Source organism: Adiantum capillus-veneris, chromosome 2 (genome assembly GCF_014529385.1).
Source record: "Adiantum capillus-veneris isolate H3 chromosome 2, ASM1452938v2, whole genome shotgun sequence".
NCBI lineage: Eukaryota > Viridiplantae > Streptophyta > Polypodiopsida > Polypodiales > Pteridaceae > Adiantum > Adiantum capillus-veneris.
In genome coordinates, this window is record NC_140932.1 from 123334608 (window position 1) to 123478786 (window position 144179).

The 144179-nt window shown below is 43.4% G+C and overlaps 1 protein-coding gene across 4 annotated transcripts; it reads left to right on the forward strand.

Annotated features, from left to right (window-relative positions):
* The first annotated feature begins 21651 nt into the window (after positions 1–21651).
* On the forward strand, positions 21652–97302 carry LOC147463524 (transcription factor-like protein DPB). 4 transcript variants are annotated; one of them, XM_086489525.1, is made up of 12 exons: positions 21652–21764; positions 22207–22401; positions 22873–23136; positions 23209–23288; positions 23364–23435; positions 23590–23633; positions 24012–24074; positions 24205–24351; positions 24427–24495; positions 24626–24727; positions 96345–96415; positions 96677–97302. In XM_086489525.1, the coding sequence occupies exons 3-12, from the start codon at positions 23015–23017 to the stop codon at positions 96930–96932; spliced, it is 1026 nt and encodes a 341-aa protein (XP_086345651.1). In that variant the 5' UTR covers positions 21652–21764; positions 22207–22401; positions 22873–23014; the 3' UTR covers positions 96933–97302. The 4 variants fall into 4 exon arrangements, with proteins under 4 accessions (XP_086345651.1, XP_086345660.1, XP_086345654.1 ...); XM_086489530.1 differs by having other exon boundaries at positions 21698–21764; positions 22190–22401; XM_086489534.1 differs by lacking the exon at positions 23364–23435.
* Positions 97303–144179: the final 46877 nt, after the last annotated feature.

Sequence of the window (144179 nt, forward strand, 5' to 3'; positions counted from 1 at the left end):
CGTGGGGCAAAGACATGCATGTCTTGACTTGACATTTCAGGGTTCTGTATAGGATATACCTCCATCGCGTCTGAGTCAGAGAAAGAGTCACTAGCTACTAGGAGTGGGTCTTGAGTAGTACTTCCTTGGGTTCCCGTTGAGGGCTTAGAGCCTAATGTGGAGGGATAATGAATGCCCGTGTAAACTGAGGCACTCTCTATATGATTGTGCTCTAGCACATGACCAAAGCGTAGGTGCATGTGACCTTGACACCCTAGATGCGTCACTGTTGTAAGGTCGCTTGCTCACCCTCGCTCGCACACACACGCTCTCAAACACTCACACATGATAGGAGTCTATGCTGCAGAGAAAGAGAGCAAGAAAACCATACATTCAAAAGTAAGATAAAAGTTAGGGTTACAAGCCCTTATGTGAGTTGTCCCAACCACACTTGGTCGACAATTAGTATCCTATCTCTCTCTCTCTCTCTCTCTCTACTAAATGTGGCGTGCACCTATCATCGACGATCACCCATGAATACATGTGTGGAGCCAACAAGCCCAGCCCATAGCTCAATAATAATAACGAGGATGACCAAAGTAAACAATGGCTGATATTCTCTTCGAAGCCAGGGTCAAGTGTAATCAACCCTAACCTCAAGGGTGGATTCACACTGCCTCATATTGTCATAAGTTGGCCAAAGCTCGCTTGACGAGAGGAAAAGAGAACCCTTTATGACCCGAATACAAAGACATGGAATGCATTAACACCATATGAAGCTAAAATGGCAACATTCAAAATGGACCAACTGAAGCAAGAAGCTTTGTATCACCTAATCCAAAAAGAGAATGATGGACCAGCTTGCAAGAATCCTTCAAAGTGTTGTACAAACCTCCAAAGAAGAGGCCACCAGACAAAAAGACGGGTCCGATGATGGACTGACACAGGCTGATTGACTGGTAAATTTTGGTACATACCAAAATTCAAGAAAGGGGAGAAGGAATGTAAATGGTGGGAATGGCTACCAGACTAGAGTGCTTAGGCTGGTAATTACAGGATCAGTTGTGCCGATTACACACAGGGAACGTTCAGTCAAAAGGCCAGTGAGGGGCTATAAATAGGACCCATTACTTCATTATCGATGATCCGATGATCCGATTCCCGAGTTCCTTATCCTGAGCCTAATATCTTTGCATCTTGAGCCAAGAGTTGTTGTACTTTGTAATTCTCATTAAGCTGGAAACTCACTTGTCGCTCTAACTCCATTTGTATACGCTTTCTCCTGTAACTAATACAATTCCATTTTCATTTCTCATTTTAATCTCAATTTATTTTTAATTCTAGTTATGTCTTTCAGTCATACTTAGTCTCATCTAAAGTCTCTTGTCTAATCTGAAATAACTCTAACTACCAACCTAGAATGGATGTCTGAAATTGTCCAACTCATTCCATTGACATTTAATAACTCCCAAATTTTGCAATCTTGAGAGGTTTAGAAAGGTCAAAAACTCTATACACACTCTTGGATCAACCTATAGTACAAATTTAGGTAAACTACTACCCTTCCATTGAAGCGTAGCATATTCAATGATTATTTATATATTTAAGTGCACCCGTACAAAGTGTTGCTAAGATGTTGTAGAAAGAATGACCCTGAGGGGAACTGGTTGTTGGGAGAAGAGGGGGAGATCGACCGCTTAAAATATTCAACACAAGCTTCCAAACATCACCATCAACCTGTCCACCTCTTCTTCCAATTTCCAAGCACACACACTCACACCTAAACTATGACACACACACACACACACACAGTAAACATAGAATTGACATAGACATGCTTGTAAGAGAGTGTAAGAGATGTGTAAGAGATGGAGACTAGATTAGAGAGTACACAGCAAATAACCATAGCTTAAGAGAGTAGAGAAGAGAATCTACAAGAGACCCTAAATCTAACCCCAAACTCCACGGCACCTCTCTTGTGGAGTTGGTATTTAATATATTATTTTGAGTTTAAGGTGCCAAAAATTGAGGCCCCTCTTTTTACAACCACTTTACTTTTGTAAATGAGTGAAGCTCATTAGTTCTTGCATGACCCATAAGGGGAGTTCCCACTACAACTATTTACAGAGCCATAGTGGCTTATTGCAATGATGTTCTAAGATACTGTGCAAATATAAAATGGCCAAGAGTAATTGTCGTCGCCTCTTCATCAACTCCCCGCATTCCACTCTACAAAATCATCATCAACTCAATTAGTAAAATAAATAGACAGCACATAATTAACCATTACGCCATCTATCCCAATTGCAGCTAACCACTACAACAGAAGGGTGCCCAATCTCGTAACATCCCTCCCACCAGGGATAGCAACTGTCCTCAGTTGCTCAATAGAGAAATCAACTGGGCCGTGAGTGATGGAAAGTGTGGAGAAGGTCGGGAAAGTTGCGAAAAAACTTTTCAGGCATCCATTTGGCATCCTCTCTAGGGTGGCCCTTGAAAGTCAATAGGTAACGGTTATAAACCATTCCAGAGCCATAGTGGCTTATTGCAATGATGTTCTAAGATACTGTGCAAATATAAAATGGCCAAGAGTAATTGTCGTCGCCTCTTCATCAACTCCCCGCATTCCACTCTACAAAATCATCATCAACTCAATTAGTAAAATAAATAGACAGCACATAATTAACCATTACGCCATCTATCCCAATTGCAGCTAACCACTACAACAGAAGGGTGCCCAATCTCGTAACATCCCTCCCACCAGGGATAGCAACTGTCCTCAGTTGCTCAATAGAGAAATCAACTGGGCCGTGAGTGATGGAAAGTGTGGAGAAGGTCGGGAAAGTTGCGAAAAAACTTTTCAGGCATCCATTTGGCATCCTCTCTAGGGTGGCCCTTGAAAGTCAATAGGTAACGGTTATAAACCATTCCAGTGCGTGTAGTGGTGGTCTCATGGTCAACTATTTTATGAGGGATGAGTTGCTCTTCTTGGTCTACAAGTGAAGGTGGGTCTTCATAAATGTGGTGTGTAGGTAGGGGTCCTCGGAATGGGCGTAAAAGACTAATGTGAAAAGCATTGTGAATGTGCCAATGTGCAGGTAGTTCTAAACGAAAAGAAACATCATTAATGACATCTGAAATTTTGAAAGGTCCATAAAAACGAGGAGTAAGCTTAACGAAGACATTAGTATCAACACTTTTGATCCTTCATTTTTCGATGCGAAGTAAAACATGATCACCTTCTTTGAATTGGTGTGCCTTGCGGTGCTTGTTAGCATGTTTAGTGTAAAGTTCTTGTGAGTGTTTAATGGCAGAATGCACACTTGCATAAATATCATGAAAGTCAGTAGTGAAATCATCAGCGGTTTAGGGTTTAGGGTTTAGGGTTTAGTGTTTAGCTTGTTTTAGACATTAGGGTTTCTTACCTGTAGCTGCTTTGATTTTTTGACAAATCAGACAAATTGAAACATACTGTTTGACATCCATTCTCATAGTAGGCCAATAGAAATCACGACATAAATTTTGAAAAGTTGTAGCAAATCCTCTATGTCCAGCATAAGGTGGTTTGTGCAATTCTTCAATAATTAGTGTACGGAAAGGTTTAGTCACACACAGTTTTTGTTTGAAATAAAGGAAGTTTTCTTAAATAGTGTATTCGAGAAATGTGTGTACAGAATTATCAAGCATGTGCAACCATGTCGTTTTGAAATCATCATCATGTGCATAAGTGTCAAGCATAGTGTCAAATGAAGTTCCCGTAATGGTTGATAGATGATTAAGTGAGGGTCTTCTACTCAATGCATTAGCTACAACGTTTTCTTTACTAGGTTGGTATTGAATGTTGGGCTGAAAACTTTGAATAAAAGCGGCCCACTTAATATGTCTATCATCTATTAAGGGCTGAGAAAGTAAATATTTGATACTTTGTTGATCAGTTTTAATGATCAATTCAGTACCCATTACATAGTGTTTCCAAATTTTCAATGCATGTACCACAGCAATCAACTCTTTATCATAAGTACTGAACTTTGTTTCAGACGGTTTGAATTTACTACTTTCGAAATCAATTGGATGGTTATCTTGCATGAGGATTGCACCGATACCTTTTCCACTAGCATCAGTGACTACCACAAAGAATGGTCTTTCAAAATCAGGCAATTGCAATACAGGTGCATTAGTCAAAGCATGTTTAAGTGCATTAAATGAGCTTTCTTGCAGATCAGTCCATTCATAAGGCGTGTTTTTCTTCAACAAGAGAGTCAAATAATGTGCTTTGTAAGGAAAATTACGAACAAATTTCCTGTAATAGCTACAAAGACCAATAAAAGATCGTAGCTCATGCAAGTTTTTGGGTCTAGGCCATGATTGAACGGCTTCAATTTTCTTTGGATCGACATGTATTCCCTTACCCGATACAATGTGTCCCAAATATTCAATTTCAAATTGGAAAAATGAACTCTTTTCAGGATTCAAATACAAGTGATTTTGTGCAAGCAGATCAAATACACATGTTAAATGTTGCTTATGCTCTTCTTTAGATTTACTGAGTACCAAAATGTCATCAAAAAATACAATCACAAAATCTTGATGATCAATGAAAATTCGATTCATCATGCGTGTGAATGTAGCTGGTGTATTTGTCAAACCAAATGGCATGACAAGAAATTCATAGTGTCCAGTTTGTGTTATGAAAGCAGTTTTGTAGACATCATGTTTAAACATTTTGACTTAGTGATACCCTGATTTAAGGTCAATTTTGCTAAAGATGTTTGCCCCTTTTAGTTTGTCTAGTAGATCATCCATTCTAGGAATAGGAAACCTATTCTTAATGGTGATCATGTTTAAAGCCCTGTAGTCGATACACATACGAAAGGTTCCATTTTTCTTCTTGACATGAAGTACTGGAGCTCCGTATGGTGAACTACTAGGTCAGATTAGGCCTCGGTCAAGTAAATCAGTGATTTGAGTTTGTATTTCCCTGTGTGCGATAGGATTTACACGATAAGGTGCTCTACAAGGAGGTTCACTACCCGGTATGATGTCAATTTTGTGGTCTTCTGGGCGTGATGGTGGAATTCCAGGTGGAAGATCAAGCATGAAACAATCTTTAAATTGTGAGAGAAATTCATCATGGTTGGAGTTATGTGAAGTTTCCGTTTCAGCAGAAATTTGATTTACCAAAACTAGATATGTTTTCCCCTGTTTTCGAATTGCTCGTTTGGCTTGAGTGTGAGAGAGGAGTGGAAATTTTTGATGTGCCAATGTTGCTTGGATGGAGAAAATTTTTATTATTATGGGAGACATTGTACGTGTTTTATAATTAATCAACGGGTCAAATTCATGACGAAATGGCATTCCCAAAATCATGTCAAGACCATGCAATGGTGCTACCAAAAATGTACGTGCTTGTGTGAATTCACTAATGCAAACTTCAATAGTGACTTGAGTTTTACAATTAAAACGTTGATTATTAAAAACAGTTTTGACCTTGTGAGGTGATGAGATTTCAGAAAGTGATAGTTGCTACGTCAATCGTGTGGAAATGAAATCATGGCTACTACCATCATCTAATAGAATGGTGACATTTTCACCCTTAACAGTGCCTTGTACTTTAAACAAAGTGTGAGGAGATAGAGGAGTACCTGAGGTTGGGTTGTCATCGTTATCATAATCAGGATCATATCCCTCACCGTAGTTAACTTGCACTTCATTGTCGTCGGTTGTAGCATCTTCAATGAGGTTAAGAGTAGCTCCGTTGGGGCGGTTGTTGTTGAAGGTTTTTTTACTTGAATTCTTGTTGACTCCATTTGAATGGCCATTGGATTGACAATTGCCCTTAGCATGACCATTTGGGCACTTATCTGCATAGTGACCATACTGAAAGCATTTAAAACACTTCACCTTTTTGTTACCATTAGAATTCGGAGGAGAACGCTGGTTGAAAGGATGTTGGTTGTCTCGTTGCTGGGTGTTGTTGTTGTCGTTGCTCGTATGAGGTTGAGCAGTTGTAGGAGGATTGTCAAATCTACGTATTTTGAAAAAAGTACGGCTTTGGTGTTTGCTTCTGTCAAAGTTAGGAGAGAAAGGAGGTCTCTTGTTGCGGTTAGTGTTAGTAGGTTGATCAATGTGAGAGGAATGTCCACCTTTCTTCTTTTCTGCATTGAGAGCCAAATAAATGGCCTTTGACAGAGAATCTGGTTCGAACATATCTACCTCATCACTAATTTGTAGTGCCAAGCCTGATATGTACTTTTGCTTCAATATCCTGCGACTAACATGTTCAATAGCTTGCAATTGAATTAGACAATTCCAAAAATGGTCAGTGTAACCCTGTACATCTTCATTTCTACCCTGTAGAATTAAATCCCATTGACGTCGTGCTTTAGCTTTGTACTGTGTGGGCAAAAATTGAGGTAAAAACACTTTTTAAATGCATTCCAGGTGCGTGGTCTTCTTCCATGTTGTTTGGTGGCGTTCCACCACAATGCAGCGCTGCTAGTGAGATGATTTGATGCACACTTTACCATTTCACGCTCGGGAAAGTCTTCATCATGAAAATAGTCATCTAGTTGACTAACCCATGCTAGAACCGTGCTAGCATCTTTAATGCCATCAAAATCTTTGAAAGTGAAGGCTTTTCTCCTAATTTTTGTTTTTCTTCGGTGCCGGTGTAGATTCGGTGCATGCAAAATGCAATAATTTATCTTCAAGTTCTTGCCTTCGCATGCGTTCATATGTGAGTGATTGTTGCAGATTTTGAAGTTGTTTTGCAATCGTGGGTGCCTGGGGAAGGTGTGCCATGATTGCGTGCTTTTTATGTTTTCCTCTCTTTTTTTCTCTTTTTAAAAGAAATTATTTATTTAAATAAATACTTAAATGGTAATGCTTAAAGAGGCTATTTGGTGATATTCACAGATGCAATATGCGGAATAAAATAAAATAAATAACAGAAATGTAATGTACTTAGCTGAGAAATAGCGGTGGCGTCCAGTCCGGAATGGCGATGCGCTAGGAAATTGCCAGAGAAGTAGATGGTCCGACGGTGTGTCATCGAGCCGGTTGAATTTTGTAGCGTGCGGTCTCCTTATCCCAAAAGATAGTGATAATTTTTAACTTTCACCCCAAAGGTTGTCGAAGATGTTCGGCGAAGAATGAACGGCCAATATTCCTCTTTGAACAGCGAAATAGAAAGCTTGTGCGGCCAAAGGAGTCAATCGAATTAGAACTGGAGACCGACCAAGCAATTATAGAAGGGTACCCGAGTCCTTAATAAAAGGGGCCAACTTAATACTTAAGTTGAATGGCCATAATGGAATTGGAAATCCTTTAGAGGTTTGAGTTAAATGGATTTGAAGGTTTACTTTAAAATAGGACCGTATGTTGTGTTGGGGAAGCCAAATGAATCGGGTATTGCCTGGGGCGGCCAAGGTAAAAGGTAGACTGCAGAGTAGGCGGCCGAGTAGGAACAATGGGTGGCCAAGTTTAAATGGTAAGGCTTGTAAATTTTTGCAGTGGGCGGCCGGCCAAGTTTTTAAGCCATCTTTTGTTTTTATAAAAGGTGTGTAAAGGCTACTAAAAGCCTTGCATGGCGTGCAGCAGGGCGCCTACAGTCGCGCGAGCAGAGGAAAGGACGAGGGTGACTCACAAAGTCCGTTTCGGCTGACGTGCATGCCTAGTAAAACAACCCCAGTGCCAGGGCGATTCTTTCGATGCTGTCTGGGTTCGCTTCTGCAGAGGTCGACGGTGATGCTTTTTGCCAAGCAAGGGTGAATTCCCACAGTCGTGCTACGCTTTGTTTATGTCGAACCTCTTGTTGGCTACAAGATGTGGTAGTTACACATCCGTAAGCTCTTTTGTGACAAAAGGCCGTCGGGTGTTGCAATCTAATCCTTCTTTCTTTCCTGCAATCTTCCTCTCTAATTAAACTTTCCGATGTCGTTCTTCATGACAAGGCAATTGCTCGCTTGCAAAGAAAAATCTTCCGACTCTTTCGAAGTCAAAAATCTTCCGACTCTCCAAGCTTTTCTGCTTTCTTCTTTCCTTCACAATCCGCAATGATTATACATTAGAATTGAAAGTGGACACTCGACATACCATATTTTGGGTCGTTATGAAGCCGAATTGGAAATCAGTTGCCGATTAGCCACCAATTAACAATCGAGTTTTCTTCTGCAAATTCGATCAATTATACTTCGAATTTCCACGAGTCCTTGAATCCTTGAAATGCAAGGTCGATGAATTGCAATTGGGATTTTGTCGATTAGAGGAACTCCTTCTTAAAATTGAAATCTTGTGCCGATTTATCCTCGAACCCGAGGCTCTGATACCACTGTTGGGAGAAGAGGGGGAGATCGACCGCTTAAAATATTCAACACAAGCTTCCAAACATCACCATCAACCTGTCCACCTCTTCTTCCAATTTCCAAGCACACACACTCACACCTAAACTATCACACACACACACACACACACACACACACACACACACACACACACACACACAGTAAACATAGAATTGACATAGACATGCTTGTAAGAGAGTGTAAGAGATGTGTAAGAGATGGAGACTAGATTAGAGAGTACACAGCAAATAACCATAGCTTAAGAGAGTAGAGAAGAGAATCTGCAAGAGACTTTAAATCTAGGCCCAAACTCCACGACACCTCTCTTGTGGAGTTGGTATTTAATATATTATTTTGAGTTTAAGGTGCCAAAAATTGAGGCCCCTCTTTTTACAACCACTTTACTTTTGTAAATGAGTGAAGCTCATTAGTTCTTGCATGACCCATAAGGGGAGTTCCCACTACAACTATTTACAGAGCCATAGTGGCTTATTGCAATGATGTTCTAAGATACTGTGCAAATATAAAATGGCCAAGAGTAATTGCCGTCGCCTCTTCATCAACTCCCCGCATTCCACTCTACAAAATCATCATCAACTCAATTAGTAAAATAAATAGACAGCACATAATTAACCATTACACCAGCTATCCCAATTGCAGCTAACCACTACAACAGGAGGGTGCCCAATCTCGTAACACTGGTCTAAGTAATCATGGCTTTGCGGCCTAAGTAATCATGTCGTATTAGTTATTCCCTTCAATTGACCTTGTTATATCCCTTCTCCCCCCCCAAAAAAAGGGAGAAAAGAAAAAAAGAATAAATAAAGAGAAGTCAAACCAATAACCTCTCTCTCTCTCTCTCTCTCTCTCTCTCTCTCTCTCTCTCTCTCTCTCTCTCTCTCTCTCTCTCTCTCTCTCTCTCTCTCTCTCTCTCTCTCTCTCTCTCTCCGATCAATCCACGCGCAGTTGAGAGTGCATACATCTAGGCCTTGGCTCCAAAACTCTTCCACAACAGAAAACTGTACAATTAAATCTCTCTCTCTCTCTCTCTCTCTCTCTCTCTCTCTCTCTCTCTCTCTCTCTCTCTCTCTCTCTCTCTCTCTCTCTATCTCTCTCTCTCTCTCTCTCTCTCTCTCTCTCTCTCTCTCTCTCTCTCTCTCTCTCTCTCTCTCTCTCTCTCTCTCTCTCTCTCTCTCTCTCTCTCTCTCTCTCTCTCTCTCTCTCTCTCAGGCAGCAGGCAAATTCGCGCAGGCAACAGGTTAGGGTTCGCACAAGGCAGCAGGTTTCGCACAGCAAACAGATTCACGCAGGCAGCAGGTAGATTCGCGCAGGTAGTAGGTTTCGCGCATGCAGCATTTCAGGGTTCGCCCAGACTGTAGGATTTAGGGTTCCTATCACCTCCGTCTCTAGCACGCACACACCCTCATGCCCACACGCACTCACTGCACAGCGGGACATGCTAAAGTAGGAGCAGCCAGGCATAGTCAACTCGCCTTCACTGTCGCACAAGGCAGACGACGCTCAGGGTAGAATTTGTATAGGCTGGAGATGAACATGCAGGGCAGATCACACACCTTCTCTCCGGCAAATAAAAAATCAAAAATCGCAAGCCTTCAGACAATTGCAGAATTTTGAGAATTTACAGGAAATTCAAAATTTGCAGAATTGACAGGAATCTGCAAAAATTACACAAAACAGAGGTTTTTTGCCACTTGGTCGTATGCTACAGAAATTGCAAGAAATGCGCCATGTATGCCTATTGTGGAACATGTACGCATAATGTGGAAGCACATGTGCGTGTAGGCTAATTTTTCCTCGTTTTTGACACCGATCAAGCATGAGGAAGCAAAGTGATAAGGCCGACCCCTTAGAAGATGCAGTTTCAAAATGCAAAGAAGAAATGGTCGAAACCATAAACAATATCAACCACCAACTTTTAGGGACAATAAGAATGCTCGAGGATAGCGTTTCGGCTCGAGAACGCAAGATCGCGGCAATGGGAGATCGGATGACGGCCCAAGACGGAGAGATTGCATCACTTAAGAAGGATCTCGCCGAGGCACGATCACGAAACACGCTTGAAGAAGGAGAATTGCAACCTTCAGTAATAGAGGAGCTCAACACGATCAAAGAACAAGTGCGAGCCATCAACGAGGGGGAAGAGCAACACAAAGAAATGACGACCTCTTGGGTGGACGTTATCACAAAGACTCAACAGAAGGTAGATGAGGCCGAGAAATGGATTGAGATCGCCAAGAAGGGGAAAAGCAAGGAAACAACTACGTCCACACCCGCCATAATTAACCTGACACTAGAAGAGGAGCAAAGAAGGCGAGTTCACTCTCTACACGTGAGAATTTGTGGCCTTAAAAAAGATAATGTGGACGAAGAGGTAAAAGAACTTATGGCTTTGATGGGGATTCATGAGCCGATGCACTGAAGAGCTTGGAGAGTGGGCAACAAGAAAAATGGGAGCAAGGGGGAAACCTCGAAAGAAAGAGCATTCATCCTTCGTTTGAAGAAGAGACCAACTCTTAAGAAAACGGGCATCTTCCTCGGGGATGACCTTACCCTATCACAGATAGCTCATATGCAGGAGGTAATGCCAGAGATTAGAGCGGCAAGGGAAAAAGGTAAGATTGCTTTTTATTGAGATGGAAGAGTGGTGATATTGAAACCACACTCCACATGACAGTGTGAGACCTATGGGACCACACTCAAAGTTGCTACCTGGAATTGTAATGGATCTATGCATCTAGATGTGGGTGCTTTGGAGGAAAGTTTTAGTGGGAGAGATATCATCCTCTACTCTGAGACACATCAGGCCCCTGGGCAGTCTATGCCTCACATTAGTGGATACAAATGGGAGACCGCATGTAGACAAGAGACACGATCAGATCACAGAGGGCGGGGCTCAGGTGAAGTGGCAGTGCTATTCAGGGAGGAGTTGCATCCATTGGTACACATAGCTCGCAGGGATGAGCAAGCTAGGTACATGTGGGTGAGATTGAGAGCAAAGACAGACAGATATCTTTATATTGCTATTTGCTACTTTCCCCCGAGTACGTCAGTGTATGCACCACCCAGAGGAAAGTCCCCCTTTTCTATTTTGGATGATGACATCTGGGAGTTCTCTAGAGATGGTGACATCATCATTCTAGGGGATTTCAATGCTAGGACTGCTCATCATCATACAATTTTTTATGATACTTCAGAAGAGATGCTGAGAGAGCTTGATGTGGCAGAGACAGGCCTATCCAGACTATCACAAGATGGGGAGCATACTGAGTATGGACGACACTTGATAGACATGGGGACTGCACATGGATTGGTCATCTTGAATGGCCTACAGAGATTTCCCGCTGCAGGGGGTTTTACATGCTTTCCACACAAACATGGAGCTAGCACAGTGGATTATGTCATGGCACAGCCGAGTCTCATCTCTAGTATCCAGGACCTCATAGTTGGACCCAGACCTATTGGTGTGGCAGTGGACCATGCTCTTGTGTCGCTGACCATCTCTTTCGAGTTTAGTGTAGCACACAAGCCACAGGCAGCAACTCCTACTCGCTACACCTTCACGTGGGAGACGGACTCTGTATACATAGATGGGATCTATAGACGCTTGTGTACAGAAGAGCCAGGGCGACTTTGGAGGAGCTTACTACTATATTGACGTAGACGTTACATGATGCAGCAGCAGAGGCATACCCACACACACAGCCTGAGTAGAGACGTTGTTTAGGGAGCATGCCCTAGAACAGCTGGTATGACGAGGAATGCCGAGAGACCAAAGCTAGACCTCAGAGAGAGGTGCTTTTGGGGGACATCACTTACAGACAGTCACAGATTGACTTTCGACGCCTAGTGCGGCGGAAGAAGAGGGCATTTTTGGCTCGCCTAGAGCAGGATCTATACCAGCTATTCTTGAGTCAGGACTCACGTGAGGCATGGCAGCTCTTTCATGAGCATTCCCCTCGCCCTGCCATTACGTCCACAGAGGCTTGGGGCCAGTATGCGTCATCTCTATACACAGTTCCTGGACAACCGCCCCTTCCTGACCCCCCCGATCCATGCCCCCATACATGTGATTTTTTCACTCTGCTGAGATGGTGAGGAAGGCCATTGACAAGATGAGGACTGGGAGAGCATATGATCATGATGGCTTAGTGGTTGAGCACTTCATGCATGCCAGAGATCTACTAGAAGAGCTCCTAGCAGTTATGTTTAACCGTGCCATGTGTGAGGGCTTGCTTGATACTTGGAGCCTATCTACTATTGTACCTATCTTCAAGTTAGGAGACCCTATGGAGCCTGGGAATTATCGCACTATGATGATCGGACACACATTGGCACGGTTGTATGCATCCATTCTTGAGCAGCAACTGAGTAGATGGGCAGAGAAGGAAGGGATACGCGCAGCCGGGCAGGCAGGATTCAGGATAGGTTTTGAAGGAGTACGAGCGGAAGTGCGACGCGAGAGAGAGTGCAAGAAGAAGAGCACGACGATATGGTGAACTCGCTCTACTGTAATGTATAGAGCATAATGAGTTCTTATTAGGTTTTAACAAAAGAATATGTGTACATACCTGGCGGCCCGCCCACTTACCTGGGCGACCACATTGGGCTTTATACCCCAACAACCTCCCACTTAAAGTCCAATGTGGTACTTTAAGTGTGAGAGAAGCTACTATACAAGCTAATATACAAGAGATGTAGAGAAGTGATGTACTACCCTACACCTAACTACTTGCGAAAATGCGCAAAGCTCCCTGAGGGAAGTCCTTTTGTAAGTAGATCAACAGGATTTTCTGTGGTGTGAACTTTGACAAGCTGAAGTTGCTTATCCTCGAGCATTTCCCTGATGAAATGATACTTCACATCCACATGCTTTGTCTTTGAGTGATAAACTGGATTGCGAGCCAATTGTATAGCACTTTGACTATCACAATATAACACAGACATCTCTTCTTTGATTCCCAAATCTGTTACTAGTCGATTAAGCCAAATTGATTCTTTGCATGCCTCTGATGCTGCAACATATTCAGCCTCTGTAGTAGACTGAGTAACACAATCTTGTAATGTGGAACGCCATGATACTGCTCCACCAGCCAATGTAAAGACATGCCCTGACGTAGACCTTCGGTTGTCTAAGTCACCTGCATAATCTGAGCCTGTAAAACCCTTTACACTTAGCTCCTGACTCCCATAGCATATACGCATACTCTTTGTAGCTTTCAGGTATCTCAATATTCCTTTCACTGCCTCCCAATGTTTCTTGCCTGGGTTTGACATGTATCGACTTACTACTCCCACTGCAAATGCAATGTCTGGGCGAGTAGCAATCATTGCATACATCAAACTACCCACTACAGGTGCATATGGAATCTTATCCATTTCAGCCTGTTCTTCCTCAGACACAGGACAATCTTGTTTGCTAAGTTTCACATATGGTGGCAATGGAACACTCAATGCCTTTCCCTTCTCCATATTGAAACGTTGCAAAACCTTGTCAATATACTCTGTTTGAGATAACCAAATCAACTTCTTTGATCTGTCTCTCGCAATGCGCATACGAAGTATATGACTTGCCTCACCCATGTCTTTCATGTCAAATGATTTTGCCATCTTTGACTTCAAAGCTGAAATTTCTTCCAAGTGCTTGCCTGTATGGTAAGCAAACACAACAGCCACATAAGCATAGAAGCAATAGAAGAGATACACATTTGGCTTTTCATTTAATGATTTTGAATTCTGTGAACATTGTCTGTATGGTAAGCAAACACAGCAGCCACATAAGCATAGAAGCAGTAGAAGAGATACACAGTTGGCACTTGTTCATAGTGATTTGTGTGGACCTATGCCTAACCTATCTCTAGGGGGAGCTTGTTACTTTATGACATTTATAGATGATCACTCGAGGAAAGTATGGGTTTACTTTCTCAAGCACAAGGATGAAGCGTTTAGTGTTTTCAAAAAGTTTGTGACACTTGTGGAGAATCAGAGTGGCAAGAAGCTTAAATGCTTACGCACTGACAATGGTGCTCATGTTCCAAAGGAATTTAGGAACAAACTTGAGCCAAAGAGTAGAAAGTGCATCTTTCTAGGCTATGGTAATTCTGGTGAGATGGGGTACAAACTTTGGGATCCCGAATCCAGAAAGGTTATCCGTAACAATGATGTTCACTTTAATGAAGTCAAATATCATTCTAAACCAGAGAGGGTTGAGGAGATTAGAAGAGTTGTCTTCCAAGAAGATGGACCTGCACGTGCAAGACAAAATGTCAGGGCTCAAGAGGAGCAAGGACAGGATAGAGTGGAACCACAGGTTGTGGCTGAGCCTGAGCCACCTATTGAGCGTAGATCTGGACGTATCACGCGACCTCCTGATAGGTTTGTTCCATCTATGAACTATGTCATGTTGACTGATTGCAATGAGCCTTCATGCTACAAGGAAGCAGTGCAAATGAAGGACTCCGGGAATTGGCAACTGGCCATGCAATCAGAGATGACAGCTTTGCATAAAAACCAGACATGGAAGCTAGTTAAATTACCACAGGGCAAAAAGGCTCTACCTTGTAAATGGGTTTACAGGTATAAGATCATCGCTCATGATAGTCAGCCAAAGTACAAAGCAAGGCCTGTTGCCAAGGGCTTTAAGCAAGAACAAGGCATTGACTTTGATGAAGTCTTCTCTCCGGTGGTCAAGATGACTACATTGAGATGCTTTCTTGCATTGGTTGCCATATTAGATTTGGTGTTGCACCAAATGGATGTCAAGACAGCATTCTTGCATGGTGATTTAGATGTGGAAATTTACATGCAGCAACCAGAAGGGTTTGTTGAGAAAGGCAAGGAAGATTTGGTATGCCAGTTGTTAAAGAGTCTTTATGGCTTAAAACAATCACCGAGGGCATGGTACCATAAGTTCCACAAGTTTATGCTTTCTCAAGGCTACAAACGTAGCGAGTTCGATCACTGTCTATATACAAAGAAGGCTAAGGATGGCATTTGGCTGATCCTTATTTTGTATGTGGATGACATGTTGATTGTTGGCAAGCACCTGGAAGAAATTTCAGTTTTGAAGTCAAAGATGGCAAAATCATGAAAGACATGGGTGAGGCAAGTCATATACTTGGTATGCGCATTGAGAGAGACAGATCAAAGAAGTTGATTTGGTTATCTCAAACATAGTATATTGACAAGGTTTTGCAACGTTTCAATATGGAGAAGGGAAAGGCATTGAGTGTTCCATTGAAGTTTCAGAATGGCTCTTCTTTCACGCTGAAAAATGTGAGACATGTTCCCGCAATTACAAAGAGCTTGATCAACACAGGTTTACTTGATGATGCTGGCTACGTCACCACTTTTGGACAAAATATGTGGAAGATATCCAAGGGTTCCATGACAGTAGCACATGGAGAAAAGTCTGGAGGACTTTACACGATTTATGTATCAAATGTCTCTAAAAATGTAATCAATGTAACCGAGCAGCCGAACGTTTCTTTGTGGCATAGCCAGTTAGGACATATGTCCAAGAAGGGAATGGAAATCTTGTCTCGTTCTGGTTATTTTCCTGGCTTTTCATTTAATGATTTTGAATTCTGTGAACATTGTCTGTATGGTAAGCAAACACAGCAGCCACATAAGCATAGAAGCAGTAGAAGAGATACACAGTTGGCACTTGTTCATAGTGGGGGGGAGCTTCTTACTTTATGACATTTATAGATGATCACTCGAGAAAGTAAACCCATACTTTCCTCGAGTGATCATCTATAAATGTCATAAAGTAAGAAGCTCCCCCTAGAGATAAGTTAGGCATAGGTCCACACAAATCACTATGAACAAGTGCCAACTGTGTATCTCTTCTACTGCTTCTATGCTTATGTGGCTGCTGTGTTTGCTTACCATACAGACAATGTTCATAGAATTCAAAATCATTAAATGAAAAGCCAGGCAAATAACCAGAACGAGACAAGATTTCCATTCCCTTCTTGGACATATGTCCTAACCGGCTATGCCACAAAGAAACGTTCGGCTGCTCGGTTACATTGATTACATTTTTAGAGACATTTGATACATAAATCATGTAAAGTCCTCCAGACTTTACTCCATGTGCTACTGTCATGGAACCCTTGGATATCTTCCACATGTTCTGTCCAAAAGTGGTGGCCAGCATCATCAAGTAAACCTGTGCATCAAGCTCTTTGTAATTACGGGAACATGTCTCACATTTTTCAGCGTGAAAGAAAAGCCATTCTGAAACTTCAATTGAACATCTCCAACACCTAAGATCTCACATGTCTGCCCATTGCCTAGCTGAACATGATCTTTAGTGGTCACATAAGAGGTAAACCACTCCTTGTTTGGAGACACATGAAGTGATGCCCCTGAGTCTATAATCCAGTCACTCAGTGCATTTCCATCAGATGCTGTAAGAAGAGCCGAGTCCATTATATTCTTTAAGAATTAGATGTCTCCAGACACTAGACTGTCATCCTCTGCAAAAATGTTTGTCACATTTATTTCTTGAATCTTCACTGAGGACTTGTTCTTCTCACCATGGTCTTTAGCTTTCTCTTTGGCTTTTTCTGCTTTCCATTCTTTGCAGTCTCTTTTCATGTGACTCTTCTTGCCACAATGGTAGCATTCTATGTCACTCTTGCCTTTAGCACTGCGGGACTTGCTACGAGACTGATTCCTCTTTCCACCTTTGTACTTTTCTTTGGTCCTTCCCTTGACAACTAAGGCTGTTCCTTTGCCTTTGTCCATTGTCTTTCTATTGGTTTCTTCAGTAAGTAGACTGCCTTCTACACCTGCTACGAGACTGATTCCTCTTTCCACCTTTGTAATTTTCTTTGGTCCTTCCCCTGACAACTAAGGCTGTTCCTTTGCCTTTGTCCATTGTCTTTCTATTGGTTTCTTCAGTAAGTAGACTGCCTTCTACACCTGCTATGGTCAAACCATCTGGAGGTGCAGAATTACTCAAAGCTGTGCGAAAAGTGTCCCAACTTTCTGGCAATGTGATCAACAGGAACATAGCTCTAACAGGTTCATCAAACTCGACACCTTGAGCTGACAACTGACTATAGATGGTGTTGAATTCATTCAGATGATTGGACATAGGTGTCCCTTCTTTCATCTTCAAGTCAACAAGCTTCTTAAGCCAGTATACCTGTGAAGCTGCACTCTGCTTCTCATAAAGATCACTCAACTTTGTCCATGCTTCATAAGCCGACATCTCGTCCTCTACATTGAAGTAAACGCTTTCTACCAAAGTCAGCATAATGGTAGAAAGTGCCAATTCATCCATTTTGCTCCATTCATTTTCGTCCATATCTTCTGGTTTTGTCCCCTTGAGATTTATAGGTTTTATCTGCTTCTTTTGTACCAACACGTGCCAAATCTGCTTCTTCCACAATGGGAAATTGGTTCCATCTAGCTTCTTGATATTGTAAAGAGCAGTGTCCTGTGATCCAGCCATAGCTACGCTTCACAGTAGTTTACTTTCCTGGGAAAAATTTGACAGAGTTTCCCCTGTAAACTGACCTCTGAACCAATATCAACCTGTCAAATGAACCAAGAAATCTTCAGATTCTGCATAAATTTCGGCAGTCTCCTTTGTAAAATGGCTATGGTGTACTAAAAAAACAGACCAAAAACAGCTCAAAAAACCACTGTCTCTCTAACACTGTAAGCTGTGGGTAAACCTGTCCTCCACCTATACTATCTCTCACTGTCGTGTAAGCATAGACTGCGACAATGCCTCAACGGCAGTAAAGCAAAGATGCAATCCCAACTATCTAACTCACAATCAATACATCCTAGCTGCCTATCTAAGGGTGCTCGAGGGATCGCTCTAAGACCTGTATCACCGAAAGAATCTCAACATTCGAGAATCCCCCAGCTCAATAAAACCTCACTCGACCCTCAACAAAGGCTGCCGTAAATCTGACAGTACATAGACTTCCCACAAAGTCATACATCCACAAATTTCCCACTATATGCTGTAAACGCTGCGGCGGTTGTTTGCTGCGTGACTCACAGTCAGCGAACCCTCAACAGACATACATCATCTCTAACAATACATCCCATGTGGAAGTACCTGCAATGTCAAGATGAAATCTGGAATATCAAGCAGCAAACACAAGCTACCTGATAAACTAGTGGATGTCGCCTACAATCTGTGTGTAGATGCGCCCGTGTCGTATGTGACACGCCTCCAAGAACTGTGAGCCGTCCTTCGATGTGTAGACAGCCACAAATCAGCACTCTGGGAGTGCTGATATCCTCAGCACCTGCAGTCGTAGGCCGAAACCCCAAATTTGCAAAGTCAGATCTGCACCCGCCGAGACCACGTAGTCGAAAATGGCATGCGCAGAACTTTGTCGAAGCTGAACGGTGGCCGAGATGACCTCAGAATGAAATTCTGATAACACCGAGCCCTTCGGGCTCACCCATAGGAATTGGGGCCGTGTCTTCGCCTTTCAAATCTCACTCCAATCTGAGCAGGTGACTTTGATTACCTACAAATGCTGCCCCGAGCCTCGATCTGAGCTCTGATACCAGTTGAAGGAGTACGAGCGAAAGTGCAACACGAGAGAGAGTGCGAGAAGAAGAGCACGAAGATATGGTGAACTCGCTCTACTGTAATGTATAGAGCATAGTGAGTTCTTATTAGGTTTTAACAAAAGAATATGTGTACATACCTGGCGGCCCTCGCCCACTTACCTGGGCGACCACATTGGGCTTTATACCCCAACAGGTTTTTCTACTCTTGACCATATCTTGACACTCAAAGCCATCATTGAGGAGGGTAGATCACATGGGAGACGAATCTATTGTAGCTTTGTGGACTTCCACAAAGCATTTGACACCTTACCCAGAGCTATACTGATGCGCAGATTACAGGAGATGGGAGTACCCACAGAGCTCATTTGGGGGGTCATGGCACTATACAGGTCAGTAGTGGGGCATGTACGCACCTCAGAGGGCCTATCTACAATGGTTCATTCCACTATTGGGGTGAAGCAGGGTTGCCCTCTCTCTCCTACTCTGTTTGGTATGTATGTGGATGAGGTTTCTGACTACATTGAGAGAGATGGTGATAGAGGTGCACAACTGGCAGGAACATGGATCCCACTATTGTTATATGCTGAGATATTGTGTTGATCTCCAACTCTCCAGAGGGGATGCAACGTCACTTGGATGCTTTGCATGGCTTTGCCCATGAAAGTGGCTTGTCTGTCAACCTTGGTAAAACCAAGGTCATGGTATTTAATACGACTCCACAGTGGATCAGGAGGTCAGCGGCCGCATTCACATACGGCCAGGAGACAGTGGAGTATACAGATGCTTACACCTACCTTGGAGTGGTTTTAAGTGGACCAGCATTTTCATTGAGAAGAGCAGCAGAAACTAGATTGACCAGAGCCCATGCAGCATTGGGTAGATTGGAGAGGATGTGTTCGGATGTTCAGTTTCAGGAGCCTCGGACGAAGCTCTGGCTCTTTGACACTCTGGTGGCTTCTGCATTGCTCTATGAGCTGAGATTTGGGGACCTTCATTGGACCATCATGGGAGGACATGTCGCACTGATGGATGGGGGGACATGGAGAAGCCACTAGTCTCTATGATCTCATGGCTCATTAGAGCCAAGGCTTCAGTACCACGTGCCATTATACTAGCAGAGCTAGCTGCCCCCCCGCTAGTGGTTGAGGCGCTCACCAGATCTATCTCCTTCATACACCGCATTTGGGAACTTCCCAGAAATAGATATGCCCGCCTTGCACTTGAGTCCTCTCGACAGTTAGCCATGCAGGGAGATGCATCATGCTGGTATGGGGAGATGACATCATGGTTTCAGGTGCATGGGTTCAGCATAGACACACTGCCTCCCTTCCAATACTCACTGGATGCACCCTCTTTGACTCTCACACAGTCCGAGATCACTAGGCTCATCCGCCAGGACGTGACTCAGCTAGACATCAGGAGGACATGGATACAGCCAGCACAGGAGCTGGGCACGAAGATGGTTTTCTATAGAGAGCATCTTCTCCAGCTTACGGAGGACGGTTTTGTGACGAGACCTAGATACATGGACACCCACTTGTCTCATGAGATACAATGTGCTATTGGCCAGATACGCACATCTTCACACCAACTGCGGATCGAGACTGGGAGATACAGTAGAGTACCAGCAGAGGCCATGACATGCCTCCTATGTGACTTGGAGCCTGAGACAGAGTTGCACTACACATGCCACTGCCCCGTCTACTACGAGATACGCGGCCGCTTCCACTGCTTGTTCAGAGAGGGCTTCGGACCACTCTCCAGAGTCATGCGGGACGAGGATCAGAGATGCTTGGGTCTGTTTTTGCTCGAGCTGCGCAAACACAGAGAGAGCATGATGAGAGGAGAGGCCAGCCAGTCTCAGAGACGGATCACAAAATTCTTTAGAGTGACACTGGACACCCGGAGGAGCTACTACCACAGGAGAGCTCGCCGCCTCACACCGGAGGCACACTGATCGACCGAGCGACCGAGCTAGGGAGATCCAGACGCCCACGACTGCGGAGGACTACACAGCATTGAAGGAGGTTGCATCAAAGGATTCGAATCACTTTGGCCCAACATGCACGATGCCCGGTCAGGCTATTGACCATGGAGAAGATTGATGAGATCCGCCAGCGACCGATGTTGGATCTTTTGTGATTTGTGATTTAGCTATCCCACCTAGCTGGATCTTTTGTGATCTGTGATTTAGCTATCCCACCTATCTACCTAGATCACACCTAGCTGTTTCAGACTCCATAGCATTTTATTATGTCATTGTCATTTTTGTTACTCTGACTTTGTATCAGATCCACCACATTGTAACTCTTTGGTCTCATAGGTCATTCTGGCCTTCTGAAGACGTTAATATAACATTTCATTTCATTTTATTTCTCTCTCTCTCTCTCTCTCTCTCTCTCTCTCTCTCTTTAATAGACGCGCCACGGTAGCTTCAAGTTTCTATGGGAATTTTGTTACGTCGACGAGCTAACTGCTACTAGCTAGCAAGGTATGTTTAGTTCTCGTGTCCCATAACATTACAAAACCAGTTCAAGTTTACTCTCCGCATGTCCTTGGTTACTTTCGGGTCTCAGTTTACTTTTCGGCATTCAATGTCCTTGCACGCCTCTGCTTTTGTGTCCGAGTCTTGCCGCTATCAATCTTAGGGCTTTAGCTTCATTGAATTATGAATACCCTGTGTGATGTAGTGCCCCCCCCCCTCCCCCCCAAAAAAAACATAATAACAATAAAAATAAAAAATAAAAAATAAAAATCAAGATCTCTCTCTCTCTCTCTCTCTCTCTCTCTCCAATAGACGCGCCAAGGTGGCTTCAAGTTTCTGCGGGGAATTCTGCTACGCCGAGGAGCCAAATGCTGCTAGATAGCAAGGTATGTTTATTCCTCGAACACGAGCTGCTACTGACCCACTTCAGATTTTCTTCGGAGGGCTACTGGCTTTTGTGAGCTGGCGCTTCTCAAAGTCGGAGCCCCATCTCCACACATGCTAGCTCGCCCGCGAACACCCACACGCGCACACGCGCGCGCGCGCACACACACACACACGCACTCACAGAGAGAGAGAGAGAGAGAGAGAGAGAGAGAGAGAGAGAGAGAGATTATTTTTGAGCTGTGATCTTTCTGGTCGCTCCTCTTCCCTTTTCTTGAGAGAGAAGAAGGCATTAGTCAAGCATCAGGGCTTTAATTTGAACGCATAGATAATCCCATTGAACTTTATAGTGTTTTGGGCTTTTCTACTTGCAATTTCAGATCATCTTGCCTGTTGTGGTTTCGCATAATATTTACAAACCATGCAGTTCCCCTTAATTGCCAGGGTGTTTCCACCATGTTTACAAAGAACGATGTGTAGCTATCACACAGATGGGAAGCCTTCAAGAACTTGTGATTGAGGAGCTGGGCTGTCTCGATTCTTGATTGAACAGCAGATAAAGTTTTACATGCATATGAAGAAGCCATATATTGGATTGAATAGAGGGACCGCTTTGCATTTATATTCCAACAGTCCAAGGTAGTGACAAACCGCCAGTACCATCTGATTAAACCTCAAGCTTTGGTTTCATCTACTTGCAAAATCAACCATTTTTGTAGTCCTTATGTGTAAATACATCTGCCTCCCATGTCCGATGCTAGCACATTAAAAAAATAGCACTCATAGGGAAGCCTAGACAGACAAATAGTATGGTTCAAAGCACAATGCAGCTAGAACCCCGCAATTTGATTCCATTTAAGCGTAACAAAAGCTTTGGTCTTGTATGCTTACAATTCAGATTAATCTAGCTGGTTATGTATTGCATTGCTACACATAGTTTTGCAATGTTGTTGTTGTTTGTCTTCTTGGCACAGAACCGACTTGTATAAGCACATGCATTTGTGAATGTGCTCATACATGTACGCAAGTGTGCGTGCACATATATGTGCCTAACACATTTACCTGGTTACGCCATCATGTCTACTGCTTAATGGGATTTCATGTGTTCAGGGACATTTGTATATGAAGAGATACTTGATTGCACAAGGAGACACTTAAATTTGTTCTACATCTATGGGACCAATTCTGTCTTCTTGGAAAGCTTGTGCCAGTACAGAGAATATCTGATATTCTCTTTGTGTGGGCACGGGCTATGGACTCTCCGTCAGTTGGCAGCGATTCTATAATCATCAACCCTGGTCCAAACAGTTCAGAAGCAAGGATGCACAACATTGACAGTCTAGGAGATGACCTTGAGTCTCCAGAGCTTACAGGGTAATGACATGGGGGTGTTTGTCTAGTTTGTAGTTACTCATGGTGCATTATTGATTTTCTTATTGTATCAAGGTCTCAAAGAAAGAAGCGAGGACCTAGGCCTGGTGGTGCAGAAAAAGGCGGGAGAGGCCTTCGTCACTTCAGCATGAAAGGTTGTATATTATGAGTGTTAGTTCTTCCTTTCTAATCATCGCACATTGATTTCTCACAATCTGGTGTGTGTCTAGAATTTCAAATGGTTTCTAAAGGCTTTGTTGCATACATATCGGCTTGGAACATGCATGGTTGTCTAGATGCATGTAAGGTTTCCTTTAACTTCTTGCATACATCCTGATAATGCCCTAATGTGTATGATGAGTTGCAATTAATTTTGTCAGGCTTCTTTGTTTATACTTAATGTCTTGATATTTTCATGATTGAAAGAAGCCGTCACCCTATTTTTTTATGTCGCAGTCTGTGAAAAAGTGGAGCTAAAGCGAAGGACAACCTACAACGAGGTGAGATATGAAACAATCATCTCTATTAGCAGGGTATCATTGTTCCACAAGCCAGAAGAGTTTTAAGTTTGCTGGAGCTGGCCCTTTTGATCTTTTACTATGCCTTTCTGGCTTCTTCATTGCAGATTCATGGCATTTATTGCTTTTGATGTGCTTTCTTAGGCTGTCATAGTTTGTATTAGATCTGTTAATAGCACCTATGAACTAACTTAGCTTTTCAAGGTTTGCTGATTCTTTCTTTCAACAATGGCACCTGTTTACTATTTTAACTGAGTGCAACAATGTATTCATCAGCTTTTGGTACAAGATTACTTATTCAATTTTTGTGCATCTTATGAGGGTCAAAGGAAAATAGGACTGTCTATTGTTGACTTGCAGGTGGCTGATGAATTGATTGCAGAAATTACAAATGAAGAGAGTCTTCTTTCTTCAGTAGACCAGGTATGTGGTACTATAATTGCTTGGTGCAAATATTTTAAAGCATAAAATTTCCTGCCTGTAGTCCTACATTGAAAAGGGATGGCACTGTTTTTGTTGAATGTTGAGTTGTTTAGTGCTCTGTTCTTTTTAGCAACAATATGACGAGAAAAACATAAGGCGAAGGGTTTATGATGCTCTAAATGTCCTTATGGCCATGGACATCATATCGAAAGATAAAAAGGAGATACAGTGGAAGGGCTTACCCAGTATAGACGTTGAGGATGTTGAATCGTTAAAGGTGTGTTTCTAGACCTTGAAATATTGTGAGGGATGTTTTTACTTGGTGTTCTTTAGAAGCGTATCCTATGTTTAGGCAGAACACATGCAACTGAGAGAGAGGCTGGAAAAGAAATCAGCTTACCTTAGGGATCTTGAAGAGCAGGTGACACAAACATTTGCTTTGCACCTTTGAATTGGATGTGGACTTTCTGTATGGACAATATGTCTCTGTATGCTATCTCCTTCCTTCACTTTTTTCTGAATTTCTGTTTCTATTATGGCACGACCTGAAGATCACAGGAATTCAGAACTTAATTGATCGCAATGAGAAGTATTTTCGAGAAATGGGCACGGTGCCTGCCAATGGAGTAGCTCTTCCGTTCATTCTTGTTCAGGTTGGTGGTCCCTCCATCATCAAGCTGTAACAATTTTGATTTAAAGGAGGACTGGTGGGCATTGTTTCTTTCGTTCTTGGGTTTCTGTCTATGCTCTTTAGTGCTGATTCCTTGTTTTCTTGGTTGGTTGGGGCCCGGGGGCGGGGGGGAGACACATCCATACAAGGGTAGGGAAGAATAGAGGAAGAAAGACTTTTAAAATTGTGAGAACATTTTGAGGTGAAACCTGATGCATATATTACATCTTTTTCTAAGGTTATAGGTGTTAAGACTTTCTTCTACCGTCTTTCGTGGTTTCCGTATCTCCCAGGAGCAGATTAGGGGAGGGCTGGCTTGTGGCTGTGCCTGCCCATATGTGAGGTAGACACACCTGCTTTGGCTGTTTTTGCCATGTATACGCGCTAGCCGGCTTTGTAGTGGGCTGAGACCCTTTTCCTAGGTGTTCGGGGGAGTAGTGCGCTTGAGAAGGGTTTGGTCACATTTATAGTTTTATTATCCCATTTTTCTATGTCATCGGTCCTGTTGGTGAGTCTGGGCAACCGTCTAGGGGCCATATAGATGGGCTCCCACCCCCCCCTTATTGTATAATCTCTCATCATCTGGCATCTCTCTCATGAGTGAGTCTCTCCAATGAACCGGATAGTTTTGGAGGTGCAATTGAGGACTCTCGACGTGACGAAGTCTCCATCAGGGGTCACATCTGCAAGATGCAAGAACTCTAGCTAGTAGCAGGAGATACTTCATGCGGGGAAACAAATTAGTATAGAGGATATGACCATTTGGTCGTTTTTTACTTTTTTTCTACTCTCATTACTAGTGGGCGTCTTAATACTATCACATGAGAGGGGATAGCTCTTATGTTATTGGTGGACGAGATGTTTACTTCTTCATGGAAATCAGGCTCTAGAGTCGTGGCCGGTTCTCCACGCAGAGGAAAGCAGAAAGCGAAAGGCAGAGCTAACAAAAAGTCTGATGTTGAGGAGACGCTTTGAAAGCGGAGTGACACTGTTCACTATTTGGGATTGGATTTTAGGTAGTGGTGCCTCATGACATATGATACCTTTGAAGGATCTTATGTGCAACATGTGGAGGAATTGTGGTTTTGTTTTTAGTAGTGTCAAGTCTGGTTGTACCTCTTCATAGCGAGGGTACTCAAGAGCTTATCCCAAGGCTTTTGTGTTCCTCAACTCGGATTCCATCTTATTTGTGGGCAAGAGATATGCTAATTCGGCATGAGGGTGGTCTTCACGGAGCATGCAAGACCTTGGCTCCGACAAGGAAGTCAAAGAGGGCATGGTCTACAAGCTTCGTGCTCGTTTTTTTTGTGACTCTCCTACGGTGACTTATGGCACTACTAGTTTGGTCACTAAAACGTTGATGCTCTTTGGCGAGTCTTTGGGAGTAGATAATTGAGCACTCACAATGTAATTCTTGTATATGCTGGAATCAAATGTGAGGATTTACGGTAATTTTTTGCTTTATCATTACTTCATGACTTGGAAGCTCCGAACTTGAAGATCATGTGCTTTATTATTACTTAATGACTTGAGAGCCTTAAACTTGAAGAATAAAACTTGAGAAAAAGACACTCTGACATTGAAAACTTGGATGAATTGGTAGATCAATTGGAAGTGCGATACAACACTTCTATATACAGGAAAAATTTGTTAAAGTTTGGGTAGGGCAATTTATTGAGGTTGCTATATATGCAACCCCTTGCCTCCATTGTATTACACATTTAGTAATTCATTGCCAAGGTTGATTGGTTTAGGAGACTCTCTCTCTCTCTCTCTCTCTCTCTCTCTCTCTCTCTCTCTCTCTCTCTCTCTCTCTCCCCCGGTCTCTACGCTTTCGCATCATCGACTTTGACATGGTATCAGAGCCGTGTCGTTGAAGAGCTTTGGTGGAGGAGCACCTGTTGAGAAGAAGAAGAAATACAACCTCATCGCCAACATTCAACCCTTTGCTGTCTCCGTGCGTTGCAAAACATTGTCAAATGTGACCCTCCTAGCCATTGCTTGTCACAAGCCGGGCACCACGTGCCAATAGAAAAGAACAGACTTTTAGCACTTCATTAACAATTGAACTGAGAGAGAGAGACGACACGCGACACGGAGTGGCGGAATTCCACCCCAGAGAGTATTGGCCCAAAACCTTGGCGCCCCTTTCTGTATTTCTTTATATTGCATCAACAAAGTACAAGCCGATACTCCAGACTCTGCACCTTCGCCAAGAAGCATGCCTGAGAATGAGCCCTAACCTCATATTTAAAGGCCCTTGGCCTAAAAAGCAATTACAGTGAAAAGCCTTCAAACTCAAACTCAAAAGCATCTGGTCCAAAAGCAAAGCCAAAAGGCTGCCAGCGTAAATCACGAAAATCCGTATAGCTTGCCACGTCATCAGCCAACGCAAAACGCGAAAATCCGTACAACTTGCCACGTCATCATGCCAGTGCAATTTTTGAAAATGTGCCGTACAATTGCCACGTCATCAGCTTTGCGTGAGTGTGTGCGTGAGTCCTGCTTTATTTTAATCCTTTTATGTCACTGGGCCCCCGTCGAATGGGGGCCCCATAAGCTGGTAGGACTTCTTCTTTTGCTACTTGTTCTTCTTAGGGTTTAGGCCCCTCGGCCAGCATTTGTAAGTTGGCTACATTCTTTAGGCTTTGACACGTCAGCAGTTTGTGACATCTCCCCTTCTTGAGAGATAGTAATCGTCCACGATTACAGCATATCTGCAAAACAACTCAAGTTAGCTCAAAAATTTCCGAGGGTCATTCCGAGGGACAATCAATTTGCTCTTTTTTTTAAGGAGTTAGCTTCTCCTTTCGGCTCTTTTTATCAAGGAGTTAGCTTCTCCTTTCGGCTCTTTTGATCAAGGAGTTAGCTTCTCCTTTCGTCCAGATCGGAACTCTTGATATTTCGGTGTAGTAAAATTAGCCATCTCACCCAAACCGTATTGATCTTCCATGGGTGTCTTGATGCACTAAAATTACATACCAAGGCAATCTCATCTAATTAGGAAGATTCAGTAATTGGCACATCACAATGCAACACAAATGCTTACATATGCATGTTACAAGACACAACAAACAACGCCGTTGAGCGCTCCCCCGAGACAAACGGTCTGCCCGCAAATAACCTAAAAAGGTTTGGGCCATGAGCTCAGAGGACTGTACAACCAAACACTCCCTGACCGCAGTCTGCGTCTCTTGGAGGTTTAAGCATACAACCAAACGCTCCCCAGGCATCTGCCTGCGTTGTTCGGAGGTTTTCTAACATACAACAGAACGCTCCCCAGGCATCGGCCTGCGTTGTTCCGAGGGTTCAAACAATACCAAAACAATATTTCTCACTTCTCCACGCGGAGTAAAATCACCAATCATTGAAAGCAGTATTTAAATCCAAAGTCAAACAATTCAAATCGGCACCAAGACTGGTTTAAAACAGATAGCATCCATTTCAGACAAATTTCAAACAATACTTTCTCAAACAATGTTCAAAAGCATCTAACTAGAAAACAACTAGAGAGGTCATTCAGGGTTTTGTTCGGACGACCGAACTTTGAGGACAACGGGCTTGCCTTTCTGTATCACGGTGATGATTCGGTTTCGGACCTGGAGAGTTGCACCATTCTTGTCGTGCCAGGGCATGCCCAAGAGAACGTCGCAATTGCCCAATTTCATAATGTGGAAATCTGCTTTTCCATGATAACCTTGTATAGTCACTGGAAGTGCACCAATGAGCGGTACCACTTTCTGAGTTTGCCCCGTGGCTAGCTCAACTTCAATTTCTCCACCCTCTGCATCATAATCAAAGTGCATCTGCTTCAAGAATTCTGGACGGATGAAGTCTTCCATAGCTCCGGGGTCAAAGAAAATAAGGGCTTTCAAGCCGTTGACTTTTCCATAAGCTCTGCATAATTCATTAAAACTCTCGAGGTGTATGTAACAGACTTGGACACTCCAAGTCAAGAATCAACCGCGACAACACCAAATAACCACTTCAAAACAATTCACAGATCACAATAGATTTGCACTGGCCCGGCGGAGTTCCGTGCCTAGAGATATTGGCCCCAAAGACTGGCGCCCCTTTCGGTATTTCTTTTTATATTAATCAATCATCAAAGTACAAAAGAGCGGTTAGGGTTTCACTCTCAGACTCTGCGTCCAGATGCCCTGAGAAGTGAGGCCCTCACCACTAATTTAAAGGTTACAAGGGATGCCCAAAAGCAGAGCCCCAAAAGCTTCAAATCAAAAGCAATTGCTCTCTCTCTCTCTCTCACAGAGAGTCAAAACATGAAAGCAAAAGCATTCTCTCTCTCTCTTTCTCATTTAAGTAGAGAAAAAGCGAAATTTGCATCGCTCATCATTTTCCAAATTTTTTTAAAAGAAATAAAAAATGTCAGCCTCCGCGATTTCCAAAAATTAGGGTTTCTGGCAGAAATTAGGGTTTGCAGGAATTTTAGGGTTTCTGGCAGAAATTAGGGTTTCTGCTGTCCGCCACGTCATCACTTTGTGACATACCCCCCTCTTGAAAGCATTGTAATCGACCGCGATTACGCCTGCAAAACCGACAAAAGCCATAAACCGTCTTAGTAGACACTGACTGTTAGTACCTACGTACTAGGAACACACATCTAGCACATGTACAAAATCGACAGTCACATCACACGACATCACCAGACATCACAGGACATCACCAGACATCACAGGACATCACATGACATTCAACATTCATTCGGATCTTAGACCATGATTTATCGGCAATGTAGCTAGCAATCACATCTAGGTCCAATCGGGACCTCAACGATGTCCGATTGATTATCGGCAATGTAGCTAGCAATCACATCTAGGTCCAATCGGGACCTCAACGATGTCCGATTGACTAACCCCTATTGCAACCATGTCTATTCGAGATCAATCAGACCAAAATGCTGCATTCATTTCGGCTATCAGTTCCTGCACTCACAAGAAGTCAAGAACAAATCAGTATCATAATCAGGAATTCCATTTCATAAAGTCATCCAACAGAATACTGTCAGCTCTCAGTATCCCTGAAGCTCAAAGAGACATCAGTGACTTTAGTATCAAAATCGAGGCATATGTTGACAAAGGAGTGGAGTGACTCCCCTCTTGTGCATCCCACTGCACCAGATCTCCGGCCAAGCTGAATTCTGACTTCCGTTTGGAGTAGACTATGCTAAACCAAAACATCGAGGTAAAGTTTCACAATCCGAGGAGTATCTGCTAGGTCCTCCTCCTCCATCCACTTCGCATCAAATGCAAGAAAGTTCTTGAACTTAACCAAGAACCGCCTTCGGACTTTACCTTTCTTCGTATCATTATGTGCCAAAATCTGTTCAGGAACAAGGATCTCCTCGTTTTCTTCCACTTTGGGTTGCTCATCAGGCTCCCCATCATCAGGCACATCACCCTTAACAGGTTTCAAGAGACTCACATGCAATGCATTGTGAATCCTCCAAGTATCTGGCAGTTTCAATCGGAAGGAGACATCATTTATCTTGTCAGTAATTTGGAAAGGTCCGTAGTATCACATACTAAGCTTTGGAAAAAGCCTCTCCTTTCCCTTTTTCTTTCTTAGGCGTGCCTTCTCAAAAGTAAGAGCACCCAATCATCCTCCTTCAGTTTCCAGTCGCGACGATGGCGATCCGTTGCCTTTTTCTGTCGTTCCTGAGACTCCTGCAAAGTCTCGCGAACCTTGGCAAAAGCTGTATCCAAGTCTCGCGAATATTCATCCGCTTCAAATTTCTAATCTTTCGTGCTCAGGAAGGATGGAACCTTCGCAGCAGTTTCAACAATCTCACATGGCGTCTTCCCCGTCGAAGAGTGTATCGTGTTATTGTAGGCAAATTCCACCAAAGGTAAGTTCTTTTCCCATTGAGTCTTCTTATCCGAGATACAAGACTTCAACAAATCTAAAATCACTGAATTGGCAATCTCAAATTGCCCGTTAGTCTGCAAGTGGAACGATGACGAGAACTGCAACCGCGTGCCAATGTTCTCCCAAATTGCCTTCCAAAACAAACTCATAAATTTGGGGTCTCTGTCGGAGACAATCGTCTCAGGCGTGCCATGTAATCGAAAAATCATCGTGATCATTCTGTATTCTCGGGAGATAAAAAAAAATGAAATCCATTTCAATATTTTCCTAGGGGCGGGTGGGTATGGGTAAAGGCTGTAACAATCCCTGTGCCTTATGCCTGTCAAACTTGACCTTCTGGCATACCAAGCAAAAAGAGCGGTTAGGGTTTCACTCTCAGACTCTGCGTCCAGATGCCCTGAGAAGTGAGGCCCTCACCACTAATTTAAAGGTTACAAGGGATGCCCAAAAGCAGAGCCCCAAAAGCTTCAAATCAAAAGCAATTGCTCTCTCTCTCTCACAGAGAGTCAAAACATGAAAGCAAAAGCATTCTCTCTCTCTTTCTCATTTAAGTAGAGAAAAAGCGAAATTTGCGTCGCTCATCATTTTCCAAATTTAAAATAAAAAATAAAAAAATGTCAGCCTCCGCGATTTTCGGAAATTAGGGTTTCTGGCAGAAATTAGGGTTTGCAGGAATTTTAGGGTTTCTGGCAGAAATTAGGGTTTCTGCTGTCCGCCACGTCATCACTTTGGGACAGTGTATACCATAAATATCGGGTACTAATCCAATAGCAGGTCTAGCCTTCTTGGCTGGAGGTGGCCCCGGGGATCTATTTGACGTGGGAGCAAGTTGCATTGAGGATGTTGAGGCTCGCTCAGGACATGTATTGAACGTATGCCCTGTTTGGAAACATTCGAAGCATCGGCCTTTGTAACAAGGCGTCTCGTTGAAGTTGTGTCAGACGAGGCCGTTGAGGTTGGTTTTCACGGGATTCCCGAGAATTTGTTCGTTGTTGTTAGGAGATCTGGTTAGTGGCTGGAGGTTCTTTTGTGGTAAACTCCAACTTTCCTTTCATGAGCTTGTAGCGGATAGCGGCATGGTCCATAAGCTCTTGCATGGTAGAGACTTTCTTGGAGAGACAATATTCCTGCAATTGTGATGGTAGTCCAATGGTGTAGCGCTCGCACTAGTCCTCCAAGGGAATGAACTTAAAGAAGGACATTGGAAGGTACACGTCGAGGAACCTTTGGTTATAGTCGTCCATGGTTTCGGTGGCAAGCATTTTCAAGTTGCCCCACTCTGCCAAAATCCGGACTTCAAACATCGAAGTCATGTAACTACGTGCAAAACTGTCTTGAAAGCTTGCCAGGACCTTGGAGCATGCTGTTGTGTTGCGATTGAACTCCACCATTGCATAGCATTATCTTTAAGAAATCCCGTTGCTCGAGAAATCTTGAATTCTTCTGTATAGTTCCCCAAAGCATAAATGTTGTCGAATTCCTATAGGAACTGCAATGCTTTCTTGCGATCTTTCACCTCGGAAAAAGTAAAAAATTTGACTGTCGTGCCACCATCTTTGAAATCTTTGGGTTGGTTAGGCGCATATCCCGGGTATGGATAATAAGGGTATCCATATGGGCTCCAACCATTGTAGCCTGGTGGCGGTGGTGGTGGAGGTGGGGGTAATGGCGGTTGCACTGGATCAGGGTCAGATGGCTGCACCATGTTCCTGAAGACTCCCCCGATCGGAACAGACGGCTGGGTAGGTTGCCAGTTGGAAGCTCTTGTACTTTCTGGTGCCGGAGGAGGAGGTACCACCTGGGGTATCAGTGGGGGTAACATGTAGCTCAAAAATTGTTGAAAACTTTGCAGCATCGAAAGATTTTGCTGAGGATGCTGCGAAAGAATGTCGTGAAGCTCTTTAAGCAGAAATTGCAAATATTCTGTTGAATCCATGAATTCCAAGTCTTGGGTTCTTTATGGCTTATGCCCTGTAAGAGACAACGATGAAGACGGGAGGGTGCTCGATGCGTGATGAAGTAAGGGTGGGAGTGGCTAATAACTTCGGGGTCGGAGGCTGAAGATACCTCACATAAAATTCCAATAGCTCTGTCTGCTCTTTTGTAGGACCGGTATGCTTTCAGAAAAGCACATGCTTGATGCTCTGATACCACTATCACAAGCCGGGCACCACGTGTCAATAGAAAAGAACAGACTTTTAGCACTTCATTAACAATGAACTGAGAGAGAGAGAGACGACACGTGACATGGAGTGGCAAAATTCCACCCCAGAGAGTATTGGCCCCAAACCTTGGCGCCCCTTTCGGTATTTCTTTATATTGCATCAACACAGTACAAGCCGGTACTCCAGACTCTGCACCTTCGCCAGGAAGCATGCTAGAGAATGAGCCCTAACCTCATTTAAAGGCCCTTGGCCTAAAAAGCAATTATAGTGAAAAGCCTTCAAACTCAAACTCAAAAGCATGTGGTCCAAAAGCAAAGCCAAAAAGCTGCCAACGTAAATCACGAAAATCCGTACAGCCTGCCACGTCATCAGCCAGCGCAAAACGCGAAAATCTACTGTACAACTGCCACGTCATCAGCTTTGCGTGAATGTGTGTGTGAGTCCTGCTTTATTTTAATCCCTTTATGTCACTGGGGCCCCATCGGACGGGGTCCCCATAAGTTGGTAGGACTTCTTCTTCTTTTGCTACTTGTTCTTCTTAGGGTTTATGCCCCTCGGTCGGCATCTGTAAGTTGGCTCCATTCTTTAGGCTTTGACACGCCCAGCAGTTTGTGACATTGCTAGCGTTTCAAAACGCTAGCATTTGACAGTTCTTCTACCTCTTCCGACTCGAGTGAGGACAGAAAGGGCAAGAAGCGAAGCAAAAAGCAAAGCTGTGGAAAGAGAAAGAAAAAGGCAAAGAAACTCAGATTCCGACTAGTTTCTGATAGCTCTATGGAGGTGTAATCCTGTGACAGTTCAAACTCTGACAACCACATGTTTTATGCGAAGAAGAAGCACTTTTACAGAGCCAACCAATACGACTTCCTCGAAGACAAGAGCAAGAAGACAAAGGAATTTAAAGAAGGTGGACAATCGATAAAATTTGAATCCTTTTCTGGATTCCGAGATGCTCCGAGGGCTTTGGCCTTCATCTAGCAGTTTGACATAGCCTTCTCTGGAGGGCATTACTCAGAGCACTCCAAGATCAAGAGGGTTGCATCTTTTCTAAAAGGAAATGCTCGAACATGGTGGTCCACTCTTCTTCTGAGGAAGGAAGCCCCAGTCAAGTGGTTGAAATTCAAACGGCTCTTTATTTCCCGGGAGATGACCAAGGGAGATTCTTTGGATGCATATTGCGAGAGGTTTTGGGACTTTTTTATCGACCTCTTCATTTAAGAGGTCACCTTTAAGGAACAGATTGAGCGGTTTTGCTGCGGACTCTCTACAGAGATCTGAGATTACTGCCTTGAACAAAAATCAGACTTTATTCAAGAATTAATGGGTCATGCGAAATGGGGGTTCTCGATACATTCGGGGAACTTGACCTACACCACTGATGAAATCTTGACTGAAAGGACCAGACAGACTTTGAACAATGAAAATAGAAAAAAAAAGAGTGCTCAGGAAAAGAGAGATTTACGACCCCGACTGACTCTTAGAGAAAGGACTAAGTATCTCAAAGAGGGGAAGTGTTTTGGTTGCGGGGAACAAGGGCACATCTCCGCAAAGTGCCCCAAAAATGCACAACAAGGACAGACTGAAGACAGGCCATAGAGTTCTAGAGCAGCAGAGAAACGTGACAGAAAAGGCAAGATGGAAGCAGCATTGCTACCAGATTGCATGGGAACCGACCCAAGCCAGATAGATGAAAGTACAGAACTTTGCTGAGCGTGAGGCAAAGTGAAAGATCAGGAATCCCTTATTTTTTTCGATGGAGGAGCCAAGGCCAACTTCATTTCACTTGAATTGGCGGCGCGGCTCGAGATTACACCCGACAGGATGGGGCCACTGGCAGAGGCAATTCTAGCAGCGCCCGGACGGGATATAGTCATTACGCCTGTCATCGGCAAACCTCCTTTGCATTGTCAGGGGTATTTAGAGCATGAGGACTTTTACATCATGCCTTTGGAAGGGTGTGACGTCCTCCTAGGAGTCCCTCGGTACCATAAGAACAATACCGTGGTCGACTATCGGGCCAAGATAGCAACTTTGACAAATGAAAAGGGCAGAAAAAATGTACTAGTTGTAAAATTGAAGGATGAGTTGGTCCCTATTGTATCGGCTTCGGCCATTTCAAAATTAATGAAATCAAGTCTTTTTGTTTACTCGATCTATTTGAAAGAGTTGAATAATGAACACAGAACGAACATGTCTGAACTTGACAAAGAATGCCAAGATTTTCTCCACACACATGCTGATTGTTTTTCTAAAGGCTTGCCAAGCGAGTTACCCCCATCTCGTTTTAAGGATCATACTATTGATTTGATTCCTGGAAGCACACCATCGAACCGGCCACCTTATCGTGTTAGCCGAGCCCAGAATGAAGAAATCATGAACCAAGTGAAAGACCTCTTGAAAAGGGTCTTATCCAGCCGAGTACTTCACCCTAGTGCTCTCTAGTTTTGTTGTTATTAAAGAAAGACGGATCTTGGAGATTGTGCATCGACTATAGAGCTCTCAATAAAATTACTATCAAGAACAGATTTCCGATTCGAAGGATCGATGATATTCTTGACCGACTTCAGGGATCCTCTTGTTTCAGCAGGATTGATTTGAAAAGCGGATATCATCATATCAGAATCGCTCCGGGAGATGTCTACAAGACAGCCTTTTGGACAAGCTTTGGTTCATATAAATTTGTGGTGATGCCTTTTGGACTTACCAATGCACCAACGACTTTCAACCAAATGATGGATAGCATTTTCCGAGAGCATCGATCATTTGTCGGCACTTTCTTTGATGATATTATAGTTTTCTCCAAGGATGAAGCAAAACAGCGACACCATTTGCTACAGGTCTTTCAAGCATTGCGTGATCACAGATTAATTATCAATGCCAAAACGAGTGAAATTTTCTTGCCGGAAATACACTTTTTGGGACACATCGTCTCAGCAGCAGGAGTATAGATGGACCTTGCCAAGATTGAGACTATCCACGATTGGCCAGATTTGAAAAATGTACATGAAGTTATAAGCTTCTTGAATTTGTGTTCTAACTACCGGCGGCTCATTCAGAAGTTTGCAGAGGTAGCTTCCCCTTTGCACTTATTGACTTAGAAAGGAGTCCCTTTCTCGTGGGGACCGACTGAGATGACTACCTTTCACTTAAGGAAAAACTGACTACTGGACCAATGTTGGCTTTGCCAGACTTGCAAAACCATTCGAAGTTTATTGTGATGCTTGTGGTTGTAGTCTGGGAGCGGTCTTAATGCAAGAAGGCCACGTGATTGCTTATGAAAGCAGATTGTTTTCAAGACCTGAATTGTCAGCACAGATTTATGAGAAAGAGCTATTTGCAGTGATCCATGCTCTTACTCAGTGGCGACACTACCTACTTGGAGCCGATTTCACGGTCTTTACTGATCACCAAGATCGTCAAAGTTTACGCTACTTCTTGTCACAGAAACAGCTTTTGGAAAAGCAGACGCGGTGGGCTAATATCTTGTCACAGTTTCACTTCCAGATTGTCCATGTTCAGGGACAAAAAAACTTGGTGGCAGATGCATTGTCTCGGAAGCCCCTAGTCATGGCTATTTCCGCGATTCATCACAAAAGCTTCGAGGATATGGTTGATGTCACAAAGTGATGACGTGGCTGCCCGCTCAGCTGAAACCCTAACCCTAAAAATCTGAAACCCTAATTCTGCTGAAACCCTAATTCTGCCCTAACCCTAACCCTAACCCTAACCCTAACTCTAAACCTAACCCTAATCCTGAATTTTGCTGACGTGGCAGCTGTACCGATCTCCGTGATTTGTGGCGTGAATTGCGCTGGCAGCTTTTGACAGCTTTTGAGCAATGCTTTTTTCTACGCAATTGGGAGAGAGAGAACCTCTTTGCTTTAATTTATTGAGAGAGAGAGAGAGAGAGAGAGAGAGAGAGAGAGAGAGAGAGAGAGAGAGAGAGAGAGAGAGAGAGAGAGAGAGAGAGAGAGAGAGAGAGAGAGAGAGAGAAGCCACTTTGCTTTATTTTAGCAAGAGAGAGAGAAAGAGAAATTGTTTTATTTTTGCAAAGCTTTTGAGCTTTTGGGGCTCTGCTTTTGGCATCCCTTGTACCTTTAAATTTGTGAGCAGGCCTCTCAGAACTCAGAGCATCTGGACGCAGAGTCTTGAGTGTGAGCGCTTGCCCGCACTCTTGTACTTGGAACTCAGATTAATACAAAAGGAAATGCCGAAAGGGGCGCCAGTCTTTGGGGCCAATATCTCTAGGCACGGAACTCCGCCGGGCTAGTGTGAATCAATTGTGAACTGTTTTGAAGTGGTTATTTGGTGTTGTCGCAATAGATTCTTGACTTGGAGTGTCCAAGTTTGTTACAGTTGATCAGTACGCCACCGATCTGGATTTTTCCGATGTTTTTACTCGGATATAGAAAGGGGGGATAGTAGCAAGATATTTCATATGGGATGGCTACTTGATGAAGAAAACGATGTTGTATGTTACACAGCCGTTGAGGGAAAAGGTTTTGACTGAGTGCCATTGTCCACCTTTTACGAATCACCGCGGCATCGACACCACCTTGAAAGGTGTGGATCATTATTTCTTTTGGCCGACACTCAAGAAGGATGTGGACGACTTTGTTCGCAGTTGTTTAGTATGCCAGAAGGTCAAGTTTGATAGGCATAAGGCACATGGATTACTACAGCCTTTACCCATTCCCACCCGTCCTTGGGAAAGTATTGCAATGGATTTCATCTCTGATCTCCCGAAGACATAGAGTGAGCACGATGTGTTTGGACTGTCATTGACAGATTTAGCAAGCAAGCTCACTTCATTCCAATGAAGAAAATTGTAAGGTGTGTGTTGAACTTTGCTCAAGATGAGTGCTCCGAACTGTGCTCAAGGTTCCTTTTTACTTAGGGAAGGGAGAGCCTTCCCTTCTTTAATGAGAGAGTGCAAGTGATCACAAACAAAGTGGATGAACACTATGAATGAAGGTACTGAGATTGAGAGATAGAGAGAGAAGAGAACACGACACCAGAATGTTGTCAAAACCCTCCTCCGAAGGCTCCACTCTCTATGGCGAGAGCGGTCTACTATTGATTGCACAAATCTCTACAATGCTATGGACTTGCCGATGATGTCGACGACGACGACGACGACGACGACGAGATAGGCTGAAATCTGAAAATGCTAATGGTTGAAATCTGCAAATCTTTATCTGTTGAATTCTGACTCTATGTTGGTGACGATGTCGATGGCGATGATGCGACGACGCACTGAAAACGCAGATGTTGAAATCTGCGTTTTCCGGGCTGAATCTGCAAACTACGCTGGATCTAACCGTGCGGCGAGGATCTGCTGCGGTAAGGTGAGATCCGCGAGGTTCGGGACTTGTTCTGCGGAGTCTATGTGCTGAAAACTGAAAACGCTGGTCCTAGGGCTGAATCTGTTGCGATGGAATTGCAAAACGCTGAGGATGATTTGCAAACAAAAAACGCTAGGCTGAATTCTGCTTCCTGCGGTGGAAATCTGCTAACGCTAGGGCTGATCCGCTGTCTACCTTCGCCGGGAATCTGCAAGTGCAAAAACGCTGGCTGATCTGATGGAAAAACGCTAGGGCTTTTGGTGAGTGAAAACGCTAGAGTTGTCGGGGGGGGGGGGGGGGGGGGGGGGGAGTCTTGCTGAGAAGTTGCCTGATGAACACCGGGTTCCTGCCGTCTCTTCTTGGAATGTGAATTCCTTTGGTGCAAACTTTTCATCTTTTTATGAATCATCCGTATACATTCGTGCTCATTCATGAGTGAATCGTGTTCAACGTACAATATGACACGCCTGCAAAAAGGGATCACATAAGGACGGTGACTAAAATACAGGAAAGCATCACGAATGAAACACTCAAACAATGCGTGCTGACTGATCATGCGAACACATAATACTTCTTTTGGGGGAGGGGGGGGGGGGGGGGGGGGGGGGGGGGTTCTGTGGACCTAGGCTCGAGTGTCACCAGCGTGTGACTACTATCTATCCTTTTTGTTGATTTCTTTCTTATTATCTATTTACTTTCACTTTTTGGAAACACCCCTCGGGAAATCTAACTGCCCTACATTGCATAGCTAGTGTGGAACTGTCCAGAGGGAGTCCAGGCCTGAGGGCAAGAGAGCACTAAAGTTGGACAAGGACTATGGTTAGCCAAGTGGGGTCATTGACTAGCCAAACTGGAATCCTTTGTTATAGAGGCTACATTTCAGTTCTGGGTGTGGTTGCAGTGTACAAAGAGGGTCAGATGACCTAGAAAGATACAATGGCAGCATCTCCTAAAATTTAGGGAACTGTTATTTTGGGACCTAAAAATGTGTTTGCGTCATTACCTCCGGAATGACAAGGGGAACATTTTCTTACTCTGCCGTGAAGTCAACTGGGCAACCGGTTGGGAGATTTTTAGGCGGCAACCCCGAAACGGGAAAATGCTTGTAAATGTGCCAAGTGGCACTTTCCTCATGCAAGAGAAGGTGGCGCTGAATTTGAAGGGAGAAGAGCCTCATTTTCAGATTTTGTCACAGGTTAAGAGCTATGGAGTGCTTGCTTTCCCTCCTATGTACAGTGCGGTGCCAGGAGTGATGCCCTGCACGCTACGCACTGCCCTCTCTCTCCCCTATGGCAGTATGTTATGCCTCTCTAGTGGGCTTTTCATTTGACCAATGTACAGTTGTGTGGGTTCATGCGCGATTGCCGAGGCAAGACCCTCTTGCACAGGTACTGGATTAGCTAGCGGCTAATCCCCTACAGGTACAGGTGAATTCGGAGAGGTTTCACGCCAGAAATCTCGTCCGATTCAAAGGGCAAGTAGCCCTACAGGTGCGGGAGCTCGAGGACTTGCTACGGATGCGAGCGGCACGCGAAACGGAGCCCGAAACAGTAAATTACAGCCTGCTGTGTATTTTTGCAGGTTTAGGGTTTTGGCCCTAAACGGTCCCTAATACCCCCAGGAGGTTCGGGGACGCGAGGGGACCGCTGTACAGGTGATCTTGCGCATTTTCGGGGCAGAAAACAGAGAATTCGGCGTGCTGCAGATTCTCGCCAGGTTCTGTAAAGTGCCCGTATGCGTCGGGAAAGTCAGTCAATGCGTGGGAATACTGACTGTGAAGGGTCCTAGTACAGTTATGCTGCCGAATTCGGGCTGGAGCAGTCGAAATTCAGCCGAGCTTGTGCGGGGCAGCTTGTAGGGAACCACATCGTTTATTCCCTCTTTTAAGCAATAAAGAAATACCGAAAGGGGCGCCTAAGTTAGGGGCCAATCTGGTGTCGGTCTACTCATACAGGTGCAACCTAGGAGCCTGTATCCCTCTCCCCTTTGTTGTGTCTTGAAAGTACAGGTAGAATAGACGACTAATAATGGGTGAAAGCTAAATCAAGGTTTGAAGTAAAGTCTACCGCCCTTTTTGGATTGAACAGGCCGGTTTCATGGTTCCATCGCCGGGATTAAATCACTTTTTCCCATAGAAGTGAGCCTTGGTCAGGTTACGTTTGAAGACACAGGGGATCATAGACCAGACAGAGGGAATTGCAATTATGGCTGACAGACCAGATGATGTGACTGAAGAGGTTTCCTCCTCACAGGGTCAACAGACATATGAAGTGGGTGAGTCCTCAAGACCACCACAGACGGATGATGATATATTCAGGACCCAGTTGGCACAAGTAATGCTATGTTCACACAAGTAATGCAGAATCTGAGGTTTTTAGCCTTTCTGCAACCTCCTGTTCCGTCTCAGCAAGTTGGGTCACTGGATCATATTCAAAAGCCTGTTAAGGCTCGAGCACAGGTGATTCATACTGCACAGTCAATGGAAACACCTGTACACTTAACGGAGAACATGCAGTCTCCAATACCTGTGCCTAAGGTGCAAGAATAGGTGACTGAGATGCCAGTCTTTCAAGCTGTACCAGTTCAGCCAGCCACTTTTCTGCAGCCTATAGCTGGTTCTAATGGGCAGGGAAGCAACCTACAGGCTATGCAACAGGTCTTCCCACCACCTTCAATACACCCTGGCTATTTTGGAGGTGGATCGGTATTCTAGAGCATGGCTGGTCATGCACCTGGAAATCAGTTTCACACGCCAAGAACGGTATTTGGGGGTGCTCAAACGATGATGCCTAATCCCATGTATGGTGTCACGGGCATGCTACCAGGGTTTCAGAGCACTCAGGGCCAATTTGGGATGCCACAAGCAAATTTTGGTATGGCTGGAATTACAAATCAGCAGCCAAATATGGCATTTCCAGGTCAACTTAATTGCGGTCAGGGAACACAAATGAACCCTAACAGTGTTCCCATGTTTCAGTCACTTCCATATGACAATTTGACGCCGCTGGAGAGGCCAACTCTGTACAAAGAAGGTGGCAAAGGTGTGACATTCACGACCTTTACAGGGTTTGATGACAGGAAGAAGGCTCTCTCATTCCTCCAGCAGTTTGACAAGGCCTATGCAGGGGGAAACTTTACAGAGGCTTCAAAGGTCCGCAAGGCAGCCACTTTCTTGACAGGGAATGCGGGACAATTGTGGACAACTTTATTGCTTCAAGGGCAAGCTCCGTCCACATGGATTTATTTCAAGTAGATTTTTGCAGTAGCATGGTTATCTGATGATTTCGAAGCAGATGTCATGACAGAATGGCACCAGCTTAATGCTGCCACTTGCAAGAATCTGGATGATTACAATCGGAAGTTTTGGAAAGCTCTACTTCCAGTAAATTCCTATAGGTTTGTGCCATTGATAGAACAGATTGAAAAATACTGTTGTGGCCTACCCAAAGGATTGAGAAAGTACTGTACGAAGACCAAAGTCACTACTTTGACGCAGCTCATCGAGGTAGCAAACACTGGCAATGGTTTGCTCAAGGGAGAAGATTGTGAATTCAATACTGGCGTCAAGGAAGGATCAGCCAAGAAAAATTCAGCAAAGAAGTATGTTCCCAAGGAGGTTCCTAAAGTGACTCAGGAGCCAGCCAATGCAGGGAAAGATAAAGCTACGGCTGAATCAGAAAAGGGACCAGCGAAGAAATGGAAAAGACGTTTTCCTCGCAAGTCGGAAGAGCAAAAGAAGGTCCTGAGGTCAGAGAACAAATGCTTTATCTGTGAGCAGCCTGGCCACATTGCTTACAACTGTCCTACAAAGAAAAGGCTAGCTGATTCTGAAGACAAGGAGGACAGGAAAGGAAAGAAGCCCATGGCTGGTCTAGTGCCAGATATGGTGGGCGACAAGCCAAATTCAGATGCAAGTGAACATTGCAGAGCATGGGGAAAGGTCAGGGATCAAACAATGCTTATCTTCTTTGATCCAGGGGCCAAAGCCAACTTCATTTCCCCAGAATTGGCTTCAAAGTTGGGAATAAGACCTGAAGAGATGGGGTATACAGCAGAGGCAGGTTTGGCATGTCCTGGCCATACAGAGGCTGTGACACCCATCATTGGAAAGTTGCGTCTACATATCCAGTCCTATGTAGATGCTGAAGAATTTTACATCATGCCACTGGACGGATGTGATGTGTTGTCAGGTATTCCTTGGTTGTTTCGTGTACAGGGAATCATGGATGCCTACAACAAAAAGATCACTGTACAGAGCAGGGGAAAGACTCACATTCTGGATGTAAAGCTTAAAGGGGAGTCTATTCCCACTGTATCAGCTTCTGCTATTACTTTTGTAATGAAAAAGCATCTTTCTGCGTACTTGGTTTTTGCACGTGAAGTGTCAGATTGTGATGAATCAAATTTATCTGTGCTAGATAAAGAAAGGTCAATGTTTTTACAACAGTATAGTGACTGTTTTTCCGATTCATTACCGTCTCAATTATCGCCAGAGAGACCCGAGGACCATGCGATAGATTTGGTGCCAGGCAATAGCCCACCAAATAAGCCTTCGTACAGGGTTAGTGCGGCTCAGCAGAAAGAGATAATGGGCCAAGTACAGGAGCTGTTAGAAAAGGGGTTGATTCAGCCCAGTTCATCTCCATTCTGTTCTCCAGTGTTGTTGGTGCAGAAAAAGGATGGCTCATGGCGTATGTTCATCGACTACCGTGCACTGAACAAGAATACCATCAAGAATAGGTTCCCTATACCTAGAATTGATGACATTCTGGACAAATTAGAAGGAGCAGCTATGTGTAGCAGGATAGATCTAAAGAGTGGGTACCATCAGATCCGCATTAGATCAGAGGATGTGCACAAGACTGCTTTTAGAACGACGTTTGGCCTTTACGAATTTTTAGTGATGCCCTTTGGTCTCACAAATGCTCCTGCTACGTTCAATAGGATGATGAACAGAATTTTCCTTCCACACCAGCAGTTTGTTGGTACATTCTTTGATGACATGATAGTCTACTCAAAGAATGAAGAGGAGCATAGGCATCACTTGGCCATTGTGTTCAAAGAGCTACGCAGTCATAGGTTGCTCATCAATGCAAAGAAAAAGTGAATTTTTTCTGGAAGAGATCCACTTTCTGGGACACATTGTCTCAAAGGATGGTGTCAGAATGGATCCTGCAAAAGTTGAAGCGATCAAGTCATGGCCAGATTTGAAGACGGTGCATGATGTCCGAAGTTTCTTGGGACTATGCTCCTATTACAGAAGGTTTATCCGAAATTTCGCTGAGATTGCTTCACCTTTACATGCTCTTCAAAAGAAGGCAGTCACCTTTAGATGGACACAGAAAGAGATTTCAGCTTTTAATCTCTTAAAGGAAAAGATGACTTCAGATCCAGTCATTGTGTTGCGAGATCTTAGGAAGTCATTTGTGGTCCAGTGTGACGCCTGTGGTAGTAGCATTGGTGCAGTGCTAATGCAAGATGGCAGGGTAGTAGCCTATGAGAGCAGAATTTTGCAAGGGCCAGAGATGACCATGCAGGTCTATGAGAAAGAGTTACTAGCTGTGATTCATGGGCTCTTAAGTTGGAAGCACTACCTGCTAGGTGCAGATTTCGTTGTTCAAATGGATCATCAGACCTTGCGATACTTCTTGACACAGACAAAGTTATCTGAGAAGCATATGCGATGGGCAAATATCTTGTCCATGTTCCATTTTCAGATTGTGCATGTGGAAGGCAAGAAGAACGTTGTGGCTGATGCCTTGTCAAGGAAGCCACAAATTTTAGCTGTGTCAATTCCTTATCATCATGAACTTGATGACATGAGAGAACAGTATGCAAATGATGAAGATTTTGCAAGGGTCTTCGAGCAACTAATGGATGGACAACGTCATGAACACTATCTTCTTAAAGATGGGTTCATGATGATGCATGGCAGATTGTGTGTCACAAAGCCATTGCGACGCAAAGTTATGGAAGAGAGTGATGTCCCACCGTATGCAGGGCATTGTGGTATCGATGCTATAGTTAAAGCGGTTGAGACATTCTTCTATTGGCCTACATTGAGAAGAGATGTGGATGCCTTTGTGCGAGGATGCCTAATTTGCCAGAAGGTCAAGTTTGACAGGCAAAAGGCACCAGGGTTATTGCAACCACTACCTATTCCAGATAAACCATGGGAAAGTATTGCTATGGATTTTATCTTTGATCTTCCGAGAACGCAGACAGGAAACGATGGTATTTGGACCATTATTTGTAGATTTAGCAAACAGGCTCATTTTATTCCTGTCAGGAAGAAGATAAAGCCAGATCTGATGGCACGCTTGTTTATGAGCAATATTTTCAAGTATCATGGCATGCCACAGTCGATTGTTAGCGACCGTGATCCACGCATGACAAGTTTGTTCTGGAGAGGCTTGTTTGAGAATATGGGCACAACGCTCAAATTCTCTTTTTCATTTCATCCTCAAACAGATGGGCAGTGAGAAGAGGCAAATTCTACTGTCCTAGATCTGCTGAAGTGCTATGTGTTAGAGCATAAAGGAAAGTGGGAGCAGTATTTGCCATTGGTGGAGTATGCATACAATAATACAGTGCATTCATCAATTGGCAAGGCACCCTTTGAGATAGTTGAAGGTGGCAAGAAAGTTCCTCCCATACTGCATACAAAGGACAAGATATTTGAAGCAGATAAGTATGTTCAGGACATGGATGAAATGTACAAGAAGGTCAAAGTGGCCTTGGAAAAGACTCAGGCAAAGCAAAAGAAAGCAGCTGATCGTCACCGTCGTGAAGTGGTATATTCACTTGGTGATTGGGTGCTTTTACGCTTTGAAAAGGCAAGGTTAAAGAAGATGAAGGGCAAGGAAAGACTGTTTCCAAAGCTCAGCATGCGTTACTATGGGCCTTTTCAAGTATGCGACATAATCGGTGATGTTGCATATAGGCTGAAATTGCCTGACAGTTGGAAGATTCACAATGCGTTTCATGTGAGTCTTCTCAGACCCTATGTGGGTGATGTGCCAAAGGATATGCCAGCTGAAGATCAGCCGGAAGTTGAGGAACTTGACGAGATCTTGCTCCCGGAACAGATTTTGGCACACAAAGAAAGGAAAGTGAAAGGCAAGGTTGCTAGGCGTTACTTGGTAAAGTTCAGAAACTATCCACCAATGGATGCTAAGTGGATGGAAGAAGGTGAACTTGCAGAGTCACCAACTGTGTTATCACTTTACCTGGAAGCCTTCGATTTGCAACCTACCTTGACCCCTTGAGTTTCAAAGCTACATGGATTGTCAGTGTGACAATGTCTTTTGAAACAAATGATGTACATGGTATTTAAAGTGAGCTCAAATGAAATACCTGTTACATGAATGCTAGAGCTGTACAGATTGTCAGTTTGGCAATTGCTCTTATGGAATGTCCAAAAGTTTGGTTAGTGCTATAGAAGTGAGTATTTCTTGTCAGTTTGTCAAGGATACATTAATTGCTTCTATTAAAGAGTACATGTGTAACTGCATTCTTAAACTGTCGGTTTGGGTATGCTCGAAAGTGTTAGGGGATCCAACGTGTACTATAAGACAGTGGCAAAATGTGCAGCTACCATTTTGTCATTGGAAAGTTAGTGACTCAAAGCAATGGCACAGTGCGAAGCTACCACTATGTCATTGGGACAGGGTTCACACGCAGGCAATACATGAGTCGACGAGGTGTTGAATACACCAGGGTTGACAATGAGCATGTATGTGTCGTACATGTGTCGACAGGTGTTGAATACATCAGTGTTGACCGTGAGCATGTACGACATAGATGCAAACGAGGACGTTTGAGATTTCAAGAGGGGGGTATGTCACCAGCATGTGGCTACTATCTATCCTTTTTGTTGATTTCTTTCTTATTATCTATTTACTTTCACTTTTTGGAAACACCCCTCGGGAAATCTAACTGCCCTACATTGCATAGCTAGTGTGGAACTGTCCAGAGGGAGTCCAGGCCTGAGGGCAAGAGAGCACTAAAGTTGGACAAGGACTATGGTTAGCCAAGTGGGGTCATTGACTAGCCAAACTGGAATCCTTTGTTACAGAGGCTACATTTCAGTTCTGGGTGTGGCTGCAATGTACAAAGAGGGTCAGATGACCTAGAAAGATACAATGGCAACATCTCCTAAAATTTAGGGAACTGCTATTTTGGGACCTAAAAATGTGTTTGCGTCATTACCTCCGGAATGACAAGGGGAACATTTTCTTACTCTGCCGTGAAATCAACTGGGCAACCGGTTGGGAGATTTTTAGGCGGCAACCCTGAAACGGGAAAATGCTTGTAAATGTGCCAAGTGGCACTTTCCTCATGCAAGAGAAGGTGGCGCTGAATTTGAAGGGAGAAGAGCCTCATTTTCAGATTTTGTCACAGGTTAAGAGCTATGGAGTGCTTGCTTTCCCTCCTATGTACAGTGCGATGCTAGGAGTGATGCCCTGCACGCTACGCACTGCCCTCTCTCTCCCCTATGGCAGTATGTTATGCCCCTCTAGTGGGCTTTTCATTTGACCAATGTACAGTTGTGTGGGTTCATGCGCGATTGCCGAGGCAAGAGCCTCTTGCACATGTACTGGATTAGCTAGCGGTTAATCCCCCGCAGGTACAGGTGAATTCGGAGAGGTTTCACGCCAAAAATCTCGTCCGATTCAAAGGGCAAGTAGCCCTACAGGTGCGGGAGCTCGAGGACTTGCTACGGATGCGAGCGGCACGCGAAACGGAGCCCGAAACAGTAAATTACAGCCTGCTGTGTATTTTTGCAGGTTTAGGGTTTTGGCCCTAAACGGTCCCTAATACCCCCAGGAGGTTCGGGGACGTGAGGGGACCGCTGTACAGGTGATCTTGCGCATTTTCGGGGCAGAAAACAGAGAATTCAGCGTGCTGCAGATTCTCGCATGGTTTTGTAAAGTGCCCGTATGCGTCGGGAAAGTCAGTCAATGCGTGGGAATACTGACTGTGAAGGGTCCTAGTACAATTATCCTGCTGAAATCGGGCTGGAACAGTTGAAATTCAGCCGAGCTTGTGCGGGGCAGCTTGTAGGGAACCACAGCGTTTATTCCCTCTTTTAAGCAATAAAGAAATACCGAAAGGGGCGCCTAAGTTAGGGGCCAATCTGGTGTCGGTCTACTCATACAAGTGCAATCTAGCAGCCTGTATCCCTCTCCCCTTTGTTGTGTTTTGAAAGTACAGGTAGAATAGACGACTAATAATGGGTGAAAGCTCAATCAAGGTTTGAAGTAAAGTCTACCACCCTTTTTGGATTGAACAGGCCGGTTTCATCGAGAGCCAAGATCGGTTCTTCCGGAGGGGGTTCGTTGGACCTAGGCTCGAGAGCCAAGATCGGTTCTTCCTGAGGGGGTTCTTTGGGCCTCGACTCGAGAGGCAAGATCGGGTCTTTGTGATTGATCAAATCTGCAATGAGGTTAGCTTCACTAGAAAAAGTATCCACTAAACCATCAACCTTGTGAACAATCACGTCTTTTTCCTACAAATCATCATGCTTGTGAGAAATCACATCATTATCCTGCAAATCATCATGCTCGTGAGAAATCACATCTTGATCATGCAAATCATCATGCTTGTCATTATCATTCAAACCATCATGCTTATCATTGTCATTCAAATCATCATGCTTATCATAATCATGCAAATCATGTGTGTTGTGCTTTCAAGAAGAAGAGACTGAGAGTCTCTTCTTTTCCTGAATCTCTTGCATCTGTGCTTGCACTTGAGAAAAGAGTCGCAACATCTCTTTCATGTGTCGGTCGCTCATTGCTTTTCTTGCTTTGTTCTCGCGATCAAATTCTGCTTCTCTTGTTTCGCGTTCTCGATCTATGGCTTCCATTCTTTCTGTGTATTTACGCTCTATGGCTGCCATTCTTTCTTTGTGTTCTGCCTTTCTTGCTTCGCGTTCTAACTTCTTGTCCATCATCATCTTGTCGAAAGCCTCTATAGGAGTTAGTGCAATCCTTGGCGTAGATGGGGAAGAGGGAGAGTCAGAAAAACCTCCTGGTGGGGAAAACTCTTCTTTGCCACTCCATGCTCACAACCTTCATGCGAAGTATCCATTCCGCTTCGGGTGATGACCATCCACTGAAGTGTCGGGTTCTTAAGTTCACGAGGAAATGTAGAAGCGCATCCCAAAATCTCTCACAATAAGCATCCGAAGTGTTGAATAAAGGCTAAAGCCTTGGGAGCATCTCGAAACCCTGAAAAGGTTTCAAACTTTACTGTTTGTCCATCCTTCTTGAATTCCATGGTCTTTTTTTCCTTGTCCTCAAGAAAATCATATTGGTTGGCTATGTAAAAGTGCTTCTTCTTTGAATAAAACATGTGGTCATTGGAGTCCAAACTCTTAAAAGAGGATGAATCCTCGTCAAAACTGTCAGATTAATATCGAGATCTGCGGTATGGTCTTCCAAATCTTTGGTTCTTTCTTCGTTTCTTGCCCTTTCTGTCCTCATCACTCAATTAGAAGAGGAAGAGCTATCCGAAGTGTCAGAAGAAGATGAGGATGAATTGGACAATCCTTCAAAGCGTACATTCTTCTTCTGTTTTCTTGCACTTGCAAAAGAAGATTGAAGGCCCAAATAACTAGGGTAGTTAGTCCCCTTGTTGCGCTTCTTCAATTGCTTCTTTGCCCCCAAAAGTTCGTTGACGCGTCTTTCGACAAGGTCATCAAGTTCATCTTCAGTAAACATCATTGGGGCAAGAGGTTTCTTGAGGGCTGACTTTATTGGGGTATCAATGGCTTTCTGCCAATGAGTATGCACTTCATCAATCGGGTGCCATCTCAAAAATTTGGCATACTGTGGATCCTTCGCAACTAGAGCATTTGCTTTGTGCAATCATCAACCTGTTGCTGACGTTGGACCTCCATAGTTGATACTCCGTAGGCCGAGGTGGCCCATATTCTTGATCTGCTGATCCATTCGAATTTCGTGTGCTGCCTCCCGTTCCTTTCGGTATTCTTTTTGTATTAATGCTTGAGCAAATTACAATTGCCCGCGGGCCCTCTCTGGAGGCTCACAGGCTCGTTAGCACATATGAGCCAAAGAGAGACCCAGGGGTCTTGTTTGAAGGCCCTTGGCCATGGAAAAGTAGTTACATGAAAAACCTTCAAACTCAAAAGCATGGGCTCCCTAAAAGCTGGCGCTAAATCAGCCAGCGTAGAAGACGGAAATTTGTACGCTGCCATGTCAGCTTACCCCAACGTAAATTACGGGCGTCCGTACTGCCAGTCAGTGCGACTCATGCTGATCGGTACAGCTCCAGCCATCGCTCTTTTTATTAATGCTAATGTCCCTGGGCCCCCTTTCGGATGGGACCCTATAAGTTGGGACATCCCAACTTATAACTTTGGTCCTTGTTTGGTATGCCACGTCATCAATTTGTGACACTGTGATGCTTTAGGCGATTGCATTGGTTCAATTCTTAATCAAGAGGGCTACACAAGAGCTTTTGAAAGGAGACGACTTCGTGATGCGGAGCTTTATGCTTTTATTTATGAGAAGGAACTCATGATAGTGATACATGCTCTCTCAGTATGGAAGCATTACTCTCTTGGAGTAGATTTCATAATCAAGACCGATTATCAAAGCCTTTGATATTGAATCACTTAAAAACACTTCACAACTTTAATCATAGTTCAATTGAGTCAACACAACCGGCCGTAGTTCCGTGCCCCGAGAGAATGGCCCCAAAGACTGACGCCCCTTTCGGTATTTATTTTCATATTAATGCTTGAGCAAAGTTACAAGGCCCGAGGGCCCTCTTTGCTTTGCTGCTTGTCAGCCAGACTGAGCCAGAGAGCGGCTCTAAGGTCGTATTTAAAGGCCCTTAGGGCTCTCAAAAGCAGTTACATAAAAAACTGCAAACTCAAAAGCTTCCAAGTCCAAAAGCTAGCGCTCCAAGCCCTCAGCATGATTTGCGGAAAATCCATACTACAGTCAACGCGAAACGTAGGGCTGCCCGTACCTCCTGCCACGTCAGCAGCCTTTACGCGAGTCTTTATCTTTAATTTCTAAGTGTCCCTAGGGCCCCATCGGACGGGACCCCATAAGTTGGAACAACTTATGTCCTTGGCATGCCACGTCATAGTTTTGTGACAGGATTCGTTGACTAAATCCATGTGCTTTGCAAGTAAAGGGATTGGATCCTTTGTAGAAGAAGAATTTTTTGAGCTCTAATACCATTGTAATTGACTTGGACACTCCAAGACGAAGATCTAATGCAACATGCGCGAGAAAACTGAAAGAATTGAACAAACCTGAGAGAGACGAGATGGCACGACGAAGGTCCGCGCCCAGAGAGACTGGCGCCCTTCTCGTTATTTCTTTATTATTATGCTTCACAAAGTACAATGTTCGAGGGTCCTCTTCTCTCCATAGTGCTCCCAAGCTAATCTCCTCGAGAGAGAGCCTAAAAGCAATACATGAAAAGCATCAAATCCAAAAGCTAGCCTTGCCAGCAGCCAACGCGATTTACGGAAATTATACGATTGCCACGTCATCAACGTAAAACACGGGGTCTATACAGCCTTCCACGTCATCAACGCAATTTGTGGGCGTCCGTACAATTGCCACGTCAACAGGTTTTACGCAAGGCTTGAATGTGTGTGTGTGTGTAGAGCCATCTCCCGACGCGATTCGGATCTCATGATATCCGCTTTTCAAATCAATCCTGCTGAAACAAGAGGATTCCTGAAGTCGGTCAAGAATATCATCGATCCTTGAAATCGAAAATCTGTTCTTGATGGTGATTTTATTTAGAGCTCTGTAATCAATGCACATTCTCCAAGATCTTTCTTTCTTTAAAACCAACAACACCTGAGAGCAGTAGGGTGAAGTACTCGGTTGGATAAGACCTTTCACTTGGTTCATAATCTCTTCATTCTGGGCTCGGCTAACTCAGTAAGGTTGCCAGTTCGATGGTGTGCTTCCAGGAATCATATCAATAGTGCGATCCTCAGGACGAGATGGGGGAAACTCGCCTTGCAGGCCCTTAGAGAAGCAATCGGCATGAGTGTGGAGAAAATCTTGGCGTTCTCTATCAAGTTCAAACATGTTCGTTCTGTGTTCATCATTTAACTCTTTCAAGAAGATCGAGTAAACAAAGAGACTGGATTTCATTAATTTGGAAATGGCCGAAGCCGATACAATAGGGACGGACTCGCCCTTCAGTTTTACATCAAGTATAATTTTTTGGCCCTTTTCATCGTCAATGTTGCTTTCTTTGCCCGATAATCGATCACGGCGTTGTTCTTATGGTACCAAGGGACTCCTAGGAGGACGTCACAACCTTCCAAGGGCATTATGTAGAAGTCCTCGTGCCCTAAATACCCCTGGCAATGCAAAGAAAGTTTGCCAATGACAAGTGTAATGGCTATGTCCCGTCCGGGTGCTGCTAAAACTGCCTCTGCTGGTGGTCCCATCTTGTCGGGTGTAATCTCGAGCTGCGCCGCCAATTCAGGTGAAATGAAGTTGGCCTTGGCTCCTCCATCAAAGAAAATCAAGGCTTCTTGATCTTCCACTTTGCCCCAAGCTCGGCAAAGTTTTGTGCTTTCATCAATCAGGCTTGGGTCAATACCCATGCAATCTGGTACCAGTCCTGCTTTCATCTTGCTTTTCCTGCCATGTTCCTCTGTTGCTCTCGATCTCTCTGATGTGTCTTCAGTTTGTTCTTGCTGTGCCTTTTTGGGGCACTTTGCGGAGATGTACCCATGTTCCTTGCAACCAAAACACTTCCCTTCTCTGATATAATTGGCCCTCTCAAAGAGTGAGCCGGGGTCATGTATCCTTATTCTTCTTTTCTTGGGAACTCTTTTTCTTTCTACTTTCATTGTTGGAGGTTTGTTGGGTTCGCTGAGTCAGAATCTCATCAGTGGGGTAAGTCAAATTTCTTGAATGTATCGAGAAACCCTGTTTTGCACGACCCATTAATTCTTGAATAGAATTTGACTTTTGTTCCAAGCAGTAGTCTCGGATCTCCGTAGGGGGTCCGCAACAAAACCGCTCAATGTGTTCCTTAAAAGATACCTTAAATGAAGAGGTTGGTTGAAAAGAGTCCCAAAATCTCTCGCAATAAGCGTCCAAAGAATCTCCCTTGGTCATCCGAAGATGGTTCCAAGTGGTTCGTATATCTCGTTCGTACTCCTGAGTCAGCCAAGAAGATATAAAGAGCCTTTTGAATTTTAACCACTTGAATGGAGCTTCTTTCCTCAAAAGAAGGGTGGACCACCATGTTCGAGCATTGCCTTTAAGAAAAGATTCAGCCCTCCTAATCTTGGAGTGCTCGGAGTAATGCCCTCCAGAGAAGGCTATGTCAAACTGTTGGATGAAGGCCGAAGCCCTCGGAACATCTTGGAACCGAGAAAAGGATTCAGATTTAATCGATTGTCCACCTTCTTTGAATTCTTTTGCTCAAATATAATTAATTTTTTTTTCCCCACCTCCGTGATTTCCGGAAATTAGGGTTTCTTCAAAATTAGGGTTTTTGGCAAAAATTAGGGTTTCTGCTGTCGGTAGCCACGTCATCACTTTGTGACATACCCCTCTCTTGAAAGCATTGTAATCGACCGCGATTACGCCTGCAAAACCGACAAAGGCCATAAACCGTATTAGCAGACATTGACTGTTAGTACCTACGTACTAGGAACACACATCTAGCATATGTACCAAATCGACAGTCACATCACACGACATCACGGGACATCACTAGACATTACTGGACATCACATGACATTCAACATTCATTCGGATCATAGACCATGATTTATCGGCAATGTAGCTAGCAATCACATCTAGGTCCAATCGGGACCTCATCAATGTCCGATTGACTAACCCCTATTGCAACCATGTCTATTCGAGATCAATCAGACCAAAATGCTGCAGTCATCAGTTCCTGCACTTAAAAAGAAGTCGAGAACAAATCAGTATCATAATCAGAAATTCCATTTCATAAAGTCATGCAGCAGAATACTGTCAGCTCTCAGTATCCCTGAAGCTCAAAGAGACATCAATGACTTTAGTATTAAAATCAAGGCATCTGTTGACAAAGGAGTGGAGTAACTCCCCTCTTGTGCATCCCAATGCACCAGATCTTCGGCGAAGCTGAATTCTGGGTTCCGTTTGGAGTAGACTATGCTAAGCCAAAGCATCGAGGTAAAGTTTCACAATCCGAGGAGTATCTGCTAGGTCCTCCTCCTCCATCCACTTCGCATCAAATGTAGGGGAGTTCTTGAACTTAACCAAGAACCGCCTTCGGACTTTACCTTTAGTCTTCGTATCCTTATGTGCCAAATCTGTTGAGGAACAAGGATCTCCTCGTTTTCTTCCACTTTGGGTTGCTCATGAGGCTCCCCATCATCAGGCACATCACCCTTAACAGGTTTCAAGAGACTCACATGCAATGTATTGTGAATCCGTAAGTATCTGGCAGTTTCAATCGGAAGGAGACATCATTTATCTTTTCAGTGATTTGGAAAGGTCCGTAGTATCGTATACTAAGCTTTGGAAAAAGCCTCTCCTTTCCCTTTTTCTTTCTTAGGCGTGCCTTCTCAAAACGTAAGAGCACCCAATCATCCTCCTTCGATTTCAAGTCGCGACGATGGCGATCGGCTGCCTTTTTCTGTCGTTCTTGAGACTTCTGCAAAGTCTCGCGAACCTTGGCAAAAGCCGTATCCAAATCTCGCGAATATTCATCCGCTTTAAATATCTAATCTTTCGTGCTCAGAAGGATGGAACCTTCGCAACACTTTCAACGATCTCAAATGGCGTCTTCCCCGTCGAAGAGTGTATCTTGTTATTGTAGGCAAATTCCACCAAAGATAAGTTCTTTTCCCATTGAGTCTTCTGATCCGAGATACAAGACTTCAATAAATCTCAAACCACTGAATTGGCAATCTCAAATTGCCCGTCAGTCTGCAAGTGGAACGATGACGAGAACTGCCACCGCATGCCAATGTTCTCCCAAATTGCCTTCCAAAACAAACTCATAAATCTGGGGTCTCTGTCGGAGACAATCGTCTCAGACGTGCCATGTAATTGGAAAATCATGGTGATCATTCTGTGTGCTCGGGAGATCAAAAATGAAATCCATTGCAATACTTTCCCAGGGGTGGGTGGGTATGGGTAAAGGCTGTAACAATCCCTGTGCCTTATTCCTGTCAAACTTGACCTTCTTGCATACTAAGCAACTGTGCACAAATTCTTCCACATCCTTTTTGAGTCTCGGCCAAAAGAAGTATCTCTCTACCCCCTTCATGGTGGTAGCAATGCCGCGGTGACCCGTAAAAGGTGGACAGTGGCATTTAGTCATAACCTTTTCCCTCAACGGCTGTGTAACACACAACATAGTCTTTTTCATCAAGTAGCCTTCCCGAAGGGAGTATCCAGCTACCGACTCCCCATCCCATATCCATGTTAAAATATCTGCAAAATCTATATCTGTGGCATACTGATGAACCATATCCTCGAAGCTCCTATGATGTATCGCGGAAATAGCCAGAACCAACGGCTTCCGAGACAAAGCATCTGTCACCACATTCGTCTGTCCCTGCACATGGACAATCTTGAAGTGAAACTGTGACAAGATGTTCGCCCACCGTATTTGCTTTTCCGAAAGCTGCTCTGTGACAAGAAGTAGCGCAAACTCTGATGGTCTGGAAAGACAGTAAAACCGAGTAGGTAATGCCGCCACTGAGTAAGAGCATGGATAACCGCCAAAAGCTCTTTCTCATAAATCTGTGCTGTCATCTCTGGCCTAGAGAACAATCGGCTCTCGAAAGCAATGACATGGCCTTCTTGCATTAAGACCGCACCCAAACTATGACCACAAGGATCACAATATACTTCAATGACTTCTACAAGTCCGGCAAAGTCAAATTTGGTCTTGTAGTCAATTTCTTGTTCAATGTTTGAAAGGAAGTCACCTCTGTGGATCCCCACGAGAAAGGGACTCCTTTCTGTATCAATATATGCAAAGGGGAAGCAACCTCTGCAAACTTTCGTATGAACCGCTAGTACGAACACATTCTTCAAATCGGGCCAATCACGTATAGTCTCTATCTTGGCCGAATCCACTTGCACTCCTGCTGCTGAGACAAAGTGTCCCAAAAAGTCTCTGAAACAGATGATCTCTGTGTTTTGCCTCATTCTTGGCGAAACAATGATATCATCAAAGAAATTGCCTACAAATAGCCTGTACTCTTGAAAAATCCCGTCCATCATCCGGTTAAATGTCGTAGGAGCATTGGTTAAGCCAAAAGGCATCACCAAAAACTCAAATAATCCAAAAAGTAGTCCGGAAGGCTGTCTTGTAGACATCTCCCGTCGCGATTCGGATCTGATGATATCCACTCTTTAGATCAATCCTGCTAAAGCACGAGGATCCCTGTAATCTGTCGAGTATATCTTCGATCCTAGGAATCGGAAATCTGTTCTTGATGGTGATTTTGTTGAGAGCTCTATAATCGATGCACATTCTCCAAGATCCGTCTTTCTTCAAATCTAGCAACAGTGGAGAGCAGTACGGTGAAGTACTAGGCTGGACAATACCCTTTTCCAAGAGGTCTTTCACTAGGTTCATAATTTTTTTTCATTCTGTACTCGGCTCACGCAGTAAGGTGGCCGGTTCGGTGGTTTGCTTCCAGGTATCAGGTCAATGGTCTGATCTTCAGGCCCTCTGAAAAGCAATCGGCATGAGTGTTGAGAGAAATCTTGGCGTTCTTTTGATCAGGTCAAAACATATTCAACCTTTATCCATCGTTCAGTTCTCTCCCAAAAGAATGAGTAAAGAAACTGAAGTTCATCAAGTACAATTCTCTGAGCCCTTCATTTATCAAAGTCGCTTTCTCGGCCGGGTAGTCAACCACGGTGTAGTTCTTGTGGTACCAAGGGATCCTGAGTAGAACGTCACTCGCGTGCCGTGAACACCCCTGTCATTGCAAGCGAAATTTGCCAATGCTCAGTGTAATGGCAACATCCCATCCGGGTGCCAGTCGAACTACCTCCGCCTCTGGCGTCAGTCTGTCGGGCGTAATTCCAAATCGAGCCGCCAATTCCAAGTGAAAAGAAATTGGCCTTGGCTCCTTCAAAAGAGCTTCTTGATCCTTCACTTTGCCCCAAGAGCGGCAAAGTTTGTACTTTCAGTCATTTGATTCGGTGCAGGTCCCACGCCATGTGGTACCCGTTCTGCTTTTCTATCTGCCTTTCCTGCCACGTTCCTCAGCTGCTCTCGAACTCTTAGGCCTATCGTCGTCTTTATCATTCTGTCCTTTCTGTGCCTTTTTAGGGCATTTCGCAGAGATGTGTCCATGTTCCCCGCATCCAAAGCACTTCCCCTCCTTGATGAATCGAGCTCGCTCCTGAGGAGTAAGCTTGGGTCGTGCATCCTTTTTCTCTGGGTTGCTCTTTTTCTTTCTACTTTCATTCCCAGAAGTCTGTTCGGCTGGTTGTGTCATGTTCTCATCTGTGGGGCAGGTCAGACTGCCAGAGTGAATGGCAAAACCCCGCTTCGCATGACTCATCAACTCCTGAATAGAAGCTGACTTCTGCTCCAAGCAGTGATCTCGGATCTTTGTAGGTAGACCCAAGGTGAACCGCTTAATCTGTTCTCTGAACGAGATCTTCTTGAATGAAGAGGCGGGTAGAAAAGAGCTCCAGAATCTTTCACAATAAGCATTGATTGTATCTTTCTTGGTCATCCGAAGATGGTTCCAAGCAGCTCGTATATCTCGTTCATATTCTTGCGTCAACCAAGAAGAAATAAAAAGCTTCTTAAATTTCAGCCATTTAACTGGCGCAGTCTTGTTTAAAAGAAGCGTGGACCACCAAGTACGAGCATTCCCCTTAAAGTAAGAGGTAGGTCTCCGAATCTTGGAGTGCTCTGAATAGCGTCCTCCCACGAAAGCGATGTCAACTGTTGTATAAAAGACATAGCCTTCGAAGCATCTGAGTATCCTGAAAAAGTTTCAAACTTGATCGAGTGGCCACCTTCCTTAAACTCTCGGACTTTCTTGCTTTTATCTTCGAGAAAGTCATACTGGTTGGCTTTGTAAAAATTCTTCTTGTTCGCATAAAAGTATCCGTGATCGGAATCTGAGCTGTTTGTAGACGAGTCCTCAGTAGAACTGTCAGTCTCTGGGCGAGATTTAGCCTTCTTTGCCTTTTTCTTGTCCTTTCCGAAGCTTTGTTTCTTGCATCGCTTTTTACCTTTTCTGTCTTCTTCGCTCGAATCTGAAGAGCTAGAAGGATTGGCAGATGAAGAAGAAGAAGAAGAAGAACTGGGTACTCCTTCAAATCGAACACACTTCTTCTTTTTCTTTGCCTTGTCGAATGTCGACTGACGACCCAAATATCCCGGGAAGTCAGTGCCTTTCTTCTGCTTTTGTCGTGCTTTTTGGCTTTCTTTTGCGCGTCAAAAAGCTGAGCAATCCGTGCATCAACCACCTCTTGTAATTCCTTCTCTGAGTACTGTTTGTGATCAGAAGGTTTCTTGAGAGCGGGTTTCAGGGGTGGTGTAGTGGTTTTCTTCCACTGCGCATGCACTTCCTGAAAAGAAGTCTCGCTCATATTTGTGCTCGGATCCTTAGTAAAACTGAGGATCATCTTTGTTGCATCGCCGATCAATTGACGACGCTTCATCTCTCTTTGCTCCGCCTGAGTAGGCCGAGGCGGGCCATACTCTCTGTCAGAATCTTTGTTGTGATCCCTGCCCGCATCTACAGATGCAAAGGGAGTCGACTGATCCTTGCGTGAAGCCATAGGTGCCGCGGAATTTTTTTTTTGAGATCGGATTTCTTGTAGAAGAGAAATCGGCCGTGCTCTGATACCACTGTAGTCAAGAATCAATCACGACAGCACCAAATAACCACTTCAAAACAATTCACAGATCACAATAGATTTGCACTGGCCCGGCGGAGTTCCGTGCCTAGAGATATTGGCCCCAAAGACTGGCACCCCTTTCGGTATTTCTTTATGTATTAAAGCAATGTCAAAGTGCAAAGAGCGGTTAGGGTTTCACTCTCAGACTCTGCGTCCAGATGCTATGAGAAGTGAGGCCCTCACCGCATATTTAAATGTTAAAAGGGATGCCCAAAAGCGGAGCCCCGAAAGCTTGAAAGCAAAAGCAGATTCTCTCCTTCTGTCAATGAGAGTAAAAATAAAGCAATTCAACTCTCTCTCTCATCCAATTCTTTTCGTAGCAAAAAGCCAAAAGCTTGGATTTTGCGTCGCTCAAAAATAATAATCCCCCCCCCCCCCCCCCCCCCCCCCCCAACCTCTGTGAGTTCCGGAAATCAGGGTTTCTGCAAAATTAGGGTTTCTGCTGTCGGTAGCCACGTCATCACTTTGTGACATGCAGCCCTATGGGTGCCAGCTTTTGGACCGAATGCGCTTTTAGATCTTGCTACTTGCTATGTAACTGCTTTTGGACTGGATGCTTTTAGATATTGCTACTTTTTATGTAAGTGCTTTTGAATGGGCCTAGAGCCTTTCAATATGTACAGTGGGCTCTCTCTCTCTCTCTCTCTCTCTCTCTCTCTCTCTCTCTCAATCTACCCGTGGGGGATGCAGAGCAGAGCCACATAGTTGTACCTTGTTGAAGCAATATAAAGAAATACCGAAAGGGGCGCCATCGTTTGGGGCCATTGTAGTCTAGGAGTTTAACCTCGCCACTCCGCATCTCGTGTGGATTCTCTCCTTCTTGATTCTCTCCTTCTTTCTGCTCAATTGTTTGAAGTGTTAATTGTGTCTCTCAGTCTGCTCTTTTAGTTGGCACGTGGTGCTCGTCCCGTTACATTTGCAAAAGTCTCGAGCGCTGCATAAGAAGGCAATTGACAAGCACCAACATGACTTGTAGTTGAAGTAAAATGATTGGGTGCTCCTTCAGCTTGAGAAGGCACGCCTTAGAAAGAGGAGGGTAAGAAGAGGCTTTTCCAAAGCTGAGTATACGATGCTATGGGCCCTTCCAAGTTTCGAAAAAGATCAATGATGTGTCCTTCAGACTGAAGTTGCCAGATGCTTGGAAGATTCACAATGCATTTCATGTGATTCTCGAGATCTTTGAAGGGGGGTCAGGTGACAGAGGACAAGGAGCCAGAGGAGGAACCAAAAGTAGCAAGGCAAGGAAAGTGAAGGGTAAGCCGGTCTACGTTTATTTGGTCAAGTTCAGGAATTATCAAGCTCTTGATGCAAAGTGGATGGAGGATGACTATGCCTCAGTTATTAGAGCTTTACCTTGAGGCCTTTGGTTTAGCTCCATCTATTCCAAAAGTGCACGTCAAATTTGCGGGTTAAATTTGGTGCGTGTGCGATGTGTGTTGCAGAAGAGAGGAGCCACTTCATTCCCAGGTCACAGATTGCCGAGAAGGGAATGGAGTCAACTGAACTCTTTTTGATTTTTTTGGGGTGCTGAGGTTCACAATACTGTGTTGAGTGGCATAATGGTATATACATAAAAAGTTGACCATGGTTTGTGGGATTATGGTTGGGATTTCAACTGATCGATTGGTGTACTCTTGCAAATGTGTTTTTGTATGAACTTCGAGTAGGAGCGGTGAAATGTCTGCAACATTTTGTCTTTAGTTATCGGTAGGGGTGATATTGATGATTAATATGGTGAATTTAGTGCATCTAGACATCTGCTTGAGATTAGTGAGATCTGGATGTGATGGCTAAATGATTCATGGGAGTCACAATTCATGTATGAGGTCTTGTTGAGGGCAAATATGTGAATGTGATTTTAGTGCATCAACGATTCTATTTGGATGAGATGACTGGATACTGATCCTATCGCATCAAAGGTTCTGAAAGGAGTTTGATGTCTAGATAGTGATCTTCGTGCATTAACAGTTTTGGATTAGATGAGATGACTAATTTCATTGTTTGCATATGACTGTTTAGTGTAATCTATGTGAATGTTAATAAAAAATTGAGTGTGCACTAGGATTTGTGTAGATGCATGCTTTGTGAATGTATTGTATTGTGGGCTGGTCATTGGCATGTTTGCATGGAATTAGTGAAGTGATATGAATGATGAATGACAGGATTTAGTGAGCCATCTGGTAGAGATCCGTGCGATCTGGATGTGATGGCTAAATATGTCATGATGATCACGATTCATGTCTGAGATCTCGACGGGGATACTGATGTGAATGTGATTGTGATTGTACAATAACCAGTGTTCTTTGTGCTAGTGCATGGTTTGAGTGGTCAAATGCATGTATGTATATACTATAGAGTTAATGTCTAGTGAGCTGGTTTATTATTTATTTTTTGTTTTGTAGGCGTAATCTGTCAGAATGGCCACAGAAGATGCAATGAAGACATGAAGTGGCCTCAGATCTAGTGGACCCCTCGACTCTGATTTGGCCTGACTGGGATGGACACCTTGACTCTGATCTGGCCTGATTGGGATGGACACCTTGACTCCGATAAGATCCTCTGACACTAAAACACCTGCAACGAAGACATGAATTGGCCTCCGATCTGGTGGGCACCTCGATTTGATAAGATCCTTTGACACTAGAGAACACCTACAGTGCCACACACATATACAAGGCAATTGTTGCTTACTACTCTTAGTGATTCCAAAACTAAGGGTAAAGGCGTAGACTACTACTAACTAGTATCCGGATCATTTCACAACTCACAAATGCTCCACCCTCGAGGAAAGAGTTTGAAATCCGCACCTTCGGGCACATACCACATGTCAGATCTCCAAGCCGCTACAGGAGGTGCAAAGAGTGTGGACAACCGAGGCTACGGAGAACTCAACTGTCCGATGACGAAGAACCAAAGAACTGTACCAACCATGACTTATCATGCACGAACTACAAACTGTATTTGAAGTAACTTCATCGGAACTGAGAGTGAAAACTGCTATTGATCTTTCTCTATCTGGAACACTTTCCAAGAGAATATCACCCCACTTTGAGAGTGGATCGGGAACTTATATCCAACAAAAAGACACACACATCAATACTGAGGCTGTAGCTAATACAGCAAGATCAAGAGTTTTTGCACCCAAACTCTGCAAGAAAGCAACTAAAGAGACTGTCAATCCTGTTGGTTGTATGTGGAACCAAAAGAACTGAAAGGAATAGTTTGCAGAAATTGACTCCCAAGATGACTCCACAGCCCCCTCTGAAGGGAGAACAAGCAGACTATGGATAACTGCAATACCTCCTCAACACTCTCTACTTGTGCCACTGGATCACCCAAGCAGGGTTGTTCTCGTCCGTCATACGGCTCGTCCCGTCTTGTCCCGTCCCGTCCGGTGTCGTCCCGTCCCGACGTCCCGTACATTCCGTCCGGCCTTTAAAAAAAAAAAAAAAGGTCCGTTTGACCGGCTACAAGAGGTAGAGGTGCAAGAGCTTCCCATGCTCATGGCCGTGGCCGTGGGCGTGAGATGGAGGCTACTACTCCTACAACCTATGTGCGGCGAGGCTCGGGAAGCGGCTCCATTGCGGTGGCCTCTATTTTGGAGGATGTGCCTATTTGTAGATCCAACACTACGGACCCTAGAGAGCCGGAGTATGACGAGGAGGGAAATCTCCTTAGTGAGGGAGATTATGACACACCACAATCCGATTCATGTGAGGATGAAGATGACATCGATGAGCAATGCTCACAAGAGGAAGATGATGATGATGATGAGAGCGGAGAAAGCTCTTAGACTTTAGTGTCTCTCATATCTTTTTTGACCCTACTTCCACTTTTTGCACGATTGAGGCTTAAAAGGCTTACTTTTTTGTATCATCTCGATTATCAAATCTCAACTTAGCTTTTTGATTTATGACATATGTAATGCGAATCGCAATTCATACCCATTGTGTCTCATTGTCTTGATTCTCAACTCTTGAGTGTTGGCACTTGGCACTTGCAAGTTGCATTCTTGTCCAATGTGATAATCAATTGTCTATTTGTCCTAAGTGTAAAATCTAGGGTTAAGAATTGCGTGTTTTTATTTTTGAATGTACGTAACCATGTCGTACGACATAAAATTTTCTAGTTCGATGAGTACCGTACGTCTTCGTACGTGGACAAAACGTATGTGACCGTACGAGACCACCCTGCACCCAAGGTAGGTGACTCCAAAAGAAAATATACCTGTGGAACCTAGAACCAAATCTGGGAGAATCGAGAAGATCGTCTCCCCACTTCGACGAATGCTCTAGCTAATTGTAACTGGCTCTTGGTCTAAGAAGACCATTATCCACTTGTACGAAACTCCATGCCAGTCTATGGATAAGGGAAGTAGGTGTGTCTTGAAGGGTACAGTCTCCAGGGATCATTTGGAAGACAAAATATAGGAACTACTTTTTGGATGCACTCGAAAGAGCAACCATCACACCACAAATCTGAAAGACCAAGCAACCACTGAAGTGGCTCACTAACTGCACTATGGGCTAAAGCACAACATTCAAAGCCGCAAGACGCGGGCAAGGAAACCAAGAACCAAAAGACACCGTGTATGTACTTTGCTGAATGGAACAATGGTGGTCAACTGAAGATAATAATCTGGAAGCCTGCTCTTAAAGAGAAGTATCCTCAAAAGTACGCTTTGAGGTAACAAGAGACTTAATGTCACGTCGGAACAGGGCAACCACTCCTCTCAAAAGATAGGAAGCCCCCCTTTTTGCTCAATCCTCGGAAAAGAGAATAAGTACCACCAAAAAGAAATCCGAGACAACCTAAAGTAAATTGCTTCCGTAGTAATTGAATAGCAAAACGTGAATCTCATACAACGGGAGACTCAAAGAGGATCACACCACCGATAAACTCGAATTGCTAAGAATCGGAAGACGTGAAGGGTTGTCGCCTGAGGATTATGTTTGCCAAAGAAACTGTTGGGGACCCGCAATACCTAGCTACTCAAGCAAAGTCCCTAAGATCAAACCATATGAAATACCCCTGTCATCCATAATCCACAACTTGGTACAAAGTGCAACTGAATCATCAACTTGCTACCCCTCTGATAGATATCTTTGTTGATAATTCTTGTAACAAACTTGGACACCCCAAGTCAAGACACCCCAAGTCAAGACACCCCAAGTCAAGATTTTACCGTGACACAGCAGACATTCACTTCAAAACAATTCACAATTCACACTTGAGTCGACACGGCCCGGCGTAGTTCCGTGCCTAGAGATATTGGCCCCAAAAACTGGTGCCCCTTTCGGTATTTCTTTTTGTATTAATCTGTGTTCAAAGTACAAGAGAGTGGGAGGGTGCTCACTCTCAGACTTTGCATCCAGATGCTCTGAGAAGTGAGGCCCTACCCACTTATTTATTGGTTACAAGGGATGCTAAAAAGCAAAGCCCCAAAAGCCATCAACTTTTAAAAGCTTCTTAAATAAAGCAACTGGCCCAAAAGCTGCCCCAAAAACAGCCAGCATAAATCTAGGAAATCCGTACATCAGCGCAAAAAGCAGAAATCTATACTGCAGGCCACGTCAGCACTGTCAGCGTGAAACGCGACGGAATATCCGGAACTGCCACGTCAGCCTGTCTTCGCGTTTTACAGGTCTGTATGTTGTCGCCAGCCTGTTTGGTGTGTCCAGGAGCATGCCACACTATCCAGGGCCATGCCACGTCACCCATTTGTGACATGCCCCCCTCTTGAAAGCATTGTAATCGCCTTGGATTACGCCTGCAAAATAGACAGAGGCCATAAACTGTCTTAACAGACACTGACTGTTAGTACCGACACACTTGGAACAACACATCTAGATCATATACCAATGGACAACCACATCACAGGACATCACACGACAAATCACATTAAAAAATCATTCCAAATCTCAGACCATGATTAATCGGCAACGTATTTAGCAATCGCATCTAGATGTAGTCGGGACCTCACAAATGTCCGATTAACTACTCCATATTGCAATCATGTCTATAGCGATTTATGAGACCGAAATGCTGCAGTCATTTTGTCACAAGACGGGCACCATGTGCCAATAGAAAAGAACAGACTGAACAGACTTTTAGCACTTCAATAACAACTGAATTGAAAGAGAGAGAGACGACACGTGACACGGAGTGGCAGAATTCCACCCCAGAGAGTATCGGCCCCAAACCTTGGCGCCCCTTTCAGTATTTCTTTATATTGCATTAACACAGTACAAGCCGGTACTCCAGACTCTGCACCTTCTCCAGGAAGCATGCCAGAGAATGAGCCCTAGCCTCATATTTAAAGGCCCTTGGCCTGAAAAGCAGTTTACATGAAAAGCCTTCAAACTCAAAAGCTTCTGGTCCAAAAGCAATGCCAAAAAGCTGCTAGCATAAAATCACGGAAATCTGTACATTTGCCACGTCATCAACCAGCGCAAAAATAACGTGAAAGTGCGTACAGCCCGCCTCGTCATCATGCCAGCGCAATTTTTGGAAATCTGCCACGTCATTAGTTTGTGCAAGTCTCTTTTTGTGTGTGTGTGAGAGTCCTGCTTTATTTTAATCCTTTATGTCACTTGGGGCCCCATCGGACGGGGTCCCCATAAGTTGGTAGGACTTCTTCTTCTGTTACTTGTTCTTCTTAGGGTTTAGGCCCCTCGGCCCACATATGCAAGTTGCTCCCTTCTTCCAAGCTTGACACATCAGCAATTTGTGACATCTCCCCTTCTTGAAAGAGAGTAATTGTCCACGATTATAGCATATATGCAAAACAACTGAAGTTAGCTCGAAAAAATTTCCGAGAGTCATTCCGGGGGACATTCAATTTGCTCTTTTTGTTAAGGAGTTAACTTTTTCCTTTCGGCTCTTTTGATCAAGGAGTTAGCTTCTCTTTTCGTCCCGATCGGAACTCATGATATTCCGGCGTAGTAAAATTAGCCATCACACCCAGATCGTACTGATCTGCCACGGGTGTCTTGATGCACTAAAATTGCGTACCCAGGCAATCTCATCCAATTAGGAATATTCAGTGGTTGGCACATCACAATGCAACACAAATGCTCACATATGCATGTTACAAGACACAGAAACATAAAGCCGCCAATGAACACTCCTCCCGCATAAGCTAACAAGGTCTGGGCCGGGAGATATTCAACGACTCCCTCATTACTCCTCCCACATAACCTAAAAAGGTCCTCGCCGGGAGATATAGGGGCCTTTTACAACCAAACGCCCCCCAGACCGCAGCCTGCGTCGTTTGGAGGTGCTGAGAGTAACCACTGCTGAGACTTCTTAATACTCCTCCCGCATAACCATCCAGGTCCGGGCTGGGTGTCACAACAACAATAATCCCCCGGTAAAATAACCACAAGGGTCCGGGCCATGAGTATGAACAAGCATTCTCGAGATAGCAATTGCACTAAACCTCCAAGGTCATCTGCTCGTAAAGAGACATCTAGTGGGAGATGTCGAGAAATTTCAAGTTATAATCTGCTAGGAGGTTTCCATGGCAAGCATTTCAGGATACCCCACTTTGCCAGAAGTTGCAGTTCGAAGGAAGATGTCAGAAACCATATAACTTCGGGAATTTTTTTTCTTGAAAGCTTGCCAAGTACGTGGAGTATGCTGCTTGGTAGCTATCAACATCTGCATGGCACTGCCTCTAAGAAAAACAACAGCTCGAAACAAATCTTGGATCCTTCTCTTGTAAGTGATCTTTGTCACAAAATGATGACGTGGCGGACATCAAAAACTAATTTTTGCCAGAAACCCTAATTTCCGGAAATTGCGGAGGCTTTATATATATATATATATATATATATATATATATATATATATATATATATATATATATATATATATATATATATATATATATATATATATATATATATGGAAAATGATGAGCAACGCAAATTTCGCTTTTTCTCTACTTAATGAGAAAGAGAGAGAGAATGCTTTTGCTTTTAAGTTTTGACTCTGTGTGAGAGAGAGAGAGCAATTGTTTTTGATTTGAAGCTTTTGGGGCTCTGCTTTTGGGCATCCCTTGTAACCTTTAAATTAGTGGTGAGGGCCTCACTTCTCAGAGCATCTCGAGGCAGAGTCTGAGAGTGAAACCCTAACCGCTCTCTTGTACTTTGATGATTGATTAATACAAAAAGAAATACCGAAAGGGGCGCCAGTCTTTGGGGCCAATATCTCTAGGCACGGAACTCCGCCGGGCCAGTGCAAATCTATTGTGATCTGTGAATTGTTTTGAAGTGGTTATTTGGTGCTGTCGCAGTTGATTCTTGACTTGGAGTGTCCAAGTCTGTTACAGTGGTATCAGAGCACGGCCCATTTCTCTTCTATGGGAAATCCGATCCCCAAATTTTTTTTCCGCGGCACCTATGGCTTCAGGCAATGATCAGTCGACTCCCTTTGCATCTAGAGATGCGGGCTGGGATCACAACGAAGATTCAGATAGAGAGTATGGCACGCCTCGGCCTACTCAGGCGGAGCAAAGAGAGATGGAGCGTCATTTATTGATTGGCGATGCAACAAAGATGATGCTCAATTTTGCCAAGGACTCGAAGATGGCAAAATATATGAACCATACCTCTTTGGAAGAGGTACAGACGGAGTGGCAGAGAACCACAACACCACTCCCGAAACCCGCTCTCAAGAAACCTTTTGCCTCCAAGGAATATACGGAGAAGGAACTGGAGAACGTGGTTGATGCACGGATTGCTCAGCTTTTCGACGTGCAAAAGAAGGACAAAAAGCACGGCAAAAAGCACAAGAAAGGCACTGACTTCCCGGGATATTTGGGTCGTCGGTCGACATTTGACAAGGCAAAGAAACAGAAGAAGCATGTTCAATTTGAAGGAGTACCCAATTCTTCTTCTTCTTCTTCTTCTGACAGTTCTTCTAGCTCTTCAGATTCGAGCGAAGAAGACAGAAAAGGTAAAAAGCGAAGCAAGAAACAAAGCTTTGGAAAGGGCAAGAAGAAGGCTACATCTCGCCCAGAGACTGACAGTTCTACTGAGGACTCGTCTACAGACAGCTCAGATTCCGATGACGGAAAGTTTTATGCGAACAAGAAGAATTTTTACAAAGCCAACCAGTATGACTTTCTTGAAGATAAAAGCAAGAAAGTCCGAGAGTTTAAGGAAGGTGGCCACTCGATCAAGTTTGATACCTTTTCAGGATACTCAGATGCTTCGAAGGCTTTGTCTTTTACACAGCAGTTTGACATCGCTATCGCGCGAGGACGCTATTCAGAGCACTCCAAGATTCGCAGAGCTGCCTCTTATTTTAAGAGGAATGCTCGTACTTGGTGGTCCACGCTTCTTTTAAACAAGACTGCGCCAGTTAAATGGCTGAAATTTAAAAACCTTTTTATTTCTTCTTGGTTGACGCAAGAATATGAACGAGATATACGAGCTGCTTGGAACCATCTTCGGATGACCAAGAAAGATACAATCAATGCTTATTGTGAAAGATTCTGGAGCTCTTTTCTACCCGCCTCTTCATTCAAGAAGATCTTGTTTAAAGAACAGATTGAGCGGTTTACCTTGGGTCTACCTACAGAGATCCGAGATCACTGCTTGGAACAGAAGTCAGCTTCTATTCAGAAGTTGATGAGTCATGCGAAGGGGGGCTTTGCCATTCACTCTGGCAGTTTGACCTACCCCACAAATAAGGCCATGACACAACGAGCCGAACAGACTTCTGGGAATGAAAGTAGAAAGAAAAAGAGCAACCCAGAGAAAAAGGATGCACGACCCAAGCTTACTCCTAAGGAGAGAGCTCGCTTCATCAGAGAGGGGAAGTGATTTGGATGCGGGCAACATGGACATATCTCCGCGAAGTGCCCTAAAAAGGCACAGAAAGGACAGAATGATAAAGACGACGACAGGCCTGAGAGTTCGAGGGCAGCTGAGGAGCGTGGCAGAAAAGGCAGATAGAAAAGCAGAAGTGGTACCACATGGCAGGTTGCTTCCCCTTTGCATACCTTGACTCAGAAAGGAGTACCTTTCTCGTGGGGACCCACAAAGGTGACTGCCTTTCGGACATTGAAAGAGAAATTGACTACGGGACCTATTTTGACTTTGCCGGACTTGTAGAAGTCATTTGAAGTATATTGTGATGCTTGTGGTCGTAGTCTGGGTGCGGTCTTGATGCAAGAAGTCCGTGTCATAGCTTACGAGAGCCGTTTGTTCTCTAGGCCGGAGATGACAACAGAGATCTATGAGAAAGAGCTTTTGGCGGTGATCCAGGCTCTTACTCAGTGGCGGCATTACCTACTCGGAGCGGATTTTACTGTCTTTACAGACCATCAGAGTTTGCGCTACTTCTTGTCACAGAAGCAGCTTTCGGAAAAGCAGATGTGGTGGGCGAACATCTTGTCACAGTTCCACTTCCAGATTGTCGATGTGCAGGGAGAAAAGAATGTGGTGGCATATGCTTTGTCTCGGAAACCGTTGGTTCTGGCTATTTCCGCGCTACATCATAGGAGCTTCGAGGATATGGTCGATCAGTATTTCACAGATACAGATTTTGCAGATATTTTGACACGGATACGGGATGGGGAGACAATAGCGGGATACTCCCTTCGGGAAGGCTACTTGATGAGAAAGACTATGTTGTGCGTTACACAGCCGTTGAGGGATAAGGTTATGACTGAATGCCACTATCCACCTTTTACGGGTCACCGCCGCATTGCTACCACCATGAAAGGGGTAGAGAGATACTTCTCTTGGCCGTGACTCAAAAAGGACGTGGAAGAGTTGTGCGCAGTATGCCAGAAGGTCAAGTTTGATAGGCATAAGACACAGGGATTGTTACACCCTCTTACCCATACCCACCCGCCCCTGGGAAAATATTGAAATGGATTTCATTTTTGATCTCCCGAGAACACAGAATGATCACGATGATTTTCCGATTACATGGCACGTCTGAGACGATTGTCTCCGACAGAGACCCCAGATTTATGAGTTTGTTTTGGAAGGCAAATTGGGAGAACATTGGCACGCGGTCGCAGTTCTCGTCATCGTTCCACTTGCAGACTGATGGGCAATTTGAGATTGCCAATTCAGTGGTTTTAGATTTATTGAAGTCTTGTATCTCGGATCAGAAGACTCAATGGGAAAAGAACTTACCTTTGGTGGAATTTGCCTACAGTAACACGATACACTCTTCGACGGGGAAGACGCCATGTGAGATTGTTGAAAGTGCTACGAAGGTTCCATCCTTCTTGAGCACGAAAGATTAGATATTGGAAGCGGATGAATATTCGCGAGATTTGGATACGGCTTTTGCCAAGCTTCGCGAGACTTTGCAGAAGTCTCAAGAAGGACGGAAAAGGCAGCGGATCACCATCGTCGCGACTTGAAACTGAAGGAGGATGATTGGGTGCTCTTACTTTTGAGAAGGCACGCCTAAGAAAGAAAAAGGGAAAGGAGAGGCTTTTTCCAAAGCTTATTATGTGATACTACGGACCTTTCCAGATTACTGAAAGGATGAATGATGTCTCCTTCCGATTGAAACTGCCAGATACTTGGAGGATTCACAATGCATTGCATGTGAGTCTCTTGAACCCTGTTAAGGATGATGTGCCTGATGATGGGGAGCTTGATGAGCAACCCGCAGTGGAAGAAAACGAGGAGATCCTTGTTCCTTAACAGATTTTGGCACATAATGATACGAAGAAAGGTAAAGTCCGAAGGCGGTTCTTGGTTTAGTTCAAGAACTTTCCGGCATTTGATGCGAAGTGGATGGAGGAGGAGGACCTAGCAGATACTCCTCGGATTGTGAAATTTTACCTCGATGTTTTGGTTTAGCATAGTCTACTCCAAACGGAACCGAGAAACTCAGCTTGGCCGACGATCTGGTGCAGTGGGATGCACATGAGGGGAATTACTCCGCTCCTTTGTCAACAGATGCCTCGATTTTGATACTAAAGTCATTGATGTCTCTTTGAGCTTCAGGGATACTGAGAGGTGACAGTATTCTGTTGGATGACTTTATGAAATGGAATTCCTGATTATGATACTGATTTGTTCTTGACTTCTTGTGAGTGCAGGAATTGATAGACGAAATGACTGCAGCATTTTGGTCTGATTGATCTTGAATAGACATGGTTGCAATAGGGGTTAGTCAATCGGACATCGTTGAGGTCCCGATTGGACCTAGATGTGATTGTTAGCTACATTGCCGATAAATCATGGTCTAAGATCCGAATGAATGTTGAATGTCATGTGATGTCCTGTGATGTCTGGTGATGTGACTGTCGATTTTGTACATGTGCTAGATGTGTGTTCCTAGTACGTAGGTACTAACAGTCAGTGTCTGCTAAGACGGTTTATGGCTTTTGTCGGTTTTGCAGGCGTAATCGCGGTCGATTACAATGCTTTCAAGAGGGGGATATGTCACAAAGTGATGACGTGGCGGACAGTAGAAACCCTAATTTCTGCCAAAAACCCTAAAATTCATGCAAACCCTAATTTCTGCGAGAAACCCTAATATCCGGAAATCGCGGAGGCTTTATATTTTTTTTTCTGGAAAATGATGAGCGACGCAAATTTGGCTTTTTGTCTACTTAATGAGAAAGAGAGAGAGAATGCTTTTGCTTTCAAGTTTTGACTCTCTGTGAGAGAGAGAGAGCAATTGTTTTTGATTTGAAGCTTTTGGGGCTCTGCTTTTGGGCATCCCTTGTAACCTTTAAATTAGTGGTGAGGGCCTCACTTCTGAGAGCATCTGGATGCAGAGTCTGAGAGTGAAACCCTAAGCGCTCTCTTGTACTTTGATGATTGATTAATACAAAAAGAAATACCGAAAGGGGCGCTTGTCTTTGGGGCCAATATCTCTAGGCATGGAACTCCGCCGGGCCAGTGTAAATCTATTGTGATCTGTGAATTGTTTTGAAGTGGTTATTTGGTGCTGTCGTGGTTGATTCTTGACTTGGAGTGTCCAAGTCTGTTACAATCTTTATGGCCTATGCCCTGTAAGACATGAGTGGTGAAGACCAGAGCGCACCCGATGCGCGATGAAGTAAGGGTGGGAGTTCCTAATAAGTCCGTGGTCGGAGCACGAAGCCGAAATTTCCAATGAACTTTTGAAAGTGCAATGTTGCTCTGTCTGCTCCTTGGTAGGACCGGTATGCTTTCAGGAAAGCACACGCCTGATGCTCTGATACCACTGTCACAAGATGGGCACCACGCACCGATAGAAAGGAACATACTGAATAGACTTTTAAATAGACGTTTAGCACTTCAATAACAACTGAATTGAAAGCGAGAGAGACGACACGCGACACGGAGTGGCGAAATTCCACCCCAGAGAGTATTGGCCCCAAACCTTGGCACTCCTTTCGGTATTTCTTTATATTGCGTCAACCCAGTACAAGTCGGTACTTCGGACTCTGCACCTTCTCCAAGAAGCATGCAAGAGAATGAGCCCTAGCCTCATATCTAAAGGCCCTTGGCTTGAAAAGCAGTTTACATAAAAAGCCTTCAAACTCAAAAGTTTCTGGTCCAAAAGCAATGCCAAAAAGCTGCCAGTGTAAATCACGGAAATCCGTATAGCTGCCACGTCATCAGCGAGCGCAAAACGCGGAAATCCGTACAGCCTGCCACGTCATCATGCTAGCTCAATTTTTGGAAAATCTGCCGCGTCATTAGTTTGCGCAAGTCTCTTTTTGTGTGTGTGTGAGAGTCCTGCTTTATGTTAATCCTTTATGTCACTTGGGGCCCCATCGGATGGGGTCCCCATAAGTTGGTAGGACTTCTTCTTCTGTTACTTGTTCTTCTTAGGGTTTAGGCCCCTCGGCCCACATCTGCAAGTTGGCTCCCTTCTTCAGGGCTTTCACACGTCAGCAGTGTGACACATTTAGTCTATCAGTTCCTGCACTTAAACAAGTCAAGTACAATTCAATTAGTATCATTTTCATTATCGGGAATTCAAGTTCATAAAGTCATATAGTAGAATATCGTTAGTTCAGCAGTATCCTTGAAACCCAAAGGGACATCAGTGACTCTATATCAGATCAAAATATCAGGCCAATCTGTCGACAAAGGAGCGGAGTGACTCCCCTCTTGTGCGTACCCGTTGTACTAGATTCGCCCATGCTGAAATCGGGGTTCTATCGGAGAAGACTATGCTAAACCGAATGCTTCAAGGTAAAGGTTCACAATCTGAGGAGTATCTGCTAGGTCCTCCTCCATCCACTTCGCATCCAATGCGGGATAGTTCTTGAATTTAACCAAGAACCGCCTTATCACTTTACCTTTAATCTTTCTATCTTTATGTGCCAATATCTATTATGGAATGAGTATCTCCTCGCTTTCCTCCACTTCGGGTTGCTCATCTGGCTCCCCATCATCGGGCACATCGCCTTTAAAAGGTTTCAAGAGACTCGCATGAAAAGCTTTGTGAATTCTCCAAGTATCGGGCAGCTTCAGTCTAAAGGAGACATCATTTATCTTTTCTTTTATCTTGAAAGGTCCATAGTATCTCATGCTAAGCTTTGGAAAAAGCCGCTCCTTTCTCTTTTTCTTTCTTAGATGTGCCTTCTAAGTTCTCAAAACGTAAGAGCACCCAAACGTCTTCCTTTAATTTCAAATCGCGACGGTGTCGATTTGCTGCCTTCTTGTGTCTTTCCTGAGATTTTCTAAAGCCTCCCGGACCTTGGCAAAAGTAGTGTCCAAGTTCCTCGTGTACTCGTCGGCTTCAAAAATCTTATCTTTTGTGCCTAGGAAGGGTGAAACCTTCGTAGCACCTTCAATAATCTCAAATGGCACCTTCCCTGTCGAAGAGTGAATCTTGTTATTGTAGGCAAATTCCACCAAAGGTAAAAACCTTTCTCACTGAGTCTTCTTGTCACAAAGTGATGACGTGGCTACGGACAGCAGAAACCCTAATTTCTGTCAGAAACCCTAAAATTCCTGCAAACCCTAAAATCTGCCAAAAACCCTAATTTTCAGCAAACCCTGATTTCTGAAAACTTAAACCCTAACTGCCGGCTGAAGCCCTAATTGGCTGAAAACCCTAAAAAACTGACACGTGAGCCGGCGTACAGATTTCCGGATTTGGCTGGCTGCTTTTCCCTCTTCCAAGCGACGTTGTTTGCGTCTTCTTGCTACGCATGGGATATATATATATATATATATATATATATATATATATATATATATATATATATATATATATATATATATAGAGAGAGAGAGAGAGAGAGAGAGAGAGAGAGAGAGAGAGAGAGAGAGAGAGAGAGAGAGAGAGAGAGAGAGAGAGAGCATCATTGCTTTTTTTTTGGATTAAAAGCTCAAGAGAGAGCTTGTGTGTGAGAGAGAGAAAACTCTGCTTTTGCTTTCTGGCTTTTGGGGCTCTACTTTTGGCATCCCTTGTAACTTTTAAATTGCTGTGAGGGCCTCACAGCAGAGTCTGAGAGTGAAACCCGAGCCACTCTCTTGTACTTTGAACTGATTAATACAAAAAGAAATACCGAAAGGGGCGCCAGTCTTTGGGGCCAATATCTCTAGGCACGGAACTCCGCCGGGCCAATGCAAATCTATTGTGATCTGTGAATTGTTTGAAGTGGTTATTTGGTTCTGTAGCTATTGATTCTTGACTTGGAGCGTCCAAGTCTATTACAGTGGTATCAGAGCACGGCCGATTTCTCTTCTACGGGAAATCCGATCCCCAAATTTTCTTTCCGGCAGCACCTATGGCTTCATGCAAGGATTAGTCGACTCCCTCTGCATCTGGAGATGCGGGTAGGGATCACAACGAAGATTTTGACAGAGAGTATGGCCCGCCTCGGCCTACTCAGGCGGAGCAAAGAGAGATGAAGCGTCGTCAATTGATTCGGTGATGCAACAAAAATGATGCTCAGTCAGTTTTGTGAAGGATCCGAAATTGGCAAAATATATGAGTGAGACCTCTTTTCAGGCAGTACATGCATAGTGGCAGAAAACCACTACACCACCACTGAAACCCGCTCTCAAGAAACCTTTGATCACAAACAATATTCAGAGAAGGAATTACAAGAGGTGGTTGATGCACGGATTGCTCAGCTTTTTGACGCGCAAAAGAAAGCCAAAAAGCACGGCAAAAAGCAGAAGAAAAGCATTGACTTCCCGGGATAGTTGGGTCGTCAGTCGACTTATGACAAGGCAAAGAAACAAAAGAAGCGTGTTCGATTTGAAGGAGTACCCAATTCTTCTTCTTCTTCTTCCTCTGACAGTTCTTCTAGCTCTTTAGATTTGAGCGAAGAAGACAGAAAAGGTAAAAAGCGAAGCAAGAAACAAAGCTTCGGAAAGGGCAAGAAAAAGGCAAGGAAGGCTAAATCTCACCCAGAGCCTAACAGTTCTACTGAGGACTCGTCTACAGACAGCTCAGATTTTGATGATGGAAACTTCTATGCGAACAAGAAGAATTTTTACAAAGCCAACCAGTATGACTTTCTCGAAGATAAAAGCAAGAAAGTCCGAGAGTTGAAGGAAGGTGGCCAATCGATCAAGTTTGATACTTTTTCAGGATACTCAGATGCTTCGAAGGCTTCGTCTTTTATACAACAGTTTGACATTGCTTTCGCGGGAGTACGCTATTCATAGCACTCCAAGATTCGGAGAGCTACCTCTTACCTTAAGGGGAATGCTCGTACTTGGTGGTCCATGCTTCTTTTAAACAAGACTGCGCCAGTTAAATGGTTGAAATTCAAAAAGCTTTTTATTTCTTCTTGGTTGACGCAAGAATATGAACGAGATATACGAGCTGCTTGGAACCATCTTCGGATGACCAAGAAAGATACAATCAATGCTTATTGTGAAAGATTCTGGAGCTCTTTTATACCTGCCTCTGCATTCAAGAAGATCTCGTTCAGAGAACAGATTGAGCGGTTCACCTTGGGTCTACCTACAGAGATCCGAGATCACTGCTTGGAGCAGAAATCAGCTTCTATTCAGGAGTTGATGAGTTATGCGAAGCGGGGCTTTGCCATTCACTCTGGCAGTCTGACTTACCCCACCGATGAGAACATGACACAACAAGCCGAACAAACTTCTGGGAATAAAAGTAGAAAGAAAAAGAGTAACTTAGAGAAAAAGGATGCACGACCCAAGTTTACTTCTCAGGAGCGAGCTCGATTCATCAAAGAGGGGAAGTGCTTTGGATGCGGGGAACATGGACACATCTCCACGAAGTGCCCCAAAAAGGCACAGAAAGAATAGAATGATACGGACTACGACAGGCCTGAGAGTTCGAGAGCAGCCGAGGAACGTGGACGAAAAGGCAATGAAAACAGGATTGGTTCCAGATTGTGTGGGTACCGATCCCGACACCATGGATGAGAGTACAAAACTTTGCTGAGCTTGGGGCAAAGTGAAAGATCAAGAGGCCTTGATTTTCTTTGATGGAGGAGCCAAGGCCAACTTCATTTCCCCGGAATGGGCGGCGCGGCTCGAGATTACTTCCGATAATGGGACCACTTGCAGAGGCAGTTCTAGCGGCACCAGGCAGGGACGTAGCCATTACACCTATCATTGGCAAACTTCGGTTGCATTGTCAGGGGTATTTGGGGCATGAGGACTTCTTCACAATGCCTTTGGAGGGTTGTGATGTTCTCTTAGGGATTCCCTGGTACCACAAGAACAACGCCGTGGTCGATTATCGGGCGAGAAAAGCGACTTTGACCACAGAAAAGAGCAGAACAATTGTACTTGATATAAACCTCAAGGGCAAGTCTGTCCCTATTGTATCGGCTTCGGCCATTTCAAAATTAATGAAATCCAGTCTGTTTGTTTGCTCGATCTTTATGAAAGAATTAAGCGATAAGGATAGGACAAATATGTCTAAACTTGATAAAGAACGCCAAGATTTTCTCCACTCTCACGCCGATTGCTTCTTAGAGGGCCTACCAAGCGAGCTACCCCCTGCTCGTCCTGAAGATCATACCATTGATCTGATACCTGGAAGCACATCACCGAACCGGCCACCTTACCGTGTGAGCCGAGCACAGAATGAAGAGATTATGAAGCAAGTGAAAGACCTCTTGGAAAAGGGTCTTGTCCAGCCTAGTACTTCACCGTATTGCTCTCCAGTGTTGTTGGTTTTGAAGAAAGACGGATCTTGGAGGATGTGCATCGATTATAGAGCTCTCAACAAAATTACCATCAAGAACAGATTTCCGATTCTTAGGATCGATGATATACTCGACAGGTTATAGGGATCCTCGTGCTTTAGCAGGATTGACTTGAAGAGTGGATATCATCAGATTCAAATCGCGCCCGAAGACGTCTACAAGACAGCCTTTCGGACTACTTGAGTTTTTGGTGATGCCTTTTGGCTTAACCAATGCTCCTGCGACATTTAACCGGATGATGGACAGGATTTTTCGAGAGTACAGACTATTTGTTGCAATTTCTTTGACGACATCATTGTTTTCTCCGAGAATGAGGCAGAACACAAAGATCATCTGCCTCAGGTTTTTCAGGCATTATGAGATCACAAGTTAGTGATTAATGCAAAGAAAAGTGATTTTTTCTTGCCAGAGATGCACTTTTTAGGACACATTGTCTCAGCAGCTGGAATGCAAATGGACCCGGCCAAGATAGAGACTATCCGTGATTGGCCCGATTTGAAGAATCCATGAAGTTAGAAGCTTCTTGGGACTGTGTTCGTACTACAGGCGGTTCATACGAAAGTTTGCAGAGGTTGCTTTCCCTTTGCATATCTTGACACAGAAAGGAGTCCCTTTCTCGTGGGGATCCAGAGAGGTGACTGCCTTTCGGACCTTGAAAGAGAAATTGACTACGGGACCAGTTTTGACTTTGCCGGACTTGCAGAAGTCATTTGAAGTATATTGTGATGCTTGTGGTCGTAGTTTGCGTGCGGTCTTGATGCAAGAAGGCCATGTCATTGCTTACGAGAGCCGATTGTTCTCTAGGCCAGAGATGACAGCACAGATATATGAGAAAGCTTTTGGCGGTTATCCATGCTCTTACTCAGTGGTGGCATTACCTACTCGGAGCGGATTTTACTGTCTCTACAGACCATCAGAGTTTGCGCCACTTCTTGTCACAGAAGCAGCTTTCGGAAAAGCAGATGCGGTGGGCGAACATCTTGTCACAGTTTCACTTCCAGATTGTCCATGTTCAGGGACAGAAGAATGTGGTGGCAGATGCTTTGTCTCGGAAGCCGTTGGTTCTGGCTATTTTTGCGATACATCATAGGAGCTTCGAGGATATGGTTGATCAGTATACCACAAATATAGATTTTGCAGATATTTTCACACGGATATGGGATGGTGAGTCTGTAGCTGGATACTCCCTTCGGGAAGGCTACTTGATGAAAAAGACTATGTTGTGCGTTACACAGCCGTTGAGGGAAAAGGTTATGACTGAATGCCACTGTCCACCTTTTACGGGTCACCGCGGCATTGCTACCACCATGAAGGGGGTAGAGAGATACTTTTTTTGGCTGAGACTCAAAAAGGATGTGGAAGAATTTGTGCGCAGTTGCTTAGTATGCCAGAAGGTCAAGTTTGACAGGCATAAGGGACAGGGATTGTTACAGTCTTTCCCATACCCACCCGCCCCTGGGAAAGTAATGCGATGGATTTCATTTTTGATCTCTTGAGAACACAGAGTGGTCACGATGGTATCTGGACTGTTATTGAGAGGTTTAGCAAACAGGCTCATTTCATTCGAGTGAAGAAAACAGTCAAGCCGGATCACTTAGCGAGACTGTTTTTGGCCCAGATCTTCAGATTACATGGCATGCCTGAGACGATTGTGTTCGACAGAGACCCCAGATTTACGAGTTTGTTTTGGAAGGCAATTTGGGAGAAAATTGGCACGCGGTTGCGGTTCTCGTCATCGTTCCACCCGCAAACTGATGGGCAATCTTAGATTGCAAATTCAGTGGTTCTAGATTTATTGAAGTCTTATATCTCTGATCAGAAGACTCAATGGGAAAAGTACTTACATTTGGTGGAATTAGCCTACAATAACACGATACACTCTTCGATGGGGAAGGCGCCATTTGAGATTGTTGAAGGTGCTGCGAAGGTTCCACCCTTCCTAAGCACGAAAGATAAGATCTTTGAAGCGGATGAATATACGCAAGATTTGGATACGGCTTTTGCCAAGGTTCGCGAGACTTTGCAGAAGTCTCAAGAACGACAGAAACAGGGAGCGGATCCCCATCGTCGCGACATGAAATTGAAGGAGGATGATTGGGTGCTCTTACGTTTTGAGAAGGCACACCTACGAAAGAAAAAGGGAAAGGAGAGGCTTTTTCCAAAGCTTAGTATGCGATACTACGGACCCTTCCAGATCACTGAAAAGATAAATGATGTCTCCTTCCGATTGAAACTGCCAGATACTTGGAGGATTCACAATGCATTCCATGTGAGTCAGTTCAAACGTTTTAAAGGTGATGTGCCTGATGATGGGGAGCTTGATGAGCAACCCGAAGTGGAAGAAAACGAGGAGATCCTTGTTCTCGAACAGATTTTGGCACATAAGGATACGAAGACTAAAGGTAAAGTCCGAAGGCGGTTCTTGGTTAAGTTCAAGAACTATCCTGCATTGGATGTGAAGTGGATGGAGGAGGAGGACCTAGCAGATACTCCTCAGATTGTGAAACTTTATCTCGATGCTTTTGGTTTAGCATAGTCTATTCCAAACAGAACCCAGAATTCAGCTTGGCCGCAGATCTGGTGCAGTGGGATGCATAAGAGGGGAGTCGCTCCGCTCCTTTGTCAACAGATGCCTTTATTTAGATACTAGAGTCACTGATGTCTCTTTGAGCTTCAGGGATACTGAAAGCTGACAGTATTCTGCTGTATGACTTTATGAAATGGAATTCCTGATTATGATACTGATTCGTTCTTGACTTCTCTTAAGTGCAGAAACTGATAGATGAAATGACTGTAGCATTTTGGTCTGATTGATCTCGAATAGACATGGTTACAATAGGGGTTAGTCAATCGGACATCGATGAGGTCCCGATTGGACCTAGATGTGATTGCTAGCTACATTGCCGATAAATCGTGGTCTAAGATCCGAATGAATGTTGAATGTCATGTGATGTCCTGTGATGTCGTGTGATGTGATTGTCGATTTGGTACATGTGCTAGATGCGTGTTCCTAGTACGTAGGTACTAACAGTCCGTGTCTGCTAAGATGGTTTATGGCTGTTGTCGGTTTTGCAGGCGTAATCGCGGTCGATTACAATGCTTTCAAGAGGGGGGTATGTCACAAAGTGATGACGTGGCTACATACAACAGAAACCCTAATTTCTGCCAAAAACCCTAAAATTCCTGCAAACCCTAAAATCTGCCAAAAACCCTAATTTCTGGAAACCCTAACCCTTACTGCTGGCTGAAACCCCTAAAAATTGCCACGTGGGCCAGCATACGGATTTCCGGATTTGGCGGGTTGCTTTTCCCTCTGCCAAGCGACGCTATTTGCGTTTTCTGGTTACGCATGAGAGAGAGAGAGAGAGAGAGAGAGAGAGAGAGAGAGAGAGAGAGAGAGAGAGAGAGAGAGAGAGAGAGAGAGAGAGAGAGAGAGAGAGAGAGAGAGAGCATCATTGCTTTTCTTTTGGATTAAAGGCTCAAGAGAGAGCTTGTGTGAGAGAGAGAGAAAACTCTGCTTTTGCTTTCAGGCTTTTGGGGCTCTGCTTTTGGCATCCCTTGTAACCTTTAAATTGGTGGTGATGGCTTCACTTCTGAGAGCATCTAGACGCAGAGTCTGAGAGTGAAACCCGAGCCACTCTCTTGTACTTTGAATTGATTAATACAAAAAGAAATACCGAAAGGGGCACCAATCTTTGGGGCCAATATCTCTAGGCACGGAACTCCGCCAGGCCAGTGCAAATCTATTGTGATCTGTAAATTGTTTGAAGTGGTTATTTGGTGCTATCACGATTGATTCTTGACTTGGAGTGTCCAAGTCTGTTACACTTCTGATCCGAAATGTTAGACTAATATAAATATAGCACGACTCAATTTGCAATCTTAGATTGCCGATTTGTATACTGGTGGAAAGATGACGAGAACTACAACCGTGTGCCAATGTTCTCCCAAATAGCCTTCCAAAACAAACTCGTAAATTGGGGATCTCTGTCGGAGACAATTGTCTCAGGCATGCCATGTAATCTGAATATTTGGGCAATGAAGAGTCATCGCTAAGTGATCCGGGTTGACTGTTTTCTTCATCGTAATGAAATGAGCTTGCTTGCTAAATATGTCAGTAACAGTGCCCACTCTGTGTCTTTGGGAGATCAAAAATGAAATCCATAGCAATACTTTCCCAGGGGCGGGTGGGAATGGGTAAGGGGTTGTAACAAATTACAATCCCTGTGCTTTATGCTTGTCAAACTTGACCTTTTGGCATACCAAGCAACTGCGTACAAAATTGTTCACGCCCTTCTTGAGTCTCTGCCAAAAGAAGTATCGCTTCACACCTTTCAAGGTGGTATCAATGCCGCGGTGACCCGTAAATGGTGGACAATGGCATTTGGTTAGAACCTTTTCCCTCAACAGCTGTGTAATGCACAACATCGTTTTCTTCATCAAGTAGCCATCTCGAATGGAATATCCCCCTACTACCTCCCCATTATGTATTCGATTGAATACATCTGCAAAATCTGGATCCGTCGCATACTGATCGACCATGTCCTCGAAGCTTCTATGATGTATCGTGGAAATAGCCAAGACCAATGGCTTCCGGGACAAAGCATTTGCCACCAAGTTCTTCTGTCCCTGCACATGGACAATCTGGCAGTGAAACTGTGACAAGATGTTCGCCTACTGCATCTGCTTTTCCGATAGCTGCTTCTGTGACAAGAAGTAGCATGAACTTTGGTGATCTGTGAAGATCGTAAAATCGACTCCGAGTAGGTAATGTCGCCACTGAGTAAGAGCACGGATAACCGCCAAAAGCTCTTTCTCATATATCTGTGCTGTCAATTCCAGCCTTGAAAACAATCGGCTCTCATAGGCAATGACATGGCCTTCTTGCATTAAGACCGCACCCAGACTACGACCACAAGCATCACAATATACTTCGAATAACTTATGCAAATCCGGCAAAGTCAAAACCGGTATTGTAGTCAATTTCTCTTTCAATGTCTGAAAGGCAGTCACCTCTGTGGGTCCCCACGAGAAAGGGACTCCTTTCTGTGTCAAGATATGCAAATTTAAGGGGAAGCAACCTCTGCAAACTTTCTAATGAACCGCTGGTAGTAAGAACATAAGCCCAAGAAGCTTCTAACTTTATGGACATTCTTCAAATCGGGCCCATCACGTATAGTTCCAAAAAGTGTATCTCTGATTTGAATTTTTTTTTTGAATTGATCACCAACTTGTGATCTCTCAATGCCTAAAAGACGTGTAGTAGATGGTCTCTATGTTCTGCCTTATCCTTGGAGAAGACAATAATGTCATCAAAGAAAGTGCCAACAAAAGATTTGTACTCTCTGAAAATCCTGTCCATCATTCGGTTTAAGGTCGCTGGAACATTGGTAAGGCCAAAAGGCATCACCAAAATCCAAATAAACCGAAGGTCGTCCGAAAAGTTGTCTTGTAGACATCTCCCGGCGCGTTTCGGATTTGATGATATCCGCTCTTCAAATCGATCCTGCTGAAACAAGAGGATCCCTGTAGTCGGTCAAGAATATCATCGATCCTCGGGATCGGAAATGTGTTCTTGATGGTGATTTTATTGAGAGGTCTATAATCAATGCACAGTCTCCAAGATCGGTCTTTCTTTAAAACCAACAACACCGAAGAGCAATAAGGTGAAGTACTCGGCTGGACAAGACCCTTTTTCAAGAGGTCTTTCACTTGGTTCATAATCTCTTCATTTTGGACTCAGCTCACACGATAAGGTGGCCGGTTCGGTGGTGTGCTTCCAGGTATTAGATCAATGGTATGATCCTCAAGACGAGCAGGTGGCAACTCGCCTGGCAAGCCCTCAGAAAAGCAGTCGGCATGAGTGTGGAGAAAATCCTGGCGTTCTTTATCAAGTCCAGGCATATTTGTCCTGTCACAAAGTGATGACGTGGCGGACAACAGAAACCCTAAAATTCTTGCAAACCCTAATTTTTGCAAGAAACCCTAATTTTCGGAAATCGCAGAGGCTTAAAAAAAAAACTTTTAAAAAAATAAAAATAAAAATGATATGCGACCAGAATTCCGCTTTTGAAGGGAATGCTTTTTTTTAACAAAAAAAAAGGAGAACTTGAGAGAGAAGAGCTTTTGAGCTCTTATGCTTTTTATTTTAAAAGATTTTGGGGCTTTGCTTTTGGGAATCCCTTGTATCTTTAAATAAGTGGTGAGGGCTTCACTTCTCAGAGCATCTGGACGCAGAGTCTGAGAGTGAAACCCTAACCGCTCTCTTGTACTTTGATGATTGATTAATACAAAAAGAAATACCGAAAGGGGCGCCAGTCTTTGGGGCCAATATCTCTAGGCACGGAACTCCGTTGGGCCAGTGTACATCTATTGTGATGTGTGACTTGTTTTGAAGTGGTTATTTGGTGTTGTCGCGGTTGATTCTTGACTTGGAGTGTCCAAGTCTGTTACAGTGGTATCAGAGCACGGCCGATTTCTCTTCTACGGGAAATCCGATCCCCAAATTTTTTTCCGCGGCACCTATGGCTTCACGCAAGGATCAGTCGACTCCCTCTGCATCTGGAGATGCGGGCTGGGATCACAACGAAGATTCTGGCAGAGAGTATGGCCCGCCTCGGCCTACTTAGGCGTAGCAAAGAGAGATGATGCGTCGTCAATTGATCGGCGATGCAACGAAGATGATGCTCAGTTTTGCCAAGGACCCGAAGATGGAAAAATATATCAACCAGACCTCTTTGGAAGAGGTACAGATGGAGTGGCAAAGAACCACAACACCACTCCCGAAACCCGCTGTCAAGAAACCTTCTGCCTCCAAGAAATATACGGAGAAGGAACTGGAGGACGTGGTTGATGCACGGATTGTTCAGCTTTTCGACGTGCGAAAGAATGGCAAAACGCACAGCAAAAAGCAGAAGAAAGGCACTGACTTCCCGGGATATTTGGGTCGTCGGTCGACATTTGAAAAGGCAAAGAAATTGAAGAAGCGCGTCAAGTTTGAAGACCTACCCAGTTCTTCTTCTTCTTCTTCTTTTGACAGTTCTTCTAGCTCTTCAGACTCGAGCGAAGAAGACAGGAAAAGCAAAAAGCGAAGCAAGAAACAACGCTTCGGAAAAGGCAAGAAAAAGGCAAGGAAGTCTAAGTCTCGCCCAGTAAGTGACACTTCTACAGAGGACTCGTCTACGGACAGTTCAGACTTTGACAATGGAAACTTTTATGCGAACAAGAATAATTTTTACAAAGCCAACTAGTATGACTTTCTCGAAGATAAAAGCAAGAAAGTCCGAGAGTTTAAGGAAGGTGGCCACTCGATCAAGTTTGATACTTTTTCAGGATACTTAGATGCCTCGAAGGCTTTGTCTTTTATACAGCAGTTTGACATCGCTTTCGCGGGAGGACGCTATTCAGAGCACTCCAAGATTCGGAGAGCTGCCTCTTATTTTAAGAGGAATGCTCGTACTTGGTGGTCCACGCTTCTTTTAAACAAGACTGCGCCAGTTAAATGGCTGAAATTTAAAAAGCTTTTTATTTCTTCTTGGTTGACGCAAGAATATGAACGAGATATACGAGCTGCTTGGAACCATCTTCGGATGACCAAGAAAGATACAATCAATGCTTATTGTGAAAGATTCTGGAGCTCTTTTCTACCCGCCTCTTCATTCAAGAAGATCTCGTTTAAAGAACAGATTGAGCGGTTTACCTTGGGTCTACCTACAGAGATCCGAGATCACTGCTTGGAACAGAAGTCAGCTTCTATTCAGGAGTTGATGAGTCATGCGAAGGGGGGCTTTGCCATTCACTCTGGCAGTTTGACCTACCCCACAGATAAGGCCATGACACAACGAGCCGAACAGACTTCTGGGAATGAAAGTAGAAAGAAAAAGAGCAACCCAGAGAAAAAGGATGCACGACCCAAGCTTACTCCTGAGGAGAGAGCTCGCTTCATCAGAGAGGGGAAGTGATTTGGATGCGGACAACATGGACATATCTCCGCGAAGTGCCCTAAAAAGGCGCAGAAAGAACATAATGATAAAGACGACGACAGGCCTGAGAATTCGAGAGCAACTGAGGAATGTGGCAGAAAAGGCAGATAGAAAAGCAGAACTGGTACCACATGGCGTGGGACCTGCACCGAATCTAATGAATGAAAGTACAAACTTTGCCGCTTTTGGGGCAAAGTGAAGGATCAGGAAGCTCTTTTGAAGGAGCCAAGGCCAACTTCTTTTCACTTGGAATTGGCGGCTCGATTTGGAATTACGCTCGACAGACTGACGCCACAGGCAGAGGTAGTTCGACTGGCACCCGGATGGGATGTTGCCGTTACACCAAGCATTGGCAAACTTTGTTTGCAATGACAGGGGTGTTCAGGGCACGTGAGTGATGTTCTACTCAGGATCCCTTGGTACCACAAGAACTACGCCGTGGTTGACTACCGGGCCGAGAAAGCGACTTTGATAAATGAAGGGCTTAGAGATTGTACTTGATGAACTTCAAGTTCTTACTCATTCTTTTGGGAGGGAACTGAACGATGGATAAAGGTTGAATATGTTTTGACCTGATCTAAAGAACGCCAAGATTTTTCTCCACACTCATGCCGATTGCTTTTCAGAGGGCCTGAAGATCATACCATTGATCTGATACCTGGAAGCTCGTCACCGAACCGACCACCCTACCGTGTGAGCCGAGCACAGAATGAAGAGGTTATGATCCAAGTGAAAGACCTCTTGGAAAAGGGTCTTGTCCAGCGTAGTACTTCACCGTATTGCTCTCCAGTGTTGTTGGTTTTGAAGATAGACGGATCTTGGAGAATGTGCATCGATTATAGCACTCTCATCGAAATCACCATCAAGAACAGATTTCCGATTCCTAGGATCGATGATATACTCGATAGGTTACAGGGATCCTCGTGCTTTAGTAGGATTGACTTGAAGAGTGGATATCATCACATCAGGATAGCGCCAGGAGATGTCTACAAGACAACTATTCGGACGACTTTTGGGTTATTTGAGTTTTTGGTGATGCCTTTTGGCTTAACCAATGCTCCTGCGACATTTAACCGGATGATGGACAAGATTTTTCGAGAGTACAGGCTATTTGTTGGCACTTTCTTTGACGCGATCATTGTTTTCTCCAAGAATGAGGCAGAACACAGAGATCATCTGCTTCAAGTCTTTCAGGCATTACGAGATCACACGTTAGTGATTAAGGCAAAGAAAAGTGAATTTTTCCTACCAGAGATACACTTTTTGGGACACATTGTGTCAGCAAAGCAGGAGTGCAAATGGACCCGGCCAAGATAGAGACTATCCGTGATTAGGCCCGATTTGAGGAATGTCCATGAAGTTAGAAGCTTCTTGGGACTGTGTTCGTACTACAGGCGGTTCATACGAAAGTTTGCAGAGGTTGCTTCCCCTTTGCATAGCTTGACACAGAAAGGAGTACCTTTTCCGTGGGGAACCACAGAGGTGACTGCCTTTCGGACATTGAAAGAGAAATTGAATACGGGACCTATTTTGACTTTGCCGGACTTGCAGAAGTCATTTGAAGTATATTGTGATGCTTGTGGTCGTAGTCTGGGTACGGTCTTGATGCAGGAAGGCCATGTCATAGCTTACGAGAGCCGTTTGTTCTCTAGGCCGGAGATGACAGCACAGATTTATCAGAAAGAGCTTTTGGCAGTTATTTCATGCTCTTACTCAGTGGCGGCATTACCTACTCGGAGCGGATTTTACTGTCTTTACAGACCATCAGAGTTTGCGCTACTTCTTGTCACAGAAGCAGCTTTCGGAAAAGCAGATGCGGTGGGCGAACATCTTGTCACAGTTCCACTTCCAGATTGTCCATGTGTAGGGACAGAAGAATGTGGTGGCAGATACGTTGTCTCGGAAACCGTTGGTTCTGGCTATTTCTCATAGGAACTTCGAGGATATGGTCGATCAGTATGCCATAGATACAGATTTTGCAGACATTTTCACACGGATACGGGATGGGGAGACAGTAGCAGGGTACTTCCTTCGGGAAGGCTACTTGAGGAAAAAGACTATGTTGTGCGTTACACTGCCGTTGAGGGAAAAGGTTATGATTGAATGCCACTGTCCACCTTTTACGGGTCACCGCGGCATTGCTACCACCATGAAAGGGGTAGAGAGATACTTCTATTGGCCGTGACTCAAAAAGGACGTGGAAGAGTTGTGCGCAGTATGCCAGAAGGTCAAGTTTGACAGGCATAAGGCACAGGGATTGTTACACCCTTTACCCATACCCACCCGCCATTGGGAAAGTATTGAAATGGATTTCATTTTTGATCTCCCGATTACACAGAATGATCACGATGATTTTCCGATTACATGGCACGCCTGAGACGATTGTCTTCGACTGAGACCCCAGATTTATGAGTTTGTTTTGGAAGGCAATTTGGGAGAACATTGGCACGCAGTTGCAGTTCTCGTCATCGTTCCACTTGCAGACTGACGGGCAATTTGAGATTGCCAATTCAGTGGTTTTAGATTTATTGAAGTCTTGTATCTCGGATCAGAAGACTCAATGGGAAAAGAACCTACCTTTGGTGGAATTTGCCTACAATAATACGATACACTCTTCGACGGGGAAGACGCCATGTGAGATTGTTGGAAGTGCTGCGAAGGTTCCATCCTTCCTGAGCACGAAAGATTAGGTATTTGAAGCGGATGAATATTCGCGAGATTGGATACGGCTTTTGCCAAGGTTCGCGAGACTTTGCAGGAGTCTCAAGAACGACAGAAAAAGGCAACGGATCGCCATCGTCGCGACATGAAATTGAAGGAGGATGATTAGGTGCTCTTACGTTTTGAGAAGGCACGCCTACGAAAGAAAAAGGGAAAGGAGAGGCTTTTTCCAAAGCTTAGTATGCGATACTACGGACCTTTCCTGATCACTGACAAGATAAATGATGTCTCCTTCCGATTGAAACTGCCAGATACTTGGAGGATTTACAATGCATTGCATGTGAGTCTCTTGAAACCTGTTAAGGGTGACGTGCCTGATGATGGGGAGCCTGATGAGCAACCCGAAGTGGAAGAAAAGGAGGAGATCCTTGTTCCTGAACAGATTTTGACACATAACGATACGAAGAAAGGTAATGTCTGAAGGCGGTTCTTGGTTAAGTTCAAGAACTTTCCTGCATTTGATGCGAAGTGGATGGAGGAGGAGGACCTAGCAGATACTCCTCAGATTGGGAAACTTTACCTCGATGTTTTGATTTAGCATAGTCTACTCCAAACGGAACCGAGAAACTCAGCTTGGCCGACGATCTGGTGCAGTGGGATGCACATGAGGGGAATTACTCCGCTCCTTTGTCAACAGATGCCTCGATTTTGATACTAAAGTCATTGATGTCTCTTTGAGCTTCAGGGATACTGAGAGCTGATAGTATTCTGCTGGATGACTTTATGAAATGGAATTCTTGATAATGATACTGATTTGTTCTTGACTTCTTGTGAGTGCAGGAACTGATAGCCGAAATGACTGCAGCATTTTGGTCTGATTGATCTCGAATAGACATGGTTGCAATAGGGGGTAGTCAATCGGACATCGATGAGGTCCCGATTGGACCTAGATGTGATTGCTAGCTACATTGCCGATAAATCATGGTCTAAGATCCGAATGAATGTTGAATGTCACGTGATGTCGTGTGATGTCGTGTGATGTGACTGTCGATTTTGTACATGTGCTAGATGTGTGTTCCTACTACGTAGGTACTAACAATCAGTGTCTGCTAAGACGGTTTATGGCTTTTGTCGGTTTTGCAGGCGTAATCGCGGTCGATTACAATGCTTTCAAGAGGGGGGCATGTCACAAAGTGATGACGTGGCGGACAACAGAAACCCTAATTTCCGGAAATCGCGGAGGCTAAAAAAAAAATTCTCAAAATAAAAATAAAAATGATGAGCGACGTGAATTGCGCTTTTGAAGAGAATGCTTTTTTTTAACAAAAAAAAAGGAGAACTGGAGAGAGAAGAGCTTTTGAGCTCTTATGCTTTTTATTTTAAAAGCTTTTGGGGCTCTGCTTTTGGGCATCCCTTGTATCTTTAAATAAGTGGTGAGGGCTTCACTTCTCAGAGCATCTGGACGTAGAGTCTGAGAGTGAAACCCTAACCACTCTCTTGTACTTTGATGATTGATTAATACAAAAAAAAATACCGAAAGGGGCGCCAGTCTTTGGGGCCAATATCTCTAGGCATGGAACTCCGCCGGGCTAGTGTACATCTATTGTGATCTGTGACTTGTTTTGAAGTGGTTATTTGGTGCTGTCGCGGTTGATTCTTGACTTGGAGTGTCCAAGTCTGTTACATGTCCTATGTTCATCATTCAACTCTTTCAAAAAGATCGAGTATACAAACAGACTAGATTTCATTAATTTTAAAACGGCCGAAGCCGATACAATAGGGACAGACTCACCCTTCAGTTTCACATTAAGTACAATGTTTTGGTCCTTTTCAGTAGTCAATGTCGCGTTTTTTGCGCGATAATCGACCACGGCATTGTTCTTATGGTACCAAGGGACTCCCAGGAGGACATCACAACCTTCCAAGGGTATTATGTAGTAGTCCTCGTGCGCCAAATATCCCTGCAATGCAACCAAAGTTTGCCAATGACAGGTGTAATGGCCACGTCCCTGTCGGGTGCTGCTAGAACTGCCTCTGCTTGTGGTCCCATCCGATTGGGTGAAATCTCGAGCCGCGCCGCCAATTCATGTAAAATGAAGTTGGCCTTGGCTCGTCCATGAAAGAAAATAGGGCTTCTTGATCTTTCACTTTGCCCCAAGCTCGGCAAAGTTCTGTACTTTCATCAATCGTGCTTGGGTCAGTCCCCATGCAATTTGGAACCAGCTGTGCTTTTATCTTGCCTTTTTGTTCACTTTCCTCAGCTGCTCTCCAACTCTCTGGCGTGTCTTCATTCTATTCTTGCTGTGCCTTTTTAGGGCACTTCGCGGAGACGTGTCCATGTTCTCTGCATCCAAAACACTTCCCCTCTTTGATGTAGTTGGCCCTCTCGTGAAGCGTGAGCCGGGGTCATGAATCCTTATCTTTCTTTTCTTGGAGACTCTTTTTTTTTTCTACTTTCATTATTAGAAGACTGTTTGGTTCTCTAAGTCAAGATCTCATCTGTGGGGTAAGTCAAATTGTCTGAATGTATGGCAAAACCCCGTTTCGCATGACCCATCAATTCTTGAATAGAATCTGACTTTTTGTTCAAAGCAATGATCTCGTATCTTTGTAGGCAAAACCGCTCAATCTGTTCTTTAAAAGAGATCTTCTTAAATGAAGAAGTTGGTAGAAAAGAGCTCCAAAATCTCTCGCAATACGCGTCCAGAGAATCTTTCTTGGTCATCCAAAGATGATTCCAAGCAGTTTGTATATCTTGTTCGTACTCTCGAGTCAGCCAAGAAGAAATAAAAAGCCTTTTGAATTTAAACTATTTAACCGGAACCTCCTTGTTCAAAAGAAGGGTGGACCACCATGTTCGAGCATTTCCCTGGAAGAAAGAAGTAGCCCTCCGAATCTTGGAGTGCTCTGAGTAATGCCCTCAAGAGAAAGCTATGTCAAACTGGTTTATGAAGGCCAAAGCCCTCGAAGCATCTCGGAATCGAGAAAAAGTGTCAAACTTAATTGACTGTCCACCTTCTTTAAATTCTCTAACTTTCTTGCTTTTATCTTCGAGGAAGTTATACTGGTTGGCTTTGTAGAAAAGTTGCTTCTTTGCGTAAAATCTGTGATTGTCGGAGTCCGAACTATCTGAGGACGAGTCCTCTGTAGAATTGTCAGAAACTCGACGAAACTTAGGCTTCTTTGCCTTTTTCTTGCCCTGCTTCGCTTTTTCCCTTTCCAGTCTTCTTCGCTTGAGTTAGAAGAGCTAGAAGAAGTGCCATAAGAAGAAAAAGAAGAAGAATTGGATAGTCCTTCAAATCGTACTTGCTTCTTCTGCTTTCTTGCCGAGGCAAAAGTAGATTGACGACCCAAATAACCCGGGAAGTCGGTTCCTTTCTTCTGCTTTTTGTCGTGCTTTTTGACTTTGTTGTTCGCGTCAAAAAGGTGACTAATCCGTGCATCAACCACCTCTTCCAATTCTTGTTCTGTAAACATCCTCGGAGCAGGAGGTTTCTTGAGTGCCGGTTTGATGGGTGGCTCTGTGGACTTCTGCCACTAAGTATGCTCCTCTTCGAAGGATGTGTGAGTCAAAAATTTTGCAAATTTTGGATCCTTCGCAATGTTGATCATCATCTTTGTTGCGTCGTCAACCAATTTTCAATGTTCCATCTCTTCAATCTCTACCTGAGTAGGCCGAGGTGGGCCGTACTCTTCGTGCGAATCTTCTTCATGATCTCCTCCCGCATTCCCAGGTGCAAAAGAAGTGGGTTGTTCTCTGTTGGAATCCATAAGTATCGCGAGAAAAGGATCGGATTTCCCGGTAGAAGAGAAATTGGCCGCGCCATGTCTTCTTCGGAGTGCAACTTTTGGTAGAGTGGGGTATCCAGAAATGCTTCCATGGAGACCCTAATAGATTATATCTTGAAGTTTCTCGACATCTCTTAGTAGATGTCTCTTCTCGAGTTGATAACCTTGGAGGTTCGGGCGATTGCTATCTTGGGACTACCATCGCCGCCAAAGAAAACACTCTCTGTCCAAGAGCTGATGGACCATGCTGTGCTGTGCTCGGCTACGACCTTATGGAATGAATCTAACCCTAATTTTTGGTGTAGGTTTCAGGATGGAAAGTTAGTCGACTTTTCGAGCTCGATCGATGCCGAGATTGCTTTTTAAGTTTGAAATCTGTTTGAGAACTTGTTTTTTGATCCGGGTGGAGTAGTGAGAAATTATGTTTGAGAATGCTTGTTCATACTCATGGCCTGGACCCTTGTGGTTATTTGCGGGGGGAGTACTGAATGATTGAAAAGTTCTGTTTTCTTTTGCTCATGGCCCGGACCCTTGTGGTTATTTACGGGGGGAGTATTGTTGTTGTGACTCCCGGCCCAGACCAGGATGGTTATGCTTGAGGAGTATTAAGAAGTCTGAGCAGTGGTTACTCTCAGCACCTCCAAACGACGCAGGTTGCGGTCTGGGGGGCGTTTGGTTGTAAAAGGCCTCTATATCTCCCGGCCCGGACCTTTTTAGGTTATGCGGGAGGAGTGATGAGGGAGTCGTTGAATATCTCCCGGCCCGGACCTTGTTAGGTTATGCGGGAGGAGTGTTCATTGGCGGCTTTATGTTTCTATGTCTTGTAACATGCATATGTGAGCATTTGTGTTGCATTGTGATGTGCCAACCACTGAATATTCCGAATTGGATGAGATTGCATGGGTATGTAATTTTATTGCATCAAGACACCCGTGGAAGATCACTATGGTCTGGGTGTGATGGCTAATTTTACTACGCCGGAATATCAAGAGTTCCGATCTGGACGAGAGGAGAAGCTAACTCCTTGATCAAAAGAGCCGAAAGGAGAAGCTAACTCCTTGATCAAAACAGCCAAAAGAAGAGGCTAACTCCTTAACAAAAAGAGCAAACTGATTGTCCCTCGGAATGTCCCTCCGAATGACCCTCGGAATTTTTTTTGAGCTAACTTGAGTTGTTTTGTAGATATGCTGTAATCGCGGATGATTACTCTCTTTCAAGAGGGGAAATGTAACAAACTGCTGACGTGTCAAAGCCCTAAAGAATGGAGCCAACTTGTAGATGTTGGCCGAGGGGCCTAAACCCTAGAGGAAGTAGAAGCAGCAACAGATTTCCGAAAATTGCACTGACATGATGACGTGGCAGGCTTTGGATTCCGAAAATTGCGCTAACATGATGATGTGGCAGGTTGTACGGATTTCAGCGTTTTGCGTTGGCAGTGATGACGTGGCAGGATTGTACGGATTTCCGTAAATTACGCTAACAACTTTTGGCATTGCTTTTTGGACCAGAAGCTTTTGAGTTTGAAGGCTTTTTGCTTTTCAGGCCAAGGGCCTTTAAATATGAGGTTAGGGCTCATTCTCTGGCATGCTTCTTGGAGAAGGTGCAGACTCTGGAGTACCGGCTTGTACTGTGTTGATGCAAGAAATACCGAAAGGGGCGCCAAGGTTTGGGGCAAATACTCTCTGGGGTGGAATTCCACCACTCCGTGTCACATGTCGTCTCTCTCTCTCTCTCTCTCTCTCTCTCTCTCTCTCTCTCTCTCTCTCTCTCTCTCTCAGTTGAGTTGTTATTGAAGTGCGAAAAGTCTGTTCAGTTTGTTCTTTTCTATTGGCACGTGGTGCGCGTCCTGTGACACAGCCAGCATAAATCTGGGAAATCCGTACATCAATGTAAAAAGCGGAAATTCGTACGGCAGGCCACGTTAGCACTGTCAGCATGAAACGCGGCGGAATATCTGGGACTGCCACGTTAGCCTGTCTTCGCGTTTTACGGGCTTGTGTGCTACCGCCAGCCTGTGTGGTGTGTCTAGGAGCATGTCACATTGTCCAGGGCCATGCCACGTCACCCATTTGTGACAATTCCAATAAATACGTGCAATTGCAAAAGGCCACAACAAATTTGTTAGTGTTATGTAGCCAAATCGCAAGCAGAGGCTGTAAGGGGTCGCATAGATTGGCTTTGCGTTAGAAATAGAGATGGAGCAAATGATTTGGTATGATTAGATCCCCTTCTATGGTGACCTAAAGCCGCTGAAGATCTCTGCAATGGCTTTCATTTTTAATTGCAAAACACTAGCTTAGAGGGGGATGTAATAGATGACATAAGGGGCTTGCCTTCCTGCAAGGGAAAATGCATGTTCAAAAATGCTAGCAATGGATCTTGATTTGTAGCACCAATGGAGAGCTGACCCTCAGTGGTAGTGTCTTGAAAAGCGAAGCTTTTTAGAGACGGTCCAATAGTTGACTGTCACAAATTGTTGACATGTCAGCCACCGAAGAACAGAGCCAACCTGTAGATCCCGGCTCAAAGGCCTAAACCCTAAGTGAAGAAGCTGAAGCAACAGAAAAAGTTTTACCGACTTACGAAGTCTTGCCAAGTGGCCTATTTTTAAAGAAGAGTTCCCACCAATTTATGGGACCCCATCCGATGGGGCCCAGGTGACATAATTGAATTAAAATAAAGCTAGACCCTCACAAAAAAATAAAAATAAATAGCGTAAACACTGATGACGTGGAAGCTAGTACGGACGCCCGCGTTTTACATTGACGACGTGGCAGTTGTACGAATTTTCTTGCTTTTGTGTTGGCAGCTTTTGGACCAGTTGCTTTTGAGTTTGAATACTTTTCATGTAATTGCTTGTCAAGGCCAAGGGCCTTTAAATATGTGCTGAGGTCTCATTCTCTTGCATGCTTTAGTGTGAAGGTGCAAGGATTGGAGTAGCGGCATTGTACTCAGTTGAAGAAGTATAAAGAAAAACCGAAAGGGGCGCCAAGGTTTGGGGCCAATACTCTCTGGGGTGGAATTCCACCACTCCGTGTCTCTCTCTCTCTCTCTCTCTCTCTCTCTCTCTCTCTCTCAGTGCTAAAAGTTTGTTCACTCTGTTCTTTTCCGCTAGCATTTGGTGCCCGTCTCGTGATAGTGGTATCAAAGCTTCAGGCACGTGCTTTTCTGAAAGCATACCGGTCCTACCAAAGAGCAGATAGAGCAAGGTGGCGCTTCCAGAAATTTTATTGAAGAATCTTCGTGTCTCGACCCCGCACTTATTAGCCACTTCCACCCTTCATTGAGCTTCAGGCGCGCTCCCGTCTTCATCACTTTGTCTTACAAGACATAAGCCATAAAGATTACTTGCAAAGAGAAGGATGCGACGTTTGTTTTGAGCTGCTGTTTTTCTTAGATGTAGTGCCATGCAGTGGTGGAAATCTATAGCTACCAAACCGCATGCTCCAAGGACTTGGCAAGCTTTCAAGAAAATTTCTGCCTGAAGTTATATGGTTTCTGACATCTTTTTTCGGAGTGCAACTTCTGGCAGAGTGGGGTATCCTGAAATGCTTGCCATGGAAACCCTAGTAGATTATAATTTGAAATTTCTCGACATCTCTCAATAGGTGTCTCTTCTCGAGTTGATAACCTTGGAGGTCGAGTGTGATTGCTATGTCTTGGGACTACCATCACCGCCACAGGAACACTGTCTGCCCAAGAGTGTATGGACCATGGTGCGGTCGGCTACAACCTTATGGAAGAAATTTTACTTTAATCTTGGTGCAGGTTTCAAGATGGAGCTTGATAAATGTCGAGATTGTTTTTTAAGTTTGAGTTTAGTTTGAGAACTTGTTTGGTGATCCTGTTTGGACTTTGTTTGAAATGGATGGTATCTGTTTTGAACTTGTCTTGGTGTCTATTTGAAATGTTTGACTCTAGTTTTAATACTCGTTTCAATGATTGGTGATTTTACTCCCGGGTGGAGTAGTGAGAAATGCTGTTTTGGTATTGTTTGAACCTCGGAACGATGTAGACGGGATGTCTAAGGAGCGTTTTGTTGTATGCTGGAAAACCTCTGAACGATGCAGACGGGATGTCTAGGGAGCGTTTGGTTGTATGCTTGAACCTCCAAGCGACGCAGGCTGTGGTCTGGGGAGCGTTTGGTTGTACCAATCCTCTGAATTCATGGCTCAGACCTTTTTAGGTTATTTGTGGGGGGGAGTGACGAGGTAGTCGTTGAGTAGCATTGTGATGTGCCAACCACTGAATATTCCTTATTGGATGAGATACTTCTGGGAAACCAACGACCTAGGATATCAAGAGTTCTAATCTGGAATGAGACTCCTTATTGGATTCTTCTGCGAAACCAACGACCCAAAAAAACAAGAGCTCTCATTTGGAATGAGAAAACTGATTGTCCCTCGGAACGACCCTCGAAAATTATTTTTTTGAGCTAACTTGAGTTGTTTTGCAGACATGCTGTAATCGCGGACGATTACTTTCTGTCAAGAAGGGGGGGATGTCACAAATTGCTGACGTGTTAGCCACTGAAGAACGGAGCCAACCTGCAGATCCTGACTCAAACGCCTAAACCCTAAGTGAAGAAGGTGAAGCAGCAGAAGAAGTTTTACTGACTTACAAAGTCTTGCCGAGTGGCCTATTTTTAAAGAAGAGTTCCCACCAACTTATGGGACCCCGTCCGATGGGGCTCAAGTGACATAAAGGAATTAAAATAAAGCTGGACCCTCACCCCAAAAAAAAAAAGGGCGTAACATTGATGACGTGGAAGCCAATACGGATGCTCGTGTTTAACGCTGATGATGTGGTAGCAAGTACGGACGCCCGCGTTTTAAGCCGATGACGTGGCAACTGTACGGATTTCCTTGCTTTTGTGCTGGCAGCTTTTGGACCAATTGCTTTTGAGTTTGAATACTTTTCATGTAATTGCTTTTCAAGGCCAAGGGCTTTAAAATATGTGCAGAGGGCTCATTCTTTGGCATTCTTCAGTGTGAAGGTGCATGGATTGGAGTAGCAGCACTGTACTCAGTTGAAGCAATATAAAGAAATACGGAAAGGGGCGCCAAGGTTTGGGGCCAATACTCTCTGGGGTGGAATTCCGCCATTCCGTGTCTCGTGTGCTCTCTCTCTCTTTCAGTTTAGTTGTTATTGAAGTGCTGTTTAGTCTGTTCTTTTTCGTTGGCACGTGGTGCCCGTCTCGTGACATTGACCCCTATCAAAAGTACCTGCAAAATAAACAGTTCAATGAATGCTACCCTCCAATCAAGCCAGACACTGAAATATAGTAGCTACATTTTCTGGGCTACATGTTGACGCCGTAGGGTGTTTTCATAATCACAACCCTTACTATGCCTCTTACAATCAGTTACGCAAAGAGGATTATACACAGTCAAATACTAGTCTAATAAATCTGTCCCAGCTGGCAGTACCTACTAACATGCTTACAGAGGTGCTAGAGTCATGTTCTCCTAGGCTTTCAAACTTCACCTGATCTCGGAAGTGGGTTCAGTGTGTCCACATGGAATGCGATGATTGATGGTTTGTGTCTCATGTTCTAAGAGAGAGAAAATGTGGATCTTCCTTTGTAGGATTTGGATCAAAGTTCTGCTGTTGTGATTTTTAGGAGAATTCGGAATTTTCAGTTTTGTTTTCTTTGCACAAGTGCTTGTGCTGTGCTTCGAATTGTTTGACTATACATCTCAACTTACTTTGTCTTGGTTCAGACTCGACCACATGCAACTGTTGAGGTTGAGATCTCAGAAGATATGCAGTTGGTCCACTTCGACTTCAACAGGTAGATCTTGCTCATTTCCTTGGGTGTGTCTATCTATCATCTAATGCGTCAATTTGTTGATGATTTCGGGCTGTGAAGAATGGCCTGTGTGTTAACAATAAGTGTCGATGATTTTGGGCTGTTTAAATGGTCTGTGTGTTAACAATAAATGTCGATGTGTCAGGAAGGGTCAGTATGTTAACGAGTCAGGGCTTTTCTTGGATTTATCTTGGTATATTTTTGTATATTGGTTGAAGCCTTTATTGTGTGAATTTTGTGCAGCACACCCTTTGAACTCCACGATGATGCTTTTGTCTTAAAAGCAATGAGGCTTAGTAGTTTGGCCAATAACGACCAAAGGTTCAGAGATGGTGCTGGAAACATTATTAAGTTGGAACACGTAACAGAGGATGTGAGTGCACAACCTCTACGGCACAAGCGACATCTGCCCTTGTTTAAAAATGGAGGAAACCGCTCCAACTCCTTGCCATTACCAGGAATATTGAAAGCTCGCGTCAAGCAAGAATACCATACTTAGAGACGAGCGACCAACGGCTTACCATTAATTACCAGGAATACTGAAAGCTCGAGTGAAGCAAGAGTTCTACCATACTCCAGAAGAACAAGTGCATCACATCCTGTGACATGACTTGCCTCTCTTAGCCTGGTGCTTCAATCGATAAAAATTTGTAGGTTTATACCCAAGCTCATGTGACAAGTCACGTTTGTGTATTCTGGAATGTCCATTGTCGAGAGTATCTTATATTGCATTATCTGCTGTTTTGAGAAGGATTGTGAGGTACGGCATAGAACCAAGGAGCGAGAGAAAGGCTCTTTCTACTGTGCTACGGATAGTTAAGCTGTGGCAATGCTCTTAATTTATAATCGACACATTGTACCTTGGAGAATTCCTTTCTCACATGCATAGTCTAGTAAATGCAAGCAGGCTATCTTGTGGTTTCTCGAGAAAAAAATGTGAAGTCTGTGCCAATGAATGCTAGTTTTCTGTAGCAAAGAAGATGCTCAATAGAAGACAGAAAAGAGAGTAAGATAAAGGGACATGACCACATGGATGAAGTGCAATCTTAGCTTAACTTTAGGTTTAGTGTGTAAGCTTTTGTGGTGGAAAGAGAGAATTAAGATTCAAGGCTGGCTTTTGCCTTAGCTATTGATGTGTCTTTCAGTCGTCTTTGAAATTTTCATGGATTTTTTGCACCAAATTTGAGTACTGTTCCCAAGTGCTTAAATATCATGCACAATTTATTGCATCGTTCCCCTCAAGAAATCCCTTCATATTGTGAAGGTGCCCCAGCTCCTCGAAGGGACGATGCACAGCTCAATGAGATCATTTTCTTAAAAAACGTTTTTGACATTTTGAGTATGATTGCCTGTGACTGGAAAGATGGAAAATTCTAGTACTAATTGTGAAGTATAGTATGCCATGTTTGTTGACACTCGTGGACTAATTGGAGTGCCTAGGATTTTGATGGTTGTCTTTTGGAGGCAGACAAGATATTAAGATGTGTTGTTGCCTTGCTCATTGGAAACTTAACTTTCTTGGCCATGTCTCGGCTTCGGTTTGGACCGGTGCTTGTTGATTTGAAAGGTTTTATAGTAGGATTTTGTTCCTTAGAATATGAAGTTCCTTACCATGAGATAGATTGTTTGCCGAATCTTCACTAATGCTATTCTAAAATATTGTGAATAGTTTGAATTACAATTTTTTTTTCGTTGCAGTGCAGCAAGATTGAAAACATTGGAGTTGTATCGAGTTTTGCTACAAGCTACATAGCGACTATTGCTATTAAACGATCTACACAAACCAAGTGGAGGAAAATCCATGTAGGGTATGTAATCAGGGGGCAACGAAGGCAAAACTCTTGCTTTTTTACGAGTATATCTATCAAGAAGCATGATGTGAACACACTTTTTAAGAGCAACCATTCTTTGAATGTTACCCCTATAAGAGCATGTGGCCCTAGTCTTTAGGCTTTTCTAGGGCTTTAATTGAGTACTACTTGCTACTACTCAATCTCCCTCTACTATTCACTTGTGCATGTATGAGTTGCTTGCCACTTGAGAATGCTTTCTGGTGTCATTTTTTGCTTCTCTCTATGGCAGTGTCAATCCATAAGCATATGAATGAGTGTATGAGGTACTTGTTTAGTGCATGCCTTTGTTCTCTCTCCCTAGTGTGGTAGATTGGTTATGCCATTTCTATCACCTAAGTGTGGTAGATTGGTTATGCCATTTCCCTCTTGAATATTCAACTCTCCTCGTTGGATAGATCTTTAAGGTCTCTTGGGATAGTTTCCTACAATGTTAAAATTCTCTTCTTCTTCTTCTCTCTCTCTCTCTCTCTCTCTCTCTCTCTCTCTCTCTCTCTCTCTCACACACACACACACACACACACACACACACACACACACACTTATTTTATGTTGTGGCATATAATGGGACTTTGTGTACAATGGCATCCTTTTGCACCTCTGCAAGTATGTTAATGGAAGATTGTGATAGGTTAAAAGAGACATAGGGAGGAGTGTTCATTGTCAATGCTTCTCTCCTTTATTATCTTGAGCCCACAATACCATCTAAATCCTAGCTCTATCATCTTCTATCAAGGGAGACCAATCTTCCTATGAAGAGTAGCAAAAAAAAGAAGTATTTGGAGATGTTTGCGAGGTTAACAAGGGGCATTTTGGAAAGTTTTGAAAAATTAAAGGGCATTTGGGGAATTTTTGGACAAAAATGAGGGGTGTATTGAGAAGTTCTTGAAATTTGAGGGGCATTTTGGGAAGTTTAAAATAATTGAAGGGCATCTGGGGAATTTTTGGCCAAATGTTGGAATTTCCACAAATTTCATGGGTATTTTGGTAGTTTTCCCGAAAGAATATGGTTATTATTGTTTCAAAAGGCCAGTTTTTGCAAAAAAAAAAAAAAAAAAGCAAGCGTGAGAGTTTGCACTGGTGGGTGGTGGGTTGATGCTCTGTATTGAGTGTGGACGGGTGGTCGTCATAGTAACGGGCTGTATTGGCCATCCAAAAGCACCCATACATTGGGCCAACTCGGGCGGGGTGGTAAATAAATCCCATATAGCGTGTAGCGTTACTCAAATACAAGCGTTCAAATTCAAATCGAGCGCGGGGAATGTGCGCAAGTAGAGGGTAGGATGTGCGGGGTGCATGATTTCGTGACTCTCTCTCTCTCTCGCGACTATCAGCGCATCTCCCTGCTGGGGCTTGCGTACATCCTACCATTTTTGCCACAGGCGTGCGCACAAGCGCTCTCTCTCTCTCTCTCTCTCTCTCTGTGGCTCTCTTGTTTGGTACTTGCTGCCCTTCATTGCTTGTATCCCTTTCTTCTACGTCTCCTTGTAACAGCTTCTTTCCATAGCCCCAAAAGGATAGAACAAGAGGTTCTGAAGCTTTAAAACACTATAATTTGAGCTCTTGTAGCCCCTGAACCAATGTTCGGGAAAAATCATTTTTCCAAGCATACAAAATTCCTTTCCTTGAATTTTCCAAGAGGAAATTTTAAAAAATTAGTTTACTTTTTCAGGTTTTTACACTATTTTTCTCTTTTTGGGGCGGGATTTCTCCTTTTCCCCTTGCCCTCAACCGGCATTTTGGAAATTCAAAAGGGCACGATATTAAGCTGAGACACATTTTTCCCGAACATTGCCCTGAACCAACGGGAAGAACGATCCACTACCTAATTATCACTCGCTTAGAGAAAGAAAGGCAAGCCATGACACATTAAAAAAGAGATCAAGATTCAAAGTACACAAGTGGGTTTTTAAAAATTTTAATATAAAAAAGCCCACTTATTGCTTCAAATTGACCAAATAACTAGATAAAATGTCACTAACCGTGTTTAAGAAAAATCATTTTCTCAACCACAGACAACTCCTTTTTATGATCTTCCCAAGAGGAAACTTTGAAAAATTGAGCCAATTTCTACTAGTTTTAGAATTTCCTTTTTCTCTTGCTCTAAAAGGGCATTTTTGAATTTTAAGCCGGCACAATTGTAAGTTGAGACACACTTTTCCTGAACATTGGGACTCACTAAATAGCTACAATTGTTTAGCTTGTTTAAGGTTATTTCATCGTTCAAAGCGACTAGACTCCCAAAAGAGTATATTGGACTTTCACGAAAAATAGACCCACCCCAATAGAGGGACAACAAGGAGGTTGCTTCATTGACAAAGACCATAAGGTCTCAGATTACAAAGGTCCATACAAATAAGCTCAAGGAGTAGTACCATATTAGTCTTATTCCTCTATCTTTGGAAGACTTGTATCACTTCTAATTGTAAAGGCTTCTCTCCATCCTACAACTTCCTCAATAAGTTTATGAACTAAAAATAGAAGATTTCAACATAATTTTCTTGTGGATGTATTGGAAAGAAATCTAATACTTATGTAGTGACATACATATTAATGTGGCACCTTAGAAAAATAAATGAATGTGCTCCACTTTAGGCAATCAATCAAGGAAGGAGAGCAAGAATGGCCTACCCCAATGGAAGCTCAACATGACAATAAGCAACCTCTTAGGCCCGAGTGATAGTGACGGCTTTGAAACCAAGAAATCTTAGAAACATAAGTCCAAGAAGTAGTTTCTTGGCTCTTGTATTTTACCTCCCTAGCCCATGATGAACCGTAGCGCCTTGTATATCTATTCCTTGTATCTTTGCTTTTATTAATTAAAACAACACGCTTTCATGGTAAAAAAGATAGCCATTTGTATATCACCTAGACTTGTTGAAGCATGTTCATTTATGCACACATAGTCACACTAACTTCTCTAACTGCAGGTCTCCCCTCTCTCTCTCTCTCTCTCACACACACACACACACACACACACACACACACACACACACACACACACACACACACACACACACACATGCTGTTGTTAAAATGAGGATTAACTCCCTTTGGTATAATGGAGGGGCCTGTTCCTCGCCATTGCCTCGATATAATTAACTAGGGTTTAGTCTCAATATCTTGTCCTAGGAATCTCTTGTAAGAAAGAGGGGTCTGTATTTAAGAAGTGAAATTCTTAAATAAGAAAATTGTTGGTGGATTCTTAATATATTATCTAACACCTAGTGAGTTTAGGGAGGGTTTGGGCGAGTTGGCTTGACTTTGCATACAGTGTCCTCTAAGCTTGATGACGCGGTGCCCCCCCTGACGGCATCTGCCATACATCGCATCTCTCTGTGTGTGTGTGTGTGTGTGTGTGTGTGTGTGTGTGTGTGTGTGTGTGTGTGTGTGTGTGTGTGTGTGTGTGTGAGGCGGCGCTGATGCTTTTCCCCGCTCTTGAAGACGGACCCGCCTTGCTGCTATGAATGGAATGTAGCTAGTGGCTCCGAAGCCTATAAAAGGTGAGCTTCACGCTTACTTAGCATTGGTACATTGGTGTACGTCTGTGGTATGTCTGTGTAATAGTGAAAGGTGTCTGTACCTTGAGATTGTGAGGATTTAGCCCGGAAGGGGGTGTGTGTTGTTGGCTCTATGGAAAAAGGCAAAGGCAAGCAAGCTATTGTGGAGATAGCTACTCCGACTCAATCTCAGGTGACTTTGAAATCAATATGGACTACTGTTCGAGCTGCTTGGTTGTGGTGTGATTCACCTTTTGATATTGTAGTAGAACTCATGCATGTTCTTCACTATACTGAGTCGATGTATGACATTTATGAAAATAGTTGGCTACTTCATCTGACCCTTAGGTATCTAGTAAATCTCTACTCCTTTTGTGAAGCTCCTCTTCAACGTCAGTGAAGCCCCTCTTCACAAGGAGGTAGTGCCCTTTGCTTTACTCGGTGAAGCTCCTTGGAATTTGCCGTTTTCGATGCTTGAAGGAGTTTTGAAAAATCTTATGGCAGTGGAGACTACCTCTCTGAAATAACCTTATGGAGTTTTTCCTTTTGTAGGAATGCTTTAGTCGCCTTGGCTTCACTGCATGTGGAAGTAATGGAGTCTATGATGGTCTGGCAATAGTTAAAGAAATAGAGTTAGCAGACCCAGGTGAGGACTCTAAACTTGTTTTCATTGCCCAAGACCTGACAGATGCTGAGGAATATGTACTTAAGGAACTCCTCAAGGAATTCAAGGATATATTTGCTTGGACATATCATGACATGAAGGACGTTCCACCTTCCGTAGTGCAACATACAATTTCAATGATTAGCACTGCTAAACAAGTCCAACAAAGACCCTACCCAATGAATCCTAAGCATACAAAGATTATCCAAGAAGAACCCGAAAAGCTTATTAAGTGAGCACTCAAATGGCAAGTGCCCCAATCCTATGAGCGCCCAATTGAAATGTAATTTTTCATTTGCATATTGATGTATCGAACTTTGCTATTGGGTGTGTTTTAGATCAACCAGGAGAACATAAATTGGACGACCCCATTAGCTTTGCAAGTTTCCAACTGAATGATGCTGAGAGGAACTACACCACTATAGAGCGGAAAGGTTTAGCTATGATTTATGCAGTAAAGAAATTTTGCTATTACCTTCTTGCCAACAAGTTTGTTTTTTATGTGGTTCATCAAGCGTTGTTGTATCTAGTAAATAAACCATGTTCCACGGGAAGAATTACACGATGGTTATTAATTCTTCTTGAGTTTGATTTTATCGTTGTGGAGGTGAGACCCTGTAAAAGGCATGTCATGGTTGATCATTTGTCTCACATACCCAATGGTGAAGCCCCCACTGGAATCGATGATGAATTGCCCGATACTTCCCATTCCTAGTCAAGACCATGCCTGAATGGAGTGAGAAGATTGTAAACTTTTTAGTAAATGGTTTTCCACCCAAGGAGCTTCATAAGAATATTGCTTGAAAGCTACTAAAGGAATGTGAACCCTATTCTCTAAATCCAGGTACTCTCTACAAGCAAGGGAAGGATGATATTCTTAGACGATGTGTTTGTGAGCATGAGTATTTGTATATACTGCAAGAAGCACACATGGGCATAGTTGGAGGACATTTTTTGGGAGAACTAACTGCTAGGAAGGTGTTGCAATCAGGCTATTGGTGGCCCACCTTATTCAAGGATGCATCACTTTTTGCAAAAGGATGTGATGAATGCCAACATCACAAGACAACACAATGGAAGGATCGGATGCCCTTACATCCTATTAAAGTGATCCATTCATTTGAAAAATGGGGTTTGGACTTTGTAGGCCCAATTATTTCGGCAGCTCGTAACACCCAATCTTGATATATTACTATGTGACAAAATGGGCAGAAGCTAAGGCGATATGCAAAGCTCATGCAAGGTCAACTGCTAAGTTTCTCTTTGAGAACATTATTACATGATTTGGTTATCCCTTTGAAATTGTGAGTGATAATGACACTCATTTTATAAATGAAGTGATAAGGGAACTCACAACAAGCTTCATGATATCCCACCATAAGTCGACACCTTATTATCCACAAGAAAATGGCCAATCTGAGAGTACTAACAAGACTTTAATTTATATCTTGACCAAGACAGTAGAGGCTTGGGTTAGAATTTGAAGCTAACATCAGCTCTATGGGCTTATCGTATTGCGTACAAAGTGGCTATTAATTGTACACCATTCAAGATGGTATATGGCCAAGAAGCAGTTAGGCCATGGGATTTTTTCATTCCTAGTCTTCGAGTAGCTTCACAAGAAGGTTGGAATGGTAACCCTTTAGTTAAGCGTTTATATATCCTTGAGCGATTAGATGAAGAGAGGCAATTGGCTGTGCAAAATGCACTTGTGGAGAAGGATAGACAAAAGAAATGGTTTGATTGTCATTTAAGGAACAAGGATATTAAGGTTGGGGATAAAGTTATTATGTATGGAGTGCGTAACAAGAAGAAAAAGTTGAAATATGCTGGAAAAGTACCATATAGAGTATGCAAAATCACCCCACAAGGGACCATTCGTGTGGAAACTCTTGATGGAGTGGAAACGATTGTGGGAGTAAATCTAAAAGATACTATGATCCTATAGGCCAAGGGAGCTGCGTGACATTCATCATAAGAAGATAGCCAAGGCACAAGCAGAATTGAAAAAGATACAAGCTCAAGCCAACAGGCTGAGGAGTGACAACAACGGGCGCCAATGAGAGGCCAAACTGGGAGTTACACATGCATTTCAAGTTGAATCAAAGGATGATTTGGTAGATTTTGATCCACCTCTATGATACCCCATTGAGTTAAACAGAACCTATGAGAAAGTCCTATATAACGCTTTATTGGACACTGGAGCTAAACATAATCTATTATCCTATGGAGTGTGATGTCACTTAGGAAAGCCGTCTTTATCTGAGAGTATCATCCAAATCAAGGGTATTAACAAGAAGAAAACTATTGTCCTTGGAATTTTGCACACTCTTGTCAGTTATGACAATGGGGCTGTGGCTCAAAGCTTTTTGGTCATGCATGCGGGTGTTATGGAGGTCTGCAACCAAGTGTACTATTGATTGGGAAACTGGGAGTATTGCGACACAAAAACAAACTCTCAATCCTGCCACTCAAGCGGAAGTCCCTAAGTTATTGCCTCCTAAGGGAACACATAATAGAACAAGAGGTTGAAATATCTGTCCCTATAGCACAACCCTCTAGAGATTCAACTTTTGTGGCTGAAACAAAGAATAAGGCACACAAGGCTCAGTGTGATTTGTCAAGGGCAACATACAAATGGGTCCCTAAAGCTTCATTAACAACCACTTTCAATGCTCAATCTGGTTCAAAACAAAAGCCTCATGAGAGACACCCAGCTCGCGCCAAGAAATGTAAGGAAACGTTACATTGGATTCCTAAGTGACTATTAGAAGCCCAAGGCTACTATGACGGGAATGATCAAATCTGGGTGCCTAAACGTAAATTGTGTCCTGCCTTGTCACCTATATGTCCATGTGAGTCGAATCTTGCAACTATGGAGCCAATTGAAGACCACTGAAAGGGAAAGATCACGAAATACAACACATCTGTTCCAGAGCTAGTTTGGGTACCATTATCACTTAGCTCAGGATTAGGAAAGTCAAATGATGCTTCATGTAGTTCATCCACAACAATACAAGCTTCTACACAACCTCCACCTACCACTGTAAACATCCAAAAAAAACAAGAAAGAAGTAACATCTCCCATTTAAATTCACCACCTAAAGCAACATTACAAGTAAGATCATGGGAGAGTACCTTACCCCCCTTGCAACTTGATGAAGCACATAGGATGGCGGAAAGATTTTGTTCAAAGTCTTCACCCATTAAAACTTGGAACAAGTGGTTTCAAAGGGTGACATGATCTTTCCAAAGGGTACGATCTACCCAAGGAAGGGGGGGATGTTGTTGACATCCATCATTCGCTTGATTCTCCCTTAACCTTCCTCCCTGACCTCTTAACCTCCTAATCTTAGGGAACGTATATATATAGCCCTATACTTAATCCAAAAGAAAAAAGAGATTAAAAGAGCAGAGCTACCAAACAAAGAGCTTGGAACCAACAAAATCTGGTCCATAACCGAAAACTCTTAACGAAGCTTTCATGCATAATGAAACAGCCCTTATGATATTTGCAAACTAACCAAAATCTACTATATGTACAGATATGGCTAGTACACTAGAGTCATCCACTCCTACCTTGGGTGAGAGGTACCCTCTTTACTTTCCTCAAGTGTTTCACATGGTCTACCTTGTGCTTACCTCTGAATGGGATTTGGTAGATGGACTAGCGGGTGAGAATTTTTTTGCGAAATTAGAATGGCTGAGACGTCTCTTGACCAAGAGCGATCCCTACTCAGTAGAGAACGTCGTCCAATTACACAAGCTTATCTTTTTGGGCAAGATGAATGTCCATGCCTGGTGACCTTCTTAGGGAACCTTTGTGCATTTGATGATGAGGAAGATTTACATGATTTCACAGATGGGACACATGGTTTCACTGAGGATGACTTTATGTATCTTGACGATGATGAGGATAGAGGTTTAGACTTAGGACTGCTAGCCCATCTATAGAATATCCTATTTCCTTGACCCTATAGGGGGGTGTGCAGATAGATAGGTTAGGACTCTTTAAGTTGTTTTTATTTTTTTCAATAAGGGTTGGTACCTCTTCCCACTAATGTGCCCCTAGAGGTATTTCCTAGTGTGTACAGGAACGCATCACAGTTAGCTGGGCTTTCGAACATCAGGCAATCTTTTCTATCCCACTCATCAAGTCCTGCACGATGGCCATTACTGTTGCTTGTTGTCTTTTCTAACATCCATGTTTGTCTGTTTTAATCGTGATTGGTACCAAAATGTTCAATACATTTTCTTAGTATTGGACATTAGATTCAATATTGCTCTATGATGGTTTAGTGGTCGAGTTGACTCCCACTCTGGCAATTATCTGCAGTTTTTTGGCTTGCGGTTTGCGTTGTGTTTTGACTCATTTTGCAAAGAAAATCCTATTCGTTTTTCCCTGTCTTCTCGCCATAAAAGTTTGCAGTGTTATGCCATCTTGTACAATGGTCGATATATTCCCACTTTTGACAGTGATCGAGTGTTTACTCTCACTTTTGATAGGTTCTGTCAATTTGGACACGGTTTGGTGTTCTTGTAGGCACTCTCACAGGAGTAAGGATTAGCATATGCTAGATAGGTAGAGTCAGAGGTTTCACAGGTTTTTGCAGATATTTGCAGGCAATTTCTCTTCTTGTGGGACGCGTTTTGAGCTAGTTTGCTCTCTACTTGTGTATAAGGTTATGCACTTTACGCTCAGTTGAGCAGTTTGTCCCAGTTTATGCTTGCAGAGTTTGCAGATTGTGGAGTTGTTTTATGCATATGTGAGCATCAATTTTGACGCGATTGATCATGCTTTTGAGCATTGTTTAGTGATCGAGTTACCTCCCACTTTGTTGCCAGTTTGGCATGGTTTATGGTTGAGATTGTACTTGAGGTTTTTCTCAGTTTACAAGGGAGATTCTGCCAGATTTTTCCAAAAGTTCTTGCCATACTTTGGTTCTTAGCCGTTCACTTATGGTTGCAGATATGTGTGACAGTGAGAGACGACGGTCTCGTTCTTGCCGATACTTGTGTTGTTGGCATTTTGGTCACACAGGGCGCATTAGATGCCATTGTTTTAGATGTATGAGACAACGGAGATGCATGCGTGATGCAGATACAACTTTGATACAAGTTACATAGGCAGTTCCAGTGGTAGTATATGCCAGTGGACGGTGATGTCATACTTGCCTCGAGTGTACCTCTTGCGGATTTGTCTATGGGTAGCACACTTTCTCCACAGTGATTACTAGATAGTGATGCTGCTTTCCATGTCACACCATGTCATGAGTGGTTTAGCACATTTTCTAGTGGGAGACTTGGTTGTGTGCGACTTGCTAATGGTTCGGCATTTGACATAGAGGGTGCATGAGACGTTTGTTTGTCTTTGCCCAGTGGTGCATCATACACGCTACGGCATGTATGCTATGTTCCTCGGTTGAGACAGAGCTTGATCTGAGTGAGACAGTTGGCAGCTTTTGGTTTTCATGTACTGCTTAGAGAGCAGTCTTTCTAAATGCATTGCGGTTCATTAGTGATTGTCAAAGGAGCCCGCAGCGGCTTGGTATATCCTATGCATGTGTCTGAGGTTCAAGACGGCGCAGTCTTGATTTTGTTGATGGCATGCTTTGAGCGAGAGACGAGACGTGTCTCTTTTGAGGATGTGCTGCATGGAGAGTAGGTTGTACATTTGTCTTGTGGTGACGTTCATGCAAACAGTGGTATCTCTGGGGATGCACAACTTTGTCAATCATCAATTGATCCAGAGACCGATGCATTGTTCTATGATGCTTTTGATACGTTTGAGGGTGACAATGTCTTTCAAACAGTTATGTGTGATTGCAATGGTGCTAATTTTTTGGTTTTGTAGTCATTCTCAGCAGATATGCCTTTGCTCAACAATGCTGACATGGTGATGCATAGTCAGGTGGTTCCTAATGAGGATGCATATGACACTGAGGTTGCTGACAGGGATAGGTTGGCACACATAGAGCATGTTTCATTGGCTTTTGAGTCTCTCATATATGACCTTTTGGTCTCGAGAACTGATCTTGCTTATGCTATTGGTGCATTTGCAGTGGGAGTTGTCTGTCGTCCGATGACTAACATTGGCATTGTGCATTGTGGAGCCATGCAAGTCGTCACTCGATACCTGAATCAAGAGTGTCATTGTAGCTCTATCCCTAGTGGTATGCATGTTGCATCTACACTAGATCGGTTACAGAGAGTGAGCCAGTGGGTATAGGTTGAGAGCCGTCTTCTCTCACCTCTTGTATATACTAGTTGTAGGCTAGTCTTCTTGCCACTTATCGACACACAGCCTTTAGTGGAAAAATGTTAGGTAAAGGCAGTGTGCCTCACCCTGCTTTGCCCGTGTCCGCCGGCCAGTGTCCGGCCGCCCACATTTATCTCCTTATTCTTTATACATACAAAGAATAAGGAGCTCTCACTCATTCTCACATTGTGCTCATACAGTGAGATTTGGGAGCTCCAAGCACATCTTGTGTTCTTTCTCTCTCTCTCTCTCTCTCTCTCTCTCTCTCTCTCTCTCTCTCTCTCTCTCTCTCTCTCTCTCTCTCTCTCTCTCCGCACATGCACCGCATTCGCGCAGTCATAGCCACTACTCTCATCAAGATGTTTAACTACTACGAGACCCATCCGCGTGTTTACCACCAAGTTCCTACTTTCAAACAAACCTTCGTGAATTTCGAGGTATTGGATGGTAGGATTTGGGACATGGTTCCTGCAAGAGCGAACCTTGAAAAACTTTTTCTTTCTACGAGAGGGCTTGCGATAAGGAGCTTGCGCATCTTCAAGCCCACCATGTGCTCCGACTGGCTCTTCAACTCCACTGTGCGCTCCAACTGGCTCGTCTTCTACATCCTCAAAATCCTCTGCATTTAGTAACCCATGATCACGTCTAGGATCATCTGACGGCAGAGCTCCCAAGCCACATGGCAATGTCTTCCCAGCCGGGACTCGATGATTGCTTGGGATCTCCTGTCCGCTCCATGGTGGGCTTGGTACTTCGCTATCCATCTCGGTTTCAGTGTCTGAAGTCACTACCCGTTTCTTCTTGCGTGAAGGTTGTCCATCTTGTTGCTCTTCACCTGACCATTCCCTCTCCATCTCTGCTCTTGTTCGTGTATCCAAGGTGGTTTTTGAGCACCTTGGACGGATGAGAGAGGGTGAGCAAAAAAAGGTTGATCTTTTCTTGCTGTTTGCTTTGTGCGTGCCATTGTGTAAGAAGGGGCAATATTGAAAATGAGACTCCCTCTTCTCTAAAAGCCCCCTATGTAAAAAAAAATAGATCTCTTCACACTTGACCAGGCCACTTAAAAAAACTCTTAATATCATCAAAATATAAAAAGAAAAAAATGGATAAATGGAGAAGTATTATATGCAACTCAACAAAGAAATCTACAAACATAAACATTACATTGCATAGCATCATTTGTTTTACATGTTGGGTAACCAACGTTTGCCCACTCTATGGGGATTTTCACGCCACCTAGCATGATTAAGGGGTCCGATGGAGTTTCTCCATTTCTCTTTAGCATTAAGTCGAGATTGTCTCCTAACCTCCTTGGCAAGACTTGACTTTCGCGCTCGCTCTATGGAATGACATCTCCTCAAAGAACAACGAAAGAGCCAATCAAACATCTCCTTCATGTAGTTGGATCTCGTAGTTCCACCACCGTGACGTGTATTTTTAAAGTAAACACCTTTGGCTCGATAATGTGATTTCTCCATTCCTTGAGTGCTCCACATGTCTAATGAACCATATTTTGACATAAAGAATGCTCCATGTGCGTACAAAATATATATGGTGCATCAAGAAAAAATGCTTAGGTCAAATGAATGTTTATGTATAGCATCAAAATTTGAACTGAACAAAGTAACTTACCATGTAGTGTGTGATATTGCTCTCTCCCCACGCTTGCACAAATGCTTTAGTGAAATTAGAAATGTGATCTTTGAACAAATTTTGTTGCTCGCTTGTGGTTTGGGGTTTCCACATGATTTGAAGCACTAACTCGAAGTGGTGCCACACTTGCCTACACAGATTTACAAGCACGGGATTTGAATCTTGATCGGTTGTACACTTGCAAAGCGCTTTCCATAGCTCCCATGGAGCATCCTCCTCACCCCTCTCCTTTCGCATCTCTGGTTTCTTGAAAAACCTACGTGCTTTCACACCATTCATAGATACTTTTTGTGGCACTTCATGCATATTTTCCACCTCACCGATGATAGAAACATTGCCACCATGACATCCAATCGAATTTAGAATTGATTCAACTATTCCAATGGCTTGCACGTATCTGGAAAGTGGTTTCATTGTGAAAGCGTATTCTATGTGAAGCTTTAACAAGCGATCAAATATACGCATGAAGGCATGCAAAGTGCAAAAGTGTACATTTGTAAGCGAAAAATTGATAATGGGATGCCATGTTCTATCTTTTGTCGACCGATTGGGGACCTCCATGATAGGACACTTCAACACCGAGCACACCCATTCCCTTGCATCATCATCCATTGACCCTGTTGCCTGACTTCCCTTGACACTTTTCTTTGAATACGTGGAGCCACGAGTACTCTCCTTGTATCCTCGTACACAATATGGACAAGGAAGAAGTGATGAAGCACCTTGTTTACACCCAAGTATACATTTGATTGTTTTTAGATCACCTCCTAAGTGCCACTCAACATCAAATGTATCTACTCCATCTACTTCTAGCTTTTCTCCCTCTAGTTGTGCCTTAATAACCTCTGTGATCCACTGGATCATAGAGAAGACCCATGCCAACACCTCATGAGTCTCTTTCGGAACTTCAAAAGCTCCTAACCACCATATTTCCTTTTCCGATTGTACACTAAATGATGGTTTCTGAGAATGATCACCGATAGCATCGACTTTTGTAAAAAACATTGCCTCATTCATGAGTGTCACACTCATACGTTCCAATCTCCGTCCTTTGACAATTTGACATTCATCTAGCTTAAGAATAAATATGAGCTTCTCTCCAAGTACTGAAACAACACAGGAATTGAATTGTTATACTAAATGATATTCAATACAGATAAAAAATGACATTACAATTTGTATTACCTTGTGGAGACAAATCATAAAATTTAACCATAGCTCGTTGTAGTCGTTTCAAGTCAACAAAAATATTGTTGAATTGATGGTAACCAAAAGACTTTGCCCCATTAGGAATAGTATTGCCCCCCTTTATATTACCACGTGACTTGGCACTTGTCGAAGAGTACATCATGGATCCTTCAATGTGTTTGTATTCGCCAAGGGATTCCCGAACGAGATCATTGTTTGATTTTTTTGCAAGTCGGACCCTATGTGGAATAGGAAACAAATTCTCGGTGATGCCTTGCTATTGAAAACTTACTCTCTTACTCCTATATGCCTTGCTATTGTTTTCATAACTACTTACTCTCTTTGTTTGGTGATAGGTAGAGAGAGAATGGTTCTTCTCTCTACTTTTACTACTTTCTCTCTCTTTTTACCCCCCTCTCTCCCCTACTTTACCCCCCCTCTTCCTCCTACTTTACCACCCTCATTCCCTACTTTCCCCCCCTCTTCTATCTAGAGAGAAGTTAGAGAGAGAACTACAAAAGTAGCCCTATTTATTGTCTTTGTTCCCTCCATGCCCTACAAAATTAGCCTTAATCCCTTAAAATTAGGAATCCTTACATGGCCCCAAGGGGGTCCAATGTTTTCCTAATGTTGAATCTTCAATTGACTCTTTTTCAGTCGAAAGTTTTGAAGTGTCGTAATAAGCAGATTTGAAACTAGATCTTTCTTGAGTGTGTCCAAGAAGCCCATTCAATGGTTGCACCTTCATACCATACTTTGAGTTCTTCGTCGACAATCTTCATGTAGCTTCGTTGATCAACAAGTTCAATGTATGTTGGGTAAAGTGCTGGAAGAAATCTAGGGAGTTCAAACTCCTTAGCTGGGAGGGTATATAAGAGTGCGGGTGAGACTAGAACAAATTTTAAGAAGTTCATTACCACCTGATTTCTTGCTGCATCATCTTTCTAGATATTTTGACTAGGTGGAAAAGAATTTTGAGAGTCCGTTCTTGCTCTCCCAGACTCATTCTGGTTCTGGATCCTTTGCTAGAAGTAGCATTCTTCTCTAGTAGCATCTGAAATTTATGGTCTAGAATTTTCCTGGCACATTGAAGCTGGATCAAAACTTCTTTGATATGTACCTTGATGTCTTTCATACACTTATGTGTAGGCTTATTTCCTAAGAATGTTTCCAGTTCTAATCCCACGCTTTTGAGACCAACTATGGATGGGTTTTTCATGTGAGGATTGACCAGACAATCCTCATTGGTAAGGCACCATTCAAGGATTTTCTCTAGAACTTGAATGCAACACGGATGAGGAGGCAGCTGGCAGAGTTGTTGATTGTGGAAGCTGGCTAGTTTTCAATCATTGACCATTCTCTTGGCTCCCACAAACAACATCAGTAAGCACTCCAAATCCAAGTATGACATTTCATCATGCAAGAAATCCTGAATTTGAGTCGCCTTTTGTCATCTCAACGTTTTGTTTAGAGCTAGCAACTCAATTGAATGGCCTTGGTTAGGTTTTGACTCTGTACTAGACTCTACTAGCCTTGCGTCTAACTGCTAATCAGACTAACTCTGATCTCTAGTCTGATTCTAAGGCTGGTCCGCTTGAGTGCTTGAACCAACACCTTGTGTAGATTGACCTCCTCCAATTTTTGAGTATGGAGGTCATCATCTTCATCATCTTGATGACCAACACCTGTGTCCCCTGGTCTTGGTCTTGATCTTGTTGGCCTTCTTCTTCATCATCATCATTCTGGATTTTTATATACTCCACCAGGACTTGGTTCACGAGCATACTAGTGTACTGCTCAAACTTCTCTTCCAAATCAGATTTCATTGACTCCAAAAGGTTTTGAACATCTTCCATATTCAGTGTAAGATTACCATCTAGATCAACAATGTCAACCAAAGAATGATATATGTACTTTTCACTTACAACCTACCTCAAGGTATGATGATTGGGCATGAGGGACTTTAAGGCTGATTTTTTCTCTTCTAGCAGACCCTGCACCTCAATAGTGGCTTCTTCAGCAAATCTCTTTTCTTGTAATAGTCTTTGGTTATCGTTCTAGAGCTTAGTAATGTCATGTTCTTGGGTAGCCATGATTGGAGTTGGGGAACCGGGAGAGCTTTTGAAGAGAGCTTTTTTTTGGCAAAGGAACGGTTTGACAAATCCAATGAAAAAGCTCTCTATGTACTTGTTGTTGGATTCTCTAATATTATGCAAAAAGCTCCCTCCACCTAATGCTTCCAAAGTTCCTTGCCATCATTTAAAATTGAGTCGCCATATTACAAGACATCATCACAGAGTGGTAGAGGCAAGGGAGAGAAGTACGACACAAATTCTGTGAGCAAAATACACATTATCTGTTGCCAATGTTTCATCCTGTGTGTGTCAGTAACATCGTCCTTGCTGTTTTGACCAGACAAATGTGAAGATAGAGAGAGGCAGAGAGAGATTGGATGAGACAGGAAGAATCACGATACTAATGCTCGATCACCAAGAAAAGATAACTAAAGTGTTTCAAAGTTTATTGTGAAGACTTGTTGGAAAATCAAAGAAACAGAGAAGTTTATTGATGTAAGTCACAATAGACAAATAAGTTTACAAGAACCAAAAAATTATAGTTTCTTCACTTATTACAAGTATAAACACCTGATAAAAGCCTTTTTCCTATATTCAAAAGAATATCAAAAGTGACAATTTATAGCGATTCTAAAAAATAAGTTCTCCACATACCATGCAAGGTGCTCGGGATATCTACTCTAGGTCAGTGAACTGGAGGATCTAACTCCACAATGTTAGGATGTGGCTCTAACAGAGATGCTATTTTCAGGGCACAATCTACCTCATTGCATGTCTTCTTTCTCGCTCTTGCATCTCTCTAAGACGATGGGCGTGCATTTCAAGAACAGTGCGTTGCTTGGTTGCAAATTCCTCGTTGCTCACTAATATTTTCAATCAATCGACCCATCAGGCTCCCTAACCAAGCCAGTGCTCCACAGTCTCCTCCGTACTGGACAACAATCAATATTCTCATTTGTGTATTGGGAAAGCAATTGCCAAAGTAACCGATGCCCACGTTCCATACCACCTACACGTCAAACATGTAATGATAATTGATAATAATCTATTTATTGCATCTAACAAGTGGAATAAGAGTTAGCAACTAATGGATTATACAAAAGGATATTACAACTTATGTATATTTGATTATTCAAGTGCTCCTTATGAGCTTTGGCCATTTATGACCGGTCGGCCAGTTTGTACTCAATTTGAGCATTCAAGAAATTTATAAATTAATACATGCAAGAGAAAAATGCTCACTCTTGCAAGGGGGGAGATTGCACCTAGTGTCTGTGTCTTTCTTCTCTCGTCTCGTCCCTCCTCTCTCGTCATGCCAGCGTAGCACTTCGCTCTAGATGGTGCACATTCTCGCTTACTCTCTCTCGATCTTTGTCTCTCTATGTTCGCATGTGACGACGTTGATTATGTGCTATGGGATTTACCAGGTAGGCAGATTTGTGCGTTTCATGGATTGCAGTATGTTGTCTTTGGTATTTTGTAGGGTCTTCCATGCATCCGTTTGTAGGAGTGGTATCAGAGCCAGATCTACATTCCTACGGATGTAAGGAAATCTATGGAAAGACCTAAGAGTCAGAGCTAAGTCATTCCCTTATTCTTTCCTTAATTTTTTTAAAAAAGAATCGTTTTCCTCTTGCATGGTAGAGTATAGCAATAAAAATTCATCAAAGGAATGGGATTAGTATAATTTCAAGCCATTTAGTGGCATATTTTAAATTATTTTAACAACCTTAAAAACTTGGCTTAGAACCAAGCCAAATGATTGTTCCCTTTAATGTAGATAAGGGGTTAAGATTAAGTTGAGACTATAACCAAAGACCAAGATGACTGAAGAGGATAATGATAATAATGTCAATTGTATAGCGGAGAGATCGATGTTTTCGAGGTGACATTGATAAAGTTTCTTTTTTTTTCCCATCCCTACGAGGCCTGAGCATGAGGTTTGCCTAGAGGCACACTTATATGTACAAACTAGCAGGAAATTGATAGCCATTCCAAGATTTCACAGAGGACTTACATTTGAAAATAATGATGATAATAGTAAAGTATAATGTGAGAGCAGTCTAGGAATGTGTTGGGGGAGAGATTAGTGCTGAGCTTTGCCTTGTTTATGAGAAATGGTGAGAACTAAGGATGCTCAGAGATATATATTAAAAAAGGATTGGAAGGAGAGGGTCAATGGTGCTCTGTTGACGGAGATAACCATCCAAAATAGGTGACTTGAAATGGGTACAGCTTAAGTGAATGCAGCGTCGTGAGCAACTACCCTTCACCCTAAATATTGACAATTTATCATCTGCATAAGGAGCGGTGAAGAGAGGGAATAATGATGGTGATCTGCACCCCTGCTAGGCGAATGTTGGTCGCATGTACGTCATTCATTAACCGTCGTCCGGCAACTAGCATCACTTTCACACACCGACCAACCGAAAGCCACTATCAGCCCCCTCCCCACCAAACTCAGACACTTTTGCTGTGTACCTTTCGCTAACTATGGGTTCCGCCTACCTGGCATGCCTTCATGCACCCCTACAATATCGAGCGGCAATATCAACAATCAATTTGGGCCGCTTGCAACCTAGAGCTGCAACTGGGACCTGCTTTACAATCTTCCTCTCCCATCACCATTCCACTTCCTCCCCAACGACCAGGGCGCCAACCCTCAAGCACTTGGAATACTTGAGGTCTCGCAACCGTAAACACACGAGTTTAATTAGGCCGTCTTCATCCTCACAACACACCAGCCGCCATGCAGGAACCCAAACTGGCATCATTCGTACTGCTCACAGTGGATGCAGATCCACTAGCCGTCTCCCTCACTCCATCAAACATTTTTTTTGCAAGACTTGCCTGCATCACCTCTGCCTTTTGCTTCACATTATGAGTGAATGGACCTACCCCCTGCAACAAACCCATCGGCGCTCCTCTCACCCCTAGAGCTTTCTGCCACTCAACTCACTCTCTCCTCTTCCTGAAAAACTCTCTCACACTCTCCTATTCTCTCTCTCTCTCTCTCTCTCTCTCTCTCTCTCTCTCTCTCTCTCTCTCTGCTGCAAACATCTCTCACACGGCCATTCTCACCTCTCTTGCGAGATTCAATTAGTGCATGCAAGCTGCAACACCATGTAAAAACATGAAGGCTAGGTGAGCTTGGTATGTTGATTTTATCAACTTTTGCTACGTAAGAGAAGCTCACTCAGTAGGGGTGTTGGGGATGGTCATTTGCTCTTGCCACTGCTCACTACCATCGTCATCATCGTCACGGCATCTGTCATTGTTATCATTGCTGATGCTCTGATCGAGATACTGCCACGAACAATGGTGCTCTAAGAGCATCATTGCTGATGCTCTGAGATACTGCCACCAATAGGTTCTGTTCCCACGTAGCTAAAACTTCGCATCATCTCCACCCAAATTGTCTCGAGGTTGCTTCTTGTGCACTATTAATACTACTGGTAGCGTTGGTATTATATTCATTTCATTGAGAGATTCTTCTAGATTCCATTGCCCTGGGCCTTCGAGTTCAGAACTCTCTCTTTCTCTCTCTCTATAAAAGGGTTACTCAAGATTCGAACATGCACGACCAGCAGACGAATGACACGCAAGGGACTCTGCTAGCCAATCCGCCACTCCAGTTTCGTTGCAATGAAACGTCGCACACGCATAGGAAAAAATTGTAAATGCCATCCGCGTCCCCACAGCGGCGAGCTCGTCTGTCGACTCCCCTGCCTTGCTTTTGCGCCCTCTGCAGGGTTGTCTGTCGCTCACAGCTCTGCCTCGATTGCAGCCTCACAACCCTGCCTCGTGTCCGCTGTGTTGCTTGGCATCAATTGAGATTCCGCTTTTTTACGGAATTAACGCCAGCTGGTACCCCCTACTAGGAGGATGTTAAAAAAAAACATTTTATTAGAGAGATTCCTCCCCCCAACCAAAACCAATGAAATCCAAGTTGGCTCGTGCGACAGACGAAGGAAGAGAGAGAGAGAGAGAGAGAGAGAGAGAGAGAGAGAGAGAGAGAGAGAGAGAGAGAGAGAGAGAGAGAGAGAGAGAGAGAGAGAGAGAGAGAGCGCCCAACTGTTGTGGAGAGCTCTTGACCTGGACAGGCTGAGCCGTGCAGACGTCCGCCTTGCACGCGCGTGGAGAGAGAGAGAGAGAGAGAGAGAGAGAGAGAGAGAGAGAGAGAGAGAGAGAGAGAGAGAGAGAGAGAGAGAGAGAGAGAGAGAGAGAGAGAGAGAGAGAGAGAGAGTACTGCCTTCCATTGCTGCTGCACTTCGAAACAGAAGCCTTGCCTCTTGTCATGAACTCACGCCAGCAAAGAGAGAGAGAGCAATTGTCGTGGGGCGAGCCCTCAGCTGATGTCGCCTTGCGTGCGCGCATAGAGAGAGAGAGAGAGAGAGAGAGAGAGAGAGAGAGAGAGAGAGAGAGAGAGAGAGAGAGAGAGAGAGAGAGAGAGAGAGAGAGAGAGAGAGAGAGAGAGAGAGAGAGAGAGAGAGAGAGAGAGAGAGAGAGAGAGCACTATCACTTCTGTTTCCTATTTCTAGCAAGACTGTTACATGTAGATTCTATTTCATGCAGAACAAGCTAGCCGAACAAGCTGGCCAATCGCCAGTTTTGGCTTGGAGAATCTTGAATTATTCTCCATTGACTTGTTTTTTTGAAATTGTGGGCACATACTAACTTATCTTTGTGCCCAATTCTCTTGGATGGTCATTCCCTTGAGTCAAAACTCACAACACAATAGATCTTTGACCTATTCCTCTTTTTGGGCACAAATCTCAATGTGTGTTGAGGCCCTCATGAGCCACTCAAGAGGGAGATCACATTCACCAACTATGGATTGAGTAACTCCAATGTTGTTCGTTTCCCACGCGCCAATATTTTTTTCTTATCCCCTCCTCCTCCCCCTCCCCCCCCCCAACCCCCCCCTCTTTTTGACACCCTAGTCATGGACTCCATGAAGGAGTGCTTACAGACACACACCCTCAAAAGCTATGCAGGTAGAGCAAAAAAGACCAATGACAGACGTGAAAGTGCATTCCGTGCTCCAACTGCACAATGCGTGGTCACACACACACACACACACACACACACACACACACACACAGAGAGAGAGAGAGAGAGAGAGAGAGAGAGAGAGAGAGAGAGAGAGAGAGAGAGAGAGAGAGAGAGAGAGAGAGAGAGAGAGAGAGAGAGAGAGAGAGAGAGAGATTGAGAGAGAGAGAGAGAGAGATGAGAAGAAAACTCTGCCAAACTCCAATTCCCCTTTTCATTGATCGTAGATCTTGCCATGTCTTTTGGTCCATATACTATACCTAAATACTAAGCTATCACATCATTTTACAACTAAAATGCCCATGAATTACCTTTGAAAATTAAGGACCAATCAGATTCTTTTCGAGATTTTTCAGCTTCCACTACAAAATTCTCGGACTCATTGCTTTAATTTTTGTATTGATCATTATCCTAGTGGATGATTGTTTTTGTTTTTGACAACTTTGCAGGTGCACAATATTAAAAAATGGATAATGACACTTGTCAATTCTATGCATAAGTTTTTCTGTCTCCTTTCATTTTGTTCAATATTCTAGGTTGAAAAATATTAAATAAAATTGTTTCATTTTTTTGAGATACATTCATTCTTATACTAAATTAAAATATATTATACTGACAACACATTCATTCTTTGAAATCAACCATATGAGTGCATATATGTAGAACATTCACCACAAATTATCACAACATACTTCTCTATACTTACTCTTGTACGCTTTTGTACTTACCATAATTATAATATATCAATTGTGCTTGGGCTTAACAACTTTCATTTTCATCTTCGCTTGTCTTAAATAGGATAGTACATGCATAATACTATTCTCAGTATACTGATTCATAGTTGAAACTCTCTCTAGCTTCTCATAGTAACTCTATTTCAAAAATAAAAATAAAAATCATGACACTAAGTTGTCACTCTGTCAAGTATAACTCTCCCATGCAGGTATTTTTTTGGATGCAAAAGATCTTCCTGGCATATACATCTACTAAGTCTTTTTTTTATTTTCATATTTTCTTTACCTACATTGTTTTGGGAGCCATAAAACCAACCATCTCTCATGACATCGCTTGTACTTGCACCGAATGGAATCACTTATGAGGTGATTTTCCATTAAGCTATGTAGCTACTCACATGAGCTGAGGTGCTTTGTGTTTAGTGAACAACACTTTGTACGTGCTTTGCTACTATACTATACTCCAATGTGGTATCACAATATAGTATATATATATATATATATATATATATATATATATATATATATATATAAATGTCTTGTCTAGTCCATTGGTCACGTGCACACCGATTCGCCGATGTAGGTAGTGTGTCGATGTTCATCCTCGTGTAGATTCACTGATTTAGGTAGCACTAATTGTCCATGCAGATCCGCCAATTTAGGTAGCACACCGACAAATTGCAAATTCTCCATGGTCAATGCATATCCGCCGACTTGGACATCATTAGTGCAAATTTGCCGATTTAGGTAGCACATCTTGTTGGTGTAGATTCACCAATTTAGGCAACACCGATCCAAAATCATGCTGCAGTGTGGCTGGCCACCACTGTCCTTAGTATGATTTTGCTACTTGGGTATACAAAATGAAGGATATTTGGATTTGGATTTGAAATGGGTAGATATTTAAACTTGGATTTATGTGGGATTTGGACTTGGTATATAGCATTTTCCTGTCACGACAATATTTATGCAATTGGACTTGAGATTGATGAGAATTGATTATTGAATGACGAGTGTGACCAATGATATCCTGATTCATCAGGGTATGATATATACTGCTTATTCTAGTGGTATGGAACACTAGAATAGGTAGTATGTGGACGACGACAGGCATAAACAATGTTGTTTAGTTTTATAAATTTTTCTTTTACTATGTGCTATTCTTGACACAGATTTCTAATCACTATTGTATGTTGTCTTTGTTATTTTGCAGGGTATTCCATGCATCCAATAGTAGCAAAATAAATATCAAAGACAATGAAAAAACTATTTTCAGAGAGAGATGGTATCGAAGTGTACCTTGCACAGGTGCCCCATCCAGGTGCCCCATCCATCTCTTTCGTCAAATAACTTCCTTTAGTGAATCAAACCAGGCATAATCAGATGGCATGTCAATTGCCTCTGATGTCGAAGTGTGCTCTTTTCTCATTGCAAAAACCAACATTGTGCACACAGTCCTATTTTCCTTCTTACATATCATTGTTCTACTAACAACCACGTTTACGTGGTCTTTACGTCATCTAGCAACAACGGCGATATCACACACCATTCCATAATTATCTGACTGGCACACAACCACGAATACACCCTTATCATCTGTTGTTGACAAAGCCAGGTGAGTGAGATTTCCAAACCTGCATGCTTCCATTCTATTTGAATCTGGCACAATGCATTCAGAAGGCCTATACATAGGTGCATTGGTTGGTAAAAATAGAACGGAAGCATTTACTGTTGAATCCACGACCAAACAATCATGCGTCGAACAAAGATATTCTCTATGACTTGTGGACTCATAGAGCTTAGCAAGGCATTCTTCAAGTCATCATCTGTTTTGTCTGAATTGAAATGCATAATTTGAATATGGTCTCCAGTGCCATCTACAAAAACCCTCAGAAAGATCAAGCATTAAGAATCTAAAACAATTCGCAACTCTCCTTCAAGTTGGTCGCTTACATGTTGACGGGTATGTAACCAAAGGCAGGTCCAAAACATGCAATATTTCTGTCTCTAAGCTCGTGCAAAGTCGATAACCTCCTTTGTTGACATTCCACTTCTCTTTCTTGATCACCAAGAAAAGCACTACTTTTTAAGTGAATAAAAAATGTTTACGATTTGGATGCTGGTCAAACATACTCATATTTCTCTCTTACATGAGCCGCCTCCCGCATCAGCAACCATCTAACACAAGCAAAAAAACTATTAGTTGACTATTTTAAATCTTCGTTGGACCTTAAATGTACAAACCTGCAAAGACATATTTTTCCTGCATCAGCCACTACCTTGCTCACCTTAGGCTATGTTCCCTTTTTCATCACACCCAGCTCATAAGCAAATGTCTTGTAACTTGGCATGCACAATACTTTTGCAAGAGAAAGAGAGAGAATTAGAGAACTTAACAACAATTGAGGATCGGATTTACGTGGAGACGGTCCCCCTTTCAATAGGCTTTTGTATTATACATTCTCCCATAAAGAGAGACTTGGTATAATACAATCTTTGTGTTCCTTGTGACCTTGGTGATGCTATGAAGATGGAAATCTTCATGCATCATGAGCATAACATAAACTTTGTAAAAGAATTTACCATCCTCGAACTCAGTCCCAAGGCCTCAAACAACTTCAAAGGTGGCGAGAGCTAGCGAGGAATGAGGGTAGGGAAGAGGAAGAAGAATCATTCATAAGAGAAAGAAATAGTTCCTCACTTATCATCACTCTTATTGCTTAGCATAGCATAATAGCATTGTAATGAAGATGGAGAAGATGGAAAGCTTAAGCATTGAAGCATGGCTCTTGGTTGGATTTGCATTCCATAGCCAAGAGTGTTGGTGTAGGCTCTCAACTTCTCAAGAAGCTTGGAGAAGGAGATGGAGGTCTTCCACTTTCACCAAGTGAGAGAATGCTTGAAAAATGAGTGTGTGAGAGGGTGTATACCCCCAAGCACACCCCTTGCTTGCCTTGGTCGACCCCTCCTTGTAGCTCAAGCTTGAAGCTCATTGGACCCCTCTAAGCCTAGCCAATCACATGCATAATGCATTTCAAGCAACATGGGTAGCATTAGGACAAGTGTCCTCCTTACCTCTTTGAGAGAGCGAACTTGAAAATATCTAGATATTTGTTGAATTGAAGTTGAAGCTCATTGGACCCCTCTTTAGCCAAGCCAATAGGATTCAAGCACACCATGTGGCTAAGCATAGGGAGAGCTTGACATGTGTCCATGTGCCCCTTGAGAAAGGGGGTGGCCTTTGGGTGAGTGGGAGGTTTAGTCAAAGATTCCCCTAACTTTGGGGCTTTCCCCCTCCCTTGTAGGGTATCTTTTTAAATCAAGCACCTCACCCCCCATGCATGGAAAGCTTCTCAAGCACCTTCCTCATCAAGCATGACAAGCACCTCAAGCACCTTAGTCAGCAAGCATGACAAGCACCTCAAGCACCTTAGTCACCAAGCATGACAAGCACCTCAAGCTTGGGCCAGGTTCCCACCTCAAGCACAACCCTAGCTTGCCTAAGGTGTAAGGACTTTTAACACTAACCTTTGGAGGTCTTTAATGAAGCTAACCCTAAGGTCTTTTAAGCTCCATTAGATGCAAATTACTCTTTGATAGACTACCTCCTTTTGGACCCCTATTGAGATGTAACCATCTCTCCTCTTGGTCCCCTGCTGAGATAAGTCTAGAAGCACTTATTGCACATTTCTCTTTGGTAGACCGTCTCCTTTTGGACCCTTATTGAGATGCAACCATCTTTCCTCTAGGTCCCTTGCCGAGATAAGTCTAGAAGCACCTATTACACATTGCTCTTTGGTAGACTACCTCCTTTTGGAACCCTATTGAGATGTAACCATCTCTCCTCTTGGTCACCTACTGAGATAGGTCTAGAAGGACATGTCACTATTCTAACCCTTGTTCCTATTTATTCTCCCACATTAAATGATCAGTTTAATATGAGAAAATCATTTGGGTTGTTAGATTTTATAACACAGTTGTAAACATTCTTTGCCTCTTTAATAATGGAAGACCAGAAAGCTTTGATCCTCAACTACTCTAAAAAAAAGAAGATTCCCCCATGACAATGAAAACAATGAATATGTCAGATTGAAACAATCTATCTCATTGACTCGATTGTTTATCGACGTGGCAATCAAATGCACTCACCAGTTTGAGGAATGTCCAAACTTCTCCCGGATCACAAGAGGCCATCGCGTGCAAGATGAAAGTATTTTTATCTTTTGGAAGAATCCAACAAAAATGCATCGGTCAGAGGTTGCAATCGCTTGGTGTCCCAACTGACTTGTCTTGCTTTTTCTAGATTTACCAAATGACAAAGAGGAACCCATGGTAGCGGGGATTCTTGCTCTACCTGCAGTTATCAATGTATATGAATAACCAAACCAAAGAACCCTTACAGTATCCTCAAACTAAAAAGCCCATATTTACCTTCAAGTTTCCAAGATGCTTTGATAAAATATCCTGCCATACTGTCACGTTGTCATTGACGGGAAATTCTCCGCCAGTATTTGCCCCTGTAGTTAAATAAGACTCCATTTCTTTATCATCGATTTCCTTGTCGGAGTTGTACTTGTCTTCCACAAACCTAGAAGATGCTCCTTCTTGCACTTTAGATTTTTCTATTGTAGTTTTTTTAGATCTCTTGAATGTAAGATCCCCAATTTTTGGGTCTCTTCTAAAAATAAGAAAAATAGCTTTCAATATTTATTCTGCTAAATTTTGATTTAAGATACTTGATTGACAATATTGGAAGGTTTTAAAGTAAAAAGCAAGGTCGTTTCCATGTTCCAGTAGGTTAGACGGGCGTTTGGTTCAGTTTTGAAAAAATCCGCTATTTTTAGCTTTTTCATGCTTTTTGTGCTTTTAGGTGCTTTTTTGCAAAAATCAAAGTCGGATCCTTAATCTACGTGTTGCAGAGAAGCTATGGTTCAATTTTGTAAAGATATGCTTTTTGAGTGCTTTTCACACTATCTATAGCTTTTCGCGATTTTTAGTGCTTTTTAGTGGAAAGCGAGTCCGCTTTCTTATTCTAGAGGACGAGGGGAACCCGTGGTTCAATTTAAAATTTTTTTGCTTTTTTTGGTGTGTTTTTAACGCTATTTTAAGCTTTTTGTGCTTTTCGGCGTTTTTGATAAGCAATGTGCTTTTTATGATGACCTAAACATAAAAATATTTATTTTAGTCTCCGTCGGATTTAAAAATGATCACCAGGAGCAAGAGGTAGCTCCATCTTTCTGCTTGGGGCACACTTTAGCCTGCTGCACTTTGCCTATAACTTGCCGATTAGTGCTCAAGTTTCAGTGCCGTCTGTTGCGTCTACTACCGCAAGGCTATACGTATCTATTATACGGAGTGGTGCAAGCTCTTCATCACCATCTCCATAAGCTCTTCTCTCTCTCTCTCTCTCAAAAGGACACTCTCTCTCTATTTGCTTATTATCTTCTCTCTCGTTTCACGGTGTACGTGCTCTTTGGAAGATTTCATGGTGGATACCTCTACGTAGCTCCCATCACTGCTCTCTTGCGGCAAAGCAAGAAGCCTTTCAACAGATCCTAATCGATTCTAAAGCTCCTTAATCAGTACACAGTTTTGCACAAAATGGTTAAGCGGTGGTTTGGCCCTTATGAGGTCAAGCATGCTTTTCCTAAGGCTACTATTGGCGGATACGCCGCGACGGACGTCAGCACAACGAGAACTCACCTAACAAGATTTGTTAGCTAAGGACGAAGCTCGACCTGCAGGCGCGTGGAAGCAAGCATAGGGTGTCAACATACACTCAACCGACTAGTGACTACTTCCTACAGAGGTCTCTACCCAATGTCTAAGTTACAGCCTTCAAGAGTACACAAGAGGAGATTTCCTACAACGCTTTCAAGAGACAAATACCCATCAAACGTTCTCGAAATGCTACGGAACTTGAGGGAAACCCTATTAACACCAATAGGTTGCTCTCCCTAAGGTCCGTGAACCAAAACCCCAACCCTAAACACCCGGTGCAGAATCACGTAGGATGTCTGGTCGAAATTTATAGGTCGTCGTTTCTGAAAATTAAAGTGCCTAATGTGTAGCTCTACTCATTGCAACACGTGGATATGCTGAAATGCAAAAACGGACAACGTATGCTCACCGAATCACAAGATATAGCTCATGGGTCAATCTCGCAAAACCGGGCCGTACACCTGCAATGTAGGTGTTGGCACGTAGCTCTCTCTGGGGGCAACACGCTACACTTCTCCGCACTCAATTCTGACTACCAGTGTGTGCGTAGCATCAAGATAAACTCTCACTCTCTCTCTTTCGTGTACAGAGTACGCTCAACTCACACAGACAAAAACGTATAAAATGACAAAAGGTTTTTTGCATTAAGGTCAAAAGTGGTATAAATACCTTACAATCTCAAACCCTAATGTTCCAATTTAACCATTTACTCAGTCTAAATGTCAAAAATGGGATACAATTTGGAAGCTTCTGCAAACCCCACTATTTACAAGGTGAAATGACGGTTTCTTCTCAATTAAGGAATAATTACAAAGGAAATTAGTATCCCGCCGGGCAATCATCCTCCGTTGGGTGTGTCCAGCTGCTAACACTCCCCCCCCTCCTAGATCATGTCGTCCCCGACATGACAGTAGAGCTTCTGCTTCAGTGGAGGCTTTCGCGCATCTTCAGAACAGACTCATACCGTGCATGCTGGTCCAGTAATGTAGGCCCGAATATATCTGTATCAATGGTGAAGAAATCGGTGTAGAAGGCTTCTTGAAAGGCCTGGAGATGGTACGAGGGCAAAAACATTATTCACTATAGAGGGCATGTATCACCTCATGGGAAGGTTGAGCAGACAGTTCATATGCACATCTATATGTGTCTTGGAAGAAGAATATGCTGTCTGTCGCCTGTCCAGGTTTAAAGATCTCAAAAACTGCCAAAAGGGTTTTACATATTTTCCTGAGCATGATGCAAGAGAGGTCAGGCGAGCCAGTGAACAATTTAATGGCGCCCGTTAGGGTTTTCACCATGTATTGCTCACTCATTCTCTCGCCTGCCTTCAAGCTTGGCAGCTTTGGGTAGTTGAGCCACGTGGGGTGGCTTTTCTTCAGCAGCTCTTGTTCTTTCTAGGTCCGCATCCTTGGTAGAGGGCAAAAGCTAAGGTTGTCTCTGATTATTTTAGGTGCCTCTACCAGATGTACTAAATACTGTGGGTATTTAGTTAGCCATGCCTTTCTCCATTTTGGCTGAGAGTCCACTATAAGCTTAACACCTTCTGGTTTGGACATATCTTCTTCGTATAGTGGCACTATCGGCTCCTCTTTAATCCTCTTGTTTATTGTAGCAGCTTCGTACTTGAGAAGAGGATATGGGAGAGAGAGTTGTAGCCATTCATGTCGAATGACCTTTGCATCTAATTTCTAAATGGTCATAGACTTCAGTACCCTCTGCTCCCACTCCATTGTTTCTTTGGCGCTGTCTTTTATTGCGGCTTCTATTGCCTTTTGTATATTTTCTTCTTCTTCTTGTGTCAGATCCCGGGGCTCTTGGGATGGTCCCACAAGGATGTCCTCTTGCATTGTTGTGTCCACTGGATCTGACACATTGTCTATATCAATTTCTTCCATGGCTGCTGGCCCTGTGCTCAAGTGTGGCCTTTTAGCTCATCAATTTGCTTTTGATATGCTTTCTTTTCCTGTTCAGCTTGATCCCCCATGGTCACTAAAAGGTCGTTCAATTACACATTGGCTTTCTCAGCCTCTTCTAGCTTCTTCTTGGTGTCTTCATTTTCAGTTTGCATCACCTTTAGATCCTCGTCCATCTTCTTTTTCCATGCTGCTAGCTCGTCTTTCATGGCCTTGTTCTCATCCTTCAAACGGATTTGCATCACTAGGGAGCCTCGGCCAGCATCAATCTTTGTCTCTTCTCTAGTGTCAACTCCTTTTGGATTTCCTTCATCTGTTCTTCATATATATCCTTCTCTAAAGCAGTGCTAGTTGAGGTAGCGGCTCTGACTCTGCCCGAAGATGCCCTTAGCCTCTGGATTGTCTGATGTTTCAATTTTATTTGATCTTTCATCTCTATAACTTTGTCCTGGCTGGCCTCATGTTCTATCTCAGCTTTTTCCTTATCATTCCTCAAAGTCTCCACTTCTTTGGACTCATCAGCAAGATGGAGTGCCAAGTTGTCTCTTTCTTTCTCCGCATCCATCAGTGATTTGCTGATTTTCTTGTACTCCTCCTCTGCTCTTTGAATATTTTGGTCTGCTTCCTGACTCTGACTTTCCAGCTCTTGGCATCTTTTTAGTGCCGTGTCCAGATCAGCTTGCAGCTTGGCTTGCTTCTGTGTGTTCTCTTGGTCCTGCTTTTGTAGCGAGTCCACCTCGGATTTGATTTGAACTTCATTTACTTTGAGATTATCACACTCAATCTCAGTGGCCATTGACCTTGCTCTGAGCCCAGTGAGTCTTTGCATCACTTCATCCCAATCATTGGCTTGTGTCTATAAATCCATTGTATCTATGGCCATTTCCTTCAACTCCACCAATCGAGGGCTCAACATATATTCTTTGGGCCTAGTGCTAGACAACTCAAAAGCTGCATTAGCTGCCTCTTCTCGAGAGTATCCAGCAGCTAGTATAACAAGAAATATTCTAGAGTTTTTTTCTTCTGGATCTGGCTTCTCATCTTTTGGTTCAATTTCTGCCTTCTTCTCTTTGTTCTCCTCTTCCTTCTCTTCTTTCTCTTTGTTCTCCTCTTCCTTCTACTCTTGTTGCCCATCAAATTTGTTCAACTCCTCAATTTGTTGGGTTTGAGGAGGACTAGGAGGAGGTGGTGATGGTGGAGGGATGGATTCTCGGCTTGATGGTGGGGTTGGTTTGTTCTTCTTGAAGTCCCGATCAGCCTTTGTTTTTCTCTCTCTTTCTTGCCCTTCCGGTTCTTCTAGTAGCTGCCGTCTCACATCATCAACTTCCTCTTCGGTAAAATGTATGTTTGGGATATTCTCAACTGTAGCATCTAAGATCTCAAAATTCTTTATATAATCTTCAAAGCGATCCCTTTGAGTTCTTCGAGAAGATCCGGACATAGCCTCAAATGAGGGCTTCCATAATTCGCTCAAATCCCTGTTTAGCATCCTCTCAGCTCTGAAACTCTCCATTAGTCTTTCTAGCCTTGCTGCTTTCTGTGACTTTGTTTCCTTTACTGGCAACTGTAGAGTTTCTTTCTTCCCCTTCTTGGGCTGTGGTGGCTCTTCTGGCAGTGTCTCTAAACGGCGCTTCAACCTTGTGGCTACCCTTGGAGCCTTAGGAGGCTCTTCTTCTTTGTCTTCCTTCAGCTTGAGCCAATCATTTTGGGAGGGAGGTAGAGGCCGATTTCCCTTGGCATGCAATGCTCCATAAATGACTTTGGTTATCAACTCACCAGGCAAAATATAAGTGGGGTTTTTGGTCCCCATTTTCACAAGGTTGTCGTGAATGTAAGCAGCATAGTTTATCTCCCTCGGGCAGCTCTTCTGCATCGCCCAAGTGAAAGCGGTGGCAATAGCTCCAGGTGGCATCCTGTATTTCTGTGGCCGCTTGGTACACATGTGGAAGTACTGATTGTATAATTGGCTCATGATGGCCACCTTCGAGTTTGCAATATCTTCAACTGTATATTTATTTTTCTTCTCTGAGTAGACCTTAATGTCATCCCGCCTCTTAGTCACACTGTCTCCTTTGTTAGAGAGGTCAAATGCTGCTGCCACCACCTTCTCTGTGATGACAATCATTGTATTAGGCTTGCCTTGCAGATCTGTAACTCTGGCTATGCTGTCCTCTTTGATTGTGGTGACAAATTCCCACACTCTTTTAACATCAATCCCTGCTGGCAAGGCTTCAAAGTAATTGTGGAGATCTAGTTTCTCCAAGTAGTCCCCCATCTTGCTCCTGACAAATTCATTGAGCTCTTGAGGGATCATGGGTAGTTCCACTGCATTTCCCTCCGGATCTTTAAACACTCCTTGGTAGATTCTCAGATCATTGGTTTCTAGTAGGTCCTCTTGAATCCAAGTGCTTGTGGGCTTCAGGGTTCCCTCTGGGATAACAAAAGGCTCCACTTCTTCTAAGTAGTCCTTGATAGTCATCCTCTTCTTCTTTGCAGGAGACTTTGTGGCTGCCATGGATCCTGTTGCACTTAGTAGTCCAAAGTTAGCGTTTTTTACAGATTAGCTGGTAAACTGAGTTCGACTACCCAAATGACTTGAAAATTGAAATAAGAACTCAAAAGGGACTGGGGAAACCATGCATGTGCCCACAATAGGTTTTTGGCTGAAAAATAAGCATGTAGACATCCTACGCGTAGGATATCTACTTCCTCTGATTTTGATGAAACTCGACATGCTTGTGGCCCTTGACCTGTGCAACATGGCTATGTACTTGGAATTTGGTTTGGACATCAAAAAGTGCAACTTGGAGAAGATTTAGGCTTTTGGCTCACAAAATGGGTAGGATGTCCTATATGGATGGGCAAATGATATTCAATTGGGTTGAAATTTGATATATAGGCTTCTTATACCATGTAAAAGACTCCCATGATGTCAATTCCTGCACAGAAGGTCAATATGACCCTAGAGACATCCTACGCGTAGGATGTCTCTTTTCTCAGAATGACTTGATTTTGGTTCTGTGGGTAGCCCTTAGCATGTAGAACATGGCCCTATTCTTAGATTTTGATTTGGATAAGTATTGGTGTTGTTAGGAGCATGTGAAGCGTTTTTAGGCTCAGAAAAGTGCATCTTTGAGGTTTTGGGGCCAAATGTGATGGGTCTGGCTTGAAATTTGATATATGAGCTTGTGAAGATGTTATAAAGATATGTGGAGCTCAAAAACACCAGCTGGAGGACAAATAGGGCATTTAGACATCCTACGTGTAGGATGTCTATTTGATTATTTTTCATATCTGACTCCACAGTTAGCTTGGCAATGTGATAATGAGTATATTGTGCAAGTTTCATGTGATTTGGACTAGTTTTGGTAGGTCTATGACCCTTTATTGCCTCTATGCTCTGACTTTCCGTTTTTTGATGCATATGAGGTAAACTCTTGTCCAAATGTAATGAAACTTGATGGCTAGCATGTATAAGCTATGTAGAAGCTGTGTATGAGGTGAGATATTGAGTTGGGTGCCCAAACATGGCCTTGAGACATCCTACGCGTAGGATGTCTCCTGATGAATTCTTTTGGAGAAGTGCTACTAGTATATGCCCTTAGCCCCCTGAGTCCCTTTTAAGCCTTATTTCAATAAAAAAGTCAAAAAGATAGATAGAAACTCCCTGTTTGGCTTTCAGAGCCTCTGAGTCGTTTTCTGACTCTTCGAGTACTTTCCGGCGATGAAATTTCTTGATGTTAGTCTCCATAGCTTCATGGTTCCTTGGGGAACCTTGCCATATGGTTTTTGTTGGCTTTGGCTTCGCCGGAGCTCCGTTTGGCGATTTGTCGCTCTAGAAGTGCCCGTGGTTGCGTTTGCATGCCGTCGATGATTTGTAGTGGTCTACCACCATTGGACTTGGTTGTTGATGGTCTAGGAAAGCAGCTCGTGAAGTTTGGTGGCAAAAGGTCATACGGTTTGGTCGTGAGAGCCAGTTGACGCTTTGTGTGTCCGATGCCGTTTCTGAAGCTTAGTCCCGTTTTGGGTTGCCTTATGGCCATGTGGGCTATATAGCCTTGTAGAGCATGTCGAGATGCTCCTACCCATGAGTTTTGGTAGCAAATTTTGGGCGACTTTTCACCGATTTACGACTTGGTGGCCTCTTGCAGGGCTCTAGAAGTTACCGTTGGTTTTTTGCTGCCTTTGTGCATTCAAGAGTGGTCTCTTATGCTAGGGTAAACCCCCTATGAAGACTTATTGCTATTGGGTTAGCTGTTAGGTGGCTACCTCTACCTGTAGGTCTCTATTGCCCGTTCCCCGTGTGAACCCTACACTAGTTTTCGCGATAAAACATCAAACATATGCGAAAAGCTCAAGGTGGTGAGCCTACCTCTCATATCTGGAGCCTGTCAAGTGGTCGTGCGCATCGTAGAAGCAGCTGGAAGTCCGGTTCGTTCTAGGTGGCAAGAGCTCTCTCTCAAGAAGGAAATAGTAGAAATGAGCTCTAAGTGAAGTGAAAAAATCTTATAATGGGGGTCCCCGGACCACTTTCTATGAAATTTGACATGTGCTTCTAACTTCTTGCGAGATGCGGTTTAGGCTCGAAAAGTTCTTGATTTGGACTCCGTTTGCTCAGTTTTCGAGAAATTTGACGTTTCGGTCAAAATCTGGCCAAAACACGCCTTCCGCTCCATTCACATAATTGCACCCCCATTGTACCATAGGTTTTCCTATAGTCACTGATTATCCCCATATTTGTTGTTTTTCATTACGATCGTATTTCACTTGCTTTTTGTATTTTTAAAGTTTTTCAGCCGATAATTAGTAAAATAGAAAAAAGCAAAATAAACCCATAAAATCCCCAAAAATCACAATAACTCAAAAACATCAGCGCAAAACACTATGTACACTCATATGCAATTTTTATGGCCGGATTTCTCCGTTTTACCAATATTTTGCCCGAAAAATGACTATTTTTACATATATACACACACCTAGAGGCCTAATTTGGCATTTCGCCCTAAATACTTGTAGATTCGCGCTGTATAAGGGCATATGTACTTGGATTAGTCCAGAAAATTACACAATCAAACGAAAACCCTTCAAAACAGTAAAAAACATGCCCTTTTTTGCTCTTTTCACCTTCATTGGGTCCGCATTGAGAATGCCTCCCCCCCTCCTAGTCGGAGTCCTCCCGGACGACAAGGTATCACCTCAGGGTATGTGTAGTGCATGGGTTAAAAATTGTGCTAATGCGCGACCTTGTAATGTGACCCTATCTGATGCATACTCAGTCAATGCATGGAAAAATTAATGCTGTGCGAGAGGAGGGAATAAGCAAGATGATTATTGACATTCGACGTCGAGGTTTCCTGTTTGTTTTTGGTTGGGTTGACAGTTTTTCATTGCAAGTAAAAGTCGTAACTCTACAGCTCTTTGTTTAATCGTTTTTTTTGCAAAAGTTGCTTGGGTTGCCACTACTGTCGATATGGCCGTGGGTGTTTCCACGGATGGAATTGATGTGGCCATAATCTTTTTCTCTATTAATTGCCCTTTGGAGTTTTGTTATGGAGGCTTTTGTAGGTTTATTGCCTCGTCCTTGGTCATCATTGCTTCTCTGCTGATCGACACCCACATAGATCGGTTTGCCAGTTTTATATGTAGTGAGTGTCTGGCTGCTGGTGTTGCTTGTACTGAAGGGAGTTCCTATTGCTTTGGTTTGGGAATCCAAATGCGTGTCGCATTTAAGTGGTTACTGAGCATTTATCTTCGGGATCCATATCTTTTTTATTCCCTTGGTTGTTGGTTTAACTGTGTTCTTCTGTTGTATTGTGGTTTGTATGCCAGGTCGCTTCTATCCTTCCGTGCCCATACTTGTTTTTCGCGTGTTGCTAACCTTGATCTATTCACTGTGGTTTGTGTTGTCTTATTTTTGTAGTGAACATGGTTGTCAGTTCCCTGGTTGTTCTCCTTGGATATTTGTTGTGCTTTATTGGCACCCATCCTTTTTGTTCTTTATGTAGTGATGGTGGTGATATCATTTGGTTCTTCCGGGTTGGCTTAGCAAAGGCTACCGCCTGTTTTTCTTGTGCATGCTGAATTTTGACTATATCCGAAATCCAATCTATCTGCACATTATACTCTTTCTGCCAAGGTTGTCCCAACAACATGGGGTGTAGTGTGCTCGCATCCTCAACCACATAAAACTTGTGGGGGTAAACATATTGATGTATTTGTACATGCAATATTGTCCAGCCCAATGTGATGTACTACTTTCCAGCACTTGTTGAGTAGGATGTAGTTGATCTTCGAGCTTGAGCTGTTTATATAATTTGTAAGAGATCAAATTTTCTTGAGCTCCGGAATCAAGCAATGCCGTCGTTTCAACTTGATTGCTACCCACTTTGACTGCAATTATTGGTTCCACTATGTCTTCACCAAAATTCGTTAATCGAATAGCATTTATTCGCAACGGTGATCTACTTTGTTGTTGTTGTCATAGAAGCCTTCTTTTTGCCATGCGTTCTTTTGCTTCTGCTTGTGCTTCTTCTCGTACCCTATGTTTCTCCTTCATTCGTTGTTTTTCTTGATGGATTTGTTGAAGCATATCCTATGTTAGTGGTAAATGATACTTTTTTAACTGACACCCACTAATCCAATTTGGCATTTTTTCTCCTGCCAATGTAGCAAGTTTGACAGCTCCACTTTGTGATAAATCACTAATCACAAAGGGTCCCATCCCTCACTTTTTGAGTTTCTTGGCATGTTGCTTCAAAGTATAAATAAGTACATAATCACCTGTTTTGAACTCTTTCGTACGCACATGCTTGTCAAAAAACTCTTTTTGTCTTCTCTTTTTAGCATAGATCGAAGCTACAGCTCTTAGTCAAAGTTCATCTATTCTTGAAGAGAGCTCATGGCCTGTCCATTCTAAGTGTTTCGCTACTCGTAGAGTTGGAACGAAAAACTCTATGGGTAATATAGCGTTTAGACCAAACACCATGTTGTACGGTGTTGTTCCAATATATGTTTTATAAGCTACCCGGTATGTCCATAGTGTTGAGTGTAATTGTTGATCCTAGTCTGTCCGAGATAGTACGTAGTCACAATGATATATTGGGTATGGGTGCGATATGTAGGGGGTGAAATGGGACCCACAAAATCACTTTCCCATTTTGCAAATGCTCGTGCTCCCATCATTGACTGTAGTGGCATTTCATCTCTCTTTATCGGCACCTTAGTGCGTTGACATGCGCCACAATGCTTTACAAACTCCTCAGCATCCATGTGCAATGTAGGCCACCATATTCCTGCGGTTAAGACAATTTTTATCGTCTTATCGCCTGAAAAATGGCCTCCACTTATTCCTCCATGTGCGTGTTCTAGAATCAACAGGTATTCAATTTCACTTGCACAGATTCTAAGTTGATTGTCATTTCCTCTCTTCTAGAGTTGATCTCCAATTAAATTAAAGTCTCGAGCCTCAAACTCTATAGCCCATTTTCGCGCTTTTGTTATGTTTTTAAGAAATGTCCTTGTTGTTAAGAAATCAATGATATATTGACTCCATGTAGGTGCAATGGTTACCTGAAACAATGTCGCGTGATCCACCGATCGTTTGGCACTACATATAGTACAATTGTTAACATAAGCATGTGTGTCAGCATACATAGTTGGCCAATAAACTCCTAAGTGTTTCAATCTTTGGTGTGTTTTCATTGTTAAACAATGAAATGCACAATCTTGGATGTGTGCTTCTTCAAGATAACACTCAAATTCCTTTGGATTTATACATAATCGTAGAATTTGGTCCGAACCTAGATGGTATAGTCGTCCTGCAATTAACTGAATGTTTTTTGTTTGTCGAAACGTTTGCCGTTTGGTTTTGTCTTCCTTGTTATCGAATCTACTTCCAAAGGAAAGAATGCTAACAATTTCTTGAGACCATTTGGGTATCATTTCAATATTGAAAAGATAAGCATCAGGTATGTCATCATCTACTCCTTCAGGAGCTTCCTCGTTTAGTAGCTTTGAAAGATGATCTGCCCATAGATGAGTTTTACCCTTTTTTACTACCACTGTGAAGTCAAACTCTAGCAATATAATAAACCAGCGTACAATTCTTCCAGTATTGCATGGTTTATTTACTAGATACAAAAGAGCTTGATGATATGTGAAGAACAAAAATTTGTTTGCAAGCAAGTAATGCCGAAATTTCTTTACAGCATAAATCATTCCTAATCCCTCTCTTTTAGTGGTGGTGTAGTTCTTTTCTGCACTATTTAGCTGTCGGCTCGCATAACAAATTGGGAAATCCATTGTTCCTTCTCCAGGTTGAGCCTGAATACTCCCAATTACGTATGCAGAGGCATCAATGTTAACATGGGATATCTTTTTTCAATCTGGTGCTTTAAGTACAAGTGCTGATACAAGGTTTTCCTTAAGCTTTTGGAATGAAGTTTCACACTCCTCAGTCCTGTCAAAACTGACTAATAAGCGATATAGTGGTTGTGCAATGACCGCATACATATATATGAATCTTTGATAGTACAGTGTCCCATGAAAGATTGTACTTGTTTGGCATTAGTAGACCTGGGCAAGTCTGCTATGACTCTAATTTTGTCTAGGTCAGTGGTTATGCCATTTCTTGAGACAATATGTCCTAAGATGCGGCCTTGCCTTACCATAAAAATGCACTTTTCCGGGTTGAGACAGATTCGATATGTTCTGCACTTCTCAAATACCTTTTGTAAATGGTCAATATGTTCTTTTCGTATAAGAGAGTGGACACAGAGATCATCCATATATATTTCTAAGAATATTCTCAGGTATTCTTTGAACGCATGAGTCATCAACCTTTGGAAGGTAGCTGGGGTATTGGTTAGGCCAAAAGGCATAACTCGATACGAATATATTCCCCACTCCGTGGCAAATGCTGTTTTGTGCTGATCATCTATTGCAATTGCCAATTGGTTATACCCCGAAAACCCATCTAAAAAGGAATAGGCCCATTTTCCTGCCACCCTCTCAAGCACATGTTCTATGATCGGCAAGGGATAATTATCCCTTATTGTGGCTGCGTTCACTTTTTTGAGGTTCATACACACACACACACAGCTTTCCGTTCTTTTTGGGGATAACCACAATGGGTGACATCCAATCTGTATGCTCGATTTCATAGATGAATTCAACATCCATCATCTTGTCAATCTCCTCTTTGATTCGTTTAGCGAATGTGTCATTATATGTGTAAGGATGCTGTTTGCTAGGTTTGGCATGTGCTTTCAAAGGAATTGTATGTTGGCATATTGATGGATCAACTCCTTTGAGGTCTTTGTAGGACCATGCAAACACATCTTTATACTTCTTGAAAAGTTGTGTTAGCCTTTCTTCTTCTTCAGGCTCTAAATCAGTTGCTATATAGACAGGTTGAGGTTCTTCACCTGGTGCAGCAAGGTCTATCCGTTTTGCATTTTCCGGTCCATCGTAAGATTCTTGATTTATTCTTTTCCTTATTGGTGGTGTCATTATGATTTTTCTGTCTTGGATGGTGAATTTTTGATAGTGGGATGGTACATTCATGTTTCCTTTTTCTGAATCCTCCTTACCGTCACTTTCTCCTTCAATAGTTTATACCTCTCGTAATGACCATTTTAGTTCTTGGTATTTCTTTTTACGCTCCATTTTGGTCCACTCTGGATCTTTTGTCTTTTCCTATTTTGATTGTTGAGATTTTCTTGATTTTGTTTCTGTTTTAGTCTTCTGTCCTTGTTTTATTTCCTCATGTGTCCTTTCCCTTCGAACTCTTGATAATCTTCCTGATATTTGGTCTTTTACACAATCCTCTGCCTTGACAAGCATTAGATAGTGAGTTTTATCTTTTATCTTGGGCATCAGGTTCTCTCTAATTTTGTTTTTTGCTCTTTTTTTCTTATAGCATTCCTGGCGTCTAGGGTGTTGATTTGCAAAATCATAAAACTTGATATTCGCGGTTGTCTCCCCACGCTCGCTTGAGCTGTTTGAACACTCGTTATCTGCATCGTGACTTAATTCTAGATGCTCAGAGGAGTCATAAAACTCTTCTTGTTTTGGTGATTCTACATTCTCATCTCCTGCTGGTATAAGGCTTACCATGTAATAGGGTAGCACATCCTAGCCATCCTTATCGCAAAATTTTGTCGTTGGGCTATCTGTAATGGTACAGACATCCAATATTGCTAGTATGTGTTTCCATTCTAGAGGTTCTAAGGCATCTTCGGAAAAAGGTTCCGGAATGTAATCCTTGTCCTCAATAGCCCTTTCTAAGACGCATTCCTCTCTTTTTAAGCTCCCACAATGTGAAGCTCCGCACATCCATAGCTCTTTTTTCTACCCTAACCATGCTGGGAGTTTGGACCCTACCAATGTAGCTGAATCAAAATCTTCCAGTGGTGTCTAGTTCACATCCTTGTAACTATGGTCTTTTAGGTATATTTTGGTTGTAGTCTCCCCACGTGTGAGGTATATGTGGTCATAACCCCAATCCTGGACCATCTTTAATTGTCTCATGAATGGTCTTCCCAAGATGATCTCGTAATTGTTCTTTTTGTCGAAATCAACTATTGCAAATGTATGCTCATATTCGATTCCGCGCGCAAGAGGTGACAATTACTTGTTCTAAAAGTCCTAGAGGCTTTTTCATGAACCTATCTGCCAGTTGCAATTTCATTCTCATAGCTCTCAAAGCCGGTTTTCCCCATTTTTTCCAGATTTCTTTGGTGGTGATAGTGACTCCCACTCCACTGTCAAGAATAGCTTTGGAAACTACTACCTGGAATTCTACTGGTAGTGTGGTATTTCCACCTTCTCCCTCGTAATATTCTCCAACCTTGTTTAAAGGTACTGGCCTATTGTTTAGTTGAGGCTTGTCCAATTCTCTGATCCCTTCTTGAAGCTTCGAGGTAGGGTCTTTTACTCCAAATTTTTCTAAGCATTTGCCTACGGTGGTCCACATGTTTGGTCGTAACCTCAAGAGTTCGGCTAACGTGATTGTGCATGCCACAAGGGTGGACAATAACTCAATCAACCCTTATGAATCCATCACTTTGTTGGAAGAAAGTCTTTGAGATGGGATTGCTCTCACCTTAGACTTAGCTTCATACTCCCCTAGGTAAGAGGGCAGAGTTTTTAGCGAGTCTGGTTGGCTGTGCCCCGAACATTGAACCCTGGTCTCCCCCTTGTGAATGCATATCAAAGTTTATATCTCCATCTTCTTCTTCTTCATCTCCTTGTGTGTGTGTGTATGCATGAGAGAGAGAGAGAGAGAGAGAGAGAGAGAGAGAGAGAGAGAGAGAGAGAGAGAGAGAGAGAGTGAGAGTGTGTGTGATCAAGCATTGCGGTGGAACGACGGCGGCGAGGCGGTTAAGCGTGGCGTAGCGGCGTCTCCCTCTTCTTCGCGGCGAGGAATCCTAGAAAGCGTAGAGCGGTGAGTGACACACCATCGCCTTCTTTGAGCTTACTAGTTTAGGCTTGTTGTGTGCTTGGAGCCATTTGTGGCTCGCACACAGTATATCGGCAAGTTTCTTGCATTGACACGTGCAACATACACGCACATTTTTGGCGCCGTTGCCGGGGAATGCCATACACTAAGCTTGAATGGCACTCTGTGCTTTTTTTGTGGTGCAATTTCAATTGTAGAAAAGGTAGGGACTCGGGGGATTCACTAGTAGTACTAGGAGGATGTCACCTGCGTGCACCAAAACTGCCATTTTACCCCCTATATACGGTACCCTCCTTTGTAAAATCTATCTTTTTGGCCTCATAAACCCCCTCTATTGTACACTCACGTGACACCATACGGTAATCCTTAGTGAAGACCCCGGGGGTAGGGAAGGAGTGTGTGTGTGTTGAGAAGAAGGATTTGGTGTTGTACTGTGAATTTTTTTTGTTAATGGAGTTTTCAAAGGTACTGCGTTTATTCTCTGTGTATTAAGGTTGTTAGTTTTCTTTGTTAATGGAGTTTCAAGGGTATTGTGTTTATTCTCTGTGAGGTTGTTAGTTTTCTGTGTACAGTAAGTAGGAAGTAGATCTATGAGAGCTAATAAAGTGTGCTAGTGTGTAAAAATAGGTGTATTAGTTAGAAGTAGGTAGATAGAGTGTGTGTGTGCTCTCGCGCAGGCCGTGGCGACCTTATCCTTAAAAAAATAAAAATAAAATAAATAAAAATAAAAATAAAAAAATAATAATTTAAAGGTAGGACCGGGATCGGGAATATCTCCCAGACCCAAGCCCAGACCCAAACCCAAGCTCACGCTCACACTTAGACATCTATCGCCCTTTAAAATTACGAATTTTAGCTTCACATGTAGTTAAAAATCGTTTTTTTGAGGACCAATGGAACTTCAGATGCCCAAAAATTGTGCTGTAAAGCACACAGCGACTTTCTAAGTGATACGCTTGTTTTGAGCTATCACACACTTTAATAAAAAAAATCAAAACATTAAAACATTAAAAACGTAAAAAACACGAGTGAAAATGGACGCTTAAAAAAGGTAAGCGGTTAACCTTCGAGGCTATTCGCCGACGCTTCTAGGTTGCCAAAGGCACATGCATCTGCGCTCTGGTCGTGTGCTAGAGACGGAGAAACTAGAGAGAATTTTGACTTACGCGAGTTCTCAATATCCACCTACTTTAGGTTCCGGGCCCTCGGCGGGGACTCAAGGTAGTACAAACCAAGACCCGAACATAGCGGCTAGTGACTCTTCCTCTGACTATGACGTCATGGAGGGTTTCCCAATGCCTAGCCCCAATAGCTCAAGCCAAGACATGCATGCCATGGGTCCTCGATCCGGGCGAGCGTGCTTAGCCGCCTGAAGGAAACCTTTAGTTGAGCCACTCGCTCCGAACATGGAGCTAACGATGTAAATGAGGGAGGTGGGGAAGTAAATTCTCCATTCGTGACCAACGTAGACCCTATGCCCTTAGAGAATGTGCACGTGAATACTTCATTCACTGCACCTCCTGACTCTTCAGAGTTATTTCCCTCCGAGGTCATATTACCCAATGGTAGAAGCCTTGTCAAAGTGCAAGAGGTTGAGCGATATATCCTTGCAGCGAGGGAAAAGAAAGTCGAGAGCTTAAGTAAGGCGGAGCAACGAAGAGAGTTAAAAGTGAAAGCCCCTATGTCAATATCCTTGCTAAGAGAGCAATCGAGTGCTCCTGACTTAGCAACCACTAAGGGCCAACCCCTAAAAAGAAACATTGCACCTAGCACCTCAATCCTAGATGGAGTGTTCTTAAATGAGAACTGGGAGTACGAACTACAAACGGAAACTCTGACCGACCTATACACAGGTCACACCTATCACGTGGGTTGGTTAGATTTCCTACAATCCACAACGGGTGCTACTAGCATGGAGGATCAACAACAAAGAGTTTGTGAGATCATCCATAGGGTCATTGAGTTAGAGAGACAGAACAAGGGGATCAACATGCCTTCAACGGGTCTCATGAGATTCTTGGATACAGGGAAGGATAAACAACCGACCTTATCGCAAATGGCGCCTCCCTCGGTAAGTTCAATGGATCCCCCATATGTTGTTTCTCCAGAGGTCTCAGTGAAATCTAAGCCCACAAGTGATAGCTTCACCTTTCCAAGTCTAGCTCATCTTTCCCTTGATGACACCACGGCTACCATGACTACCCCAATGATGGGCATGCCGAGAAACACGCCATGGACCTCATTTGTTAGTAAAGCACCACTACATGGTAGCTCAATGCCTGCCAACAGTACCTACAAGTGTGTACCAATCGTATGCACGTATGGGTCATCACACTCATGTAGTCCCTACCCCTCCCATTGTTGCAACTACCTATGCTCCACAACCACAATACACAAGTTCTTATTTCCATGGGACTATACCGGCTAGCATTAGCATGTCACATCTGACGTCTGCTATGCCTAGGGCCACCCATATGAACTATGGACCACCACATGGCACAACATCGTACCCAACGTGGAACCCAAGGGCTTCCTATGCGCCAAGCCCAATGCCAATACCTACTCCACATGTAGTCTTTGGAGCGCCTTCACCCACGGTGCCTGATCACTTAGGTGACTTGGCAACATTTGCTTAAGCTATCGGTCGATCTATTGCTGAGAATATGCGTAACGCGCCTGATAGAGAGCCTAGAAGTAAGGCAGTACAAATAGCCAAGCTCACACAAAAATTTAGTGGAGATGGGGATGTGAGAAAGCATATCGAAGTGTTTGAACAAATATGCGATTCTCTAGGAGAACACAATGACCTACATAAAAGCAATGCTTTAAGCCTAACCTTAAGTGGAAAGGCTGGGGATTGGTATAGAACCCTAAGGGTGGAAGAAAAAACGATTTACCCTACTCTTAGGAGATTGTTCTTAAAAGAATACATACGAGAGGGAGTACTTTGGGGTGTAGCCTCTCAGCTCCAGAAAGCCCAACGAGAGGAAGGAGAGTCAGTGAGAGACTTTATTAGTCGCTTGAAGCATTTGAATTCTCGTTGTAATCCAAATGAGTGCTTCAATAATAATCAATTTCTTGATAGATTCATTAGGGGATTACGACATGAGGATATCTACATTGGTCTAGTCATTAGAGGTATCACCACTTGGCAAGCAGTCACCACCAATGCGATCCAATTGGAGGATAATTTAATGATTCAAGGAGAAAGAGTGTCTGTTGAGTCTAAATCTATTAGCTCACAAGCATCTGGGCATCAGCCAATGACCCTAAAACCTATTGCTAAGGAGCCAGAGATATCTGAGATGACTTGAGCAGATTTTACCAAGGCTATTCAAGAGAGTCTTAGAGACAATCGTGCTCCACAGAACAATCATATGTATCCAAGAAGGGAGCAGCAATGGTGCTCAGTATGCTATGGACCGCATAGTGCCAGTGAATGCCCTATTTTTAGAGTAAAATTCAATGGGAACTGCAATGCATTTGGAAGGTATGGTCATCAAGCTAAGGATTGCATAGTATTTAAGCGCACGATGGCCAATAGACCAACCTTAGCATGGACAGACAAACCTCGAGTGCCTGCATTGATGCCAGCCCCACCTCTTGAACAAACAACACAACACATGGTCCCTAGGGCCCAAAATGTTGTTCAAACAACACCTTTACCACCTCTAGTGCTAGGACCGCAACCACCACATCCAAGAACTACTTCTATGAATCAAGTGGGTTGTGAGTCATCTATTTCTTGTTTGGAAGGCTGTGAGGAAGATATAGATCCTAATATCGCCTATGGGATGGATGTGCTTGAAGAAAGTCCACAATACTACATGGAGGACTATTGGGGACAAGTCAAACCTGTCTATCAAGTAGCTGCTCTTGCGGCAAGAGACCAAAATATCAATTAAATTGCTAAGAGACCACCTCTTCAATGCTATGAGTGTGGAGGTCCACATCGTGTAGCCGAGTGTCCTATTAGGCTACAAAAGAACGCCACACTAATGCAAACCAATCAAGCAAGCACGTCTACAATGCCGATACTCATGTGTAATCGATGTGGCATAGATCATTTGATTGCCCAATGTCCAAATAATCCAAATGCACCGAAGATCATGCCATTAAACTTGATTGAAGTTACCGAGAAGCCATCACAAAGTACACATGTGGTACCGGTAAACGTACTCACACGATCGATGCTCCAAAAACAAAACTATATCCTTGAGGAAAGAGACACGGCATCAATTGCCCAATCTCAGAAAAAGAAGAAAACACGAAGAAAGAGATTGCAAAAAGAAGTGAAGTCAGACCCCAGTTCAAAGACCAACATAGGGACTGGTGACGACCCTGTATATATGAATGACGCTGAAGAGGATTCTGATTCAGGAGAAACCATGGATACCAAAACAACCACTAAGATAGAAACCAACAAGGAAGATCTTCATGAGCCATAATGGCAGGGATCCAAGAAGAAGATAAAAACTTACCCAAACCCTAAAGAGGAGATTGAGCGAGTCAAGAAATTAAGGAGTTTGGTAGAAGATACCCAAAGGGATCTAGAACCAGCACCTAGGAAGATCCAGATTACAGACACCATGTTCCCTACGCGACAACAACCTCACCAAGTCCATAGACCCTTGAATATACCTAGTGTCATCCAAGAAGAAAGCGACTTAAAGTCATGGGAAAGTGGGCGTACTCACTTCTTGATGGAAAGAATGTTTACAGAGGGACTACTTGATCCTATCAAAGAAATGGAGATCCCATCTTCTCCACGTCAAGGGACTCAAGACCAAAAGGTGCCGTTAAACATTGCCAAATTGATGGATTTCATGTCTTTAGAAGTTAGAACCACCATCATGTCCAAACTATATAAAGACGCTGAGATAGTCTCAGCTCTTCGAGCCTTCCTCGATGGAGAACTAAAGTTTGGGCTACCACAATTTGCACAGATGGATGGAGTTGGGGAGATGCCAATAGAGGAGGAACACTTAGATCCACAACCCAACCTAGATGAGAACCTTGTTATAGAAATACCTGTTAACAAGTTGGGACAATACTTTGAGGATGATGAATCCAATGCGACCATACCAATCACTACTAAGGGATTAACTGTGAAGGGAATCCTTGATGGTGGCGCTGGGGTTAGCATTGTGACTAAAAATTTCAGGGAGACTATGGGAAGAACTCACCTTGCGACCACAACCATAGTAGTGAAGATGGACACTGGGTCTATCGTTAAACCTATTGGGATGCTAGAAGATCTCAAGATCAAGGTCTTTGGACATAAAATAAGATTTACCTTCATTGTTATGGATTTCTCCAAGCACACTATGGCATCGGAGATGATCTTAGGACGTCCTTTCATGAGGGAAGCAAAAATGGTGCATGACTGGTCTAAAAACCATGTCTACTTGCAGTTCCAAGATTCTGTCATTCGAGTGGATCTTGTAACTAGTCGAGCACATCCTCTAGGAAACAGGTTTATAACTGGTTATAGATCTGATACCACAGTTCACTCGGCTCCATTGCAGTATTGTTACACGTGTAAAGCAGACACTGATGTTGGGGAATATTCTCCTTATATGGATGTACTACCTGGGATGACTGAGTCAGACAATGTGGATTGGGTCCACCTAGCAGTAACCATAGACACTTGGGGAAATAGGGGGACGACCTGGG

What these genes read in the sequence shown, in the direction of transcription:
- LOC147463524 (XM_086489525.1), top strand. Translation starts at nt 23,015, where the DNA reads ATGGACTCTCCGTCAGTTGGCAGCGATTCTATAATCATCAACCCTGGT. An exon ending in GAGTCTCCAGAGCTTACAGG is followed by an intron (nt 23,137 to 23,208) that starts GTAATGACATGG and finishes TATTGTATCAAG; the next exon opens with GTCTCAAAGAAAGAAGCGAG. An exon ending in TTCCGTTCATTCTTGTTCAG is followed by an intron (nt 24,728 to 96,344) that starts GTTGGTGGTCCC and finishes GTCTTGGTTCAG; the next exon opens with ACTCGACCACATGCAACTGT.